At 51.1% G+C, this 139,396-nt stretch overlaps 3 protein-coding genes across 6 annotated transcripts; 1 reads left to right on the top strand and 2 right to left on the bottom strand.

The window, feature by feature from the left end:
• The first annotated feature begins 25,981 nt into the window (after positions 1–25,981).
• On the top strand, positions 25,982–42,825 carry NAA30 (N-alpha-acetyltransferase 30, NatC catalytic subunit). Its single transcript, XM_001516610.4, has 4 exons — positions 25,982–26,582; positions 33,098–33,221; positions 35,925–35,980; positions 39,247–42,825. The coding sequence occupies exons 1-4, from the start codon at positions 26,028–26,030 to the stop codon at positions 39,382–39,384; spliced, it is 873 nt and encodes a 290-aa protein (XP_001516660.3). The 5' UTR covers positions 25,982–26,027; the 3' UTR covers positions 39,385–42,825.
• Positions 42,826–50,047: 7,222 nt separating this feature from the next.
• Positions 50,048–62,239, bottom strand: CCDC198 (coiled-coil domain containing 198). Of its 2 annotated transcripts, none has more exons than XM_007659518.2 (6): positions 61,879–62,239; positions 58,463–58,545; positions 53,870–53,947; positions 52,790–52,894; positions 51,038–51,200; positions 50,048–50,448 (listed from the first exon to the last, which is right to left on the bottom strand). In XM_007659518.2, the coding sequence occupies exons 1-6, from the start codon at positions 62,090–62,092 to the stop codon at positions 50,228–50,230; spliced, it is 864 nt and encodes a 287-aa protein (XP_007657708.2). In that variant the 5' UTR covers positions 62,093–62,239; the 3' UTR covers positions 50,048–50,227. The 2 variants fall into 2 exon arrangements, with proteins under 2 accessions (XP_007657708.2, XP_001516682.3); XM_001516632.4 differs by having other exon boundaries at positions 52,796–52,894; positions 61,879–62,238.
• Positions 62,240–70,734: 8,495 nt separating this feature from the next.
• On the bottom strand, positions 70,735–138,226 carry SLC35F4 (solute carrier family 35 member F4). Of its 3 annotated transcripts, XM_029079161.1 has the most exons (8): positions 138,079–138,226; positions 87,871–88,056; positions 85,607–85,904; positions 80,294–80,513; positions 75,198–75,323; positions 74,287–74,479; positions 71,893–71,982; positions 70,735–71,151 (listed from the first exon to the last, which is right to left on the bottom strand). In XM_029079161.1, exons 1-8 carry the CDS (start codon positions 138,179–138,181, stop codon positions 70,910–70,912), a joined length of 1,458 nt encoding a protein of 485 aa, XP_028934994.1. In that variant the 5' UTR covers positions 138,182–138,226; the 3' UTR covers positions 70,735–70,909. The 3 variants fall into 3 exon arrangements, with proteins under 3 accessions (XP_028934994.1, XP_028934995.1, XP_028934996.1); XM_029079162.1 differs by lacking the exon at positions 80,294–80,513; XM_029079163.1 differs by lacking the exons at positions 80,294–80,513; positions 85,607–85,904; positions 87,871–88,056; positions 138,079–138,226 and adding an exon at positions 75,992–76,089.
• Positions 138,227–139,396: the final 1,170 nt, after the last annotated feature.

Here is a 139,396-nt window from a genome sequence, read left to right as displayed (position 1 = left end):
CTAACCGAGTTGGTGGAGCAGCATCGCGTCGCAGAAAGACCACAGGCCCGGGAGGCAGAGAACGTGGCTTTTAATCCCGGCCCTGCCACATGCCTGCTGTGTGAACTTGGGCAAGAGGCTTAACTTCTCTGGGCTTCAGTTACCTCACCTGTAAAATGGGGATTAAAACTGTGAATCCCATGTGGGATAGGGACGGTGTCCGACCGGATTGCCTCCACTACCATGGCTTCGATATGGATCCGAGACGATCGTCGGCGTAAGACGAGACCCCCAGCGCTTAGAACAGTGCTTGGCACCCAGTAAGCACTCAATAAATATGTTTGAATGAATAGTAAGCGCTTACAGATACCACAGTCATTATTATTTTAGTTCACTGCCATCTTTCATAGCTGTGACGGCAGAAACAACGTTTGACACCCACGAAAGACCCCGGAAGTGAAAGAAACCTTCAGGTCCTACAGCCTCCCTCTACTAATCAAACGTATTGATTAACAAACTGCAATAGGGAAAATGTAAGGCCAAATGTCCTCCTGTTAAATCCATTCTATTTCTATGATATTCTGACCTGAAAACCTTTCCTGGAGAAACCTTGCATAAAGTCCCTAGTTCCTTTAAGGAAAACGGTGGAATTTTCGAGGGCAGCACAGAACCTTTGGGATTTGAACTTTGTCTTTTCCCTCATTGTTCCTCCCCGGCTTGGGTTCTAAAAAAGACATTTCATCTACGGCGTTCATTTACCACGACCCTTGCCCACAGTCATGCGTTCAGAACTAGTCTTCGCCGGTGGAAGCGTAGAACCCGTCCCTCATCCCCGCCCGGCGTTTATTATTATTCTCGTGATCAGTCAGCATTCTGGAAGAAGCAAAGACCACCTCCTTCCAGAAGTGTTTGGGAGAGCAGAATTGGCAAAGCCATCCTCGGCAGCGTCACTTGTATGTTTGCATTACAGATGGGGTGACTTCACCCAATTTTTAATAAGCTGCATCCTTTGTAGATGTCGAGAAACATCCCATTCCCTGAGCACCAGGCCTTCGTAATTCTCGGGTCGGGGTGTTGAGAAAGGGGGGAAGGGGGCAGTGGAAGTTGAAGACTTATTCGGGAAGCTGCTCTAAATAATAGTGGTGATTCAAAGCTTTTCTCTGCTGACTCAAGCGCAGAAACTTGGGAAAGACCTAGGCGAACCTAAGAAGGAAAGCGGATGAGAGGAAACGATACCATCTGTAGCCACCCCTGGCTGACAGAACATGGCAGAACTCAAACCAACTCCTGTTGTCACCCCATTGAGATCAGCTGGGCATGCTGTGATGCTTTTGATTCTGTCTAGAAACCTGTCTCTTCAGGATCATTTTTGAAGACAAAGTCTGCTTCCCGTTCAGTAGGTGACCTGTCTAATGTTTTCCCTGTGTCTGGGAACTCCTTAGTGTAATTAGTGACCTTTGAACTCCACAACTAATCCTGAGCTATTTTGTATTCCTTACTCATCTTTAAGGCTGGACCTTTCTTTTCTTTAGAGTCGGCCGCCACAATTAAAGAAGAAACAGCTGCATTTCAAAGGGATTCCGACTCCAGAAGCTTAATCGTGATTGACATGTTCTTATTCTAAGCTATAAGACACTCTAAGAGTCCTTTCTTGGGTTAAAACTTCAATCATTTTCTAAAAAATTATCTCAATATGGATTTTATTCATTTTCTTTGATAGCCATTCTTTGCCATTTTTTTTTTTCCAACTTGAAAGATGCTTTAGGTTTTCAGGGCACAAGAGAAGTGCTTTCATGGAGACACCGAGTGATGAGACCTCTCCCTGCCCAAATAGGTAGATTCCTTTTAGTGTCATAATATGATTATGAAACAGACCACCTGACATCTGTCCTATAATGCACTCGCTTCTGCCGGCCAAAGTTGCGCTCCACGAGCCGGGCGTTTGGTGAAATGTGTCACGATACTGAGAAGAGGCCAAGAGGGGTTGCTTTTCCAAATTTTCCTAGAGTCCACTGAAAACTTTTAAAGTCAGACAGGAGAACGCGTTGGCGGTATAATGTCCGTCATCGCTTCGACTACCTCGTCTTCGGTTTGAAAAAACACCGATTCGCTCGGAAATCTCCGACCGCCCGTTATCAGGCATTCTTAAGGGAATGGTTTCTAGGAGGATGTCGCCTGTTGCTCGTAATTAGTGTAATTCTCCCGGGCTATTAGGGGTAGGGATGGATAAACCAGACTTCCTTCAAATTTCGGTTCAGTGAAAAATGATTCTGGTCTTGTGCCTTTTCATTTTAATCCACAGATTTCAAAGCCAATTTCAGGTTCACAATAGCCCCATAATGGCCAATTCTAGCCCTCGCTCTTCACAAATACCAACCAGGAGAGTGGTACAACGCCCCAAAGAGGAGGAAGAGTAGAACGGTCACGAAGGGCCTCTGGAATGGAACAGTTGTTACTAAGACAAAGGTCAAAAAAGGGATGTTAATAAACAGTCCTCAGGTTTAAGGGACTTTTTTTTTTTTTTTTAAGGATTACATCTTAAATTCCAACAAATCAGATTTAGGAGTTACTGAAAGTGAAATTGATCCATCCCTCATCCAAACTTTGCAATACTTTCCTGTTCTGACATCATTTAGATAGTTAGCTGTATTATCAGATTAGAAACCATTGTACAGGGCTGCTGAAAGGAAAAGGAGCCAAAAAGCTAAACATGGGATGAATTCTGAACCTTTTAACCTGGTTGAAGTGCGTCGGTCCCTGTTATGCAAATACCTTCAATCCTCTGCTAAGTTCAGTGGAAATAATTTTCTTGAATGACAGGTTTATTCAGCAAGGATTCAGTTGGTGATTAATCCCCCTTTGATCTAGGGTATTTCACTTAACTACCAGTTACCTCGTTCTGACAAAGTGCAACTGAGATTAGGGAGATCACTAGAACCCAACCAGCATGTGCATTTATTCTCCATAACCTTTTAAAGCAAGGGCCAAGAATGCAATTTATTTTCAGTATTTGAAGATGTAAAGTCTTGTCTGCTAAGTTAGAAAGTCAATTGAATACCAAATGAAGTTTATTTCTGACGTAACAGGACAAACAGTTCCTTTTGCTCTGGCCAACAATGATTTTAGGAAACCCGGGCTTCTTTTTCAATAAGATCTTCCAAACAGAGCTTCTCATTTTGTTCCCTGCGCTAAAATGTACATACACAAATCAGCGGGCCCGAGACCGGGGAATCAAAAGACCCCGGACGTGATTCACCTTCCATGGGGAAAATGCTTTGGATTTGTCAAGCGACTGTCTGTCTCTCCTCTTTGGATTCCGAACACCACCAAAAATTCATGGCACTAAATGATCCATTTCCATCTTTTTAGTTGTTTCCCCCTAAGACTGGGGTGTGGGGGGAAGATTCTGGTTTGGGGTCCTCTTGTCTCGATTTGAAAGGAGAACCTAAGTGCCCACTATCAAGGTGATTTTAGGAATCATAAGAAGAAGCTACCTTAGACCAAATAAAACCTAAAACATCTTAGACCAAAAAAAAAAAATCGCAGTAATCTAAATGAGCTTTTCAGCAAAATAAAACTCGGAAATGACTGATAATTCTTCACTTTTTTTCAACTTCTCCTGAAATTTCATTTTCTCCTTGTCTCATTCATGTGTGTCTCTGCCCCCTCTGTTAATATTTATTTTTCTTTTCCCAACACGTGTTGGGAAGGTGTTTTGGCAATGCCATAGAAGTAAAATTGATTTTGGAAATGGAAATCTAAACCCATAGAGATGATATAAGAATCGGCATATAGATGTATATGTTTGAGGAGGTTCTTTTCCTCAGACATAAGATTGAGGCCCAGGTTTTAAAAGCGCTAAAGCATTTTTAAGTGAAGGGTGAATATTTCTCATTGAAAATGACAATTTGATTATGAAATATTTAGTAGTTAATGATTCTTAATTTTACAGATACCTGTATAAATTTATACTAAGAAAATACTACTGAATTGGCAACTTCCCCAGGACCTATTTACAAGTCAATATCCCATACTGTCTCACCAAAACAATTATTTCTGTGCTTTTTATTTTCAACAAAAATTTGAGAATATGTGTTATCTGTGTGGGTAAAGTGGCGTAATTAATCATTCATATGCTAAGACAGAAAATAGAGGGATGTAGGCAGCAAGAATTACCTGATAGTTTTAGAATTGTAGCTCAGATTTCATAATCACAGTTAGGCAATGGTATTTATTGAGTGCTTACTAGTTAAAGAGCACTATACTAAACACTTGGGAGAGTACTCTACAGCAGAGTCAGCAGATAGGTTCCCTGCCCACAGTGACCTTACGACCTAGAAGATAACGTACAAAATAATGCCAAAATGTTTCTAATGGGACATTTGGAATTTCCTAATGATTAAAATTTACCTTGCATTCTGCTGTATTTCTGAGGCTACAACTAAAATTATTCTTAAAATAATACTATTCAACAAACTTAACCTAGGATCTGAGTTAGAATTCCAAACTGCATTAAGCTAGGGAGATCTGTAAATTAAAGTCTGACACTTTCACTCCGCTGCTCCATTGACTGTCCAAAATCAACTGGGTTGAAACTCAACGCCCACAGACAAAGTTAAGCAGCCTGGCAGATACGCAAAAAGAAAGTTAACGCTCACAAAATATTTGCCAAAGTGTCACCAACTCTTCCTGAATTTGCCTGTCGTCTAGGAGAGTAATCGTCTGTCACCTCGAGTAATCTAGGACTGATATCCCGGCTCGTATTTTCAAGTTTTATTTCATTCTTCCTACTGGAATATCCCGATTTAAGGGCCTACCAGTGGCCAGTCAGTACTATTGATTGATTGATTGGGCTCCTGCTAATTAGTAAAGACTGAGTTACCTCCCTAATGGTCCAATGTGCATAGCCCTAGATGCAAACTTCCAAATCTGGAAGTATTAACCTCAATCAGATCATGGGGGGTCAATGATTTGCGGTTTTTCTAAAAGGTGGCCTTTAAAAAAGGAGAGTTATTCCAATACCACACAGCGTGACTACTTTAAATGTGATTTCCAGAGACGCTAACTGCTGATTTAGTTTTGACATAAATCACGGCCAAGCAAACAAAACGAAAACAAAGGACAGTTCTCCGCGGTACCTTTGCCAAATTATCCAAATTATTCAATGTTCTCAAAGAGTTTCTCTGCCCTCTGCTGGGCATTAAATGGATAATGAAAAGAACTGTTGGGAATCCATAAAAGAAAATGAAAACCCCCAAAACTCAGGATCATTTCTGTTTTCAACATGAAATTACCGTTCGATGCTTCAGTTTCAAAGAAGAGGACAGACATATTGGGAGAGATCCCACTGAAGTTCCTCAATTCTTGTGATTTGGGCTAACAGAGGTTTAGCGTGGGCTGGACAGAAGGTGAAACGTATTTATCTTTGCAGATCAAGTTAACTGCAAACGTCTGGAACTGGGGGGTTTAAAATAAATATCCCACATGAACACTGGGGGAGAGCTGGGAGATAAAAGTGCTCATCAGAGATCAGTCAAGAATAGGAGTTGCAAAAAGAAAGTGAATAACTACATATTTTCTCTTATGGTTTTGAGTTACTTTTCACAGTAAGGGGGGAAAACGTTTTTCAATAATTTATGTGGCAGGTTATGTCTGCAGTTATTAATAATAATAATAGTATCTGTTAAGCGCTTCCTATGTGCCAGTCACTGTTCTAAGCTCAGTTCTATTCTCTTGAATGTAAGAGACTTTCCCCCAAAAGTCAGCGTTGGAGCACTAGGTGTGGAAAATCCATAGTCCGCAGAGGTTTCGTCATTGTTCGTGTTGCTTTTTCAATTTGTTTTAAATCACCAGGTTTGAACAGATATCAGTAATAGCCTGATGGGTTCCAATGCAGAGTCAATTAGGGAAAAAAGACCATTTCCCCATTTCCAAAGGGAGGAGCGAAGCAAGCCCTAAAATGAAGAGGGAAACGTAAGATTTCTTCACTTTCTTAGCAGGTGCAGCTTATTATCTGTTTCCGAGCAGATTGGAGCCCGTCGGAGACCTGAAAATGTAGACCTGCACAGGATACTGATGTTACTCTGATTCCATGAACTTGTGTGGTGGAACTGCCAGGGAAACTAAATCTGACTAGAACAGGAGAAATAACCCAGCCGAATTAATAGGAATAGATCTTTTTACAGGCTACCAAACAATGCTGATCACTAACCTTGAAAAGCAAATTAGATCTAGCAAATTGCTGTTGAAAAATTCTTTCAGCACCGAGCTAGTCACTGCTCAGTTAGAGGTGGAAAAAAATTGCCCTCAGCTTTGCATTCACAAAGAAACCATTATTAAAGCTAATGTTTACACTTCTATTATTGAAGTGTTCAAAGTGTTTTAATTGCATCATCAAGCAAGTGGGCTATTCTTTAGGCTGCAATACGATGCAGAAGGAATCAAAAAGATGACTCCGAAGTGCCCTGATTTGGAAAAATCAATAAATGTTATTTAACGTTACCTTCGATCCGATGAAAAATGTGGGAAACCTTGGGTTTTTAGATTCCATTTTAGAGAGACTGTATTCTTTGCATTTATGATTTACTAACTAGGATCAAGTTCATTTGAAAAACACCCTTTTAAAACTCAAGGCTCAAATGCAAAATTATTTCTAAATACTTAATGCCACTTTCTCGACAGGAATTGAAATCAATCAAGAAAAAAGCAGATCAAAATGCTAAATTAAACTGGGGATGAGAGTATTTATTCTTTGTTGATGTGTAACTGGATAGAGGAGCGAAACGCGCATTTGGAAGATATTTGTTGTTTGCAGAGCAAAGCTATCAGGACTGTAAGCTCCTTGTCGGCTGGGAATCTGGCTACCAACTCTCTTGTACCCTCTCAAGTGCTTAGTCCAGTGCTCTGCACAGAGTAAGCACTCAATAAATACAAATGACTGATTATAACCTGTCCTGAAAGGGTAGCAAAAGAACGTGAAATTACTGATCATAACCTGTCCTGAAAGAGTAGCAAAAGAACGTGAATTATTGATTACAACCTGTCCTGAAAGGGTAGCAAAAGAACGTGAATTATTTAAAAAGATGAAGAAATTTCAATTTTTTATTGAAAAAAGGAAACGAGACCTAGGCATCTCAAACTGGAAGACGGGAGAGGTTTTAGAATTACCCCTCAGTGGCAGGGACTCCTTAAATTGTATGGTGTTTTACAAGCAGTAGAATTTGGCAGAGATTAAAGAACCATTTAAGGGAAGTTGCCAAATCTACGAAAATAAGAACACAGGTTAATGTTCCTCATAATTAATATTTGTGAGGAATTTAATCCTCTTGGAAGTTCACCAACAGGAAAAGTTATCTACTCTCCCTTCCCTAACCTTTCAATCACGCCTTAATCTTGCTTGTCCAAAAAATTAGTCTTTGTAGCCTTCTAAGCCAGGTATTTTATTAATTAGCTCTTTTTGGCATTTTCCGTTATACTTATCAGTCCGCGGAGAGCATCCAGAGTTGAGTGAGGAAAGTGGTTGTTTCGTAAATAGGGACCCATAATAATTATGGCAGTCATTAAGCACTTACTATGTGCTAAGCCCTGGGGTAGAGCCAAGATCATTCATTCATTCAATCGTATTTATCGAGCGCTTACTATGTGCAGATCATTGGACTAAGCGCTTGGGAAGTAGAATTCGGCAACAGATAGAGACGATCCCTACCCAACCAGGGGGTCACAGTCTAGAAGGGGGAGACAGACAACAAAACAAAACAAATAGACATCAATAGGATCCAAATAGATAAATCAGTAAGGACATGGTTCCTTAATAATAATATTGGTATTGGTTAAGCGCTTACTATGTGCAGAGCACTGTTCTAAGTGCTGGGGTAGACACAGGGGAATCAGGTTGTCCCACGTGGGGCTCACAGTCTTCATCCCCATTTTCCAGATGAGGTCACTGAGGCACTGAGAAGTCAAGTGACTCGCCCACAGTCACACAGCTGACAAGTGGCAGAGCTGGGATTCGAACTCATGACCTCTGACTCCAAAGCCCGTGCTCCTTCCACTGAGCCACGCTCCTTGTCTCATGGGGCTCACGACCAAAGCGGTGGGGCGAGCGGGTATATTATGTATATTTTACAGATGAGGAAACTGAGGCCCAGATAGCTTAGGGAGCATCCCTGAGTCCACACATGGCAGACAAGCGGCAAAGATGACACCAGAACCCAGGCCCTCTGACTCCCAGCCTCAGGCTCTTGTAAGTAAGTATCTCCCCTTTAGACTGTAAGCTTATCGTGGGCGGGGAATGTGTCTGCTAATTCTGTTGTATTCTAATCTCCCAAGCGTAGTACAGTGCTCCGCACACAGTAAGTGCTCAATAAACTCCTCTGATTGATTGACTGATAAACAAATAAAAGAAAATTTTTAAAAAAGGCGAGTACCACTGAAGCACAGGACACATTCAAGAAGCTGATGGTCGGGGGTCCTAATCCCGGCTCCTCCACTTGCCGGCTGTGTGACTGTGGGCACGTCACTTAATAATGTTGGTATTTGTTGGTATTTGTTAAGCGCTTACTATGTGCCGAGCACTGTTCTAAGCGCTGGGGTAGACACAGGGGAATCAGGTTGTCCCACGTGGGACTCACGGTCTTAATCCCCATTTTACAGATGAGGTAACTGAGGCACTGAGAAGTCAAGTGACTTGCCCAAAGTCACACAGCTGACAAGTGGCCGAGCCGGGATTCGAACCCATGACCTCTGACTCCAAAGCCAACTTAATGTTGGTATTTGTTAAGCGCTTACTATGTGCCGAGCACTGTTCTAAGCGCTGGGGTAGACATAGGGGAATCAGGTCGTCCCACGTGGGGCTCACAGTCTTCATCCCCATTTTACAGATGAGGGAACTGAGGCACAGAGAAGTGAAGTGACTTGCCCACGGTCACACAGCCGACAAGTCGCAGAGCTGGGATTCGAACTCATGAGCCCTGACTCCAAAGCCCGTGCTCTTTCCACTGAGCCACGCTGCTTCTCTGGGCCTCAGTCACCTCATCTGTAAAATGGGGATTAAAACTGTGAGCCCCACGTGGGACAACCTGATCGGCTTGTATTCCCCCAGCGCTTAGAACAGTGCTTTGCACATAGTAAGCACTCAACAAATACCACCATTTTTTTTTTCAAACACTGTTCGAAGAGCTGGGATAGATATAAGTTAATCAAACTGGATACAGTCCTTATCCACATGGGGCTCACAGTCTAAGTAGGAGGGAGAACATTTTACGGGTGAGCAAACTAAAGCACAGAGAAGTTAAGCGACTCACCCAAGGTCACACGGCAGAGAAGTGGTGGAGCTGGATTAGAACCCAGGTCCTTCGGTTTTTAGAAATGCAAAGTCATGTTTTTAAGGTCAATTTGTTTAAATACCTACACTTTCAGATATGGCCAGTTCTTCTACAACTCAGAGGCTGCGTTCTGTCAGGACGCCGCTTGCGGAAAAACTCTCAGCCATTTAGACCACTGGACGTTTGATAGAATTTGAATTTTCCTGGACCTCTGAGGCCCTGTTGGCAATGCCTTCTCAGTTAACCACCCAAAGGATCTTCTGGCCTTCTGGATTCAATTTTTTAAAATTTATTTATTTCAGAGTCGTTTCCCCAACAGCATTTTGAACAATTCAGTAGTTAGATGCCAGGTGCTACCAGATACATAAATATATAAACGGAAGTCAAACACAGACCGTTCTGCCATAACGCGCATTTTCACTCTACGTTTTGGATACAGCACGGCGGCAGACTTATGGAACATTCATTCAGTCGTATTTACTGAGCGCTTAGTGTGCGCAGAGCACTGTACTAAGCACTTGGGAAAGTACAATAAATACAAGAATAAAGAATGACAATCCCTGCCCACAACGAGCTCCCAGTTCTACTGATGACGTGGACAGGGAACTTGTCTTCCAACTCTGTTTTACTGTACTCTCCCAAGTGCACACAAGAAGCACTCACTAAATACGATTATTTATCGGTATATCTGGCCGTGGCAGGAGAAAGGGAAGGCTGCATATGAGTGGCAGGGAAGACGTGAACGTCACGGCTTGAGTTTTTCCGCAAGCGGCGTCTTGACAGGATGCAGCCTCTGAGTTGTAGAAGAACTGGCCATATCTCAAAGTGTAGGTATTTAAACAAACTGACCTTAAAAACATAATTTTGTATTTCTAAACTGCTTTATAACCGAAGGACTTATAGCCGGAGGACCTGGATTCTAATCCAGCTCCACCACTTCCCTGCTGTGTGACCTTGGGCGAGTCTCTTAACTTCTCTGTGTTTCAGTTTCCTCAACCGCAAAATGTTCTCCCTCCTACTTAGATTGGGAGCTCCATGTGGGAAAGGGACTGTATCCAGCTTGATTAACTTGTATCTACCCCAGTGCTTAGAACAGGGTTTGACACATAGAAAAACTGGACAAACACCATAAAAATTGTGTATCTGTACAGTCATTCATTCATTCGCATTTATTGAGCACTTACTGTCTGCAGAGCACTGTACTAAGCGCTTCGGAGAGTACAATAGAACAGTAAACAGACACATTCCCTACAAAGACACACAGACACACATATGTGTATAATATATATGTGTATGTTATATACACATATGTAATATGTGTATATATGTTATATACACGAATACATAATATGTGTATAAAATATACACCCACATAAATATTTTAAGCTAAGTATTTTTCTCAAGGCCCTAACAAGGAGCAAGTAGTAGGTCTCCATTCTCCATATCCGGCACAGAGATGTTAACTTTTGCTCAAGTCAGTCGGCCAAACCAGAATTAATTTCAGGATCACACCCCGTTTCCATTTCCTAAGTTGATGGCGGCATCGAAGACAAACTGTCTATAAAATCAAGTTACCGTAATTACTTCAGAAAAATGTAATTCAATTCAAAATTCAGATCAATAGCCAGCGCAGTGTAGTTACTTCGGGGTGATGCCGCATATTTGATATTCAGAGCGAAAGACAAAGGCAAAATTTGGGACAAAATCAATTTTGTCCTGCAGCTCCTGTGACTTCTTACTCGTAGCACTGTCAGATCAGACAGTGCCCCAGTTAATTCCAAATAATATTGATGTCGCATCCATCGCGCTCGCCTCTAGAACAGTTCCAAGTGGGAGGGCATATTTGAGTTCCCCCGTCTGAAATATAAGATCAACTTTCGAACGGACAGATCCTAAGGCGAGGATCTTTTTCTCTGCACAGATCCAATTCTGACAGAAAACGTAACTTCCCGAGGATGTGCCTTTAAGGTGTGAAATGACCTAGGGAGAATGTAAGAACGGCTCAATTGGCTTTCTTATAGAATATCACCCCTGCCATCGTGGGGGCGATCTCACCAGTAAAAGGCAAATTTGCGTTCATTTCAGCATCTCTCCTTTCTCGACATAGCCTGAAGATTAATCCTCGCCACGTTCAATACTGTGTGGCATTTTCGTTGCGATTATTTTTAGCTTTTCACCCACAAACGTCTGCCGTAATTGCCCCCTTTTAACTCATAAAAGACACATATTTACTATTTGTTCAAAGGCTTTTCACGCTGGCGTGCTGTTGCTGTGACAAGGCTGCTCTGAACGCACAGTAGGTGAAATAATATTGTATATTCCACAGCAAACCCCACAGCTAAATGTTAATTTAACCAATAAAGGGACGGGAGAGTAATTACAATCCTAAGACTGTCTTATCTCCTAACGGGGATGAAAATGGAACTCAAGCTTATTGTGTAGCACTCTCTGGTCTGGAAATGACCAGAAAAACCAATGAGGTGAATTGACCTCATCATCATTGGTACTTATTGAGGGCTTACTATGTGCAGAGCACTGGACGAAGCGATTGAGAGAGAACACCACAAGAGATTGGAAGACGCATTCTCTGCCCTCAGAGAGTTTACACACTAGGGGGAAGACGGACATTGAAAGAAATAAATAATTAAAAATATATAATTTAGAGATATGTACTTGGACGCTGCAGGGTCGAGTGTGGGGCGAAGCAGCATGGCTTAATGGCTAGACCACGGGCCAAGGAGTCAGAAAGTCATGGGTTCTGATTCTGGCTTTGCTACGTGTCTGCTGTGTGACCTTGGGCAAGTCACTTCACTTCTCTGGGCCTCAGTGACCTCATCTGTAAAATGGGGATTGAGACCGGGAGCCCCACGTGGGACAGGGACTTAGTGAGCACGTAAAAAATATCATCATCATCATGATCATCGGCTTGCCCCAGCTAATCATCTTCCCTCCAGGACACAGTGCAACCTGGGTTCTAATCCCAGCTCTGCCAACTGCTTGCTGTGTGACTTTGGGCAAGTCACTGAACTTCTCGGTGCCTCAGTGCACCCGTTCTCCCTCCTCCTTACCTCCCCTCTAGACTGTGACTCGTTGTGGACAGGATGTCACCGTTTATTGTTGTATTGGACTTTCCCAAGCGCTTAATACAGTGCTCTGCACACAGTAAGCGCTTAATAAATACGATTGAATGAATACTTAGACTGTGAAGTCCACGTGGGTCAGGGATTATGTCCGGCCTAATGAGCTTGTATCTATTCCAGCGCTTAAAACAGTGTTTGACAAATTCAGTCGTATTTATGGAGTGCTTACTGTGTGCAGAGCGCTGTACTAAGTGCTTGGGAGAGTACAGTACAGCAATAAATGGCCACATTCCCTGCCCGTAACCAGCTTAGAGTCTAGAGGGGACTGTTGACGCTTATCCATAGTGCTTAAGAAATACCATTTTAAAAAACAAACCACAAAAAAACAAGGGGGAAGGTGGGCCGGCCTTCGGTTTCCTGAAAAGTGCATGGGCGGTCTTTGCCCGTGGCCGGAACAGGACCGGAACTGGGGTTAAAAGACAAATACAGCAGAAACGGTAAGAATTATCTGACGCTCATTTCAAAAAGGATTTTCCGGACCTAGATTTCCGAGCGTCACCAAATGGTACTAACCTGAAGTCTGACTGCACCAATCAACCAGTCGAAAGTATTCATTCATTCAGTCGTATCTATTGAGCGCTTAGCGGGTGCGGAGCACTGTACTAAGTGCTTGGGTGGGTACGACACAATAATAGTATTTAATAAGCACCTACAGTGGGCCAAGTGAAGCAAGCGTGGCCTAGTGGATAGAGTCAGCTAGCGGCTTGGGACCTGGGTTCTAACCCCGGCTCTGCCTCTTCGTCTGCTGTGTGACCCTGGGCAAGTCGCTTAACTTCTCTGTGCCCCAGCTACCTCATCTGTAAAATGAGGTCTAAGACCGTGAGCCCCCGTGGGACATGGACTGTGTCCGACCCGAATCCGGCGAGGGAAGAACGTACCCGAATTTTCCCACCGGGTCGTGTCCGAAATCGGGGTTCTAGAAGAACCGCCTGCCTCTCCATTTGTTCGGTCCCTAACGAGGCAGCTCCCGGCAGAACCGTCCGTTTCTTTCCCCCTGACGGCCTACGGGGCAGCTCTTCGCGTTCGCCCGCCGCGATCAGAAGCGGCCCCGCTGCCCAACGACCACCCGGTTGGCAAATCGTCGCTGACCCCGACGCCCTCGACGTTCCCCGGAAAACGACCCCGCTGCCCGTTGGATAGCCCGACGGTGGGAAGGTGAAAATGCGATTTTCCTTCAGGCTTGAGGGCCGTGCGGCCTAGGGTCTAATCGTCAGAAAGTTTAATTGTTCCCCTATGACTCTAGCCTCCCTCGTGCGCTAGGAGCAGACGGTAGAGGCTAATAGTGCGAAAATTTGACTCTAGCGCGCCGCTCCGCTCTCTTCATTAAGCTAATGGAACATTTTCTTCGCATTTTCTCCCTAGGGTGGCTGTGAGAGTACAACCTTCTAATTGTTGCTCTTACTGTAATTGGAGGTGGTAGGAGTATATGTAATCTCATTGTCTTTCCTATGTGGTGGTCGGTTTATTTAGGACCTATTGATAATTCCCAGCCAGCCGCGGGAAACGCAGTGAGTATTACATTAGCCTGCCCTCCTAGGAGAGGGAGCGCTAAACAAAGATGATTATTAACCGGGAAAGAACATACGCCGGAGATAGCCCCGGCACAAATAGAAGCGTGATTAGCCGCAAACAAAGGTTCCAGGGACCTCTGAGGCCTGTTCTTCTGGATTGATATTTACCGGGCTTTTCCTGGGAGAACGGTGGGGAAGAGGGCTTTGTGGGGTTGGTGGAATCCCCGCTGAGAGGGGCGGGGGGGGGGTCCGGTCCCATCCCAGCCTCCCGAAGGGGCTTCGGGAAAGAGCTGGGTGTGAGGCGTCCCATCTTGGAGCTGAGGGAGGCCCGGGGGAAGATTCTGGAGCAGCAGCCCTATATTCGTTCAGTTGTGTTCACTGAGCGCTTACTGCGTGCAGAGCACTGTACTAAGCACTTGGAAGAGTACAACATCACAATCCCAGGCTCCCGAAGGGGCTTCGGGAAAGAGCTGGGTGTGAGGCGTCCCATCTTGGAGCTGAGGGAGGCCTGTGGGAAGATTCTGGAGCAGCAGCCCTATATTCATTCAATAGTATTTATTGAGCGCTTACTATGTGCAGAGCACTGTACTAAGCGCTTGGAAAGAACAAGTCGGCAACAGATAGAGACAGTCCCTGCCGTTTGACGGGCTTACGGTCTAATCGGGCTAACAGTCTAATCGGGCTTCGGGAAAGAGCTGGGTGTGAGACGTCCCATCTTGGAGCTGAGGAAGGCCCGGGGGAAGATTCTGGAGCAGCAGCCCTATATTCGTTCAGTTGTGTTCACTGAGCGCTTACTGCGTGCAGAGCACTGTACTAAGCACTTGGAAGAGTACAACATCACAATCCCAGGCTCCCGAAGGGGCTTCGGGAAAGAGCTGGGTGTGAGGCGTCCCATCTTGGAGCTGAGGGAGGCCCGGGGGAAGATTCTGGAGCAGCAGCCCTATATTCGTTCAGTTATATTCACTGAGCGCTTACTGTGGGCAGAACACTGTACTAAGCACTTGGAAGAGTACAACATCAGAATCCCAGGCTCCCGAAGGGGTTTCGGGAAAGAGCTGGGTGTGAGGCGTCCCATCTTGGAGCTGAGGGAGACCTGTGGGAAGATTCTGGAGCAGCCCTATATTCGTTCAGTTGTATTCATTGAGCGCTTACTGTGTGCAGAGCACTGTACTAAGCACTTGCAAGAGTACAACATCAAAATAAGCGGATGGAAGAGTACAACATAACAATAAGCCGACACATTCCCTGCCCACGAGCTCAGAATCTAGAGGGGGAGACAGACTTTAATATAAATCGATAAATTACATTACAGGTGGTCTGATCTGACTGGAGACTCGTTGTGAGCAGGGAATGGGTCTGTTATATCGTTCTGTTGTCCTCTCCCAAGCGCTTAGTACAGTGCTCTGCACACAGTAAGTGCTCAATAAATATAATTATTCACCTATTCAACAATCAATCAGTCAGTGGTATTTATTGAGCGCTTACTGTGTGCAAAACACTATACTAAGCGCTTGGGAGAGGACAATATAGCAGACACATTCCCTGCCCACAACGAGCTCACAGTCTAGGGGGGAGAGAGACATTAACCAAAATAGATAAATAATTCCCTGCCTACAATGAGTTTACAGTCTAGAGGGGGACTGGTCATAACGGGGGAAAGAGGAGAGATCGGGTGGGGGTCAGAACGGATCTGGCAAGAGCCCGGGCTTGGGAGTCAGAGGTCGTGGGTTCAAATCCCGGCTCTGCCTCTTGTCAGCTGTGTGACTGTGGGCAAGTCACTTCACTTCTCTGGGCCTCAGTGACCTCAGCTGTAAAATGGGGATTAAGACTGTGAGCCTCATGGGGACAACCTGATTACCCTGTATCTACCCCAGCGCTTAAAACAGTGCTTGTGAACCCATGACCTCTGACTCCCAAGCCCGGGCTCTTTCCACCGAGCCACGCTGCTTCTCAACTGTATATATCTTCATCACCCCATTTATTTTGTTTAATGAGATGTACATCACCCTGATTCTATTTATTTACCATTGTTTTTATGAAATGTTCTTCCCCTTGACTCCATTTATTGCCATTGTTCTTGTCTGCCTGTCCCCCCCCGATTAGACCGTAAGCCCGTCAAAGGGCAGGGACTGTCTCTATCTGTTGCCGATTTGTACATTCCAAGCGCTCAGTACAGTGCTCTGCACATAGCAAGTGCTCAATAAATACTACTGAATGAATGAATGCTTCCCCATTTTAGGGTTTAAACTGCATTGCTCACCTTGGGAGAGTAACCCAGGTGGACTCCCTTTCCCCCAAGACATTAGTTTCCAAGCCAACTAGCTCTGTGCATGACTCGAGTCAAGACAAGGATCTTAAAGCCCTTCCTAATCCCTCACGAGCCAGAACTGTAGCAGGTCTATTCGAAATGAAATTCTTCCTTTTCTCCCCTCCCCAAAACAGCGCATCAATAAAGGCAATTCAGCGGGTTTGAACGAGCCCCTGTGATTTTCCAAGCCTGACTCATTTAGAAAAGTCACATTGCTAATTGAGAAAAAGTTTAATGATTTTTTCCTTCTATTAAAACCTGATTGCTTTATATTAACAGTGCGCTCACTGGAGAAATTCATTACGTTTAGGTATTGTGTTTTCCTGTAAATACCTCTGCCGGAATGTATTAGCAAGAAATAGAATATTCTTGTTCATGGTTCATGTGGTATCTGAAAGGAATAATTGTATACCTAATCAGTAAAAACAAAGTAAATGTTCCTCTTGAGCTTGTACAATAAAAACTAAATTAAAACTATTCAGGCTCAAAAATGCAAATATGGCCCATTTCCATCAGCAGGAAAATAAAAATGTAAAAGGTAGAACTTTGTGTGCAAGACCCAGTGCCCTCCCTTCTCCCAGGACCTCGGAGAGGCTCCAGAAAATGCACCGCATGCATCTTTCTAGTGCAATCAAACATTTCATTGTTTTTAAAATAGCAAAATTATCATTCACTCCACTGAACAGCTCAGTGATATTCAAAACACCATCAGGGAAAAAGAAATGCTAATCAGTGCAGTGGCGGCCACCTAAATAGCACTTTCGCGTATTAAACAGTAACATGAGATTAAATTCACAGTAAACTCCAAAGCAAATAACCAACAGCAATTGAAACAGATTAAATCGCTTGATGGGGAGAGGCTTGGGGAGGAAGCCTTAGCAATAACCCCAAATCCTAGGAGGCGGTGGGTTTCTCCCTAGTCGGTTGCGTCGCCTGCTGCAAGTTTGACAAGCTTTAAAGCTCCGGGCCGGCTGATGATAACTGCGACATTTCTCAAGCGCTTACTCTGTGCCAGGCACTGAACTAAAAGCTGGAGCGGACGCAAGTAAATCGGGTTGGACACAGTCTCCATCCCCATTTTACAAGAGAGGGAACTGAGAGGCCCAGAGAATGATGATGATGTTGGTATCTGTTAAGCGCTTACTATGTGCAGAGCACTGTTCTATGTGCTGGGGGAGATACAGGGTCATCAGGTTGTCCCACGCAAGGCTCAGTCTTCATCCCCATTTTACAGATGAGGTAACTGAGGCACAGAGAAGTCAAGTGACTTGCCCAAGGTCACACATCGGACAACCGGCAGAGGCGGGAGTGGGACCCGTGACCCTCTGACTCCCAGGCCCGTGCTCTATCCGCTCTGCCAGGCTGAAACAGGGAAGGAAACGAGGGGAAATTTCAAAGCCCCATTTCCGCCCCCAGCAGAACTCCTAGAATAACAAAAGAGTCTGCCCAAATCATCAGCTGTGCCCACAGAAATATGCTTCATTTTCGGTTGGTGGTCTGCCCTGTCAATCAGTCAATGGTATTTATTGAGATTTATTGAGATTTATTGCAGGGATTTAATGGGATTTATTGCAGACCTCTGCGCTAAGCGCTTATTGTACACTTGGAAGAGTAGGACACAACAGAGTTGGTAGACACATTCCTTCCCCACAAGGAACCTGTGTTAATATTAATGTTATTTTTTTTTAATCCTACTTCTGCTGAAAGCATACATTTCCACCTCACATTCTGACCAGAATGTTGCTAGGGATTAGGGAAAGTTCACCAGACCGGATGACGAGAAGCAGCGTGGCCTAGAGGAAAGAGCACAGGCCTGGGAATGAAGAGGCTCTGGGTTCTAATCCCAGTCCCACCAATTTCCTACTATGAGACCTTGGGCAAATCACTTCACTTCTCTGTGCCTCAGTTCCCTTATCGGCAAAATGGAGATTCAATCCCCGTTCTTCCTCCTATTTACACTGTGAGTCCCAAGTGGGACCCGATTATCTTGTACCCACCCCAGTGCTTAGTACAGTGCTTGGCACATAGTGAGCACTTAACAAATGCCACAGTAATTCTGAACCTCTTTGGATACGGCACCCCATGTTGTTTGATGAAAGTTTTGGGTATCTGCATGTGTGTGTGCTTGATGTCGGACACAAAAAGGACGACATTATGACCTTCCCTCAATCAGTGGTATCTATTGGGAGCTTACTATGTGCAGAGCGCTGTACTAAGCGCTAAGCGCTGGGGTGGATACAAGCAAATCAGACCAGGCCCAGTCCCTGGCCCTCATGGGGCTCACAGTCTTAATCCCCATTTTTCAGAGGAGGTATCTGAGGCAACGAGAAGTGACGTGACTTGCCCAAGGTCACACAGCAGACAAGTGGTGGACTCGAATAAGAACCCAGGTCCTTGCTCTACCCACTAGGCCGCACTGCTTCCCTGGTCACTTAACTACGGTGTGAGAACGTTTCCGCTTCGGGGACCCGCAAAAATCACAGCTTCTTGGCATCTTCAGCTAATTGCAAGAAAAGCGAAGGCTTAATTAAAGTACAGTGATTAGGACCCAAGAGTCTCCTGAATTAATCACTGGACTCTTAACTCTCCTCTTAGACTGCAGTTTCTGTGGAATATTAGAAAATAATCTCTCCTAGGAATTAGTCCGCGCTTAAAGAGATCACCTCCCAACCGGACCTGCTTCCTCTTATTTCTGACACTGCACTTTACAGAAAGCCAAGTTGAAAGGGAAGAGAAATTAAAGAATAAAATTAGATTAAAGAATAAAATTAGACTGTATGCGTCTCGAGGGCAGGGGCCAATCAATCAGGGGCATCCACTAAGTGCCTATGGGGTGTAAGACTGAGCACTTGAGAGAGAACAGGAGTAGGAAGTCACACATTTTCTCGTCGAACTTAGTCTAGTGGAGGCTGGAGGAAGAAACAAGTATAAAGTATCAAGGCTGATGCAGTAAACAGTGAAATAATAATAATAATTGCATTTCTTAAGCAATGATTATGTGCCAGGCATTGAACTAATGTCCGTTCTATTGTTCTCTCCCCAGCACTTAGTAGAGAAGCAGGTGGCTCAGTGGAAAGAGCCCGGGCTTCGGAGTCAGAGGTCATGGGTTCGACTCCCGGCTCTGCCACTTGTCAGCTGGGTGACTGTGGGCGAGTCACTTCACTTCTCTGTGCCTCAGTGACCTCATCTGTAAAATGGGGATTAACTGGGAGCCTCACGTGGGACGACCTGATTACCCTGTATCTACCCCAGCGCTTAGAACGGTGCTCTGCACATAGTAAGCGCTTAACAAATACCAACATTATTATTATTACAGTGCTCTGCACACGGTGAGTGCTCAATAAATACAATTGACTGATTGGCACGTAACTTTAATCCCCCTTTTACAGATGAGGTAACTGAGGCACAGAGAGGTGAAGTAACCTGCCCGAGGCCACCCAGCAGACAAGTGGCAGATCCGGGATTAGAACCCAGGTCCTTCTGCCTCCGAGACCCGTGTGCTATCCATTAGGCCACACTGCTTCTCTTGGAGGGATCCAATAAATATTACTGAATGAACGGCTAAGAGTAATGAACTGACAGTGCCACAGTTTTGCAGTGCGTCGGTCGAGCTATTGACCGTCTTTCAAGAAAATAAAGACCCCATCCCAGTACGTACGGTAAAAAAAAAACCAACAACAATACGGCTTATGTCCCGGATATCATTTTGGTGAAAATAAAAGTCAGTGCATGGAGAGCAGTTGGCATCCTCCCCGCCCCTTAAAAAGACTTTATTGTTATACAAGGTTGCCCTCTTGTGTTTTCTAGGAAAACATTGGGAATTCAGAATTTAGTCCTTTCCCGATTCCACCGTTCAAAGAAGAGGATGGTCTGAATGTTGGTTCCGGTTTTTTCAGTATGGATCCAGAACAACTCAGATTAAAGACATTGGTTCTCTCATTTAATTCATTTCTTTCGTTCAGAGGCAGAGAATTCACCGGTAGTATTTATCGAGCACTTACTGGGTGCAGAGCACTGTGCGAAGTCCTCGGTCGAGTACATGGGAGTTGGTAAACCCGTCGCCTGCCCACAAGGAGCTTAGGGCCTAGAGGAAGAGACAGACTAAATTAATAATAATAATGTTGGTATTTGTTAAGCGCTTACTGTGTGCAGAGCACTGTTCTAAGCGCTGGGGTAGATACAGGGTAATCAGGTTGTCCCATGTGAGACTCACAGTTGATCCCCATTTTACAGATGAGGGAACTGAGGCCCAGAGAAGTGAAGTGACTTGCCCACAGTCACACAGCTGACAAGTGGCAGAGCCGGGATTGGAACCCATGAACTCTGACTCCCAAGCCCGGGCTCTTACCACTGAGCCACGCTGCTTCTCTTCTTTTCTTAAATTAAATTATGGACATGCACGTAAGTGCTGTGGGGCAAATATCGAGTTCCTTAAGGGCACGTATCCAAAGGCAAACAGGGAAGGATGTCAAAAGGAGAGGGAGTAAGGGAAAGGAGGGCTTAGTCAGGGAAGGCCTCTTGGAAGAGATGGGATTTTATTCACGGGTTCGTATCCCGGCTCCGCCGCTTGCCAGCTGTGTGACTTTGGGCAAGTCACTTAACTTCTCTGTGCCTCGGTTACCCCTGGAAAGTGGGGATTAAAAACTGTGAGCCCCACGTGGGGCAACCTGATCACCTTGTATCCCCCCAGCGCTTAGAACAGTGTTTTGCACATAGTAAGCGCTTAACAGATACCAACATTATTATTATCATTATTAAGATTTTGAAGGTGGGGACCGAGAGGGAGGGAGTTCCAGGCCAGAGGCCGGATGTGGACAAGAGGTCGGTGGTGACGTAGACGAGGCCGAGGTACAGTGAGTAGGTTGGCATTAGAGGAGGGGAGAGTGTGGGCTGGATAAAGAGGTAAAGTAGGATAGCGAGGTGATAGAGTGCTCTAGGTCATGGGTTCGAATCCCAGATCTGCCACTTGTCAGCTGTGTGACTGTGGGCAAGTCACTTCACTTCTCTGGGCCTCAGTTACCTCATCTATAAAATGGGAATTAAGACTGTGAGCCCCATGTGGGACAACCGGATTACCCTGTATCTACCCCAGCGCTTAGAACAGTGCTCTGCACATAGTAAGCGCTTAAGAATTACCAACATTATTATTATTATTATTAATAAAAAAATCAATGGTGAGGAGTTTCTGTTTGAAAAGGAGGTGGATGGGCAACCCCTGGAGGTTCTTGAGGAGTGGGGAAACATGGATCAAAGGGTTTTGGAGGAAAACGAGCTGGGCAGCAGAGTACAGTATGGACTTAAGTGGGGAGAGACAGGAAACAGGGAGGTGAGTGAGGAGGCTGATCCAGTAATCAAGGCAGGATAGAATAAGTGCTAAGCCCTAACTTAAGCACCGATTCACAAATATACACTCTTTTCCTCTATCCTCTCATTTACCAATTGCTTTAGTGTCTGTCCACAAGGAGTTTCCCGGTCTAGCAGGGAAGACGGACACGGAAATATTCACTCGTCGCGGTCAGTCGTGTTTGTCGAACGCTTACGGTGCACCGCAAAGCACTGTAGCTTGGGAGGGTACGGCAATAGAACAGACACCCTCCCTGCCCACAGCGAGTTTACAGTCTGGAGGGCGAGACGGATCCAGGATGGTTCTAGCCACGGTGGGCAGCCAAAACCCCCACCGTGACAGAATTGAGGGAATAAAAAAGTCTGAACTCCAACCGGCGTTAAAAGCCGCCCGGCATTCGGGTTCATTTAACGGGAAAAATAGCGTCAAGACAAAGCAAGATGGGCGCCTCGTACGCTTCACACCTGGAGGAGATCAGTTATGTATCATTTGACCCTCACGGTGCGGACGGCCAAAATTTCCAACTTCCTCTTCCAGAGTGCTCGTTCATTCACGGAATCGTATTTATTGGGCGCTTCCAGGCAAGCGGGCAAGCCAACCCCGGGAGGAGAAGAGCTCACCTTCTGTCACCTGCATAACCTCTCTCTGTCAGTTCAGGGAGACTCTGTTTCCTTTGGTGAACAATGGATGGGGAGTGAAAGACCAAAATTCCCCTCCCCCAAAGCTCCCTGAAGTGCCAAAGGAGGAGAAGATCAAAAGGAACAATTTTTGCATCCCCAGAGCTTCAAAGCCAGCTCTTTGTGGGAACTCCACGGCGGCAACTGTGTGCCTTGTACTGAGAGCTCTAGTACTGCTTCTATACTCCAAAATACTCGGTCGCTTCATCCTTTTTCTTCCCTCAGCGTCCGTGCACTTTGCACTGGCAATTTTTTCCGGTTCCTAGAAATGATATAGGTGAAGTGAGTTGGGCAGGGAATGTCACTGTTTATCGTTGGATTGCGCTTTCCCAAGCGCTTAGTAGAGTCCTCTGCACCCATCTTATTCTTAGATCCCTCCAGTTTTCAAATTGGTTAGACGGTCCCCGTTTCCCCACTTCCAGCAACTTGCACAACGGTCCCCTGCTTAGCTGGAGGCGGTGTGGCCCAGTAGACAGAGCACGGGGCTGGGGACTCAGGAGACCCCGTCTTTAGTCCCCGTTCTGCCGCCGGCCTGCTGCGTAACCTCGGGCAAGCCGCTTACGCTCTCTGGGCCTCAGCTGCCTCATCTGTAAAATGGGAATTATCACGCGAGAGCATCTCCCTACTCGATAAGGATGCCGTGAGGATAGAATGAGATAGCTGATAATAACGTCGGTATTTGTTAAGCGCTTACTAGGTGCCGAGCACTCTTCTAAGCACTGGGGTAGGTACAGGGTCATCAGGTTGTCCCACGTGAGGCTCACCGTCTTAACCCCCATTTTACAGATGAGGTAACGGAGGCCCAGAGAAGTGAAGCGACTCGCCCACGGTCACCCGGCTGACAAGTGGCGGAGCCGGGATTCGAACCCATGACCTCTCACTCCCAAGCCCGGGCTCTTGCCACTGAGCCACGCTGCTTCCCTCTGACGTTGTTAATGATGTTGTTAAAGCGCAGTGAGGAAATCTTTTAAAAATGCCTCGGCACAATATATGCGGTGCAAATAAAATTTTGCGACTTTGCAAATATCAGCCGCGTCAACTATGTCGTGCGTTTGCCGGCAAACGTGGCGACGCTTTTCTCGAGAATTTAAAGGTAAAGCAGGTATCTAAGGGGCTTTGGCTTCCCACTCTCCAGGATCCCGAGCCAAAAATGAACCTTGTTCGTAAAACTTGGCCTGACCTGAAGTAAAGCGATCCTTTATGCACCCTAACACAGAAGTCATTGTTCCCATCTGAGCCTTTCAAATGTAGAGTAAATTTAATTACCCATTTTCTATAGCCCTGCATCTTCTGAAAAGTGGTCCATTGTAGGAAGGATTTGGCAGAGGCTAAAAAATAATAGAAAGAGAACCAAGACTAATAGAACCAAAGCATAACAACGGTAGGCACATGTGACCATTTTAGACAGAAATGTGTTTTCATGAATTGCAGTTCTGTAAGGTTGGGCCCGAATCTCAAGATACACGCTCCGCTCTGAACACGTTAAAAGGGAAACGCAAAACCTTTTCCAAAGATAATGTGGGCAAAAACGCGATGGGTGAATTTCACAGCGGCTTTATTTCCCGGAGATTGGAAGCCTCTTGTATCAGGGATTGATGGGAAGTGAGATTACGAGAGGTACAAAACAGATGCCTTAATCTCTCTGGGGTTTAACAGAAGCCCGTCACGACGCATCTCACAAGGTGGACGGGCTCAAACGATAGTATTTCCTGGGCATCTACCGTGCGCAGCCAGAACGTGGTACTAAGCATTTACAAGAATACAATAAGTAGACACTATTCCTGTCCTCAAGAGGTTTAATAATAATGTTGATATTTGTTAAGTGCTTACTATGTGCCGAGCACTGTTCTAAGCGCTGGGGTAGATCCAGGGTCATTAGGTTGTCCCACGTGAGGCTCACAGTCTTCATCCCCATTTTACAGCTGAGGGAACTGAGACCCAGAGAAGTGAAGCGACTCGCCCACAGTCACACAGATGACAAGAAGCAGCGTGGCTCAGTGGAAAGAGCACGGGCTTGGGAGTGAGAGGTCATGGGTTCGACTCCCAGCTCCGCCACCTGTCAGCTCTGTGACTGTGGGCGAGTCACTTCACTTCTCTGGGCCTCAGTTCCCTCATCTGCAAAATGGGGATTAACTGTGAGCCTCACGCGGGACGACCTGATGACCCTGTATCTCCCCCAGCGCTTAGAACAGTGCTCTGCACATAGTAAGCGCTTAACAAATACCAACATTATTATAAGAATAGCAATGAAAAGGAAAGGGTGACTTGCCCCACGAAAAGAATATCATCGAAAAGGAAAGGGTGATTTGCCCCACGGCAAGAATACCATTGAAAAGAAAAGAGTGACTTGTCCAACGCAAAGAATATCATTGAAGAGGAAAGGGTGACTTGGCCAACGGAAAGAATACCATTAGAATGGAAAGGGTGACTTGCCCAAGGTGACACAGTGCCTTGCCCCACGAAAAGAATATCATTGAAAAGGAAAGGGTGATTTGCCCCATGGAAAGAATACCATTGAATGGAAAGGGTGACTTGCCCAAGGTGACACAGTGAGTTGCCCAACGGAAAGAAAGCCATTAGAATGGAAAGAGTGACTTGCCCAGGGTGACACAGTGCCTTGCCCAACGAAAAGAGTATCATTGAAAAGAAAAGGGTGACTTGCCCCATGGAAAGAATACCATTGAATGGAAAGGGTGACTTGCCCAAGGTGACACAGTGAGTTGCCCAACGGAAAGAAATCCATTAGAATGGAAAGAGTGACTTGCCCAGGGTGACACAGTGCCTTGCCCAACAAAAAGAGTATCATTGAAAAGGAAAGGGTGATTTGCCCCATGGAAAGAATATCATTGAAAAGGAAAGGGTGATTTGCCCCATGGAAAGAATACCATAGAAAAGGAAAGGTTGACTTGCCCCATGGAAAGAATACCATCGACAAGGAAAGGGTGACTTGCCCCATGAAAAGAATATCATTGAAAAGGAAAGGGTGATTTGCCCCATGGAAAGAATACCATCGAAAAGGAAAGGGTGACTTGGCCAAGGTGACACAGTGACTTGCCCCACGAAAAGAATACCATTGAAAAGGAAAGGGTGACTTGCCCCATGAAAAGAATATCATCGAAAAGGAAAGGGTGATTTGCCCCATGAAAAGAATATCATCGAAAAGGAAAGGGTGATTTGCCCCATGGAAAGAATACCATCGAAAAGGAAAGGGTGACTTGCCCAAGGTGACACAGTGACTTGCCCCACGAAAAGAATACCACTGAAAAGGAAAGGGTGACTTGCCCCACGAAAAGAATACCACAGAAAAAAAAAGAGTGACTTACCCAAGGCGAGAGGCCGGGCCGACGCCGGAGTGGGGATTCGAACCCGCGTCCCGGGGCTGCCGACGGGCCCCGCCCCCATGAGCGTCCGGAGGGCGGGAAGGGAGAGCGCGCAGGCGCCGCCCCTCCCGCTCGGAGCCCCGCCCCCCTCCCGAAGCCCCGCCCCCTCGCGCGGCGCAGGCGCAGTGCCGGGGGCGGGCGCGAGAGTGTCGTAAAGAGGGGCGCGCGGGGCTGCTTTCCGGCGCTGGCGGCTGACTGGAAGCGGCGGCGGCTGAGGAGAAGGACGACGACGACGGCGACGCCGCCGAGGAGGAGGAGGAGGAGGAGAAGAAGCAGCAGAAGCGGCGGGCCCGGGGTGAGCGGCGGCGGCGGCGGGGTCCGGGGGAGGGGGCGCCCTTGGTCGGCGCCGCCGCCCCCTCCCCGGGATGGCGGAGGTCCCGGCGGGGCCTAGCAGCCTGCTGGCCGCCCCGCTCCTGCCGCCGCCGCGCTGCCCCTGCCCCGACGACGACGACGACGACGAGGACCATCGCCGAGGCCGCGGAGGCCGCAGGAGGGGCCCCGCCGGCGAGGCGGGCAAACGGCGCCGGGCTCGGCCTCCTCCTCCTCCGCCTCCTCCGCCCCTCAACGGCCTCATCGGCCCCGACCTGAGGCACCTGCAGCCCGCCGGGGCCGCCCCCCACGCCAAGGCCCTGCCCGCCAGGACCGCCCCCCCGCCCCCGGCCCCGCACGACCGCAACGGACTCCCCCCGGGAGCCCCCCTGCTGCTGCTCTCCACCTCCCTGGCCGCCGCCTGCAGCCTGGAGGACCCCCCGGAGGAGGAGGAGGAGGACGGCGACCGGCGGACGATACGCTACGTCCGCTACCAGTCCGAGCTGCAAATGCCCGATATCATGAGACTGATCACCAAAGATCTGTCCGAACCCTACTCCATTTATACCTATAGATATTTTATCCACAACTGGCCGCAGCTGTGCTTCTTGGTAAGTGGGTGGGAAGGAGAACACACACACACACACCAACACACACCCCAACACCAGCACACACACCCCAACACCAACGCACACACACACACACCAACACCAACGCACACAGAGGTCGTGGGTTCTAATCCCGCCCCCCATCGGAGGTGTGGCTCGGGGCACGTCGCTCCCCGGGCCTCGGTGACCCCCCCCCCCCCCCCCGGAAGACGGGGACCCCCACCTCATCACCCTGTCCGCTCCCCGGCGCTTGGAGCAGTGCTTGGCACAGAGTGAGCGCTGAACAAAGGCCGGCATTGTGGTGGTGGTTATTCTCCGGGCCTCAGTGATCTCCTCTGGAAAACGGGGTGAAGACGGGGAGCCCCACCTGACCACCCTGTCTGATTCCCCCGGGCTTGGAACAGTGCTTGGCACAGAGTAAGCGCTGAACAAATACCATCATTGTTGTTGTTCTTTGGGCCTCAGTGACCCCCCTCTGGATGACGGGGAGCCCCACCTGATCACTCTGTCCGCTCCCGGAACAGTGCTTGGCACAGAGTAAGCGCTGAACAAATGCCATCATCATCATTATTATTCTCTGGGCCTCAGTGACCTCCTCTGGATGACGGGGAGCCCCACCTGATCACCCTGTCTGCCCCCCGGGGCTTGCAACAGTGCTTGGCACAGAGTAAGTGCTGAACAAATGCCATCATCATTGTCATTATTATTATTCTCTGGGCCTCAGTGGCCCCCTCTGGAAGACAGGGAGCCCCACCTGATCACCCTGTCTGCTCCCCGGGGCTTGCAACATGTTTGGCACAGAGTAAGCGCTGAACAAATGCCATCATTATTAATATTCTTTGGGTCTCAGTGACCCCCTCTGGATGACGGGGAGCCCCACCTGATCACTCTGTCCGCTCCCGGAACAGTGCTTGGCACAGAGTAAGCGCTGAATAAATGCCATCATTGTTGTTGTTCTCTGGGCCTCAGTGACCTCCTCTGGAAAACGGGTGAAGATGGGGAGCCCCACCTGATCACCTTGTCTGTTCCTCGGGGCTTGGAACAGTGCTTGGCACATAGTAAGCGCTGAACAAATGCCATCATTATCATTATTATTCTCCGGGCCGCAGTGACCTCCCCTGTAAAATGGGGATGAAGACTGCCAGCCTCGCGTGGTACGACGCGATGACCTTTGTATCTACCCCAGCGCTTAGAACAGTGCTCGGCACATAATAAGCGCTTGACAAATACATTATTACGCACCCCACAACACAAAAGGGGGTGACCCCAAGCAGAGGACCCTGATCGTGCGATGGGAGGGGGAACGGTTGGCAGCTGTTGCATCTCCTAGACTGGCACACTTAATAATAACCACAATGATGATGGTGTTGTTTAAGCACCTACCGTGACACAGATGGTGTTTGGTAGGCGCTTACTATGTGCCAAGCACTGTTCTAAGCACCGGCACCGGGTCGTCAGGTTGCTCCACGTGGGGCTCGCCGTCTTCATCCCCACTTTCCAGTTGAGGTCACTGAGGCCCAGAGAAGTGAAGCGACTTGCCCGGCGCCGCACAGCCGACAAGTGGCGGAGCCGGGATTAGAACCCACGACCTCTGACGCCCGGGCTCTTGCCACCGAACCACCTCTTGGCGCTCTGTGCCAGGCACCGTTCTGGAATAGTTGCCCGGTCATCGGGATGTGGGGCTCACAGTCATCCCCGTTTTACAGATGAGGTAACGGAGGCACAGAGAAGTGGAGCGGTTTGCCCAAGGTCACCCAGGTGACGAGTGGCAGAGCGGGGATTAGCGCCCACGTCCTCCGAATCCCAGGCCCTTGCTCTTTCCACTAAGCCAAGCTGCTTTCTCAGTTTCTCAAGTGCGGTCTCACTGTACGTAGCTCTGCCCGCAGCCGGTCTCTTTTTGGTTTCTCTTGGCCCAAACCGTCCCGGAGGTAAGACGTCGTGGTCGGGCGTCCCGTTGGCCGACAAGCACGGCACGTGTTATTCCGGGAGGTTTTGCGGGCGCTGGAAATCTGCTCCGGGACCGTCTCCGGTTAAGCCCACGTTCCTCACCCGAACTTGGAAGCGGGAGAGAAGCCACAGCCGGGCCTCGCTACCGGCTACGCCCGTGGATGCTCCGAAACCGGGCTGCGGTGGAGGGACCCCCCCCCGCCGACTTGTCGGGATCAACCCGGATCTCGGTAACCTGTGTCCGCAGGGGGAGAAGGCGCCCCGAAAAGGCGTGTTAAAAGGGGCCGTCGAGCACGCTCGTTTCCACTTCAACGGAACGGTTAAAACGGTCGGTCCCGGGGGCTCCAGGGTAGAAGGTGCTTCTGGGGATGGTTAGGGGCTGTCGTTTCTGAAACTCAGCGCGGAAGCCAGTTAAAGGGGTACGAAATTGCCGCGAATCCCCCCCCCCCCCTTTCCTTTTAGTGCGCATCGGAAATATTCCCCAAGGTGCCAAACCCGAGGGTCCCGTGAACGATCGATGCCCGGGCTGTATCGGCAGTGAATCCGGAAGGCTTCAGGAGACCTTCAGAAACACTGTGAAGGAATATAATCTGCGGTTTTGAAATTATCTTTAGAGAACAATGAGTGCCAGAGACTATTTCTGCCACTAAAATTGTCAGTGTCAAACGTGTTATTTCAGATGATAGCTTTGGAGTAGTAAAGTCACGTGGCTATCAAGAGGGCCTCTTACATAAAAGCCCGACGGAGGCACGCAAGTGCATTTTCACAGTTCGCTTTGGGTACTCAGAAGTACAGTATTTGGATCTTTCCTTTTTTGGAGGGGGGGTGGTTTGAGGAAGCCTGGTCCTCGAACTTACTTGCAGCTCAAGCTGGAAAGAGATTTTTAAAAGAGAACTTTGAGAAGAAATACTTTAATTTTAGCAGTGACTGCATCAGTCATTTTTTCCAGGTTTAGTAATCTAGAAACAGTAATTTCTCCATGGTCTGTAAAACATTTTCCCCTATGTAGTGAAAATAAATACCCTTCTTTACTGACTCTCCGAAAAGCACTTTGCAGCCTGGGGATAGGTTGAGAATGCACTCTGGCCCCTGTGGTTAATAGCACCTTCCCCGTGTACATTTTCAGTGTTACGTTTGGTAGCGGTCTGGTGGCGGTTTTTGACTTTTTGCGGATCGGATGGTTCTACTCTAGAAATTACTGTCTTTGAAAATCTGTCCGATTCCAAACTTTTCCGAAAAGAAAGATGGGAAATGTAGTTTGGCAGGGTAACGTCAGCTGGTCCTTACAAAGTGGCTTTCTGACAGGATTATGAATGTGGCAAAAGGAGAAGTCAAGGGCCTTTGTAAATAAGTTGAGGCAACTGTTGATTTCCTTGGTAACAAACTTCAGTCGCATCCTCGTTCCTTTCATTGGCTGTCACATTTTAAATCGAGGTGCGGGGCCCGGGCCTCTTGTTTCGTCGCTTTTTACGTACGGCGTGATAATTGGTGTCAATGTTTTGACAGTCCAGAGCTGACTTTGGACAGAGGAAAAGGGGTCCCGAATGGCCACGGTCAGACCCCGTGAAAGGCTCGTATCTTTTGGGCCCCTCCGATCAATCAGCGGTATTTTATTGAGCGCTTACTGTGTGCAGAGCACTGTACGACGCGCTTGGGAGAGTACAGTACAACAGAGTTTGCAGATACGTTCCCTGCCCACGACAAGCTATCAAGTCAAAACCGGGGGTCTGCGTAAAACAGCCAATACTGAATTCTCTCTCAAAAGTGACTTTTCTCACCGGAAATCGAGGACGGTGGCAATCAAAAAGAATTAAGGCCCTTTCCTGAAAATTTTCTGTTAGTGTTGAGTGGCGAAACCTGGCCTTAAGGGACGAATAAACACGCAAGATACACTTTTACTCTAGAAGCAAAGCTTTTTTATTAGTTTTGCTTTCAGAGATGATTTTCTTGATTACTCTTCCCTCAATAAAGGTCATTGCTTATCAGTGTGCAAGTTGTAAGTTTCCTTGCTTAACAGAAGCTAAACTACATGAGCTCCTAATGCACATTCTCAGGGAAAAGATTGTGGGATTTCTAGATTAGGGAAAAGAAACTTTCTGTCATAGCTTTTTAGGCTAAGGGTCTTGGAAAATGGCTGTGAATTTGATTTTTTGCTTCTGCAGGCAAATGTCATTTTTTTGCTTCCCATTTCTGTTGTTCATTTCGGGGGATTAAAAAAGAACCCACCATAGATGAAGTGATCTGCTTGGTTTTACACTAGTAGGGTTTTATCACCTAGACTTTTTTAAGGTTACTTTTTTACTCAGAAGTAAGGGCTCCATCAGCCTTGAATTGTGAATGTCTATGGATTTTTTCACAGATTTCTTCACTTCAACTGGGTCTGTACTGTGCAAATGATTTTTTATGGTCCTTTCCTGAAGTCACCTTTGTGGCACCGTTGTCTTTACGGTCACAGTGAGTGTCTAACAGGTGGGGAGATTGCCTGCCCGGAAAAGCCAGATGAGTTTTTCATCGACATTTTAGTTGATGGGGAAACTGATTGGCAAGCGATTTGCGATGAGCTTCTCATGGGCTTCCCTAGACCAGACCCTCTGTTAGATTGTTCTTTTAATATTTCTGACTTCCCTGTTGGCCTTGAACTTTGTATTTCACTGTTTTCTAAATTATGTCATCTGTAAAGGTAATTGCTTATTTTATAGTTTGAACCGTGCTCTTTCTGTCTAGTTTAAATTGTAATGTGTTCAGCGGGATCATGTAATGACCTATGAGATGGATTGCCTCTGGTTTATCTATATAAGTTTAAGTTCATCACTGTTATTATTTCGATGCTAATCCCTTATGTTTTGGAGGGGGGGTTTTCCCCCTCAGAGTTCAAATGCTCCAGATTTAGAGTTTGAAACATTCCCTATACTGAACTTTCAGGGTTAGCCTGGGAAAGAATAGAAATGGCTTTTTTTTTTTTAAAAAAAAAAAAAAGGAAAATCACTTTATAGGAATCAAATCATTTATTATAATTCCACTTCATATTGTTTGGAGGGTGTTTTTTTTCTGTCCCAAATCTTTAAAAAAAAAAAAAATGTGATGGCTCAAAACTTTAATTGGAACAATTTGGTGTGTGTTTAACTTTCGGAGCCAGTAGTCTAAATTGGAATTCACTGACTTTTTGTGGAGTCAGGGTACTCATGTATCGTAGGGTTAAAAATGGTTTTTAAAGTAATTTTCTGTGTGTGATTGATGCGCAAAGTGATTTCAACCCTATGAAGCAAATGGAAAGAACAATTGAAGACAGTCACGCTACATAAGAGTGCATTGCATTTAAATGTAAGTTGGTCTCTTTTCGGGGTCTAGCTATTTGTAAGCCTCCAGAGAAAAAGGGCGGAAATTCATTTTAAAGCCCTTTTTCCCCCCTCCAACTCAAAAAAACATAGGGTCTGAACTTGCCGATCTGATGAGAAAACGAGTTACTCTCTTGGAAGTAAACTGTGTTAAGCAGAATTGTTATTCTCGCCTCTCCCCCCTCCCCCCCCCACCTCCTTCCCATAAAACGTTTGGAGCCACCGGAATATCCCATATGATTAAATCTTTAACATGTGGAAATAACGCTGTAATGATCACATTTCTCCTGGATCATCGAATCAATAGGTCGTTTTGTGAATGATGAAGTTTTGTGAATCAGAGTGGAAAAGCTCATTTTTTAAACACATCTTTCCCAGGGATTCCCTACAGATCTCGCAGAATTACAGGCTTCCCCATCATTTATTGGCATGTTTTCTGTACCGCCTTCCGGAAAGCCACGCTTTATTGGTAAACCAGAAGGCTGCTTAAAGCGGTTTTTTAAAGTTCACGCTTCCAAGGTTTAAAATAGAACGTTTTCAAGTAAGCATGCATTATACCGACCTAAGAAAAATATACCCTACAACGTAAAGTATGAATTTACTGGGTAAGTAATCCTCTATTTAAAATGATACGTTAGGGGTTCAAGTGAACAAAAATTACCATCTAACTCTCGTTTCAGAGTTGTGGCAGTAGAATTTTCTCGCTGCCCAACTGGGGAAGAAATTAACATAGAAGTGCGTATTTGATGGAAAGATTGACACTCGCATTGCTCACGTTCAGATATTCTGAATGAGCAGATTTTCTCTTCCCTTAACTCACACATTCAAGTACACACAGATGTCAGATGGAAAAGAGGAAGAAGAAGAAAAAAACAAAACCCTCAATTGTAAAGGCCTCAGTTTTGTGAGGTTTTTGTTTTTGAAAGTGGGAGCTCCATGTAGGAAGCCCAGGGTTGGGCCACTGGGTCGTTACTTGTCAGGGGAACTTGGCATCGGAGCCTGTCCCACAGTGTAATTGCCCTCCTCAGCGCTCCGACCCCATTTTTCTCTTCAACGGAAGAGAAAAGGAAGATTTCCAAATGAAATTCTAGCTTTCTTACCGCTGTAGGTAGGTGAGATTTGTCAACTCTAAAACGCGAAAGAAGCCGTCTCAAGTTTTGTGGATGCTCTGTCATGGGGTGGTCTGATCGACCAGGCCAGAACATGTAGCCCACCGCTGTTTGTTTGTTTTTTAAGGCCGTGGTAGGGGAGGAGTGTGTAGGTGCCATCGTCTGCAAGTTGGATATGCACAAAAAGATGTTCCGGCGAGGTTATATAGCCATGTTAGCGGTGGATTCCAAATACAGAAGGAAAGGCATTGGTAAGGAGAACATTTCTTTCTTTGCATGATTAGATCGAAGATGGGGGCTTTTCACGTGGGAGTTCTCAGGTTATTCAAAACGAAAGCGGGTCCCGTAGAGGTGACAGTCCATGACCCCAAGATGGAGAGTGTGGTAGGGATGAATTTCAGGTGCTCTCCCCTGGGGCTTTTTCCAGCAGTGCTTTTTAAATAGACTTGACCTCCCCGTTCCCCTTTCACACACAGATTTCGTTCCTCCTGATGTTTATAAATGAAATGATTTGGAGGGGGTAATGTTTCTTTTTGGGGTCAAGCACCCATTGGGTGGTGGTGGCCTTTGGGCTGAAAATTAAACGTGTTAATTTTAATGAAGTATGAAGGGTCAGGGTAATGAAAACGCAAACGAAATCACTGGTTCCAAATGTCCCGGACAGGATCCAAGTTTGGATTGGAGTGTGCCGGAAGTGTCAAAAGTTAACAGTTGCCGTTGCCCATCAGAGGGGGGTGGGGGGGGCAGGGTAGAAATGCTGCAGTGGAAAAAAAAAAATCCCTCAACGAGGCTCGGCGCCCCAGGGCCGCCTCCACTGGGAGGCCCAGATAGGGTCCGATTATCATATCAGCTCGGCTCCCTCGTCGGCTGACGCAAGAGCCAACGGGCCACCCTGGAGTTTAGAAGTCCACGGAGCTGGAGTGAGACCGGGCAGTAGCCTCCAGGAGAGCAAGAGCCAACGGGCCACCCTGGAGTTTAGAAGTCCACGGAGCTGGAGTGAGACCGGGCAGTAGCCTCCAGGAGAGAGTCGTCCTCTTCCGTCCAGTTTTTTGGGGATGCTCTAAAGCTCCCAGGCACCCCCCACCGGCAACCGAGCTTCTGGAATTGCCGAGCCCTGCCCCCCCGACTCAAAAATTTTGATTTATTTCACTCGGGCAGGGAAGTGTTTGGCCCCTTCCCGGCTCAGCCAAACAATCCAGCCTGCGAAGGTGAATCTCGAAGCCGTTGCGTCTCGCAGGCGGCGGTGCCCTGGAACTCTTGTCTTGGGCCACGTTGTTTGTTTCCCTCGTTGGTTTGAGTCCAGACCGTGGCCTTTCGTTCCGCAGAGCAGTGAGCTGCCGGGGTCTCTCAGCAGCGGGTGAATTCTCCTCCCCGCAATGGCCTTCTGTGTTGTAACTCTGCATCACACCGATAAAAGCACTGAAAATAGATTACTACTCACAGCCAGGCGAGAGCGAGAATTCGGCACCATGTCGGAGTCAGGGGGTGGGGAGGAGATACGCTCAATTTTTGTTATAGCTTCGGAGTTTATCTCTGGGACTTCATGGGTTTCGACTTGCCGTGGGCTTATTTCACCTTTCGAGCCGTCTGGGGAAGATTTGTTCTGTGGAGAGGGAGGTGTCCCTGCTCAGAGAGAAATCCGCCCATTTGTTTAGGGTGGAATAAGGCCAGTCCTGTTGGTATACAGGCTGCTAGTTTCATAGTAGTCTCCTCATCCGCTTACATCTATAGGAAAGTATAGGAAAACATCTTCAAATATATCTATATATGCCACACATGGGAATTAGAATAGTTGACCTGTTTCAGGTTTTTGGAGTCATAATAATAATAATAATGTTGGTATTTGTTAAGCGCTTACTATGTGCCAAGCACTGTTCTAAGCGCTGGGGTAGACACAGGGGAATCAGGTTGTCCCACGTGGGGCTCACAGGCTTCATCCCCACTTTACAGATGAGGGAACTGAGGCACAGAGAAGTTAAGTGACTTGCCCACAGTCACACAGCTGACAAGTGGCAGAGCTGGGATTCGAACCCATGACCTCTGACTCCAAAGCCTGTGCTCTTTCCACTGAGCCATGCTGCTTCTCTATTTGTTTCAGTGGTGAGCAAGAGAAAAATGGGTTTTTAAAACTTTTTTTGAATACTTGCTCCTTCTTTTTGTCTCTCTTACACGCCCCCCCCCCCCCCCCAAACACACAAAAACCTGAAAGGAAATCTTAAAAGTTTCTAAATTCAAATGGGAGTAGTTAAGGTTTTTAGTGAAATGCACTGGTTTATGTCTTGTATTATAGACGAACCTACCTGAAGTAAGCTCCTGGGAGGCAGGGGCTCTGCTTTTGCTTTCTAGAGTATTTTCCTAGGAGCCACATGGAATTTGCACCAAATTGCTAATGGCAAGAACTAAAGGAGACTCCTTGGTTTATATATATATCCAAGAAGAATTTCTTCTACATGCATCTTGCTCTTCGTATGTTTTTTTCCATGTTGATTACAAATTTTTTCTTTTGATTTGAAGGAGAAATCTCAATTCTGGTTGAGAGAGTCCCACATCGTTTGAAGACACAGTGATCCTGCTATGATGTCTGGAACTATAGTAGTTCTGATTTAAAAAAAAAAACAAAAAACATTTTAAGCAATTTTTCTGGCATAATTTCAGTCCGGGAAATCTATTTAAACCAAGAAAAGAAACTTTAGTTCAGGATCTAGTTGCTGTTTTAAAGCAACTACTCAAAAAGAGAGCATTTTTGAACTAATTTCAGTAAGCTGAAAGTTTAAAATTAGGAATCATTACCATCACCAATTAAGAGACCCTTGAAGATCTAGTTTTTAGCACAACATTGGGTATCAGGGTAGACTCGAGCATATGATTGCACTAGTCATCGTCATAGGTTCCACAATTTAGATTTTGAAAATCAATATTTTTTGACTTTGTTGCTCTTAAATCTTGTGTTTCAGGTACTAACTTGGTTAAGAAAGCTATTTATGCCATGGTTGAAGGAGACTGTGATGAGGTAAGTCTTGCGAATATTTAAAACCCATTGAATATCCCTTGGAGAGAATTTTCTACCCTTCTAGTTTAATTTTATAGATGTTTGGAGGCCCTTACTCATTTCTTAAGTGTTTCTTAATATAAATGAGGTTTAGAGAGCCAATTTAAATGTACAGTTTTATGCAAATGTTCTAGATCATTACGATTTCCTAAGTGCAAAGAGAAACTATTGAAGGCAGTAAAAATTTATAAGCAGTTTCATTAAACATTCAGTCTGAAGTTCTCATTTCTAGAGAGCAGCATCCTCCCCCAAATGACACGGCCTTGATTGAAGACCGTGCTAATCGAGAGCTCCCCAAGCCGTAACTTCGGCCCGGAGGAACCTGGGATTAGCGGGTGGTCCTTCCTGCGTGACCTGGTTCCTTTTCCCCCTCCTAAATGGGGATGGCTAGACTGATCGTGGGAGGTGGGAAAACAGCCTGCAGTCAGGGGCCTCCGTAAGTCAGCCATCCCAAGAGTTCCAGAGACTGGAACTGGAAGAGACTGGAAGACGATGATAGGAATGTTTGACGCCTCGGTCCGAACAGTTGCTGGCACATTTTAAATGACGTTTATTTCCAGAATGCCCGTTGTCACTCTTTTCCTCTGCACCGGCCTGCCCAGTCTTCTCCAGCCCTTAAAATGGTCTGCTCGGGAGGTGGTAGTGCCCGGGGAGGGCAGTAGACACCGATGTTTTGTTAGCACGATGTGGATTCATAGTTGGAGAGACTTGAGACGGGTGGCGGGGAGTGACGTTGAGTAGTCGTTTTCGGTGGCAGCCTGCTCACGTCGCTCCGTCCTATTTACCTGGTCCGCACGGAGTCCAGTGCTCTGCACTCGGTAGATGCTTCATTATTACTGTCGCTCAATTTTGGGGGCTTGAAAAGTAGGTAGTAACAGTAATAGTAGTAATTACGGTATTTGTTAAGCACTTACTATGTGCCAGGCACCCTATTTAGCGCCGAGGTGGATACTAAGCAAATGGTAAGCAAATGGGGTGGGGTTTGGAGGTTCCAGTTGGCAGGTTGTGGCTGGGATTTTTCAGGTGGTCTAAAAGGAATTGGGGTGGAGCCCCGTTTGATTAGCCGTTATCGGCCTTGCTTCCCCGGGACTGATGCTAGTTTGATCAGGCTCCTCCCCACACGGCCTCTTCCAAGAGCTGAAACCCTGCTGCTCGATGTGGGGATGCAGGAGAGAGAGTAAAAACGCTCCCTTGCCACCTTCCGCCGCCCATCCGAAGAGGTAGTTCCCGGCAGTAAAACTTTGTCACTGGCAACTTCCTAGCCCTAGTAAGGAGGTTTATCTTTGGGATGGAACGGCTTCATAGCCCGACGTCCCAGGATATAGCGCAGGGTGGCCAGGATTTCCCCCCGCTTTCACACATTCTGGCAGTCCTGAATGGAGAGTTCCCGACGCTGTCCGGGACTCGAATGACTAGGTGGGAGGAGAACGTGATCTGCTTCCTCTCTCCCAGGAACCCGGTCTCAGAGTTCGTTGTGGAGTAACGCAATTCGCTCTGTGTCCGAAGATGTGGGTGATTATTATAGTAGGTCTCTGCGGGTGATTTCCATTTTTCCTCCAACCCCAACTTTCGGGTAGGGCAGAACATTCTAGATGAGCTGCTTGGGTAGGTAATTGCCTGACTTCTGAAGAATCCCTACATTTTATTGAGGGCTGGCCATTGGGATTTCATCAGTACCGTCAAATTAGGTTTCAATTCATTAGGCTCTCGGGATGCCAACAAACCTGAATTTCAACCCTGGGCCCCGCCCAGCAGTTGGTGACCTGCCAGGGGAGGGCGAAGGCTCGCGTGCAGGGTAACATGACCTGGCACAGTTGCCAGTGGCCAGAGTGTATTTACTCCATTTCTCTCCGTGGTCACTAATCATTATCAGTGAACGTGGATCGACCCCGATCCTTCTCTAGAGATGGCCCTGCTGACGGCCCCTCGGGTTGATTTGCTTTCCGGACCTCTGGTGGCTTTGCCTTATTTTGTGCCGGGAAGCGATTCGGATTGAATGTGGTCTTCTCCTTAAATCAGCATCCAAGAGAAATGAAAACGATTGCTGTTGGCCTCGATTTAGACCACTCCAGTTTTCAGGCTGTTTTTTCAGATTGTTCAGATTCGATGTTCTAGTGGGATTAGTCCAACCACTGCACCCCGGTTGCGCCCTCGTATATCATTTTTCCAGTGAGGAACCATGAAAGAGTCTTCCTCTGCTGGAGAGAGCATGCAGATTGTGGAAAATTAAATGATTCCATTACCCAAGGAGCAGGGATTGGCGGTCTAGGAAATCGACTTAGATTAAGTATACTATGGACCCTGCATCCTTAAACGAACTGCCGTTTTTTTTTTTTTAGCTGGATCAATTTCCAGGTCTCGGCGACCCCATCCTTTTGCTGCTTGTTGGCTTTGTGAAACTCATTCATTCCCTGAATATTTTGGTTCTGGTCTGGAAAGTGACTAGCTAAACTGAATTTAAGGTTATTAGGTGTGGCATTTCCCCCAAAATTGTGACATCCCACATCATTTAAACTGATGGACTCTCCCTTTAATCTGCTGTGGGAGGAGTAGCGGAGGGTTTTGGAAGCCATGTACATTCAGATGTTTTTCCCGGTTTAGAACACTGTCCTTTGACTTAACGCTTGTCTCTGATCTGTTTCTGGCAATGAAAGTGGCTGGTGAATAAATTGTGGCATGCAAAACGAGAACATTGTCACTTTTGGTGCATTTTTTTTCCCTTTTTAAGGTAGGGCTCTTTTGGTTATTTTATATTTTAAAGGCTAAGTTGACATTCAAAAGTAGATCTTTGACATTTTTCAGCCCTGCGTCTACTGTGGATTGATTGATTTATTTGGTTTTTTTAATTAGGTCTCCACTGAGGAAATGGAGTTCTTAAACCCCGGACCAAATTTTAGCATGACGTCCGTGCTCGCTGGCTTGGTTGGGGTGGCCAGTTAGGGTTTAGAGGGAGGAGAAAGAGGAATTAGAGGATCGTGGGTCAAAGGAAACGGATTCCAGTCTGATCAGGCAGGGCAGGAAATTTTCACGACACCCCCTTCTCCTGTTTTCCTCAAGTTACTGCGTTTCTTGTCGTTTTTTCAAATACTTTTCCTCGCAGGTTGCTGCCTTCTCAGGATTTTCCTCTGGAAGATAGATTCATTTTGAAGTAATAAAATAAAATGCTCTTAAGAACACTTCGTTGCTTAATGAATGAGATGTTTTTTTTTTCTCTTCTTTCTTTGCAGGTTGTCTTAGAAACAGAGATCACAAACAAGTCTGCTTTGAAACTTTATGAAAACCTTGGTTTTGTGCGAGATAAAAGGCTGTTTAGATACTATTTAAATGGAGTTGATGCACTGCGTCTTAAACTCTGGCTGCGTTAAGAGACTCTCACTTCAAGGATCGACTTTCACAACAACGCAGAGACGTCCCTTGCATGCAATGCAATTTGTACAGAATTGCTTTGCAGGTGGATTTAGTCATTTCCATGCAGCTCTTATCTGTCAGTGTCTCATTGAGTGTCGCACATATCTGTTGCACTATGGCATGGCGCATTTGATCTGAATTAAAACAGATTGTTTCAAACTTCAAGAGTTCTTTTGGTACCAGCAAGATGTGCCAGTCGATAGCCAAGATTTGTTCGTTCCTTTGCAAGTCTACTGACTACGTTATATACATCGTGAACATTTTCTCACAGAACCTGTATGTGGAACGGTATTTGAGTTCCTGACAAAAGCCAACGTAGATTGTAAAATTCTCTTAAGTATACTAACATTTCATACAAAACTTGCCATGGTTTTGGGGGAGAGGGGTGTGGAAAGGGGTGGGGGAAAAAAAGTTTCAATTTTAGGTTTTATTTTTCAATATGGAAATTTTCCATTTCTTGAATATTGGTACCTCAGTGATTAGTGAATGAAAAAAATGTATCGTAGGGTGGGGTGTGTGTTACAATGAATAACGGTAACAATTAAATTGCGTCTGCCAGTGCCCGTATAGATAAGTATATTTGTCTTCACCTCTAGTTTCTGAGTGCATGCTTTCTTTTTCTTTCCTTTTTCCCCCAGTATGTCTGTGCAAGAAAATTTCTGTGTTTTAATTTAAATTTTGAATTTGATAATAAATTATTTCAGATTTTTATCATTTGGAGACGTTCCCCAGGAAGAGAGACCGAGCAGTTTGCTTTGGCCGGCCCTACTCACAGAAAGAAGTGGAAGCTACTTGGAAAATCCTTGAGTAGCTGCTAAAAGGGGGAAAGAAAAAAAAACCCACCTGAGAGCACTAGTAAATTGCTGGGCTTTGGATGCACTTTTTCTTTTTTAAGAGTGAGGAAGTTCTTAGGTTTTTGGAAAGAATGAAAAATTAATGTAAATTAGTATGATTTTTAACAACTCAAAGTATTGCCAGAAGCTGTGGAGAACAGCTATTTTCCGGCTGCGGGACAGGTTTCTTTCACTTGATTTGAATTCAGATTGTTTTGGTGTTCTAATATGCTTCAATCTTCAGTTCTCGGTCTTGGAAATAAATTTCAAGGTGTTTTCTATCCATTCTAGCTGCTTTCATTTTCTCTAAACTTATATGAGCAAGGTTCTTGGGGAGGTTCTCTCCTGTTTTTGTGGTGGTGTTTTTGTTTTTTTTTCCAGAATAAAAAGGGAAGAAGGTTTAGCCAGCTTTTGAACTACCTACTTGGATTTATCAAACCATTTTGTTGACGGCATCTTTTTTTTTTTTGGCAAATTTGTTGCTTGATGTAATTTAACTAGTTTCATAAAGGGATTGTTTTCCATGCAGAAAATAAACTAGTGGTAATGTATGTATATTTTTGGAAAAGCCTAGTCACTCATGGAAAAATGTCCTCTGGGGAACCTGGACTTTCAGAATTTAGATCTGGCTTTCTCTACTGTTTTAGGATTCGGTTTGATTTATGAATGTCTAGAGTTACTGAATCTTTCAAATCGTACCTCCACCGAACCTGGCAGGATTTGTTCTAAAGGAAAGCTGCCCTCTGCTCAGCCCAATGCATTGCAAGTTCCCCGGGGTGATTTAAAACCTTTTCATCAGATGTGTGTTGTGAGTACCGCACAAAATTAAATTTGCCAGTTAACAGCACCCCCAGATATCCTGCTGTTGCTGCTGCACCAGCTGTACTGTAATCTTATTTTTACGGAGAATTTGTTCGGCATTTTCAGAGTCACCGATCTTGGCACCATTTTTAAATTCTACGTAGAGAAAATACATATAGGGGAGAGCGTGGTGATAAAGTTGGCTCTTGGCCTGTTCCGGACAGCTCCCGTCTGGGGAGAAGGACAGACCAAGCTGCTCATTGAGACTGAGACCATCTTTCGGAGGGCAGTTAGAAGGGTGCTTATTTTGGGGGAGCTTTTAAGGCTTTCTCCCAAGATAAATGAAGGTGAAGCGAAAGAATTGATTTGTTTCACATATAGGCACCCAGATCACGTTAAACAATCACTGTAGGGAGTCGCTATTGAGTTCTGGGCCTGTATGAGAATCTGTGTTTGAGGTGAAGGGCATCTGAGATTCGGGTTTTAAGTCACCTCGTTTGTGTTGAACTCCAATTTTCAGTATTCCCAGGTGGCTGCCGGGGTTAATTCTCTGGGTGAATGAAACCAGCGGATTCACAATCTAGGTGGCGAGCCAATGGGTCAGCCGATCAGTTTACCACGCAAACAGTTCTGCTTGGGCCTCTTGGGCCGGAAATTGTCAGAAAACCAGTGGCCCATTTGAGACCCTCTTGAAAATGTAGACCTCTAAATCCTAAACCCTTAGTATCGTACCGTGATGTGCAAAAACGGCACCGTTCAGGTAAATCTTTTCACCGAGCCGTAGTATTTAATGATTCGCCTTTATTTTAGTGGGAGTTCGTTCTTCCGATTCAAAAAGATGATTATCCCCTTCTGAAAGATTTTGATTTAGATAAAACTCAGATACAATTCAGATTATAAAAGGCTGTTGGAATCACCTTTTGTTCACTTCCAGTGCTGGGCAAAACAGGGACAACTTTCTTTTAAAGGGGATGCTGCCTGCAAAACCGCAGTGACTTATCCACTGACAGAGGTTTGGTATTGTCACCACTTACCGTCATTTCTTTACAGATCTCTTAAAGCTGTGCAAGAAAGTGCTGAAGCAGTGGTCAGTGTACTCCGTTGGTTTGTCAACTGGGTGTATTTTTAGCTCCCTTTGCAGAAGCACTGAGAAGACTCTCGAATCGACTAAGCAAAACAGTTAAATAGAATTTCACTTCGAGGCTAGCCAAAAAGTTCCATGATTTTTTTTTTTTTAATTTGATTTTAAGGATTTCACTATCCCCTTATCCCCCAGCCTTCTTTGCTTGACAAATCTTAAAAAAAAAAAAAGAAGTTTGTATTTAAGTGACTCTACGTTTCACCTTTACTTGCCCAGTATACTGCTTTTGACGTGGTGGGCTAAAGACCGGATGTCCGTGTGTCCCAGCATCCAGAAAAAATAATGAGGTTTACATTGCAGGAGGGCAGACGAAATCTAATCGTTATGTGCATCACAATTACTTTTTAAGCACCCCAACATCAGGTAGAATTGAGTGATGTTGTAGGGCTTCCCGGTTTGTTGAAACATAAATTGCATTGGAATTGGGGTGTGCGTTGGCGATCTATAAAGTATGTGTATCTCAAAATATTGATCTGCTGTTTGATGACTGGATAGTGCTGCATTATTTTCTTCTGACCTTTTTCCTTTGGAGAGAGAGATTATGAGGGTATAAAATGTGCAAGCTGTCTAAAGATGTGGTCAAATAAAATATGGTTAAGTTGTGTTTGCATTTTTCTTTTAAATGCAGGTGTGTTAATTTCATAATGTGGTTTGTGCCTGTGGTAACCTGCTAGGAAAAAAAACCCAAAACAAGCAGTGTGCTTTCTTTTCTTCCTAAAGTGAATCAAAGGTATGTGGAAGAAAGAACTCTGTGGGGTCATCCGCTTTCTAGTTTCGTGTGGTAACAAAGTACATTGGAGAAATATTTTGAATATCAGTTACGTGAACTTGGTTTTCTCCAAAGGAGCAGAGTCACTTGGTCACAGCCACCTTTATTGTATTAATAACGCTGAGGTTGTTATCTAATCTCAAATTCTTTGTTTTTGAGTTAAGCGTTTGACTTACTATTTTAAGCATTGAATTACTTGACTTTTTCTGTCTAATTGGAATGTGTTCTTTGTTTATTTTGTTTATAGTGTTTACCTGATTGATATGTAGGTGATGCATTGGTTAGCTAAAACGGAGGCTTTAATCCCCAAAAGCTAGATGTGCACTTTGATTTTGGGGGGCGTTTATTTGCGTGTTTGTGCGAGAATCTGTCCATCTTAAAACACTGATGTGAGCACTGAATTTTTTCACTGTTATCTTGTGTAGCGGATCCTTTAGTCACTGTATTGCTGCTACGCCGCATGTAGCGACCTCTTGCAAGACACCGAGGAAGGGCGTGGATTCAAAATCTCGGATTTTACACTCGATCTTTGTGGTACTGTCAGAATTTCATAAGCCCAGTTTGATGCTCCTGAATCCCAAACGGAACTAGAGAGTCAGTAGCGTCTAGTCTTTGGCTCGTTGTGAGCAGGAACCAAAGCCTCAGCTATAGGCCAAAGAAGTGATATTCTTTTAAAGATCACTGATCAAATAAAACGGTACAATTAAAAATGCAGTCCTTTCTGCCGTAATGCGGTAGTTGTGTTCTTGAAGAACCTCGGGTTGTGAGAAAATTGTGTTCCGTGGGCCTTAACGGGGTAGGTGATCTGCAGAGGCGACCGTGACGTGTTCGGGGTATACGTTCCTAGATCTTCACCGGGCCCATCACTAGCAGAACACTCTGCGACCTGCTTGGCGGCATTCAGTACCGATAGGTTGCCGAAGACCCACAGAAACACGAAAGTCCCGATCAGTGCGGTAAGGCCGAGGCACAGACCCCGAAGCGGTCTCGAACCGAGGCCAGTGCCAGTCCTGCGCCAGATCTACCTGGACCAGCAGGTGGATCGTGTTCTTACCCCAGTGGGGCACTAACCCGCCTCTGCGGTGGAACCGGCTGGTTGACAATGAATGCCTACTTCCTTTATCCTGCCTCTGACATCACTGATCGCTCAGTGCCATTTTGGTGACTGGGTGGGGGCTAGGTGGAGGGTATTTCCATACAGGAGTGCGAAACCCAGATCTCAGTACGGGGTTATCCTCGGCAGCTATCACGGCGACCGGGAAAATGACAAGTTAAAATGATCGTCTCCGGGTGAGAATGTTGGGCGGTTGGACCGTTTACCCGGGTCTGATTTTTCTTCTTCCTCTGGCTTTTAAGTTGCAATCATTCGGAGAAAGCAGCTCTTCAGTATCCTCGTTCATCTGTGCTTGCTTTTGAACTGCTTGGTTGCCGGAGAGCTCCGTAAGCCAAGTGCCCGGATTCGCTTCATGTTGAAGTCTCGTCAGTTATTCTTCCCATCGGTTCTACTTAATTATTTTCCACTTTCGACCCCTTCCAGCCATAGCCTGTAAGCTACAGGATTTGCCACTTATCTTGGTCAATTCAATTAGTAGGCATTCGGTATACTTCCATCAGATTTTTCCATAGTAAATTTGTACCGTAAATAGATTTTTCCAAGTCAGTGGTGAACTGTCTTTTACGGGATAAAAGAGCAGAAGGATCAATCGCTAACCTTTTTCATTATATATCAGATAATGTCAACAGGGGACAAAGATGGGATAGTCATCTTCCAAAGCGGCGCCATAATAACCCTTCCTAAGGATAAATGCGAGGGAACAGATACTCATTTAAAAGTGGGAGGATCGGATCCCAGATGCCCTCCCATTAAGGGATCTTTCTGTTATGCCAAATGGCTAATTTTGTTTTGGGTGCATTGTCTTCCTGCATTTTGCAGGTATTATTCACCAAACCTTGATCAAACCCTATTACATGCTGACTGACTGGGGTAGAAAGCAGGTCGAGCTAGTCTGAGCCCGGAAAGCATGAAAGCTTCTTCAGGTTAACTAGTGACTTAGGGAGGGAGGGGAGGAGGGAGGGAGAGAAGGAAAGCCCTTCTGACCTGGAGCTTCGGATTGTGGCTTCAACTGTCGAGCCGGTTTCGCTTCGTTTTCTCCCCCAACCCAAGCCCGGCCTTTGGCCTCTTGCATCCGACATTACCTTTTGAGCCGGCAGCAAAGTCTTCTCGCCACTCACGAAATGACTTCTTAGCATGTCATTTGATGTGTACCAGAGTAAACATGAAAAAGTTCGTTAACTGTTGGCTTAACCGGGTGACCTGCCTAGGTGGTTACAAAGTGATCTCAAAGTGGGTGGCTTTTGTTGCCTGGATTTTTGTCGGTTTGAGTTAAAATAGTAATGAGAACTACTAGAGTAAGGAGATGTTTTCATTTACCTTTCCTCAGCTTTCCAGTCAAAATGTCACTAACCAACATCCGCATTTCCATCAGCCTCACACGGTGCACCCTAATTTGGATCCTGGGCTCTCTGAGTCCATATTTCCACCGATGATTTTAAGAGCAGAATTTACAGTCATTACTTTTGAAATATCTATTTTTTTTCCCTCATTGATTCATTCAGTTGTATTTGCTGAGCTCCTAACTGTGTGCAAGCACTGTACTAAGCATTTGGGAGAGTACAATAGAACATCAGACACATTCCTCACCCACAAGGAGCTCACATTTTAGAGATAATGGTGATTTAGGCCAGGATAATGGATAGTAGTCTATTTCGCCTCAAACGTTTTTGCTTGGGGCCCAACTCGAAATGGCCGGAGACATTTGGAAAGGGAGGAAATTATGTATTTTGAGTAGCTGGTGAAGGGACAGAAAGGCTACAGAATAGCGCAAGTGTTACATTGGGGAACTTAGAACAGTTCAGGAGCGCGAGAACAGTAGATGTAGAAGAATTGTAGGGGTTTGTAACCAACACCCCTTCCACAAGTTGGACAGAAAACAGGAGTGGGGACAACAATAGGGAGAATTGAGAAGAATCTGTTCTATTTTTATTTAAACTGGAGTGAGTAGTGATTGGAGAGATCATTCAGTCCATCAGTGATATTAATTGAGCTCCTGCTGAGTGTAACATTGTACAGAGCTCCAGGGAAGGTACAGTAGAAGGAAGACACATGCGTTACCCTCAAGGAGCTTATAATCTATTGGAGTCAGACAGAGAAAAACTATTTACAATAATGGGAGGCTGGGGGGAAAGAACATGGAGGTAGTTGCCAGGAGGCCTGGATTCTAGCCCTGGCTCCGCCACTTGCCTGCCGCTCTAGATTGTAAGCTCGTTGTGGGCAGGGAATGTGTCTGTTATATTGTACACTTAGAACAGTGCTCTGCAGACAGCAAACCCTCAATAAATACGATTGACTATGACCTTAGGTCATTTAACCGCTCTGTGCCTCAGTTTCCTCATCTGTTAAATGGAAACAAAATGTGTCTTCTACCTAAGCACTCAATAAATACGACTGACTATGGCCTTAGGTCATTCAACCGCTCTGTGCCTCAGTTTCCTCATCTGTTAAATGGAAACAAAACAAGCGTTCTACCTCTTTATATCAAATATCTCTCTCGGAGGTGCCCAGTGCTCGGGGGTGATGGGGGTAAATGCTCCCACAGCTGTGTGAGCTGAACTCCGGATTTTGCTCATTCCAGGTCTGAGAAGAGAAGCATTTCCAATCAGAACTAAAAAGACCCCATCCCTACCCAGTCCTCATTCCCCTCATTCCCTCTTTTTATCCCCACACTCAAAATGAAAAGTTGGCGCTTCTGTTCTCCTGTACTTACCCCAGCCATGTCGTTTATTTCATGGGGTTGTGCTCTAATGTCACCGTAGCCATTCGAAGTATGAAAACACAACTACTGAATTATGAATTATTAAATAATTATTGAAGAATTACTGACTTGTTTCTTCAGTTCAAGGCAGATTGGTGAATTGATGATTTCACTGGGCAAAGGGGAACTGATCAATCCAGTATTCTGAATAATATCTTAGGGGGTTCAGGCCTGCTCTAGGATTGTTAAGTACCTTGAGGGCAGGGACTGTGTCCAACCCTATCACAGGAGCACCTAATAAAAGCTCCGTAAATAATGTCGGCTGATTGTAAAGTAGGTCCTTGAGGACATGGATTAATATCCACCTACGCCGCGGTACTCTCCCATGGGTACAGTGTGCCGCGCAGAGAAGGCAATCAGTAAATGCTACTGATGGATTGATTAGTCTTGGAGATTAGAACAGCTCGTAGTGAGAAATGAGGAAGTGGAATTGGCTCTCCACAGCTGCGGATTTCATGCCTCGGTTGTTTCAGGCCGACGGAAGGAAGAGTGGTAAGATACTCCGCTCAATCAGTCGATGGTGTTTGAGTGCTTACTCTGTGCAGAGCTCTGTATTAAGCGCTTGAGAGTTAGCAGACGTGTTCCCTGCCTATAACAAGCTCCAGACGTCTTCCCCCCCCTCAGCCCCTCACCTCCCCACCCACTGAGACCCTGTGATTCCGAGAGTAGGCATGATTTAAGGCATGTTGGAAATGGCCACGGAGGAGCTGACACCCTGGTAAGTGGACCATAAATTTGCCTGGGACTCTAGGAGGTGGCGGGGAGAGGGAGAGAAATAGGGACGATGCCAACTGTTTATGGCTTCTCTCTGCCCCTTTGGGTGCCCTCCTGTTCCCCAAGGGCCTAATTCATGTTTCTTTTTTATGATGTGAATTAGGAGGAAAATTAATCCAGGCTGTTCATTCACTATCTAGCAATATACTCTCTGCTTCCTTACATTAATAATAGATCCCATTTTTAACGTCCATCAAGAAGCTTGAGAATCTTTTATAGCTTCTAATTGTAGCTGCTGTTCTGTACCATTTTCCTAGGAACCCGGCATTGATTTCTTTCTTAACACAAGCCTGCTCTCAGCAGGCTGTTTTCTCATGAGGAAGTTAAAATGAATGGAAGTCTTTATTCTTTAAACCTGAAATCTGGACTGAAATTTAGAGTTCCTCAACTGCGGTGCTCCCACATACGAGCTAAGTGGCAGCAATTTTGTTCAAGTCAAATGGGAGGTGGGAGAGGAACCCCTCATGCCATTTAGGGTCCGGAGAACAATCCCCGTTTATCATGAATCAGATTTGATGTGCGATTGGTGGGATGGGTCCATATATTCAATGCCAACCTATGAGTTGGAGAAACGTGACTGCTTTCAATTGGTAGCAACGTATTCTCGGCCCCCGGGAAACTGTTAGGAAAAAATAGTTTCCTCGAATTTCGGTAGGAATCAAGTTGAACTTTGATGCTTTATTTTTTTCCCCCATTATTAGACTATTAGGTAAAAACCTTCACTAGAGTGGTCAGATCAGAGTATACAGTTTAGTTTTTATGATTCCATTCAGATGTTTAGATTGGATGAGAGTGTTGCCTTTTCCTTGAAGTGGGGAAATGACAAGTAGTACTTTTGCTGGGCTGCCAGTTAAGCTGTGCAGTTGTGGCGATTCCACGAACAGCCGTGGGGGGTTCTTGTCTGTAATCGGGGCGGTAGCCTTGCTGGTTCGGCAGGCGGGGCGGGCGGGATTAACTGGTTCCTAATGGGAGGTTAGGGCTCTGAAGATGAATCGGCTAAGGCGAGTGTTTGGCACGGAAACGTAATCGTCCGGCAGGAAATATTCGAGGCTTAGAGGAGTTGTCTGTCTTCCAACCTAAATAAATCCTCAAAATTCCAGTCCTCAAAACTGGAAAATGTGGGGTCTTGAGATGGTGTTGGACAGAAGGAGGCTCCTGATTCAGAAGGAAAGTCATTTTCCCAGGCCGGTGGAGGTACAAGAGACGGGGCCGAGTGTCAAGAGGCTGTAGGGAAATCAAAGGAAATTGAGGGCCACCCTAACCTCACCCTACTTTTAGCTTAATCTTTATCCTAAAGAGTGGGTAGAAGGAGCAAAGGACTGGCAATAGGCCAAGCAGTAAGGGCACTCCATCTCCTACAGAAAAGACCAAAATTCCCCCCGAAGCATCTACAAGGACAAGCCACTAAACAAACATGTGAAAAGCTGTTTATTCGGTGGTGGTGAATGTGGTGAAGAGCAGTGGTCCCCGCTGGGTTTTTCAGATGGTTTAGTGGTAATGATGGTATTTGTGGAACACTCGATGGAGGTACTAAAAGAGTGGGAAAGTACACAGAGGCATGAGTTTCCAGGCTACGGAATGGGCCACGTATGTCAGCGGGTCAGCGTAAAAGATGTCTCCTTGGTTTGATTCTTCTTGTCTAGTGCCAGGATTCCTCGACGTGGGGGTGGGAATCACCCCCTTGATCAGAGGAGTCAGAGCTGCCAAAGTTCCAGATTTGGGCTGGCCGCGCTGCCAGGGTCCCATCCCTCAGCCAGCCAGGCAGCTGCTCCCCTGAAGTTGTCTCTCAACTCTCAGAGAAGCCTTTCCCCACTCGGGGCGGGGGGCCCTGCCGGAATCCGAGGAAGGCACTCGGACCCCCCCGGCCCCGCTGGACAGTGCCAGCCTGCACTTCCTCCTGACTGTCCATCCGGGCATGGAGATTCACAGGACGGGCAGGAGCGGGGAAACGGGGACCGTCTTTAAGAACCCTCTCTTGTCCGTAGCATCCGGGCCCAGGGCCAGGTCGCTGTTTTCCCCGCCTCTCGGTGGCACCTCTGTTCCTGGACTCCAGAGATGAGGTCAGCGGGGATAGGGACGGATTGAGAGCCTGGGAGTCTGAAGGACCCTGGTTCTAATCCAGCCTTCACCACTCGTCTGCTGTGTGACCTTGGGCGAGTCTCTTCACTTCTCTGGGCCTCAGTTACCTCACCTATAAAATGGTGATTAAGATGCGAGCCTCATGCGGGACAAGAATTGCGTCCAACCCGTTCGCTGGCATCCACCCCGGTGCTTAGAACAGTGCCTGGCACAGAATAAGCACTCAACAAATACCACGTTTACAATTAATCCTGGCATTGCCGTGGACCTGCTGTGTAAATTGGGCAAATCACTTAACCTCTCTGGGCTTCTACTCATCTGTAAAATAGGGATAGGATTCCTGCTCTCCCTCCTGCTCCGATTATTCTGAGTCCCACGTGGGCTTGCGTCTGATCTGATTGTCTCACATCCACCCCGGCGCTTAGCCCGAGGTTCTTCGGAGGGTGCCCTGTGCTGGTCGGAGCGGGGGCCGCAGGGAGCGGAGCCCTTCCGTCCACTCTCCTCCTGCCGTCCCCCGGGCACCCGAGCCGCTCACTCTTGATCGAAGAACTCGTCCCAAAGCGGAATCCTCTCCGTCTTGGTCCTCACCAGGGCGCGTGGCTTCTTCCTTTCCTCGGCCTCCCCGTCGGAGTCGGAGTCGGCCGTCTCCCACGGGAGCTCGCGGTGGGCCCGCCGCACCAGCCGGGGTTCCGCCTCACCGCCCTGCCGGGGGCCGGGCTGACACGCCCCAAATTCTCCATCCCAGGGGCTTCCTGAATAATAATCATCATAATCATGGTACTTGTTAACCACTTGCTAGAGTAATAATAATTATGACACTTGTTCAGCACTTACTATGTGTCATGCACTGTTCTAAGCGCTGGAGTAGATACAGGTTAAGTAGGTGGGACACAGTCCCTGTCCCCCATGGGGCTCACGCTCTTAATCCCCACTGTACAGAAGAGGGAACTGAGGCCCAGAGAAGTGAAGTGACTTGCTCAAGGTCACCCAGCAGACATGTAGTTGAGCCAGAATCAGAACCCAGATCCTTCTGAGGCCCAGGCCTGGGTTCTATCCACCGAGCCATGCCGCTTCTCAAGCTCCCCGCATTTGGGAAACGAGGGAGGGCGGCTCAGGGAAGAAAACCTTCGCATATACACGCACACACCCTCCATTTCTACACGCGTAGGCACCTAGAATTCTACACCCGTAGGCACCTAGAAACCAGGAGGCAGGGGTATCCCAGCAGGACAAGCTCACACAGGGACCAAACATACACACACACACCCAAGCCCCCCGCCAAGGATCGTGCCGGCGCGCGGACCGCTCCGTCTCATCTCCCCCGACGGCGACCCAACTCACCCCAGTCTGCGGGAAGGGCCCCAGGAGGCTCCGGAGTGGCGAGGTCTTCCCAGCCCCTGTTTCCCGGAAGGTTTACGGAGGGTTTCTTTCCCCTGCGTTCTCTCGCTTTCTGTTTCCCAATCCTGGACTCCCGCTGCAGGTTCCTCTTCAGCTCTGCCTGGGCCTGCAAGGGACCCGTCCGCTCAGTAAATGCTGGAGTACAGGCCTCTTCTGCAGCACGCGTGAGGCCAGTGGGCTACTGGGAGGCCACCCGCAGCGGGGTAGCCCGTCCCGAGACAGAGGAGCGGAGCCGGGGGGTCCGAAGATGGGTAAGGCCTAGCAGGGGAACGACAAACCGAGAACGGGCAAACCGAGGGAGAGGGGTTGGGGAGGCAGGCCGGAGAGCCGCAGAGAAAGCGGAGAGCGGGAGCAGGTCGACGGCGAGGAAGGATGCTGAGGGACCGGAGGCCCATCACGATAACGGACAGCAGGAAAGCCAACGGTCGATAATATTCAATGAGAGCCTTCTTGGGGCCGAGCGCCCTTGGGAGACACCAACGGAGAGGGCGTGATCTCTGCCCTCGAGGAGCTCACGGCCTAAGAGGAGAGGAATAGGTGAGGAAACGGCGGACGGGGAAGAGTTGGCACACGTGCCGTAGCGTGGACCTGCGAGAGGAGGCGATGGACGCCTGGGTCCGACAGGAGGCAAAGAGCAGGAAGAGGCCAACGATGGAAACCCGTTCTCAGTCACGTTGCAGCGGCTCCAGGTCGTCGCAGCAAAATTCCCAGGATCCTCTAAACGGCACGGCAGTGAAAGAGGCCCGTCCCGAGTTTGGAGGGTGGAAAGAGGGAGGGGATGGTGGGTTTGCAGAAGGAAGACCGTGGGCAGATAACTAGGGAAGATTTAGCTCTGGAACTGAGAACAGATTTCTCTTCGCCTTTTTAAAGTCAGTCTGGCACAGTGGGACGAGCTCGACACCCAAAGTAAGGAGACTTGGGTTCTAATCCTAGCTCTGCTGTTGATCGGCTGTATCGCCTCGGGCAAGTCACTTAACTTCTCTGAGCCTCAGTTTCCTCTTCTGTGTAAGGGCATCAAGACATCTGTTTTTCATGCCTCTGATATTGCGATTTCTGGGTGGCACAGGGTTGTGCTGAACTGATTATCTTTTGTCTGCTCCGGTGCCTGATACATAATAAGTACCTAAAGACAACGGAGGTGGTAAAACTAGCCTGTCCATCTCAAAGCTCGTCGAGCTAAGCCAGAAAAGTCTTTCAACACAGCTTCACTGGTGGCCATTGTAATGTAGGAGAAATGGGGCAGAAATCCCACCGCGAAAAGACTTGGAACTAGAGAATTCTGCCCGGGACACCCTTGGCGCTCTCTGTTTTCTTCCTGCCCCTCGGTTGGTGACAATATTCTTTCTATCTGGACATACACACCCAGAAGCTGAACTTGGGGACGGGGTGGGGAATGGGAAGGCCTCTGGAACAGAAGTGGAGAGAGGAAGGGTCCTTTTACCTGCCATTGTGGATAAAACAGGGGCCTGGGAGTCAGAAGGTCATGGGTTCTAATCCCGGCTCTGCCACGTGTCTGTTGTGAGACCTTGGAGGAGTCACTTCACTTCTCTGGGACTCACCTCATTGGTAAAAAATGGGGATTAAGACTGTGAGCCCCAAGTGGCAACCTGATTAACGTGTATCTTCCCTAGCGCTTAGAACAGTGCTTGGCACATAGAAAGTACTTAACCAGTACCGTAATTATTATTCTTTTACCTTTACCTCTTGTCTTTTCCTGTTCATCTCCAGCATTTGCATCTTGTGGAAATACTGTCTCTTTCCCAGTGGGTGTCTGACACTCTGCATTCTCTTTTCCAGCTCCTGCCATACGAGAACAGAGAAAGTGAGTGTCAGGGAACAAGCATGAGGTCGGGTCTTTCCAGCTCAGAAATCCATCGCCAGGTGCAGGAAGCGAGCTCTCCCGGAAAGCAGAGCCCCCCCCCCCCCGGGCTCTCCTGGGTGGGCTATTTCTCGCCACGGTCGGTGGTAAGTGCCTGTGGGATCTGGCACCGTGGAAGCGGGGAGGGTGGGAAAAGCCGGAAAGGTTTGGGGAAATTTCTGGACCACAGCTAGTAGAGGGTACATCCCTAAGCATCAGGTAGGGTCGTGGTAACGTGAGCTCTTATGGCCTCATTTTGCAAAGAGAAGCAACGCAGCGCTTAACAAATACCATAATTATTAAAAAAGCAGCTTGGCCTAGAGGAGAAAGCCCAAGACTGGGAGTCAGAGGTTCCAAGTCGCCTGCTGTGTGACCTTGGGGAAGCCACTTAACTTCTCTGTACCTGTCCTCGCCTGTAAAAGGGGGATTCAATACCGGTTCCCCCTCCCACTTAATCTGGGAGCCCCATGCGGGACGGGGACTGTGTGCAATCTGATTAATTTGTATCTACACCAGTATTTAGAAGAGTGCTTGGTACATACTAAGAGCTTTACAGATACCGTAAAGAAGCTGTACTGCGGTTCCTAAGATTGAGAAGTGTGGATGGGATTTGGAGGAGCCGAGGCCTGCGAAAGAGGTCGCTCATTCAATCGTATTTACTGAGCGCTTACTGTGTGCAGAGCACCGTACTAAGCGCTTGGAATAGACAGTTCGGCAACAGATAGAGACGATCCCTGCCCGATGACGGGCTCACGGTCTAATCGGTCAGCCCAGCCCCCGTGCGTGACATTTGGCGGATGTCGGTGGGAACGAGCAGGATGCGGGAGGATCGGATTGACTGCTCCGGATTGATTTTCCGGGACCGAATTTCTTCGCCGGCCAACCCCTTTCGCAGGAGCCAAGCCCCCTGCACTCACCTTGGCTCTGGGGGCGACCGCCGCCTCGTGCTGGGTCAGGCTGCCTCGCGCTTGCGGTGGGCCAACGGGCTCCAGCACCTGCAAGCCCAACACGGACCAGCATTCAGCATTCTCAACCCGAGACAGCGACAGCCAAACGAACGCTACGCATTCAATCGGTCAACCCCGCCGTTGGGTAGGGATCGTCTCTCTGTTGCCGAATCGTACTTTCCAAGCGCTCAGAACAGTGCTCTGCATACAGTAAACGCTCAATAAATACGATCGAATGAATCAGTGGTGTTCATTGAGTGCGCTCACTGTGGGCGGAGCGTACGCTGGGACTGAGTTGGTAGCCGCGTTCCCTGCTCACGTAGAGAGGGGAAAATGTTTTGTTTTTAAAAAAGGACCTAGCGTAGGTTTCGAGGAATCGGTCTATTGCAACGTGTGGGGTAACTGGGGTAACCCAGCCCCAGGTGACGTGGGTTGCTGAAAGAGAGAAGCAGCGTAACGGAAGAGTGGGGCCCTGGGAGGCAGAAGGACCTGGGTTCTAATCCCGCCTCCGCCCGAGGCTTGCCCACAAGGAGAATGACGACGGAGGGGTGACCCTTTCCTCGGAGCGCTTAGAACAGCGCGTGGCGCATAGTAAGCGCTTAACTTACTATGTGAAGCAGCGGGGCTCAGGGGGAAGAGCCCGGGCTTGGGAGTCAGAGGTCATGGGTGCGAATCCCGGCTCTGCCACTTGGCAGCTGGGTGACTGGGGGCAAGTGACTTCACTTCTCTGGGCCTCGGTGACCTCATCTGGAAAATGGAGATGAAGACCGTGAGCCTCACGTGGGACAACCTGATGACCCTGTCTCTCCCCCAGCGCTTAGAACAGTGCCCTGCACAGAGTAAGCGCTTAACAAATACCGACTTTCTTAAACAAATACCATTATTATTATTAATAATTATCATTATCCCGTGTTCTGCCAGGCCTGGAAAGAAACTAGAGCAGCTTTACTCCGTCGAGGCCGCTAGGTGGCAGCAGCCATCCCTGGACGCTCAGCTTTCACCTCCTCGTATACAATAATACGGTATTTATTATTATTATTAATAATAATGGTGGTATTTGTTAAGCGCTTACTATGTGCAAAGCACTGTTCTAAGCGCTGGGGGGATACAAGGTGATCAGGTTGTCCCACGTGGGGCTCACAGTCTTAATCCCCATTTTCCAGATGAGGTAACTGAGGCCCAGAGAAGTGAAGTGACTTGCCCGCGGTCACACAGCTGGCAAGCGGCAGAGCGGGGATTCGAACCCATGACCTCTGACTCCCAAGCCCGGGCTCTTTCCACTGAGCCACACTTTAAGCGTTTAAAGTAGGGTCTTCCACTTGTCAGCTGTGTGACTGTGGGCAAGTCACTTAACTTCTCTGTGCCTCAGTTACCTCATCTGTAAAATGGGGATTAACTGTGAGCCTCACGTGGGACAACCTGATTAGCCTGCATCTACCCCAGCGCTTAGAACAGTGCTCCGCATATAGTAAGCGCTTAACAAATACCAACATTATTATTATTATTTAAGCATTTACTATGTGCTCAGCACTGTCCTGAACGCTGGGGGAGATCCAAGTTAACCCCGTGCTCCCTCAGGAGGGGCCAGTGAACCTGGAGAAGCAGCCTGGCGGAGTGGACAGAGCACGGGCCTGGGATTCAGAAGGTCACGGGTTCTAGTCCCAGCTCGGCCCCTTCGTTCGCTCATGCATTTGTATTTATTGAGCGCTTACTGTGTGCAGAGCACTGGACTAAGCGCTTGGAATGTACAGTTCAGCAACAGAGAGAGACCATCCCTCCCCAACAACGGGATCACAGTCTAAAGGGGGGAGACGGACAACGAAACCGGTCAGGCGACAGTACCGTCAAGATGAATAGAATCATAGATATATACACATCGTTAACAAAATAGAGTAATAAATAATCTACACAAATATGCACCAGTGCCGAGGGGAAGGGGGAAGAGCAGAGGGAGGGAGGAGGGGGAGCGGAGGGGAAGGGAGGGCTCGGTCTGGAAGGCCTCCTGGAGGAGGTGAGCTCTCGGTAGGGCTCGGAAGAGGGGAAGAGAGTTTGGCGGAGGGGAGGAGGGAGGGCGTTCGGGGACGGGGTAGGACGTGGGCCAGGGGTCGACGGCGGGACGGGCGAAAACGAGGGACCGTGAGGAGGTGAGCGGCGGCGGAGGAGGAGAGAAGGGAGGTGAGGTAAGAAGGGAGCAAGGGGATGGACGGCTTTGAAGCCAACAGTGACGAGAAGAGAGCAGCGGATCCTCTATCTGGTTTACCGATGAGGAAACCCGGAGCTCAGAGAAGTGAGGCGACTTGCCCTGGGTCACACGGCAGGCCGAGGACAGCGTGGGGACTAGAACCCGGGTCTCCTCGTTCTCCGACCCATGCTCTTTCCACGGGACAAACGGCAGGGCGCAGAGTAGGGGTTTAATATGTACTATTACTTCTACAGAAGCCATGTCCTTACCCTTAAGAAGCTTGCAGGCAATCAGTGGGTCACTTGTATTTATTGGGAGCTGTGTTCAGGGCACCGTACTAAGCGCGGGGGAGAGTACAAAATAACAATAAAACAGACACATTCCCTGCCCACAGTGATCGCACGGCCCAGCAGCTCACAGGCGAAAGGGATTAGGGTTTCCCGGCAGGTGGTTCACCTCGGTGTGAGTTACCCCAGGGACCTGTGAAACCGCCTGTTCGGGAAACAAGTAAGATCGGACGGTGGAACCGTCCGGCGTCGTTCAGTTTTGGGCCTGTCCAGAGGTCAGGGGCTGGAGGAGGAAACCCTCCTAGGTCTTGGCCTGCTCGGAGAGAGTAGTTTCCCATCACCCATTCTGCGGAGAGATGGTCTCTTCAGAGATCACGGCCAGGGGAGCCATCCTGTCGAAGGTTAAGGAGCAGTGACCGTTGGCTCTAATAGAGAAGCAGCGTGGCCTAGTGGAAAGAGCCCGGCCTCGGGGGGTCAGAGGTCGTGGGTTCTGATCCCGGCTCTGCCACCTGTCTGCTCTGTGACCTTGGGCGAGTCACTTAACTTCTCTGGGCCTCAGTTACCTCATCTGTAAAAATGGGGATTAAAAAAAAAAAATGTGAGCCCCCCACGTGGGACAATCTGATTACCCTCTATCTACCCCAGCGCTTAGAACAGTGCTCTGCACGTAGTAAACGCTTAACAGATAATTAATTAGTCAACCTGTGGTATTTAGAGTGACCACTGTTTGCAGAGCACTGTGTTAAGCACTTGGGAGAGAACAGCTACAGGTGTGTTCTAATCTAGTCCTTAGAATCAAAAACACTGGGAGAAGAGTACATGACCGAAGTCAAGTAATTTTAGCGCCGGGCTGCCGTAAGCCAGGAAACGGAGAAAACAGAAACAACATATGGAGCATCGGACCGTCTGGATTTTCAAAGGAGAAAATAGACTAAATTTGGGCATAAAAGAAAGGTTTGGTCTAAGCATTTCAACAAGCTGGCGACGCGATGTCTTATTAGCAACCAGAAATACACTACTGGGAATCTTATCTTCGTTCCTTTCCTTAGAAGCTCCACGTGCTAACCTTCAGGTCGGGTGTACAGACACAGTGAAGAAGGCAACCGACGGTTACTTCAGTCAGTGAATTCGGACCGAAAGAGGGTACAGAGAACGTTAGTACCGATCTCTCGACGTGCGGGGCACAAAGGATCAGAGGGGGTTAGACGCGGGGACAGCGGATGGGAGGGAAGAGACTTCCAAGGCTGCCAGTCGCAGAGCTGCCATTTTGATTCTCTTGCTGTCCCTGAGGGGAAACTCTCAGGTGTGGCCAGAGACCTGGGGTGAGCGAGGCTGGGAGATCGTACACAGAGAAGCGGCGTGGCTCAGTGGAAAGAGCACGGGCTTTGGAGTCGGGGTCATGAGTTCGAATCCCAGCTCTGCCCCTTGTCAGCTGTGTGACTGTGGGCAAGTCACTTCACTTCTCTGGGCCTCAGTGACCTCATCTGTAAAATGGGGATTAAGACTGCGAGCCCCACATGGGACAACCTGATTCCCCTGTGTCTACCCCGGCGCTTAGGACAGTGCTCTGCACATAGTAAGCGCTTAACAGATACCGACATTATTATTATACATATTCAGGAAGTTCATACAATCCCCTCTAGACTGTAAGTTCGCTGTGGGCAGGGAACGTGTCTACCACTTCTGTGATATTGTACTCTCCCACAGTAAGCGCTCACTGATTGATTGACTGATCGATACGGGGGGAGAGGGGGTGCTCGATGTGCCTATCGTCCCCGGAGAGTGGCCACTAATAGTACAGTAACTTTCACACACAGATAAGACAAATCTGTCGGTGAAGCTTAATGAGCCTTATTTCTTACGGCCAATTCTGGTTTGAATGCTCACCCCCATGGACTTTCTACGGGAAATAATTACACAGAGATAAATGAGAGCCCAAAGCGGTATGGGCAGTTAGGGGATAGTCGATCAGGAACGCAGCAGGTTCGCCAATCGATTGAATTACCAACCTCCCTCTTAAATTATGAGAGTTCGAAAGGCCGTGACCATGAAATCCAAGAAATTCCTTATTTGTGCCTCTCAAAGTCATCTTACCTGCAGTCTTCGTGGTGGATGACTTTTAATAATGCTTGTTCCTCTGTTCTCCAGTGAGGTGTCCAAAGTCATGGCCCCGGGCACTAGATGGAGTGAGAGAAAATAAGAAGCGGTTAAACATTTTCACAGGATCACAGTATTAATTTGGCTTGGTTAATAAAGACGACGTATCTTTTCTAATTTCTATTTCTGCCTTAGTTAACCTCCTGGCCAGACGCGGAGACCAAACGAAGCGACAGATTGTCTCAGCACAGACCCGTCGTGAACCGGCAAGCGCCAGCCGGTAGGTCCTGCTCTTCTCCCGGCCTCCTGCGTTTCTCTTTCAGCAAACGTCCCCAGCGTTCGCCCCCGGGAGGGCAGAGATTTCCCCAGGGACAGAATTTTAGAGGAAGAGCAGGATCTACAGCAGAGTGACGGACCCGTTAGACGGGCCAGGGGAAGCCTTAGAACCTTCCTGGATGCGAAGGAGCTGTGCGGGTTGGCGGTGCTACCGTGTGGGTGACGGGAATCTCGCCTGCCGGGGCCGCCTGCGGTGGCCTTTGGCTTCCTGAGGAAACGTGGGAGTCACACCGGGCGCTCAGATGTACGTCTGTGGCTTTGGAGACGTGAGGGGCCGGTTGAGTGGGAACGAGCCTCAAGCTGCCGTTGCCTTTTGCCTGCCTTTTGTCAACTTTGGAATGTATTTCCGCGCCAGAGCTTTCAGAGAATCTCCTCGGCCTCTTTCTGCCTTAGAACGGCAATTTCCGGGCCCCGTGCGTTATCCTTAGTACACTTGAGTGATTACAACCGCTAAGAGGAATACGTCACTAGAAGTTCTGTGCCTTAGGGCATTCATTAAACGCTACTCTGTGCTAAACACCGAGGTAAACACAAAGGAAGCAGATGGGACAGAGACCCCGGCCGGTGCGGAGCTCATAGCCTAAGAGACGGGGGAGAGGTGGTTATTATCATCGTCATCCCCGTTTTAGAGACGAGGCAGCTGAGGTCTATAGAGGTTAAGTGGTTTCCCCCAGGTCAGGGAGCAGGTCGGGGGGCAGAGTGGAAACTAAAACCTGGGTCTTCCATTCATTCATTCAGTCGTATTTATTGAGCGATTACTATGTGCAGAGCACTGTACGAAGCGCTTGGAATGGACAAATCGGTAACAGAGACCGTCCCTGCCCTTTGACGGGCGCACGGTCTAAACGGGGGAGACAGACAAGAACGATGGCAATAAACAGGGTCGAGGGGAAGAACATCTCACTAAAACAATAGCAAATAGATAGAATCAGGGTGATGTAGATCTCATTAAACAAAATAAATAGGGTGATGAAGATAATACAGTTGAGCGGATGAGTACAGTGCTGATGGGATGGGAGAGGGGGAGGAGCAGAGCAGACCGCGCTGCTTCCCAACCGGATACTCCTCTGTCACTTAAGGTTCCAGGTTCTGTGTTTAGAGGAGCAGTTGGGGCATCGAGGCGTCGGACAGAGAAACCGTGGGGGAAAAAATCTTAGAAAGTTGACTATTAAAGACATCGAGTCACTGACCATCTAATGGAAACCAAACTATCATGAAATCCCTTATTAATAATAATAATGATGATGGCATTTGTTAAGCGCTTACTATGGGCCAAGCACTGTTATAGAGCGCTGGGGGTTACAGGGTGATCAGGTTGTCCCATGTGGGGCTCAGAGTCTTAATCCCCATTTTACAGATGAGGGAACTGAGGCCCAGAGAAGTTAAGTGACTTGCCCAAAGTCACACAGCTGACAAGCGGCGGAGCCGGGATTAGAACCCGTGACCTCTGACTCCCAAGCCCGCGGTCTTTCCACTCAACCACACTGTTTCCCCTTAAGAGAGACCCTTAAGCGGTCTCTCTAGGCGGCAAGGCTTTTTGGAGATAGAAATCATGCTCTCCAGCCTTCCAGGGGACAGGCCCTTTTGTTATTAATCTAGACCACGTGGCGAAAAACTGGTCTAGACTGTAGGCTCGTTGGGGGCAGGGAACGTGTCCGTTGTACTCTTCCAAGCGCTCAGTACAGCGTTTCGCACACCGTGAGCGCTCAGTGGAATGAAGAAAACGCCACTTGGGCTGACGATCGTTCATCTGCTTCGTGAAGAGCCGTGGGTTCCATCTGGTCGAACTGGAGTCGTTCATTCAATAGTATTTGAGCGCTTACTATGTGCAGAGCACTGGACTAAGCGCTTGGAATGTACAAATCGGTAACAGATAGGGACGGTCCCTGCCCTTTGACGGGCTTACGGTCTAATCGGGGGAGACGGACAGACGAGAACAGTAGCACTAAATAGAATCAAGGGGATGAACATCTCATTAAAACAATAGCAAATAAACAGTTGAGGGCCGTGGCTCTCGCCTGTCCCTCGTGATGTCATCCCACAGAACTCCCAGAGCCAATTCACATTTACTTCCGACACAAGGGCTCTCCAACAGGCCTGTAATCCTGCAGTCGAAATTTCCCTTCCTAAGCCAAAGAGAAACGGGGCGAGCCTGGGGAGGGGGTAGAAAACATCCCATCCACTCCCATAGTTTGGGCTCCAAAATTCACTTTAGAGAACAGCGACATTGAACCTAGAGCGATTCACACAAAATCCATTCCTCCTGCTTAATCATTTACACCTAGAAGCTATTTGAATCTTCTTAGCCCTTCAGAACGGCGAGGCCCGAAAGGAACGCTCTTTCGATCGAAATGTAATCCGGTTCATCTTCCTCCAGAGAGAAAAATGTCTCCGCCACCTTGCCTGCACGGTCGACAGTTTCTCCGCACCCTCGCCTTGCGCCCAAGTTTCACCGGCATTTTAGACGGCCGCTCTCTGGCTTGTGTAGATGGATTACATCCGTGTTCTCCCCCAGCCCTACCCTCGAGCCTTAGGAAAGCGGCGCGGCTTAGGGGATAGAGCCCGGGCCTGGGAGTCGGAAAGACCCGGGTTCTAATCCCGGCTCTTCCACGTGTCTGCTGTGACCTTGGGCAAGTCCTTTAACCTCTCTGGGCTTCAGTTACCTCAACTGTAAAATGGGGATTAAGAGTGTGAGCAGGGACTGTGTCCAACCTGGTTATCTTGTATGTACCCCTGTGCTTAGAACAGTGCTTGGCACATACTAAGCGCTCAAAAAGTACCATAATAATAACGATAATGATTATTATCACTGTCACTCCATTAAGGAGGCCAGAATGAGAACAAGGCCTGGCCCTGCCGACAGCTAACGTGAGGACACAAGGGACCACCTGTGGGGGTGGGAATGACAGGGCCGGAGGGGCCGCAAATCCTACGTCGCCTCCTCGGGCCCACGCGCACCCGTGGACGAGCCCCCTCCTCCACCATCCTCGTCTTGGAGCCCCCCCAGCCGGCTCCCCGGCTATAAAACTCGGCCCGACGGTCTCATTACAGCCAACTGGGCCCAAGTGTGAGATTACCTGTCGCGTAGCATCCGTACCCAGTCTGTCTCAGCGGGGGCAGCTGTCTTTCAAACTGGCCCATCTTTCCCCGCAGCCCGGCCGAGGTGCGCGAGCTATACCCTTCCTCCTGACCCCCGGCCGCGGAGCCGACAGAGGGGGGCGGAGCGTCGCGGCTGTACAGGGGGGCCACCTGGGTCACCTTCGGGTGAGTCCGCGAGGAGCCGGACCCCATCCCCGCGGCCGGGCCCTTCCTCGGGGAGCGGCCGCCGTCGCCCACCACCCTCCCGGGCCGTGGAGGACTTCCCGCCAAGGTGAGCGGAGCGGCTCGGCCAGGTTTCCTTCGGGACTTGGTCCCGGGCCCGACTCCACACAAATGTGTCAACCCCCCGCAACCCGGAACCCTGCCTGGGCATCGGGTTTCCATAGATACCCCCTCCCGAACCCCTCCCTCCCAATTCCAGAGCCCGTGGGTCCAGTTAAATATTGACGGGCTAACTTGTTCCACCCTGCTCCACTCCAGGCATGAAAGCTGGAGGACTCTGGCCTCTACTCATCAGTAAACTGGGCTCCACCGGCCAGAGAGGAGGCGGGGAAAGCCCGGTCTTTCCCACTTCTGCAACTACACGTTGAGCTCTGCCCTTTCTTTTCTTCAAATGGTATTTGTTCAGCACTTCTTATGTTCCAGGCACCGTACTAAGCGCTGGGATAGATTCAAGAGAATCAGGTCGACACAGTCCACGTCCCTCATGGGGCTCACGGTCTTCATCCCCATTTTACAGATGAGATAACTGAGGCCTGGAGCAACCAAGTGACTTGCCCGAGGTCATACAGCAGGCAGATAGGGGAGCCGGGATTAGAGTCCACGTCCTCTGACTCCCAGGCCCGTGTTCCGTTCACTAGGCCATGTTCTTTCTCCCACATTGAATGTACCGATTTGTCCATTCCAAGCGCTTAGTACAGTGCTCTGCACATAGTAAGTGCTCAATAAATACTACTGAGTGAATGAACATCGCCCTGCTCTCAAACCTAAGCAACTCTGGGGGGGAGGAAGAGGGAGGAAAGAGAGGAGTGTTGCGCTCAGCTGAAGCGATATTCACTTTCCCTCTGGATTTTTCCCGTCAAGTAGGGAAAGGAAGCAGAAAGGTAATAATGATGGTATTTGTTAAGCGCTTTGTATGTGCCAAGCACTGTTCTAAGTCCTGGGGTAGATAGAAGGTTATCAGGTTGTCCCACGTGGGGCTCACAGTCTTCATCCCCACTTTACAGATGAGGTCACTGAGGCCCAGAGAAGTGAAGTGACTTGCCCAAAGTCAGAGAGCTGATAAGTGGCGGAGCCGGGATTAGAACCCACGACCTCTGACTCCCAAGCGCGGGCTCTTTCCACGAAGTCACACTGCTTTCTCAGGGCCTCTGAGGCCCTGAACTATTCCGGGCCGGGTAGATTGCCACCGTAGGTCCCAGTCGCGGTTTATGACAGAACCTCCCCTCAGGAAACTTCCCGGTAGAAAGGCACCTGGGAAGAGGGGTTAAATGGATTGGGAATGGTCACTCAATCTTTCAAGCGCTTAGTACAGTGCTCTGCACATAGTAAGTGCTCAATAAATACTATTGAATGAATGAGAAGAAATGGCTGACGAACAGCCAGGGCTTAGTACAGTGCTCTGCACACAGTAGGTGCTCAGTAAATACTATTGATGGGTTAGGGTTGCAGGGAAACACAACACAGCCCTCTGTTATGATGTTGGTATTTGTTAAGCGCTTACTATGTGCAGAGCACCGTTCTAAGCGCTGGGGGGAGATGCAGGGTAATCAGGTCGTCCCACGTGAGGCTCACAGTTAATCCCCATTTTACAGATGAGGGAACTGAGGCCCTGAGAAGTGAAGCGACTCGCCCACGGTCACACAGCTGACAAGTGGCAGGGCCGGGAGTCGAACCCATGACCTCTGACTCCGAAGCCCAGGCTCTTTCCACTGTTATGGAGGGAGAGATCAGCAGGCTGCCTTTCGTGCGGAACCCACACGGGAGAGTGAGCTGAAGAAAGTAGAGAGAACCACCCGAGAGGGCCTGAGGAAAAGTCAACCGAGGAAAAGCAAGAGAACGGTAAGTGGAGGGAGGAAGTTGTCAGGCCCTCGCACCTCGCTCTCTCTCATCTCCGCGACCCCAGGTAACAGTCCGGATCCCCCGTAAGTGGGACCCCAGCTCACGCTGATGGAATAACACTCCCTGGTTCCCCATCAGCGTTCCAGCCCCGACGTGGGAGAAAACAGCGTGGCCTGGTGCAAAGAGCACGGGCCTGGGAGTCAGAGGCCCTGGGTTCTAATTCCGGCACTGCCAATTGCCTGCTGTGTGACTTGGGGTAAGTCAGTTCACTTCTCTGTGCCTCCTAAACTCCCTCCTTCTTGGACTTGGCTGTCCCACGTGGAGCGGGGACGGCGTCGAGCCTCATTAACCTGTACCCAACCCGGCGCTTAGAATAGCGTTTGGCACAGAGTAAGCGCTTAGGAAACACCATAGATTAAAGGCTGAGGGGAAACCTGTCCTGCGGCTGGTCGGAAAGGTGACCGTTGCAAGGAGCCAGGGAAGAAATGGGGGAGCCAGCGCAAACGGGAGAGGGGCTGAGTGGGAATGTGAACTCTACGGGACATAAATTAAACCTGATAAATAAACCGGTCACCTGATGCTTCCCAAACAGGCGGGGGCTGGTTTGACTGATGATCCGTGAAGCGGGAACCATCTGAAAGCAGGCCTCTGCTGGTGAGTCAAAACACACACAGATAAGGAAATGCAGAAAGCACTTCAAGATTTTAAAACGAACGACAGGCGCCGCTCGGAACCGGCCCCGATCTGTAATACTTGGTCGTGGCCAGGGAGCGACTGGTCTCGGCCCGAGGGAGGGTCCTCAGAAGGGTGGACCATCCCTACGGGGAGCGGAGTTGACGGACAGTTATTCCCCTCTCTTTCAAACCTTATTGAAGACACATGTCCTCCAAGAGGCCTTCCCTAAGTCCTCCTCTCCTCCCACTCCCTTCTGCTTCGCCCTAACTCCCTTTATTCATCGCCCCCGTCCCAGCCCCGCACCGCTTATATCCCTATCTCTCACTTATTTATTTACATCAATGTCCGTCTCCCCCTTCGGACTGCAAGCTTGCTGTGGGCGGGGAAAGTGTCTGTTTTTTGTTGTACCGTACTCTCCCGAGTGCTTAGTACAGTGCTCTGCACAGAGAAAGCGCTCAATAAATACGATTGGATGAATGATGGCACCCACTGGGTGCTCAGGAGAGCCGCCTGTTAAGACAGTAGGACAACTAAGAGGAGAAGGAACCGGCTGAGCGATCAGATGGAAAGTAGGCTCGGTTTCCGCTGAGGGCTCGATAATGCCATCGATATGGACGTTGAAACCCGTAGACACCTTGTGACCCTGTGCGCGTTGGCTTGTGTGGCTCACTGAGATCACAAACCTATAAGACCTGCAGCGGAAACTATCTGGCGCAGGTCCTACCGCGTGTTTTCTCTTGAGTTCATGGTGGGTGACACAGTCCCAACTCAAATCATTCAGGGAGAAGCGGATGCTGTTTTTCAAGCAGTGATGGTTTGAGTTTTAGCGGTCGCCCCAAGCAGGAAGGGAGGGGTGGAGGAACCGGTCGAGCCAATTTTAGGAGGGGGTGAGTTCTCCCCATCTCCCTTCATGGCGGAGTGATCCCGGTTGGGAACGGATGGGTACTGAGATACAGCCCCTTAGGCATTTGAGAATTCTAGTCATCGGTGTTCCATTCCCTGGCAGGGGCTACTAACCCGTGAAGTTCTCCGCATTCCTTATGGCCTGGAATGTTGACCCCAGATGGCTCTTCCTTCCCCACCTGCCTCCATTTCTCCTATTGAGAGAGAAAGACAGGGAGAGGGAGTCTTAATAATAATAATTGTGGTATTTAAGCGCTTACTATGTGCCAGGCACCGTACTTAAGCGCTGGGGGGGGATACGAGCAAGTAGGGTTGGATTCAGTCCCTGGCCCACGTGGGGCTCCCAGTCTCAATCCCCATTGCACAGATGAGGTATCTGAGGCCCAGAGAAGTTCAGAGACTTCTCCGAGGTCACACGGCGGGCAAGTGGCAGAGCTGGGATTAGAACCCATGACCTTCCGAGTCCCAGGCCCGTGCTCTGTTACGCCATGCTGCTTGCCTTGTCGGCCCCCACCCGAACACACACACAACTCCCTGGTGACGGGGAGATCCCTCTCCACTTTCCCCTTCCCACTGGGACTCGACTTCTCCTCCCATCCGTGGGACATCGCCTCCCACGGGGGCCTTTCAGCTTTCCCACGCATCACCTGCCCCTCGACCAACGGGAAGAAAGCAGCTTAACTTCCCCTCATCTGTGGACCCAACCTTGAAAACAAGTAAGCAGAGCACCGTGCCCGGGGCCTACACGGGGCAGATACCAAATCTTTGGGAGCATGTGAAATAAACGGAAGCCGGTGGTCGTGCCCTCGAAAAACTTCCAAACGAATGAGGGAGACGGGCGGACGGATGGTACGGCTACACTACGGATGAGAGGGAGAACGTTGTCATATCCAAAAAGTGAAGAAGTAACTGAATAAGTGGAAGCGATCAACCGCTAACTACCTAAGAGCCAAGGGAGTTTGCGCCTTCGGACGGCTGAAGGCAGGATTCGACAGTGCCGGGCTGGGCTTCTCGAATCTCCGTAAGAAAATGGAACCGGCAGGGGATCTGATGGAGCAGAGGTGAGATTACTCAATTTGAATACTTTAAATGGGGGTTGCGGGGAGACGAGGCCAATGCTCCCAGCCGACCAGATGGAGAGGCACCTGTCACGCTGCTTGCAATTCGTTTGGAAAAGAAGCGAAGAGTCCGGAAAACCAGGGAAGGTCCAACAGAATACTCTCCTATTTGGAACGTAAACGAAGAAGGAGGCCGCCTTAAATTGTGTCCCCGCCTCCCCTTCTTTCCTTTAACCTCTCCGTCTCTCCACGTCTCTTTCCATCTCGCCTCTCTCATTAGTTTGGAAGTTCCTAGGGGGCATGACCACAGGCTTCCGGTTTATTTCATATGCTCCCAAAGATTTGGTACCTGCCCCTCGTGGGCCCCGGGCACAGTGCTCTGCCCTTTGCTCCGCCCACCCGTTTTCCAAATCCCGTCCATAGAAGAGGGGACATGTTAAGCTGCTTTTCCGTTTCTCCTTTTCCCCACCTCTTTCTCTCATGCTCTCCATTTGTGAGACTACTCTCCCCGCCCAGCTCTGCAGCAAAAGTTTTCAGAGAGTCCAACCGTCTGGCCTTCCACAGCCCAAGTAAGCCCAGACTCTCAGGCCTGTAAGTTCCTGTTGCTGCCCTCCTCAGTGGTGCCAAATCGCTCAGAGACGGAGATCCTATGCCACAGGGTAGAAAAGGTGACTTAGGTCCCCAGGCCCAGAATTCAGTGGCCATAGATACACTTTTCTGGTTTTTGTTAAGCACTTACTATGTGCCAGGTACTGTACTAAATCCTGGGGGTAGATACAAGCTAATCTGGTTGGACACAGTCCATATCCCACAGGGGAGCCACAGTCTTAATCCCCATTTTACACGAGAGGTAACAGGCCCAGAGAATTGAAGAGACTTGCCCGAGGTCACACAACAGACAAGTGGAAGAGCAGGGATTAGAACCCAGGTCCTTGTGACTCCCAGGCCCAGGCTCTGTCCCCTAGGTCACACTGCCCCTGGTACCAGGCTGTGGGCCCACCCAGTCCATACCTTTTATTCTGTGCCTTTGGAGTGCCCCGTTCGGGTACTTCCAACTTAAACAGGCTGAAGTTTCCTTCACTCGCCCCGGAAGTCCAACTTGATGATCCAAAAAGGTCTGTGTGAGCCGAGGGGAGGAGCATCTTGGAATGTAGACGTTTCACTGAAAGTGGACTTTTAATCCCACGGTCTGGGACCTCGGCTTGGCCGGCCCAGCGTCTCCACAGTTGCCCGGTAGACGGTATCAAATCTGCTTCAGATCTGGCTCAAACTGTGGTTGAAATTCCTTGCTTCAACAAGGCCGCGGTGACGTCGCTGCTGAGCTCCTCGCGGATGCCTTCAGATCTCCCGGAGCTCGACTTGGGCCGTCTCGCCGGTTTGGAACCCGGCTTTCGGGACCGCGGCCAGCGTGAGCTCGAGTGCGTCCGTCCACCCAGCCATCGGTCGGTCGATCGGTCGTCCTGAGGGAGCACCCGCTGCATGTAGAGCCTGGTCAGAAAGGTCGGAAGAGCTCAATGGGAGGAGGAAGATGGGATCCCTGCCCCCGAGGGGCTTCCAATCAAGCGGGAGTCGAGGTCCGTGGCGCATTCTGGTCCGGGCGACGCTGCTGGGATTCATTTGTTCTGGGGTCTCGTCGCTGCGCTATAATGGAGTCAGACACCACTGTCTCCACGGGATCTCACCGTCGCGGCATCTTCGAAACAAAGAAAAGCTACGTATCGGTACGTGCATCTATTATAAATGTATAGACATATAACTCTCAGGTGAAGCAGCACGGTCTAGCGGAAAGTGCACAGGCCTGGAATTTAGAGGACGTGGGTTCTAATCCCGGCTCTGCCACTTTCTGCTGTGTGACCCCCCCAAGACACTTCACTTCCCTGCGCCTCAGTTATCTATCTGTAAAATGGGGATTAAGACCGTGAGCCCCGTGCGGGACAGGAACCGAGTCCAACCTGATTACCTCGTATCTACTCCAGCAGTTAGAGCAGCGCCTGGCACATAGTAAGGGCTTAACAAATGCCACGGCTGTTGTTATTACTTCCTCCTACTGTTCTCTCTGAGGTGCCCGGTACGGCTCTGTGCTCAACTGTAGCTGCTCGAGAACGGTCTCGACGGGATCTTATGGAGCAGAACAGGGTCGCGGGGGCAGCACGGTCTTCCCTAGGGCTGCCCTGCTTTGGTCCGAGCGCTGGACTTCTGGGGGTGAGCGCTGCGGTCCGTGCGTCATTCTCCCCCGGGGGACGCCCCGCTGTGTTCCCTATGCCGTTCTCCTCCACGTGACACATCCCGCCGTGCTCTGCGCGCTGCTCTCCTCCTTGCGACACGTCCCCTGTGGAGCTCGAGCAAAAGGAACGGGCGTACAGAGTGCGGCCGGGCCCTTCTCAGCCACCCAGTCGCCCCTCTGGCTGTGGCTGTCCCCCCGACCGAGCTAGATTGGTACGGGAGAGGCGCCGCGGGGGGACCCGGGCCGGGAACACCACAGCGGCTTCCTCTACGCCACTCCCAGGCCTCGATGGCTCGGTAGCCTCTTCCTGATGGACCCTGGTGCCCGATTCTCAGTTTGGAGGGGCGTAGTAGGGTGCGGTGATGTGGGCTGGTCTCTGACAGGGACGTCAGGCTGCTTGTCCTCCTGGACGCTCCTCACCTGCCCGCTTGGACCATCCCACCCCCCGACTCCCTTAACCGTCCGCAAATCGACCTCCAGGAACTCGGTAGGGTCCGTTCAACTCCCGCCTCCCCTGTCTATCCCTGAATCTCCTTCCGGTGACCAGGCCTGGTCCATCCCACATCCTTACCTGTCCCCTCTCCCGGTGTGACTGACTCTCATGAAGCATCTTCTAACTTTTCCATTTTTCTTTTGGACTCCCAGGACGGTTCTCTATCCATTAGGCCTAGGGCACGCTACTTCTTACATACAACAATATCCTCCCAAGGGGCCAGTGGACTCGGGCAGGGCCGAGGAGAGCGACAAGGCCAGGAGAGGTAGAACGGGACCACTATTTTGACTCCTCCAGATCCACTGTGAAAGTCAGGCTTCACCTCTACTGGTTACTGGTCAGGTAATATGTCGTTTATTTGCTCCTGATCTAATGACAGGATGATTTCTTACAAGAAGTTGAAATGTTTTCTCGAAATCAGTTGGGCTAATTATATGTATTAGCCCTACGAACGTCTGACTTAGTGCCCTTCTCTCCATATGAATCATCATTAAGGAGAAAACGAATCCCTTCTTCAGGTGCCAATATGCAATTTAAATGTCAGGTTTGAATGCGGAGTTATAGAATCAGCCAGTGATCACTGTGTTTTACGAGGGAGTTAGAGAATTATTCATTATACCGGGTGACCAAAAAAAAAAAAGCTCTGGAAAGCATTTTCAAAGATGACATTTCCATTTATGTTCCACTTCCATTTCACAGATGAGGAAACGGAGGCCCAGAGGGACAACTGACTTACTTGCAAGGGCGGGCCTAGAACGCAGGTCTGCTGCCTCCCAGTCCCGTGTTCTTTCCGTGAGGCCGGGCTGCCACTCCTTTTCTCAAAAAATCAGATTTTTTAAGCGCTTTACTATGTTCCGGGCACTGTCCTAAGCGCCGGGGTAGATACAAGGTAATCAGGTCGGACAGTCCCTGTCCGACACGAGGCTCACGGTCATAATCCTCATTTTACAGAGGAGGCAACTGAGGCCCAGAGAAGTGAAGCGACTTGCTCAGAGGCACACGGCAGACAAGTGGCGGAGCCGGGATTAGAACCCAGGTCCTTGCGACTCCCAGGCCTGTGCTCTATACGCTGGGCCGCAGCTGTTTCCTCTCCAGCCCAAGGCCACTCACCGACAGCTCGGGGCTTAAGATTTGGGGTCCCTTTAGTGGGGAAGTGTCAAAAAGTTTAAAAAGCAGCCTGACTCCCAGGGAGTGGAATTTCCGTTTCAAACCACTGCCAGCAGCCTGGCCCCACTAGATTCTGACCCAGACAAGTGGGTGAGAATCTAGTTCCCCTAGTCCGCGCCAGTCCCCCTCGGATGGGGTCCCGGGCCGGATCCCTGGGGAGGGACGCAGGCTCGCTGCCGGGAGGGGACGCGGATGGGCCGGGCAGAGCCAGCCACCGGGTCAGAAGCAGAGACCACACGGGAGCCGGGCGAGATTGCGTTTTCATACGAAATGTATTGTGGCTCTCTACGCGCGCTTCCGCGTAAAATTGAAACCGTCCGCTGGGTCGTTTCACGCGGGACTCGTCCGGCTTCACTTGCGCATACAGGGAGGGAGACAGTTATATGTCATATTCACAGAATATACATTCACGTGCATTCCCGCGCGGGCTAGGCCAGGGGGATGGCCACGGCGCCGTTGGCCCGGGCCCGGCTCCGGAGGGGGGCGCCGGCCTCGGCCGCCTCGTCGCCCAGCTCGTCGCCCTTCTTCTCCTTGAGGCTGTTGATGAAGCGCAGGGTGATCTCGTCCCACTCCTCGGGGAGCAGCATGAGCAGGAAGCCCAGGCAGATGATGACGGTGGCGGCCAGGCGCACGACGCTGAAGATCACCTCGTGTTTCAGGAGATCCACGGCTGCCGGGCGGCGGGGAGGGGGAGAGGGAGGGGGAGAGAGAGGAAGAGAGTGGGCACGGAAACCGAAACCCGCCCCGTGAGGCTTGAACCTCACGCCCTGCCTTCCCCGGAGCTGATCCGACCTTCCGGACAGGGCGAGGTCAGCAGCGTCCGGCCCCGCCTGCGTAATAATAATGATGATGATGCTACCTGCTAACTCTGGGCCTCAGTTCTCTCATCTGCAAAATGGGGTTTGAGACTGTGAGCCCCATATGGGACAGGGACTGTGTCCAACCCGATTTGCTTGGATCCACCCCAGCGCCTAACAGTGCTTGGCACATGGTAATTGCTTAACAGATAAGCAATTAAGCAATAATTAATACTAATTAAGCGCTTACCATCTACCAGGCACTGCTCTAAGAGCTGAAGACACAAGCTAATCAGGTTGGACACAGTCCCTATCCCGCATTGGGCTTACACTCTTAATCCCCATTTTACAGATGAGGGAACTGAGGCCCAGAGAAGTGAAGTGATTTTCCCAAGTCACAAAGCCGACGTGTGGCAGAGCCGTCACGCTGTGCGGAGCACCGTGCGATTGAACTGTTCCAGCTGAAAAAATGAGGTGGCCTGGGATTCTTCTGTGGACTTCAGGTTCGCGAAACAGTTCCCAAGGGGAAAGCCACAATTCAGTCCCGGTCCCCGAGCCAGCATCGGGAATTTCGACGGGGTTGGAGGTGGGAGAGGAGGGAAGAGCGGACTTACCTGCATTTCCAGGGACGCTGAGCACGGTGCCGATGGAGATCAGGATGGGGTAAGTCAGCACGACGCCCACGTTCACCAGGATGTTGAACGCTGGGAGAGCAAAGACAGGTACGCCGTGAGACCACGTGGCCTTCGGGGTGCTCTGTCTTCGGGAACCTTCCTTCTTATGTAAAGATCCATCGCCTTCTGCTTCTGGAGGGCAGGGACTGAGTGGGCCTTCTGCTTCCGGGGGGCTCGCCCGAGAACCCAGGACAGTGCTCCGCACACAGCAGGCGCTCAGTAAATACCACCGATTGACAGGGAATCCATCCATTACAGTTTTCATTAAGCCCCTACTGAGAGCGCAGTACCGAACGCCACGTTGCCTTGGGACTCTTGTCCGGGCCAGTCTTGAATGGTGGAGGTGGGGGAAAGGAGAAGAGGGAGGGTTGGGGCGTGGGAATACTGTTTTTCATCTGCTTTCTCTGCCAAAGGAAACACTTAAGTATTTACATCCGTGCAGACTGGAAACATAAAATTCAGAACATTTCAATACCGGCCTTTTGCATTACCACTTGATCGCGTTAACTATATGGTGTGTCACCACTGTTTCTCGGTACGTTTATGTTGCTTTAGGTCCCCTGGTCCGGTTTTGGTCTAATCTCCCCGCCAACCCGACTGCATTTAGCGTCGTGTGGCCGAGCGCACGGCTTTCATGGGCGCCGGCTGGGGTAGAGCCGTGGGCCCTCGGAGGAGAAAATTCAGTTGCCCCTGACTTCCACATATGTGGAAAGGAGGGGGAACGGGAAAAAGGAGAGACCGGGGGTCCCACTCCTATCGGGAAACTGCATGGGCCTGGGGGTCGGAGGACCCAGGTTCTAATTCCGGCTCCGCCTCTTACTGCTGTGTGACCTTGGGCAAGTCACTTTGCTTCTCTGTGCCTCAGTTCCCTCATCTGCAAAACGGGATTTCGATACCTGTTCTTCCTCCCATTTAGACTGTGAGCCCCATATGGGACCCGATCATCTCGTATCTGCCCCAGCGCTTAGTACGATACTCGGCATATGGTAAGCATTTAATGGACAGCACGGTTACTATTACCGTTCCCTCCACATTCCCTCCGACCGGGGCTCCCTCCCTGCTGCTCCCCATGTTCGGATACTGACGGCTGAACTTTTCTGACCCTCTAGACTGTGAGTTTCTTATGGGCAAGGAATGTGTCTGCTAATTCTGTCGTGTCGTACTCTCCCAAGGGCTCAGTACAGTGCTAAGTGCTCAGTAAATATTATTGACGATTGATTGATTGATTGGCCACCTGCCCTGCCCCAAGAAGTTGGAGGGGAGGCGGCTGTCCTGCCTCTCTCTCCTAATCTTCCGCCAGTCCCCAGCTCCTAGGAGGCCCTTCTCCTCCCCCACCTATCTTCTCCGACCTGGGTGGAGCCCAAAGTGGATCGAGAAACATCGAGAACAAGGGAGCCCTAAACGTAGCACGGTTTCCCCCAAGGTAAAATGAAATGGCTCAAATAACATGCACTGACCAGGAAAGATTTTTGCTCTGCAAATACTTAGTTTTCAGTGGTTTCTTTCGGATCTTCTTCAGCAGACAGGCACCTTACGCTAGGAGAACTAGAGCTCTGTTAAATGCTCAGTGCCGAAGCTCAATGCTTAAGAGACCCGGGGGAAGGTCTCAGAGAACTTGAGGTGGTGTGGACTCTCTGCCATGAGCTCTGCCCTATCCTAACCTAAGGCGAGCGAGGGTTTGGATGACCTAAACACAGACCATCCCGCCGAGATCTGCGGCTCTGCATCTGGGGGGTGGTGACTGAAACTGAGATAAAGTTCTGTGTCTTTTCTCTCTCTCTCATTCTCTCTCCGACTCCCTAAAGTACTCAGTACCCAGGAAGCTCCCGCTGCAGTTCTCGGCCACTGATCTCCTCTGACCCTCCCCGGAGCCAGAGCCCAGAGCAGCAGGACTGGTTCACTGGTCCACTTTTTACTCGGCCCCGGCTTTGGGCCGAGGCCAAAGAGGACGGGCTGCTCTAAACTAATCATTCGGAAGCTCTTGCCGTGAGCACCTCTGGGATGAGTCAGGTATTGACCTTCAAACTTCCCTTCGATAAAATCGGCAGAGTCTGTGAGGTCCGTGGCTGAAAGCGACTTCTCAAGTCTCCTGGTAGGGCTGGTTAGCATCTCGACAGCTTTCAAAAACTAGGGAAAATGGTCTCTCCTCTCGGCAATAAGCTTTTCTCTTTCAGGGCGCTCAGTCCTACGTGCCTATTCAGACCCTTCCATTCCATTTCAGAGCACGGAAAGTGGCCAGGGTAGGAGTAAGGAACGCTCCCGGGGAGATCTGACTCGGACCGCTCCAGCGGCGCCCCGGGCGGGAACCAGGAAAGGGGAAGGGGGCCGACTTACCCAGCCAGAGCCCGGCCATTCCGCAGAGGCAGCCCCAGGGCAGCGCCGCCAGGGACGACCAGTGCTCCACCTTGGTGAAGTACAGGATGAGCGGGGTGAACGAGATGAAAATTAAATTGAAGAAACCCAAGGTGGAGAAGAAATGGGCTGCTTCGCCAAAGTTGGCGCTTCCAAGGAACATCTTGAACAGGACCTGGAAAGAGAGAGGGCCCGGTGAGCAGAATTAGGGGCGGGGAGGCGGAGGCCGGGCCCGAAGACCGGCGTTGACGTCACCACCGCCCCCCACCCCACCGGTAGCAGCTGCGAGGCCCCAGGAGTTCTCTCCCTTCAAGATCGGCTCCCCGTTTCCATCCCCGGTTCCAGGCCCGACTCGAGCACGGGGCCATCTCCCGGAGCCACCGCTGCCTCTCACCCAGCGCTTAGAACAGTGCTCGGCACATAGTAAGCGCTTAACAAATACCAACACTATCTCCACGGCCAACACCCCGGCCCGGGCGCCAGCCGGAGCCTGCCTTGACGACCGCGTCGGCTTCCTCGCCCGTCTCTCCGCTCTAGCCCGCACTTCTCTCCCCGCACTTCGTAAATGCGATCACTACTGCGACGCCATAAACTAATTAGCCCAGTTGGAACTTTTCAGACTCTTCTCCCTTTCAAATGTAAATGAAGGGACGAATGGTAACTGAGTTTTTGCAACTAGGGTTGGCGTCATATTTCCCACCCGGTTGAATAAGGACGGTCAGTTGGTGGAGGACAGAGGGACCGTGTGTCTTCTACCTATGCTGTACTCTCCCACGGGTTGAGCACAACACCCTACACCCATTAGGAGTCCAGTACAGAGCTCTGGTGCCCAAGCACTCACCCACATACGATAGAGTCGACGGAGGCCGACGAGTAAATGATTCGGGGCCTACCTTGTACAGCGCAGACGTGGACGCCGATCCGACGGCAAAGGCTACCCCTATGATGGAATCGCCATGGAAACCGTCCGCGTACGCCATCATCACGATCCCCGTGATGGCCATGATTGCGGCCACTATCTGCCGAGCGAGCAGACGGAAACGGAATAGTTGAATGCAACGTTGTCTCGGAAGCGACCCGGCCTAGCTCTCTGGGATTTCGGAAGGACCGCTAAAGAGACAAACCCCTTAGACTCCGACCTTACTCTAAAATCCTCCTACGTCGCCAAGCCCGAGGGGGTGATATAGCTAGAAGGGGAGGGTGGGGGTGCGGACTAAAGAAAAATGCACACAAGCAGGCAAACCCCCCGGCGTGTGACCCAAATCACCCCATTTCTCTGGGTCGCGGGCGCTGTCTGGATCTCATCACAGCCGTTGCGGTTTCCCTAGGGGAGCCGCCGTGGGGAGAGAAACGCTCTCAAGAACAGATGAGTTCCCTCTACAGGGAGGAGAGGAAGCATCTCGGGCGTCTGTTGCGGCGCCCAGGCGCTCTATCCAGTGCCTTGAGCTCAGCAGGAGCCCGTGAGCTAAATCCCACGAGAAGGAAGGTGACTCCTGCTGCTCCTCTGCTCTCGGCTACGGTTTGGTCAGACCGAACACACTTGGCGCGTGTGAGCCCACCAGCTGCCTCCTAGCCAGTCACCGGACCAAATTATGCTCTCGGGAGTCTAACCGGAGGCCAGATTTGGTCCGAGAACAGAGAGAGTAAAGATAGACTTGTACAGGACAATACTAAAGCTGCACGTTACCTCCACCGGCGAATGGAGCCTCATCCTCTCTTATTTACATGTAAATTAATTCCAATTTTATAGCACAGAAGCATAATTTCATTTAATTAGTCTGGAGCATTAACTGCACAAAAACAAAATATTCATAACTTAATGGAAGTCATCATGGCTCACTGTCAGTTGACATCATCCTGGATCTAGTTGAAACAGAGGGCAGCCCGCTCCCTGAACTGAAAGACAATTGTGCAGAAGCCCGCTCGATAAAACTGCCCTGAGTTACTTCGGCTGAACTGTTTCCCCAAGCCACCCAAGGTCCCGGTGAACTGCAGGACGACGACTGTTTCGGGGAGCAAAGTGACAACGCCTCGGGAGCAAAATCTCCCGGATCGAAGATACCAAACGGAGGTAGCGGACCAGAGTCGGAGAGCTCGGCTAGGCCCCGCTACCCAGGATCCAGTGACGGGCCCGAGGATCTCGATGGGAATCGGTTCCCTGGCTGGGGCCGGGGAGGGAACCCTTGGTAATGAATATAATTTCCCCCGTTTCTGGCCCAGTGGATGGATTCCTTGTTACCCCAAACTCTAGCTCTCCCACGACGGGGTGGGACGGTGAGAGGCCAGGGCGGGATAATACCGGATTAATCACTTCGAACAAATGCTGCCAAAACAATCCCCTTTGTTCGTGGTGGCAGGGAGCAAGCAGACCGTCAGGCCTAAGCAGATCTGCCCTACACTCTCAGCGAAAACAGCGGGTAGGTTTGCAGCGAACCGGGATTAAAAAGTCGGGATGCGGGGAGTGAAGAAATAAAAGCTCTTCCGAAGAAAGACGCATCCGAGGCCGAATGAAAAGAACACAGTCGTCGGGTTTAAGCTCCCACCGTGGGGGGCGGTCAGAGCTCGGAGTGTGGAAACGGAGCCTTCAAAGTACTGGGTAATTTGGGCAAATGACAGGGTCCAGGGACGGGTGGCCTGGTGCGATTGTCAGGGCTGAAGTGACCCAAACTGTCTGGCCCGCGGTCGCCCTTAGAAGCCTTAGAACTCTGCCAGGCCTCGTCCCTGCCCCTCTCCCACCCCCGCACTCACAGCGGGCGCCCCCGGCCGCGGACAGCCCAAGTTGGGAATGGGGACGACGAGGTTGGAAGGAATCGTTCGTGTTGGACACACTGGGGCTTTCTAGGTTCTCGTGAGAGGAAGCGTTTCCTCAGGCAGCGATCCGGGGCCGCGAGTCGGAGAGCGGCAGGGTGGGGAAGGCCGAGCTGCCAGCTGGGACCCGTTCCCCACTGGCTGTCCGCCTTGCGAGGACGGGGTGGGGGGGAAACGGGGGCGGGGGGGGGGGATCATCGTCACCATCGTCAAGATCCTGACCGACTTCAGCCTCCCCGACCCGAGGAAAACCAAGCCTCCGGGGAGACTAGTCCTCTGCACAGCAGCTGGGAAAACCTCAGGTGGAACCCAGAGGATTGGCAGCTTTTCTCTACCAAGTGCCAAGAGAGAGGGACCCCTGACCACCACTGTCACGGCAACCAACAAGTTGCTCCTGGTGCTAGTTTTACTAACTGGCTACAGAGTGAACTTACAGGATCTGCTGAACACCTATCACCTTGCCGCGGACCCGGCAGAGCCTGGGCGGGGCGTAGAGCCGAGATAAGTGGGCCGGTCGCTGTTGAACTTTTCAGAATTGCTCAGGAGAAAACAACCTCTTCAAATAATAATAATGTTGGTATTTGTTAAGCGCTTACAGAGCACTGGGGTAGATACAGGGTAATCAGGTTGTCCCACGTGAGGCTCACAGTTAATCCCCATTTTACAGATGAGGGAACTGAGGCACAGAGAAGTGAAGTGACTCGCCCACAGTCACACAGCTGACACGTGGCAGAGCCGGGATTCAAACCCGTGACCTCTGACTCCCAAGCCCGGGCTCTTTCCACCGAGCCACGCTGCTTCCCTAAATGCTAATGCTGCTTCAAATGCCCAAGTTACATAACAGATGGGCTTGGCTACCCACAGCAGAAGTAATTTTTGCCCATTCTGCTTCCCCGACTGACTATGGAAATCTAGAGGGGATAACACTGTCGACCAACCGGCACCCCAGTAGATGGTAACCATGTTTTAGGAGGCTGTCTCCTCTGCTCCGTCGGCACTCGGTGGAAAGAGCACAGAACTGGGAGTCAGGAGAGTTCTAGTCCCGGCTCCGCCGTCCGCTGTGCGATCCGGGATAAGTCACTTAGCTTCTCTGTGCCTCGCTCCCCTCCCCTGTAAAATGGGAATAGAGTAACTGCTTTCCCTCCCTCTTTGATTCCGACCTAGTGGGGCAGGGCCTGGGTCTGACCTAATTATCTGGAATCTGTCCTCGTGCTCAGCAGAGGGGCCTGGCAGATAGTCCCTGCTTCAAGAAATACCCCCGTCATTCTCTCCAACGACTTTTCAAAGGTTCACTGAAGCCAAAAGAAAATTTAGCGGGCAACTCGAGCACACTTTCTTCACCTGTCACGGTTTCTCCGGGATAAAGCAGATGATAGGCGCAGTGACAGATACGCATTTACCATCTAAAACAACCGGCACTAGGGAAGAAGCGGATCGACGCTTCTAGACGGGAAGCTCCCCGAGGGCAGGGACCGTGCGTCTCGCTTCCGCTGCCCTCTCCCGAGCCCCAAGGCCCGGCCCTCAAGAGGCGCTCGGTACGTCCCCCGCGGGGATGGATCGGCCGACCGTCGGGAGGGAGTCCGGGAAGGGAGCCCTTCTCTTTGCCGCCCGGAAGCGACGCGCCGGACGGCCGGAGATGCGTTTACTTGGCCGGGGCCGTGATCGCTCGGATGATCTAATTATATCTGCCCCCAATGTGTCTCGGGGGGAAGGAACTGCTGACGCTGCCAGAAGGCAAAACGCTGAGTGGGGTCTGGTAGCATCTGGTGTTCCGTGGCCTGGTTAGGAGCATCGTTAGAAGCGCCCCGACACCCCTCTGCGGCGGGAGAGGCGGGATCCCTTTTCTCATCGGGCCGGAGTTGGGGGGTTGTGGGCAGGACGTGGCTGGGACCCCCCCGGCGGAGGCGGGGGGAAGAGGACAACGTCCCCGTTCCTGCTGCAGAGAGGGGGCCTCTCCACTCGACTGCCCCCACCCCTCTATTTCTGAACGATTTCTGTCGGCCTGCCAGTGTCGTCTCCAGGGCAGGGAATGAGACGCCTCGCTTCCGCTGTATCCTTCTCCCGAGCCCTGGGTCCTAATCCCGCTCGGCCATGTGTCCGAGTGTGATTTTGGGCAAGTCACTTCACTTCTCTGGGCCTCGGTTCCCTCATCTGTAAAATGGCGATGAAGACTGTGAGCCCCCGTGGGACGTGGACTGTCCCCAACCTTATTAGTTTGTATCTATCTCAGGACTTAATACAGTGTGTGGCACATAGTAAATGCTTCGTAAGTACCATAAAAAAAAGCCCCTAGTACCGTGCGTCACAGCTACCAAAGGTCACTGCTGGACTGAATTCTACCCCCCAGATTTTGGTGCAATCCATGGTATTATCGATCGCATTCTATGATAATAATAATAGTGGCATTTGTTAAGTGCTTACTATGTGCCAGGCACCGTAGTAAGCGCTGGGGTGGCTACAAGCAATCGGGTTGGACGCGGTCCCTGTCTCACGTGAGGCTCTCGATCTTAATCCCCATTTTAATCGACAACGTAACTGAGGCGCAGAGACGCGAACTGATTCGCCCAAGGTCGCCCGGGAGCCAAGTGCCAGTCCTAGGATTAGAACCCAGGTTCTTCCGAATCCCAGGCCCACGCTCTACCCTCGAGGCCATGCTGCTTCTGGCCCACTACGTGCACAGCAGCCCTGCGGGAGAGTACAATACGACAGACTCAGTGGACGTGTTCCCTGCCCATAGGGATCTTCCAGTCCGGAAGTGGCTGTCCTGAGATAGGGGGCTTGGAAAAGCCCAGACGGATGTTTAGGATTGGAAATTCCCGGTGTATCCGTGGGAATTTCACCTATCGTTTGCTGCACCCGCCTAGACGGAGCCAAGGGGGTTTGCTTCGGCAGCCGGAGTCCGACCAATTTGGAAAAGGAGGGGCCTCCTCTCCTTCCAAGCCGCTGGCCCCCAAGAAGGAGGAGGTACGTGTCACTTTACCCCCCCACCCCCGGACCCTGCCCCGCCCTGTCGTCTCCGCTGTTCGCGATCCCTCAGCGGCCCGTACACTCCCACCTGCCCCGGGAAGCTCAGCGGAAACGCCGAGGAGAGCCGGGGTCGGGGGAGCGTGGAGAGCCTCCCTTTAGACCCCGGCCGGACAAGCGACCGGTAGGCCCGTTTTAAAACCAGAGGTGTCATTACCCTTACGCCCATGAACCTGTCTTTCAACACAATCCAAGAGAGCAAGAAGACAAATGCTTTGTTACAGCAGAAGAGAGCAGAGGCGTCTGTGGCTGTCAGCTTCTTTAAAGCCAGTAAGTACAGGTAACTAGTCAGAGTCCACAGAATAGAAAAGGGAGCAGTCCTTTTAAGAAAGAGCTTCAGCGTCAGGCCATCTTCTCCGAAGATCCGGCCGCATTCCCTGGGGAAAGAAGACAGTTTGGTACTCAGTTTCGTTCTCCCCGTGAGTTAGGGTGGGCGTTCCTTCCGGCCAGGGCCCGGGTCGCCCCGCCGGGGCCCTGCACCCGGTGGGATTCGGCCGTTTTCGGGCTTCCCTCACGCGGGTTCTGGGAAAACTCTGCCGAAAACGCTTTTCGCCCGGGGGCGGCGAGCGCTCCGACGTTGGCTGCCCCGAGCCTCCCCCGGCCCCACGCGGGTCGCGCAGCCTGGGGTGCGGGAGCTCTCCGGACGGAGCCCCTCCGCCGCCATTCGGTCTCTCTTCCGAGATGCCCGAGGGAGACGCGCTCAGGTGGCACTGGGCCACCGTGCTGGGAGAGGCGTACAGAGAGCCGGGCCCACGATCTGGAAATGCCGGAACTCAGGAGTGAAGTCAGGACTTAACGATAATAACAATAATAATAATAATAGTGGTATTCGTTTGTTAAGCGCTTATTATGTGCCAGGCAGTGTACTAAGCGCCGGGATGGACACAAGCAGATCGGTTGGACGCAGTCCCTGTCCCAGGTGGGGCTCACCGTCTCGATCCCCATTTCACAGATGAGGTAACTGAGGCCCAGAGAAGTGAAGTGACTCGCCCGAAGTCACACAGCAGACAGGTGGAAAAGCCGCGATTAGAACCCACGACCTTCTGACTTCACTTGGGAGTACTAGTTCTCGAGGAAAGGGAGATTCGCCATGTGGGAAACTGGAGAAGAGAAATCTGTTTGGGGGAAGCACACGTGACATTGGGCAGAGTTCCCTGGAGCACGGACTAGGCGGGGAAAAATAAGGTGTTTTATCAGCAGAAAGAGAAGGGGACACACCCCCGCGCCGAGGCCCGCCCTGGGTTTAGGCTGAGAAGACTGTCTCGTGGTCGTAGATTGGACGGCTCGATCCCGGCAGCCGGACAAACGGTGCCTCTCGGGGGCAGGCTCGGACGGCGCTCGGGTCACAGACGCAGAGATCGTCGCCAGCCCCTTGGGAGGGGGCAGCCGTTAGCGGCATTAAAGCTTCACAGCAAAAGCATTTCCAGGTGGGTAGGTGGGAAAGTCTGCTCGGGGTAGGGGGTCGTGGACCACGTCGGAGGGGGTGGGGTGGGTTTAAAGACTCACACAGGCATTGATTCCGGTTCCCTTTCACCTTGGCTATTCTCCCGCTGGGGCCCGTCGGCCGCAACGAAACCCCCGGTCCCTAAAGGTCAGGGGTGAGGAGAGGAGGAAGTGATTTTGCCTCAGGAAACGCTCCCTGCCCCCACAGCCGGGAGGGCCACTCCGGCCGAGGCCAACGGGTCGCTTGAAAAAGTGGACCCTGGGGAACTTCCGAACTCCGGCCGCCGCTGGTGAAATCCTGCCTCAGATCTCACCGACGGGGTCCTCGCAGTCGGCCAGCGAGGGAGCATCCCGGGCTCCACGTCCTGCCGGCTCCTACGAGTTCTGGCCGGCGGATGGACCAGGCAGCCGCTGACCGGCCGCCTTCCGCGGTCACCCGGCCCGGGGCCGCTTTAGGAAACACCGCAAACTCACTTTTAGTCACAGCCGATTCGCCCTCCCAGGGCCTCCAAAGGAGGAGAAGCCGCTCTCCCAGAGGATCGCAAGCTTCCGGAGGGCAGGGACCGTGCCTTCCGCTCTCCCCGAATGTTCTCTGGCTTCTGGTCATGGAAGGCGCCCAGCACGGAGTCCCATCCAAGACAGGCAGCCAGCAACGGCACCTTTGCACACACCAGGCATCTAGCACAGTCTTCCCTCCATTCACAGTGGGCACTCGGCACAGCGTTTCACAGAAAGTAGGTACCCAGCCCAGACAGCAGGCCCCCCGTCCAACCTCCCACACGCCACAGGCACCCGACACAGCACGTCCCAACCTCGGCAGACACCCGGCACGATGCTCCGCCCGGCAACACAGGGCCCCGCGCAGGGCGGGTCATCGTTAAATACCGACGGTGCCGCCGACACGTACGGACCCCTAATCCTTGCCAACGGTGGGAAGGACGAGGCGATCCTCTGGATCCTAATGCGCTCGTGCGGACACATTCACTCTGCCACGGATTCTGGCTGGGAAAACCCAGCTTGGTGCCCGAGGGGGAGCCCGGAGGTGCAGCGAGCCTGAGACAATCCTGGCGGAGGGAGGTGGAGGTGGGTGGAGACTGTGCTGGGTGTCTTGGGGAGGTTCCCCTCACCGGCGTCTCTTCCCCCTCCTCCTCCACATGCCTCTGCAGCACATGGAAACCGAGGGTCTCGATGGCACCTGCACAGTTTGACGTTACCGGCCCGGCGGTCTGAGCTCTTTGGAGGCAAAGAACCACGCTACTTAGTCGGAAGTGCAATCGCCTCTGTCCGTATATAACGACGATGGGATTAATCGAGTGCTTACTCTGTGCTCAGCACTGGGGGAGAAGCAACAGAATCCCTGTCCCCCACAGGGCTCACGGTCCAGGAACGAGGGGCGGAGGGTATCGTAACTTCTCTGGACCTCCGTTTCCTCATCCGTTAAATGGGGATAAGCGGCTTGTCCGTGGTTACGCGGCAGGCCGGGGGCAGAGACGGGGCTAGAACCCGCGTCTCCTGACCCCTCCAGTCCTCGCCCTGGGGCCGCCCGGGAAGGGTTTCCGGACCGTGGCTGGGGCAGGAGCTGGGGGTGGCTTTGAGCCCGGCCGCCATGGAAACGGACGGAGGGGATCTCTGCTCTCCCTCCCTCCCGGGGATGTCGTGAGGACAAAGATGAGACACGTAATATGAGTGCGCTTTGGGAATAATAGAGCTATAAGGAGATCAAGGTATTATCTCTCTCTCTGCCTTCTCTCTCTCTCACACACACACACACACACACGCGCATACTATTCCTTCCAGCCTCCTCCGCACCGATCTCCGTCCTCCTACAGCGCGGCGGGGCCCAGACAACCCCGAGTGTTTGTGTCTGCCAGTCAGCCCGCGATCCTCACCTAACACGACTCCAACCGGTAGCTACAGGAGACCGCGTCCCGGCACCGGACAGAAAGCCATCTCCAGCGGCCGCTGGGGCAGACTTAATCGCACAGATAACGACACAGCTGGCTGTCGTGTATTCCTTTTATTGCATTTCGGCCCTTCAGATCGCTTCCGTTTCCACGGACGCACGCCTAACGCCACCCCGGCCGATTTTACCGCTCCCGACGCTCTCGATTATTGACGGGCGGAGAGCGGGAGGTCAGCCCTTGCCATTAGCTGCGACGCTTTCTCCGGGAGCCGTTTCGCCGCAACCATTCCGTCTTGGTAATCGGCCTTTTTCCTTTCTATTGGGCGGCCTAGTGGAGAGAGCCCGGGGCCGGGAGTCGGGAAGCCCGGGTTCTAGTTCTAACTCTGCCGCCGGCCTGCCGTGCGACCTCGGCCAAGTCACTTGGCCCACGCGGACCTCCATTTAAAATGATACATTCCCTTCCCTTACCTAACAGGGATGCTTAAGAGGCTAAAGTTCGACAAAAAGAGAGATAGCTTTGCAGATTCAAGGTGGTGGAGAAGCCTAGTAGGTTGTAAGTACCTTAAGGGTACGGCCCGTGGGTTTTACTTTTATCGTACTCTCCCGAGCTCTTTCTACAGTGTTTTGTCCAGGAGATACCCAGTAGAGCAGTCTGCACAGAGGAGGTATCCAGAACAGAGCCGACACAATATTCTGCACAGAGCCGGCGCCCGGTGAAAACTGCTGAATACGTCGCCACCCAAAATTCGTACCGGCGACGGAGAGCTAAAGACTGGCACAGAATTCTGCTACCCACAGAGCGCGCTGACCGATGGCATAACGACAGACGTGGAAGTAGAAAACGGAATCAAGAGGGCCAACACATGCTTTTGGAGACTGACAGACAGAGGAGGGCAGCACACTCCAGATCACACTAAAGGTCTCCGGGGCCCAAGCGCTGACCAATCTTCCGTTCAGCCGTGAGACCGGACAACACCCTGGCGCTACATCCGGCTCCTTGAGCGGTTCTATCATCGACGCCTGTGGGCCGTACTCAATATCAGACGGCAGGACGAGATCGCCACCAAGTCTCCCGTGACCTGCTCACCTCGGCTCACCTCGACACAGCGACCCTGGGTGGGACGGGTGAAGACGGTAAGGGCGACGGCAGGATGCCCGGCCCCGTGGACGGCTGAAATCGGAAGGGTGGGCAGAGGCAACGTTTTCGGGCTTTACGGTGAAGCAGAGCCTCAGGCACGCTAGCTGAAAACTGGGAGCCATTGCCCCGGACGGTCCGGCTAGGGGACTGCTTTGAAGGACGGAGCAGCTCTCTTCACGCGAAAGCTTCTTAAGGGATGAGACACGAGGAGGAGAAAGAGAAAAACGGCGCCAGCCCCCGCAGACCTCAAACACGACCATATAAAGAACGGCCTTTCTGCGCGTGCAATGTGGGCGGGATCGTGGGTCCCACGTTGGCTTTTTCAGCCACACACGCGCTCCTCGGGGGGGAGTTTCACCTCCAGCCGTGTCTCTTTCTAATTTCCTGGACAAATACCGCTCGCTCGCTCTCTCATTCACTGAATGGGTGAAACTGATCTGATCTCCTAGGCGGAGTAGAGTGGATTCTCTGCTTCTGGGGTACCGTTACCCTTCTCACGGACCCCCACCCCTCTTCCCCTGGCAGATTCTCCCGACTCCACCGTGGGGGACGGCGGTGGGCCGACGATGCTCTCTACGGACCGGGCATTTCACATCCCGGGTTCCGAGGTGTCTGCTGCCGCTCCGAACCAAGCGGTCCGGGACAAATGCCCCCCGCAGAGCAGGTGGGAACAAGATAGCCCCTGAGAGAGCCCCTGGACTGTCAGATGGACGGACTCTGGGGGGCGGCGGGGGGAAGCCTGCTCCAGTCACCTGCCCTGGACGCTGCCCCATTGGCAGGCCTAGTTAGAACCAGTCTGACAGCGGGCAGACCACCCCACGCGACCCCGAGCCAAAGTCTGTCGGTTTGGGGACGGCCCGGGACGAGCCCCCAGCCCGACCCCCCCCCAGACCCAGCTCCCCGCAAGCCCAAACGACAGGCGAGCGGGATAACACTCCCCCGCCCCCGACGGGACCCGGGTTTGAAATCGGCCCGCGGGCACCTACCGGAATTTTTTCATGGGGGACTGTCTCTCCTGGGCCGTGGCCAGGTGTCCGGAATAATAGACCGGGAAAAACAGAATGTTCCAGTTTGTGGAAAACCACGTCATGAAAAAGGGGCAGTAGAAGTTCTTGTAGGTGATCTTGACGATCTGCGTGGTCCCCACCCAGGAGGACGACACCGACAGGACGATCAGGAAGCCCCAGACCACCTGGAGGAAGAGCGACGCGCAGGACCGACAGGGCGTCTTGGTTCCGCTCTCCTGGCTGCTGCTCTCCGCCAGGGCCTGGCCCCCGGCCTCTCCTGGGGAGGAGAAACGTCGGGCCGTCAGCCTCCCGGCCCCGCCGGCTCTCCCGCGGCCCGAGCTCTGGCGGGGGCTGCCTGCGTCGCCCGGGACTTCGGGGCCGGGGGAGGGTGGGGAAGGGGGAGGAGAGGTCAGGGGGAAAGGGCCTCCGCCAGAGAGACGGGCTCTTGGGATCACAACACCCTGGCCACCCCTAAGCAGTCCAACTCGGTCCTCTTCCATCTTCCAAGCGTTCGGTCCTCCCAGGTCTGCCGTCCGCCGCTCCTGCCGCTCCTGTGAGGATCCTCCCTTTGGCCCTGGACCCACGGTGGAAGTCCGTTTCCCACCTCCCCAACTGGCTGTCCCACACGGCCCCCTCAAGCGTGGCTGCGTGGACGGGGGCGTTGTGCGGAGCCGGCTCCACTCTAGAACACCCCTGGAGATTCCCCGCACAGCTGGCGGCGAGACAGCACCGCTCTAGAACATTCCTGAGATAACAATAATTACGGCATTTTTTAAGCACTCTCTACTAAGCGCCGGGATGGATACGAGCAAATCAGCTTCCTGTCCTACGTGGGGCTTACCGTCTCAATCTCCATTTTACAGACGAGGTAATGAGGCCCAGAGGAGTGAAGTGACTTGTCCAAGGTCACACAGATCTGCCGATGAACCTCTCGGCCTCCCTCAGCTCCCGGCAGCTCACGGGATTCAATTTTCTACTTCAACTGGACGCGTTCTCCTAGTCTTTCTGGGTTGGCTTTCTAGTCTACCCGGATTCGTTCTCTAGTTTATCTAGGTTAGCTTTCCAGCCTACCTAGGTTCACATCCTGAACCGGCCGAGGACTTTGAAAGTGGTGCCCATCTGAAGCCACGGCTGTTCTAACAAACAGAGAATCCCCCCACCCTTACCCCCTCCAGCTAAAACACTCTCCATTTAGCACCGGGGGTGTTAATGCTGTTATTTCTTATAACCCTGCACACGGAAAAGCGCTCAATATATTCGATTGATGGATTGATATTTCTTACAGCATCCTTACTTTGTGACGCTTCAGTCGAGATTTCTCTTAACTCAAACTCTCCTTCCTTTCACTCTCTATCTCCTTGCCCGTGCTTTCAAATCACTGTGATACTTTGACTTGTACTGGGAAATTAAAAGCCCATTTCAACAGCCGCTTTGTCCTCTGTTTGGCATCAGATAATTATGCCTCTTTGGTCTCATAGCACCAGGTGACTTTTGCCAAATAGAACGTGAAAGATACACTGTCAAAAAAATTAAATATCTCCACACGTTCACATTCGAAAAATCCAATTCCTCGTCTTGTATTTCTGGTCTATATTTATCTGCAGCTCGTTGTTCATTAACCTCTGGGAGAAAATGACCGCTCCTTCCGGGAGGCTAGGCCTGGCTCGGCCCCACCGCGCTGACCGGGCGGCGTTACGGTACCTCAGGGGCATTTCTCGCACGCCCCGATCTCACGCCTGGCCTGCGATTCTGACCCCGATTCCGGGCAGGGGCTCTCCTAGCCAACCGGGCCACCGGGAGCCCGAGGCTAGATAGGTGCCCGCACGGCCTGCTCAGGGCTGCGTCCGGCTTGGAGCCGGATGGAAGCAGGATTTCTCGATCGGGGTTTCTGCCTCAATCTGGAGCCCTCGCCCGGGTCTTCCCCTCGCCAGACCCTGTGGCTCAATGGCCAGCGCTCTGTGGGGGAATCTGGGTGGGATTGAAATCTCCACGTTGAACTGGGCGTCCACCGCCTCTCATTCCGTCAGATGAACTCAGGAAGGGGCTCGGGGTCAGGGGTCCGAGCAGGTGGGGGCCTCCAGCGGCCGAGCCGCTTCTTGCCCCTTTCCTGATGCCTTTCCCTCCTCTGCCCGCCTTCTCTCCTTGACCCCGTTGATCTCCCTCCTCTCGCCCCTTCTGCTCCCCACCCGGCCCCGCCCTTCCCCTGCCCCCTGCGGCGCCGGGCACGGGGCAGAAGAGCTTACCGGATCTGCTGGGTCTCTCCCCTCTGCCGAGCCCGCAGATCCCCGCGGGGCCGCGGCTCTGGAGTTCCAGGATGGGGGTGGCCGAGTCCTGGGCGGCGGTGAGCGGAGACAGCTGCTTGATGCTCCCGTGGGCGCCGGCGCAGCTGGCTCCGGGCTTGCACCGCGAGACCGATGCCCGGGAGGCTCCTGGAGAGAAAAGGCTCACGTGAGTCCGTGGACCTCCTGGAGGAGGAGGTGCAGTCGACCCATCGCTCGTCGATGAGTTGCCGCGTGAGGGGAGGCAGGGGGCGGGGAGAGAGATGCTCCGGTAGGGATAGCGGTGGTACGTCCCAGGGGCCTGCCCAACGCAGAGCCCCGTACTCACACTTGCAAGAGTCCAACAGGAGCCTAAGATGTTCCCTGCCCACAAAGAGCTTGCACTCTAATAATAATAATAATTATGGTATTTTTTAAGCACTTACTGTGTCCCAAGCACTGTTCTGAGCACTGGGGTTAGCTACAAGGTAATCAGGTTGGACACAGTCCCCGTCCCACATGGGGCTCACAGCCTTAATCCCCATTTTACAGATGAGGGAACTGAGGCCCAGAGAAGTGAAGCGACTTGCCCGGGGTCACACGGCAGACAAGCAGAAGGATTAGAACTCAGGTCCTCTGATTCCTAAGCCCCTGTTTTATTCACCAGACCACGCGGAGCAAATGACACCTCGGCGGGTTGAGAACTCCCTCTTGCATCAAGCTGAACGGCCTCTGACCCCACAGGCCTTGCAGCTTAACTTAGCCATTTCCCCCAAGCCAAACCCATCCTCTCCAGCTCCTCTCTCCATCCTGCCCGAGGTGGGATGTGGGGCACCAGGAGACCCAGGTTCTAGTCCCGACACTGCCCTCGGCCTGCTGTGTGACCCGGGGCAAGTCACTGCACTTCTCTGAGCTTCCGGTTTCCTCGTCGGTAGAACGGATATAAGATCCCCCGCTCTCCCTCCCTCAGGCCGCGAGCCCCAAAGGGGTCGGGGACTGGGCCCGGTCTGCCGACCCTGGATCAACCCCAGTGCTTGGCACCTAGTAAGCGCTTAGTAAATACCGTCGGTATTATTAGAAAAGGGCAGCCAAGCAATTCTCGAGCCGCCGCTGGCAGTAAATTCGAGGCAATTTTCATAGCCATTGCTACCGTTCCACGGCCGTGAAATTCCCTCTTGGAACTGTGGGGGGTGGCTGGTGGCGGGGGGAAGGGGCCTGCTGCCTCACACTGCATTTTTTGAACAGAGTTTACCCACCAGGAGGAGGAATGAAGGATAAAACACATCTGGAGCTGGTTTTAAAACACTCTCGGCCCCAGAGAGATGGAAATTATGCCGATAAAGGGAACGGGGAAAGCTTGGCAATCACCGTTTAGCATAATCACAAGTTACCGTGTTGCATTCTGACAAGATAAAAACAAATTACCCAAGTGATAGACATCTTAAGTCCAATCTGATACGGTTTCTGGCAAATATTAGCTACTACAGGGACAAACACCTTTCCGTGATTGCCTGCGAAAAGCAACTGCCTTCGCCGGAACCAGCCAAATCGATCCTGACGCTAGTTAGCGAACAGACCGCGGCACTGAGCGCCGGGGACAGTACAGGAGAGTCACAAGCCACGTTCCCCGCCCTCAAGGAGCTTACACACTAACGGGGGAGACCGACAGAGAAATATTCAGAAGCCGGGCAGTCGGAATAAGCGAAATCGAATGTCCAGACGGGTCCAAGGGCTGAGGGCCGGACGAGGATAAACACATCCGTGGTCAGATCCGCGGTGCGGGGTCGTGAGTCAGGGAAGGCCTTTAGGAGGAGGTGAGGCGAGGGGAGCCAGTTTGTGTTAAGTAAAGCTCAGTGTCTTGTGGCAAGCCTCCCATGTCACTCCCACCGTGGGGCCGGAGGCGTGGTACGTCCGGGCCGTCGGATTCCTGGGATGAGACTCCCGCCCTGGCCGACCTGGAGAAGCCTCGGGGTCCGGTGGCAGAAGGGTCTTTCCGGTGAGCGGGCCTGGGCCGGTGGAAGGACAGAAGTCACTGGGGACTTTAGAGAGGGCAGTTTCCACGGAGTGAAGGGAGTGGAAGCCAGATTGGAGGGGGTCAAGGAGAGAACTGGAGGAGGGAGATGGGGAGATAACGGGAAGGGAGCCGTGGGGTCAAGGGAGGGAGAGCAGGTTTGAAAGCAGTGGGGAAGGAGCCCCTGGAAACTGAATGGTTGAAGGGGGAGGTCAGGGATGGAAGATGAGAGGGAACAAGTGTTTTGACAGGGTGCAAAGGGATGGGGTTGGAAGTTGGAGGGGGCAGATTCTGAGAGGAGGTGGGAGATCTCTCGAGATACTGCTGGGAGAGTGAAGAAGGGGCAGGAGGACGAGGGAGGGGCTGGAGAGGGGACAGGGGAGACTTTAGGAAGGTCACACCTGAGGGTTTCAATTTTTCAATTTTATCAATAAAGTACGTGGCCAGGTCATTAAGGGATGGGGGGCGGGGGACGGGGGTGAGGCAACAGGGGGTTCGAAGAGGGAGTTAAGCAGTGTGGGGGAGATATTCCCCTCTGCACTGGAAGTGCTCTGCCAGCCTTGTCCCCATATGGCCTCGATCACCCTGCAGCCCCCCAACGCCAGGGGTGGTGCCCAACGGAGCTTTCCCCCCACCGTTCCCCATCCCCCAGCCCCTGCCAGCTCTAATGGACTGCATTCATCTCCTCCTTGGCTCATGAGTCGGGCTTTTAAACCATGAGGCCACGGACCAATTCACAAAATATTAATGCCGTGTTCCCGACCGGCAACAACAGCTACCTGTCTTCTGGGTGACCTTGGGCGGGCCACTTCACTTCTCTGGGCCTCGGTTACCTCTTCTGTAAAATGAGGATTGCGACTGTGAGCCCCGCACGGGGCAGGGACCGTGTCCACCCCGATTGGCTTGGATCCACCCTAGTGCCTAGTACAGTGCCCGGCACACAGTAAGCGCTTAACCAATGCCACAATTATTACTATTATTATTATTAGCAACAGTTTGGGGGCCGGAGCCGGGCCCAGAGGAGGAGTCTTTAGCGGATCCGAGGAAGCTGTGATCTCAGCAACAACCTCAAACGAAGCTAGGGCACCTCTTGAAGGTTAAAGCGTTCACAGGGAACCCAGAAATCAGACACCACCACCCCGGCTTCCCCCCGGCCTGCCACCCGGTACTCCCTGTGGCCATTCGCCACGGCGTGAGCGAGAGGACGAGGTGGGGGCCTGGAGAGTGAGCTGCAGGCAGAAGGCTGGTTTGGGAGGCACCGAGCTAGCAAGCTACCGGGTGAAGACTCTTCCTCGGATGCAGAGGGACGCGGGAAGCCGCTGGAAGGTTTTAAGGAATGGAGAGATGTGGGGAGGGCAGACATTTAGAGAAGAAGGTGCCGGAAGTAGCAGGTGGCAGGTGGATCGTTCGGGCACGGTGGGTGGGGAGAGGCTGGAGGCCGGGAGGCCAGAGGGGAGGCTGTTACAATGGGCCTTGAACCTTGAACCAACTGGTGGTAGCTGTTTGGGGAGAGCAGGGGACCCATCTAGAAGATGTTCTCCCGTTTGGTTGTTTTTTCTTTTGTTTTCTTTTTTTATCTGGGGAGGGGATGGGTTGGTATTTGTTAAGCACTTATTGTGAACCAGAAACTGGGGTTGATACGAGCTAATCTGGTTGGACACAGTCCATGTCTCACATGGGGCTCACAGTTACCATTCCCCTGGGACACATGAGAGAACTGAGGCCCAGAGAAGTGAAGTGACTTGCTCCAGGTCACACGGCAGACAATAATAATGATGGTATTTGTTAAGTGCTACGTTCCAGGCACCGAACGAAGCAAAATCGGGTTGGATACGGTCCCCGTCCCACATGGGGCTCACGGTCTCAATCCCCATTTTACAATGAGGTCTCAATCCCTATTTTACAGTGGCAACTGAGGCACAGAGAAGTGAAGCGACTTCACACGGCAGACGAGTGGCAGAGTCGGCATTAGAACCCGGGTCCTGGTGACTCCCGGGCCCCTGCTCCACCCGGTAGGCCATGCTGCTTCTCTAAAGTTAATGCCTCTAATTGGACTGGGGCCAACCGGCATAAATAGGATCATAATGGCCGGGCTCTCTCTCTAGGAAAGCTTTTAGGGATTCCCAACAACTTGAATCTGACTCTGTGCTGACTGAACTCGTTCTCAATGAGGCAGCCCCACATGGCCGACGGCATCCACTTAAAACCCCTCAACTGACAACGTAGGACAATTTCTGTAGCCGGTGCGCCACTGCTAACCGGGGGTTCGTTTTGGCCACTCCGAGGCGGCTGGGCTCGCCAGTTTACGGGGTGGGACTCCACGAACGATCATTTGCGTCACCTGAACGCGGAGCAAAGAGCCCGGGCCTGGGAGTTAGAGGTTGGGGGTTCTGATCCCGGCTCCGCCGCTGATAAGTGTGGCTGTGTGACTCGGGGCAAGTCACTTAATTTCTCTGTGCCTCACCTCGTCTGTAAATGGGGCTGAAGACTGGGAGCCCCACTTGGGACAACCTCATTACCTTGTATCTCCCTCAGGGCTTAGAACAGTGCTTGGCACATAGTAAGCGCTTAAGTACCATCATTATTACGTTTTATTATTATTAAAATAGAGACGGAAGGCACGAACCCTACACTCAAGGAGCTTACAGGGAGCCAGCGGGGGAGAGAGAGACGCTGAAATCTTTTTTATGGTATTTGTTAAGCACTTACTATGTGCCAGACACCATACTAAGCATACTAACAAGATAATGGCGTTGGACACAGTCCCTAGCCACAGACATAATGATAATTCAGGAATTTTATGAAAAATGACCATCATGTGGCATTTTCAAGCCATCTACCTGCTCTACGACCCCAAACCGTTCAGTCCCATGAAGTCAGTGGTCACCGCAACAAGAGTCTCCCAAGGGCCTTGAAAAACACCTCCATATCCCCATGACGCTACGGCAGAAATAACGGCGCTACATGAGAAATACACCTCGGTACTGAGCACTGGGCAGATCCCAACAGGAGCTAGACAGTCTTTGCCATCCTGACTGATCTGTCTGCCCTCTTAAAGAACCACAGCATAGGAAGAGATGGGATTTCTTTGTTCCTTAGTGACAGGGCTTATTTCGTTGAGTGTTTATGCTGAGCACTGTGCAAAGCCCTGGGGGCAGATACAAACATAACCTAGCAGACACATAAGCTAGGGCTCTTTATCTCAGTGAGGAGATGCTTAACTTATAAATAGGGGAATTTAGAGACTTATTCAAATAGGAGTCTTAAGCAGACATATGGAATATCACACGGAAAGCAGCCTCCGATCCCCACTTATCGGGTCAAGAACGAAAGACCCTCTTTTCAGCTCAAAATTTCCCTTTCGTATGGCGCTGTTCCTTAGATTCCCACCCCCTCCTGCTCAGGTTACACGATTCACCTTCCACTCTTTTTAAGTCAGTAGACTGTTCTAGCACACGTGGACCCAGAGAACTGCACCCACTGTGGCCAAACACGGCTTGTTCCGGCCCTCAAGCCCAAACTGTTATTCCCAAAAAGGAAGCCCAAACCCAATCCGAACAACGTTTTTCCAGCTGGGCCTCCGGGGACATCTTTGGCGCTTCCCCAGGGAAGCAGTTATTCCTCGACCAGATATTTGCTCCAACACAGAAACTCCCTCCCTCGGCTGCCCCTCAGAGCAACCCATCGGCTGCATAAAACCTTATTCGTTCATTCGATCGTATTTATTGAGCACTTAATGCGTCCAAAGCACTGTCCTAAGCACTTAGGAGAGTACGATATAACCACGCTGGGGATCTTTGCAAACTGCAGGCCCACAGAGGGGCCGACGGATAGTCAAGCTACGTTCACCGAGTGCACGGGGCGGCTCTCGCTCTGTGTTGTGGAAGGAGGCGAGAGGTACCCTGTTGTTTTTTATGGTACTTGCTAAGCGCTTACTCCGGGCCAAGCACTGGGGTAGATAAAGTCGGGTTGGACAGAGGACCTGACCCACATGGGACTCACGGTCTTAATCCCCATTTTACAGATGATGTAATTGAGGCACAGAGAAGTGAACTGACTTGCTCATGCTTGTTTGTTTTTGTTTGCTTGTTTTTAATGTTATTTGTTAAGTGCTCACTATGTGAGCTTGATTTTGGGCAGGGAATGTGTCTGTTGTTGTAATGTACTCTCCCCAGGGCTTAATACAGTGCTTTGCACACAGTAGTCAACAAATACAACTGAACGAAAGAATGAATGTGCTAGGCACTGTATGAAGCGCAGAGTTATATACAAGGTAATCAGGTTGGACAGAGTCTGGGTCCCATGTGGGGCTCCCAGTCTTAGTCCCCATTTTATAGCTGTGGTAACGGGAGGCACAGAGAAGCTAAGTGATTTTCCCAAGGTCACCCAGCAGACAAGCGGCAGAGCTGGGATTAGAACCCAGGTCCTTCTGACTCCCAGGCTTGTTCTCTCTCCACTGGGCCACGTTACTTCCCCCGTTCTGGAGGAATGTTTCTTAACCCTCTGGGGGTATTCTGTCTGACACGGTGGCGATGTGGCCCTGGGCCTCGGCCGTCTGTGGCCGGGGGTCAGAAATTGTTCGGAAGACGCTGCGGGAGCTCCATTTTCTGTGTCCCAAGGAACCGCCTTCGGACTCTGCCTGTGCACCCGCGCACACACTCTCACACACACATAGAGATCACTTCCAACTTGGACCGCGTTCAAAGGAAGCCTTATTTCTCTGTGCTCAGACGATCCTCTCTTTTCTAGTTGGCGAACCAGTGAAACTCTGGGATTGATGGGAAGGGAGTTAATGAAATCCAGATCTGCTGGTGAGAACACAGAATACTGATTAGCCAGGAAAAGCACCACGGGAATATGAATTTGGGGTTTAGAGGGCTGGGCGTAACTTGCATTATAATGCCGCACGCCTGAGACGAGAGCCTGCTCCATAAATAGAAGGCAGTAATAACTGTGTCATTTATTAAGCACTGTGTGCTCGGGGCTGAGGGCGGGATATAAGATCATCCTGCAGTCTAAGAGGGAGGGAGGGACAACGGGGATCTGACCCCCATTTTACAGGTGAGGGAACTGTGGCCTGGAAAGGCCGAGAGACTCATCCAAGGTCCCACAGCCGGCCAGTGACGCAGCCAGGATTAGACCTTCTGTCCGTCTCTGGACTCCCGGACCCCGTGCTCTTTCCCCTAGACCGGGCTGCCGCCTCGCAAAAGACCTTCTGGCTTTTGGACGGCACCTGAACCTCCTCTGTGCTCATCCGTCCAGGGGCAGGCGAGCACCTTCTGGGTCAGCACGTCGAGGCCGCCGGCTTCCGGCAGCCGCCGGGAAACTGGTTTTCAGGAATTGTGGGTACGTTTGTGAAAGCCGACGAGCCGTTTTGATTTTGGTGAATATATTTAAATCACTTCGGAGCCTCGTGTCGAGCCATCATGTCGCCGTGTGCAATCATGCCTCTCCATATGGCGCTTAAAAATGCCCCACTATTTCTACGCTACTCTAATATTTAGGGAAAACAAGGACAAATGGAGTTTTAACCCTTCGTTTCCTGGCTCTGCTATGAAGACCGATTCAAATGGCTATTTCTTTCAGCAGAGTTTCGGGGTTTTTTTGTCACATCAGTCGTCAGAGAGTATTGACTGAGCACTTACGGTGTGCAGAGCACTGCACTAAGTCCTTGGGAGAGTTCAGTAGCGTCAGACGTGCTCTCTGCCCTCAAGAAGCTTCCGATCCAGCGGGGTAGGCAGACGTAAAATGATTTACCGCTAAGGAGAAAGAAGGGACTGGAGAGGTGGCTAGGTGGATGATTAAGTGCTGAAATAGAAGAGTGAGCAAGTGGAACTGTACAGAAGTAACACAGCTCCTCAAGGGCTTTTTGAGATTGGCTGTGTATCGTGCCCAGCTCAGCCTTAAAGGTGCTTCAAGGAAATACTGGAGAAGGAAGTAATGTGAAATGACTTGGGCGATGAATAATAATAATGATTAATTATGGCATTTGTTAAGTGCTTATTATGTTCTAAGCACCGTTTTACGCTGATCCAAGGTAATCGGATGAGTCCCAAGAAGGTCTCACAGTCTAAGGGGAGGGAGAGGGATTGAATCCCCATTTTATTAATAATAATAATAATGTTGGTATTTGTTAAGCGCTTACTATGTGCCAAGCACTGTTCTAAGTGCTTGGGGGAGATACAGGGTAATCAGGTGGTCCCACGTGAGACTCATAGTCTTCATCCCCATTTTACAGACGAGGTAATTGAGGCACCAAGAAGTTAAGTGATTTGCCCAAAGTCACCCAGCTGACGGGTGGCAGAGCCGGGATTAGAACCCATGACCTGTGAGTCCTAAACCCGTGCTCTTTCCACTGAGACACACTGCTTCTCTTTTTACAGAGGAAGTAACTGAGGCCCAGAGAAGTGAAGTGACTTGTCCAAGGTCTCACAGCAGACAAGTGACAGAGGCGGGAATAGAACCCAGGTGCTCTGATTCCCAGGCCCGGGCTCTTTCCACTAGGCCACACTGGCTCCCTATACTGGATCCATGTGAGTCCATTGGGACGAGGAGAGAAGCTCCCAGCCCTGGACCCTGAACACAGTAAGATCTCCCTTCATTTTAAAAAAAACAACAAATTCCGTCCTCCAGCCTGCAATTCAGCTCCAAAGTCAGGATGGTTTATGGCAGGGCACGACCGCCAGCGCTGTGATTTTCTAGAAATGTGCAGAGTGACCAGAGATGAGGTTGGGAGATGTTTTCACTTACGTTCAGAGCTTGTGGAAGACAACACCATTTAAAAACCTGACGGGGTGGAGGAGTGTCTGTAAAAGGAGCATTTAAAATATCTTTCACAGAAGTGTGCTCTTTTAGGGAAAAAAAAATCTATTTGCCATACCAATTGCATGGATTTTTTAAATTAAATCACCTCTAGCCATGAGCTACTGTTTATTAGTAGGTAGGTGTGTCTCTACTTTTTGATAGAAAGGCATTCCTTTCCCCGGAATGTACAGCAGTGACGCAACTTTAGAGTAAATGTAATCTTCCCCCACTAAAATGTAAACTCCTTGAGGGGAAAAACTAGGCATCTGGTATTTTTTAGGGGCTGACTACATATTAGGCACCGCACACTAAATGCTGGAGTAGATACTAGCTAATCAGGTTGGACACAGTCCCTGTCCCACGTGGGACTCATAGTCTTAATCCCCATTGAACAGATGAGGAAACTGAGGCCCAGAGAAGGGATGTGACTTGCCCCAGCTTACACAAGTGGCAGAGATGGGATTGGAACCCACGTCCTTTAACCAGTGGTCTTTCCACTAGGCCACTCTGCTTCAGTTTGATCCTGCTACCCTCTTCCCAGCGCTTAATTCAGTGCCTGCCCCCAGCAGGCGCCTGGTACGTAGACTGACTGAATGCAGAGCATCCCGACAAAATGATTTAAACCTCCAGATCTGCGTCTTTATCACAAGATGCCACTTTGATCGAACATCTGCCACAGGGCCTCGGATCCAGTAGCTGCTTAGCAAATCCCATCGCTACCACAGCATAACAACCTAGGAAATGGCATTCTATTCAGACGCAGAACCTATTCATTCAATCGTACGCCTACGCCTTAGAGGGGTAACGTGGCTTTACGGGATGAGCCAAGGGGCAGAAGAAACTTTGGGTCCCATGTGTGACCCTCCATGTGTGAGGGGGAAGGAAGGTGCTGGGAAAACCGGGGACCAAAAGGACCGACAACTCCTAGAGGCAAGGGATGGGCTCTTTCACCTTAATTGGACTCCTTCCCATTGCGTACTACAATACTCCAACACAGGAGACACTCTGCGAAACCGCTGATTGGCGAATGACTTTAAACCCACTGAAAATCAATAGGTCATGGAGTGAACGGTTTCCACCAAATCAGCATCCTTATAGTCACTGTTAAGTAAAGAACTTTGTCTCGCAGGGATTCCTCTTCCTTCTCGTTTTAAAAAAGGAAGAGGAAACGGGCTTTTATTCAATTAATGAAACAACTTCCTGATTAATTTACAGCAGCCCAGTCGCGTCCACCCAATGCCCTCCTTAACGCTTAAGGATCTTACTCCTGTTCCCAACACTTCAGTATATATGGTCGTTTTTCATTTCACTTTTACATTTATTTGTACACTTGATTTTCGATTCAGTTATTTCAGCCTGATTCCTGCATTCTTGTTCTACTTCATGCTACCTCCTTGCTCTTCCTCCCACTCCCACTATCTGTAAATACTTTCTGCCTCTCTCCCTCTCTCCCCTTCTGGAGTGTAAGCTCCTTGAGGGCAGGGAACGAGTGTCTTGCTTCTAATGGACTCCCACAAGCCCTCAGTATAGCACTTTGTGCTGCATTCAGCGGGTGCTCAGTAAATATCAGATGATATCAGATGGATTGAACTTCCAACCCTATACATAATGGTACTAAACCTTCCTCAAGAAACTCCAGTGGTTGCCCATCCTTGTCCACATCAAACGGAAGCTCCTCATCGCTGTCTTTCAAACACTCAATTAGCCTTCCCCCGCCTACTTTACCAAACTGATTTCCTCCTCCAACACCAACCTACTCACTGCACCTTGATCATGTCTATCTCGCCACCAAACCCTCACCCATGTCCTCCCTCTGGTCTAGAACTCCATCTCCCTTCGCAGGTTCCATCATGGGTCGGTGCATTTTGCTTCCTCTTCACATCCGACGGATGATCACTCTCGCCACCTTCAAAGTCTTACTGGAGGCAAATCTCCTCTAAGAGGCCTTCCCCGACTAAGCCCTCATTTCCTCTTCTCCCACTCTCTTCCGCGCCGCTCTTTTACTTGGATTTGCACCTTTTATTCACCCCTCCCTCATTCCCACAGTACTTATGTACTTCTACAATATATATTTATTTTAATATCTGTCTCCTCTCTAGACTGTAAACTCGTTGTGGGCAGGGTACTTGTCCAGCAACTGTTACACTGTAGTATCCAAAGCATTTAATACAGTGCTCCACACACAGCAAATGCTCAATAAATACGACCGATTGAAAGGTTATTCAGGCGTCTTGGTACGAATGCTTTGCCTCTAGGTTGTTTTCCCACAAATCAGTGGCGTGGCGCTTTTTTTTTTATCCAAACTGAGGAAAATCGGGGGACGGCTCTCTGAACCCACAGGACGGAAAAGAACTCGGCACTGCCGCTGAGCTGACACCGCCTGCTGAGCTAATGCAGTCAGCCAGCTTACCCCTAAATTAAAAATTCCTCCGACTCTACTTATTAGGGCCATTTTTCACGACTTTTCACGTGAGAGTTTTCAACGTGGCCCAGACGATACGCACTGGAGACGAGGAGAAAGGACTCAAACGGGCTTTGAATATTAGCCGATTCATCTTAAAGCTGTGATACCGGCAGACTCGCTAACGTCGCTCAGGAAGTCCTAGAATGAAACTGCTCGGCTCCGCTACGATTTCCATCGCGTTTGCCCGCGGCGGGGGGCGGCTCGAGACTGCACCGCCACCCGAAGGGTCACTAAAAGAGGGGAGTGGACGGTGCCTCTCTCAGGCTCTCCTGCGACTGCTGCCTTTAGCTAGGGTTGTCTATCAGTACCTACTGTGTGCTAAGCACTGAGGGGAGATCCAGGAGAATCACTGTGAAAGGAAGGCTCTGTAGGCCGAGCGTTGGGGGCAGGGCCGGGTAGTCAGGCCCACAGGGCAGCCAGGAGCCCTCAGGCTGCGACCCCGGGTGTGCTGCCAGACACCCAGCAAGGAGCTTGGGGCCAGGCCTGCCCCGCTGAGGGATGACAGGGACACGGCGGGAACTTCTGCTCTTTCTCCTGGGGTTCCTTTGCCTTCTCTTTTATGGTATTTGTTCACCACTTACCATGTGCTAAGCACTGGGGTAGCCACAGGCACATCAGGCTGCTCACGCTCTTATTCCCCATTTAATAGACGAGGTAACTGAGGCACACTAGCGAGTGGCAGGCCATCTGCTACAAGTCAAAACTCACCCTTGCCGGGCAGCAGCGGCCCGGGAGAGAGTCGAGGGCGGAGACTCAGGTTTACTGCGCGGAAGGAGGCGACGGGCAACCCCTTCCGGAATTTTACCAAGAAAACTCTACCTCAACGATCGCAGATGGAGTTGGGGCATTCTGGGAGAGATGTGTCCACGCTTTGGGTCGGAAACAACTCCACAGCATAAGACAAGACAACCGAGGTACAGAGAAGTCACTGGTCTAAGGGACTTGTGCCCCTCTACACCGTGAGCTCGTCGTGGGCACGGAACGTGTTTGTTGGTGGCTCTATTGTAGTCCTCCAGGAGAGTAAAATACAACACTCTACACACAGTAAGTGCTCAATAAATACCACTGACTGACTAAAGTCATACAGCATACAAGTGGCAGAGCCAGGATTAGAATCCAGGTCCTTCTCTCGGGCTCCTCTCCCACTTGGCTATATTTGTCTTCTGCCAGGTCAGTGGTCGTGATCAATCACTCTTTTGTACTTCCCAGGCACCTGCTATGTGCAGAACAAATCAGTCAATGGTATGGACTGAGCGCCTAATGGATGCAAAGCACTGCGCTAAGCACTTGAGAGAATATAACAGAGTTGGTAGAGACAACTCCTGCAAAACGCTTTCAGTCTTGCACTGTACTAAACGCTTAGGAGAGTACGACAGCGGCGAGACACACGCTGACGAGGAGCTTATGCTAAATGGGGAGGCAGTCCGTCGTCGTCAGAGATGATTTACCAACAGTGGGACCAGGAGGAAGAACGGGGATGGAGCAGGAAGTTGCAAAAATATAACAGGATGAAATAGTTGAATACATGACTGAATGTTCAAAGGATGTCTGAATATATCTATTATGTATATATATTCAGACACATGTATATATATATACGTATACATATACACACACTCATCTTGTAAAAATAAAATATACAGAGTGCATGGGCATAAGGGAACGGGGAAGTACAAAATAAGGATATTCAACCTAAGAAGAGCAACAAACATTTTTAAACTTGGACGGGGACTTAAGCAGATGGTGCAATCTATGTAGGGCTATGCAAATCAAATGCAAATGGCCAAGTATATAGGCTGAGGCCCTTGTATTTCAAACACCTGCATACGGCCCCGGAGGACCGCACTCCGAGTGGGAAGGGTGAGAGCCTTCCCGCTTGGGGGACACCGGGGCAGCCGTCGGGGTTCAGGGAGTCCCCTGGATTTTGCAGCTCCTTCCCCGCTTTCTCCTGGGCCAACTAGAGTCTCCAGAAAAGTCAGGAATCAGCGCTTGCCCCCGGAAGCTCTCTCCTCCGGCCCGCCTCTACCCAGACAGCTCGGACCCCTGCCCCGGGGGCCTCTGCGGGGGCCAGGACGTTGGTCTGGGCTCTGGAGGGGCCGTGAGGCCTAGTGGCCGTGGTGTTCCCTGAGCTGAGAGGGGTGAAAGTCACCCCGCCTCCTCGGTTTGTAAACTCTTGGGACAAAAAAACTGAGGCTACCACGCTGGGCATTTGATGAGATTGGAGCACCCCGGCTGACCCTCCTTCTCAACGACGTGATGAAAGTCAAAGCCATCACCCGGGGCTAGACCTCTGAGTGTCCTCGAAACACGATCCACTGAGGCAGGGAGGCTTCCTACCCTGTCACTGGGAGAACAGTGGGAGATGTCCTGTGGCCTAGTGCAGAGGGCATTGGGCTGGGAGTCGGGAGAGCCAGGTTCTGGTCTCGGCTCTGCTAATGGCCTGCTGGGTGACCTTGGGCAAGTCAATGCACCTGCCTGGGCCTCAGTTTCCTGGGTCAAAATACCCTCTCTCCCTCCCTGTGAGCCCGTGTGCGGCCGAGACCACATCTAATCTGGCTACTTTGCATCGAATCAATCAGTGGTATTTATTGAGCCCTTACTGTGTGCAGAGCACTGTACTAAGCACTGGAGAGAGTCCAATAGAGTAGGCAGAGTGATCCCTACACTCAGTGAGGTTAAAATCTAGTGGGTGAGACAGAGTGAGTGCTTCAGCAGGAGCGTGAGAAACGTGGCCCAGTGGAAAGAGCACAGGCCTGGGAGTCTGAGGACCTGGGTTCTAATGTTCTGCCACTCGTTTTGCTATTTGACTCTGGGCAAGTCACAACTTCTCTGAGCCCGTCTCCTCATCCGCAATAAGGGGATTGAACACCTGTCCTCTTGCCCCTTAGACTGTGAGGCCCATGTAGACGGGAACTGTGTTCAACTTGACGATCTTGTATCTCCCCCAGTGTTCAGTACAGTGCTTGGCACATACCAAGCCCACAGTACTGCATTATTATTATTAAATGCCGTGACTAACTCACACAGAAAAGTTTCTCGAAGTTGAAGTTTCAAAGGTTGCGGTTGAGCAATCCTTCACAGCAATACCATGATCTATCTTCGACACTTAGCAGCTCGTTTTTATCGTATTAAAGTGCAGAGAGACACGATCAAATTAGAGAGGCAGTGCTGTGTCAGGAAGACCAGATGTCCCGTAAGCAAACACGGAGCGGGTTTGAAGAGGAAGCGGAGGGCACTGGTTTCCAAACCCAGCGCTTCTCTGGGCCGTTAACATCGGCAGGTGTTTGGAATTTTTCACTGGAGAATCTTCAAGGGAATGTCAAATGCAAAAAGAGGATGGGCCATTTTTAAGGAATCTGGTTGGCCCAACCTTCCAGCCTCTCCAACCAGGTCCCTGGCCAAAATAGCCAGCCCTCGAGACATCTACCATGAGAAGTAGCCAACAGGAATAATTTCCCGAGCACGGGGGTTGGGGGACTCTAGAGGGTTAGGTCTAGTCCATGAAATAACACTGGTGAGATACTCTCACTCCCTTTCCCTTGCTCCTTTCTCCCAAGATATTTTCTCTGAAAGACACTGTCATACTCTCATGGTTGGTGGCACCGTCTTTGTACAGAAGGACCACTCTACTACGGCAACTTCTCTCCTCTCTAGGAATCCAAATAGGCATGATGGTCTTTCACCAGGGCTAATCGATAACTCTATCTGGCTGTGTAGATATCAGAGCCAAACAAGTAACCTCAGAGGCTAAGATCAGCCCAGGCAACAGAGAGACTGGGTCCCCCGAGTCTAGTAACTCCAGTGTGAGAAGCTGTAGAATTTGACTAAGCATTGTAGGAATGGTATTTATTGAGTCCCTACAGAATGTACAGAATGCACTTGATTCCCTGCCCATATGGAGCTTACGATCGGGAAAGGACCTTACAATCCGGCAGGGGAATCAGAAGCTAAAATAAATTACCGACAGGAGGTACTAGCCAAGTATAAAGATACGTATCTAAGTGCTATCAGAGTGGGGGGGTGTGAATGAGGACCCAAGAGCTTAGATGGGTCAGAAGTGCTGAAAGAGCAGTCGTGGGATAGAAGGTAGAGAGAAACTGAGGAAACCAACTGGGGAAGGCCTCCTGGAGGAAATGTGATTTCAGGTGGGCTTCGAAGGTAGGGACACCCGAGGCCTGCCGGGTGTGAAGCGGGAGGGATTTCCAGGAAGGAGGGCGTGTGAGCAAGAGGTCGGTCGGCGGTGCGATCGACAAGAACGAGTCCCGGTGAGGAAGGCTACCTCCTGGAGCAAAGACTCTGGGCCAGTTTCCCTTTCTAAGTCCTTCCTAAACTGTAGAGGAGATCTTTCTTCCTGAGTAAAGAGGCAGCTACAAAATGGAGACCATGGTCACCATCCAATCCTGCCTCTCAAGAGGTGTTAATGTCCATCTGGGCATGATAATGGTATTTGTTAAGCGCTTACTATGTGCCAAGCACTGTTCTAAGCGCTGGGGGGGAATACAAGGTAATCAGGATGTCCCACAGTGGGGCTCACAGTCTTAATCCCCATTTTACAGATGAGGTACCTGAGGCACAGAGACGTTAAGTGACAGCTGACAAGAGGCGGAGGCGGCATTAGAACCCACGACATCTGACTCCCAAGCCTGTGCTCATTTCACTGAGCCACGCTGCTCTATGTAGACGGGGGGTGTATTTGCCAACTCTATTGTATTGTGCCCTCCCAAGTGCTTAGTTCAGTTCTCTGAACGCAGGAAGCGCTCACTAAATACCATTGATGATGATGATCAGATGAAAGGGTTCTCAAAAAGTCAAAATGTCCAGCCACAAAAGAACCTGAATTATTTAATCCAACCAAATTTTATGGGTGATCCGGCACCCAACTTGTGGGCTTTCCGGTATTTCCAATTGATTATTTTCGTGGTTTCTTTATCAGACGGAACATCTGTACTGAAATAACTTTGATTCAGGGCTTGCCAATGATGGCAGCTTGTGTCGGGATCACAACAGACCTCATGTCAGGTTTGCACATTCTCGAGACACTCAACAATTAATAAAAGAAACAAGTTTGTTTACTAGAAATAGAAAAGGCAAACGGAATGGAATTAGCCTGTACTTACTTGATTCCAAAGAGTATTTTTGACATTGTCTGGGAGTGTGTACGTGTATGTGTGTCTGTTAGTCCTCTAAGGAACCCATTTTACCCATTGCCAAAGGAAGCAAGAAGTTCTGTACCTCAAGCTTCCCTTTACCCTGACTCCAAAGTTCACGAAGATGGAAGAATCTGAGGGTGAGACAGGGCTCGATAATTTGCTTCTAGGGAAGCAGCATGGTGTAGCGGATAGCGCCCGGGCCTCGGAGTCAGAAGGTCATGGGTTCTAATCCCGGCTCCACCACTTGCCTGCTGTGAGGCCTTGGGAAAAGTCGCTTCACTTCTCTGGGCCTCGGTTACCTCATCTGTAAAATGGGGATCGAGACTGTGAGCCCCACGTGGGACAGGGACCATGTCTGATCAATTTGCTTGTACCTACCCCAGTGCTTAGTGCAGTGCCTGGCACATAGTAAGCACTTAAATACCTCAATTATTATTATTATCATTATTAAAGGGAGGCATAAAGGGAGAGGGGGGAAGCCAAACCCAAGGCCCGGTGGACAAGAGGAGAAAGGAGCAGAAGAATGGGAGGGGAAACTGTAGCCACCTGCCACCCAGTGGGACCAAGCTCTCCGGGAATCACGGCAGCCCACAGTCCCCCAAACCCCCTCGCCTCAAGACTAGCTCGCGCTCCATGGCGAAAACTCTTTCAGTCCGACATCTTCGGGTCTGCTGGAAAACCAGATGCTAAAATTAGAAGATTCTTTATCAGTGTAATGGTTACATAAGGCAACTGTGAAAGAACTAATGAAACAGCAGTGGAACATCAGTAGTTTGCCCTCTGGTAAAAATCAACACCACAACATTTTCCAGTTAAACAAACCTAACTTTTTTGAACCTGCCTGCAGGATGTCTCAAAACCCCGAATTTTCCGGGGGATGAGGAGGCAATGGGCTTAAAAAGCAGGAGAAATTCTGATTGAACAGAAGGTAGAAGTTCTTGACTGTCTAGGCGACACACTTTAGATATATAGATTTATTCATTCAATCGTATTTATTGAGCGCTTCCTGTGTGCGGAGCCCTGTACTAAGTGCTTGAAATGTACAATTGGGCAACAGATAGAGACAATCCCTGCCCAACAACGGGCTCTCAGTCTAAAACGGGGAGACAGACGACAAAACAAAATATATAGATGCAGCCAGGCTTAGCATAAGGCATAAATGCTCTCTTCACTGTGTTCTGTTTGCCGCTTATTTATCTAAGCATTCCTTTCCCCGTATTCTCGCTACCACTAGAGTCCTCTCTGGATTTTTGTTATACCGTTATCGTTGCCTGCCTGTCTTTCCCATTAGACAGTTAGATCTTTGAAGAAAGACCTCTCGCCTTCTACTTTTATTGTATACTCCCAACAACTCAGTACAGCACGTTGCACATAGTGGCTGCCTAATTTGTACCACTGAATGAACAAACCTAACGCCTGCTACGTACGACTGCACCGAAGGGTGGAATGAAAGCAGCAGCAGCCCCCATTCTGAGGGAGACGCCTCCCCCGCCTCAATGAGACAGGGACACCCCGCTGGACCGGCTGCCCAATTTATTCTATGTAGAACCAAGGGATGGCCATAATAGGAAGGCTCACCCTACTCCCTCTCGTCGCCAATAGTATCTATCGAGTGCCTACTTGTCCGGAGCGCTGGGCCGGGCTCCCACCCTGGGCAGAACGCTGTGCTGGTCGCCTACCATGGGCAGAGGGCTGCATTGAGCACCTGCCATGGGCAGAGCGCTGGACTAGGCGCCGAGGAGCTGATGTCTACGCGGGGCTTTTCCTGCTCAGAACCAAAGAGAGCTTGTCGCTCACCGCAGGACCTTCTCCGTTAGAACATCAAACACTGAGCAACACTCAGGGCCCTCACCGGGCGTTTTAGTCCCTTTCTCCCTCCTCTCATTCTACTTCATCAATGTTTCTCTCCCCCTTGGCTTTGTGTCCGGCACTAGCTGCGGCACCGGAAGGGCTGGCACCACCCCATGCCCAGCCCTCTTCCCTCTAATCATCTGGAGAAGCAGCGTGGCCAAGTGGATAGAGCCCAGGCCTGGGAGTCAGAAGGACCTGGGATTCTAACCCCAGCTCCGCCACCTGTCTCCTGGGTGACCTCGGGCAAGTCGCTTCACTTCTCTGGGCCTCTGTTACCTCATCTGTAAAACGGGGATTAAGAGTGTGAGCCACAGGTGGGGTGGGGACTGCATCCTACCTGATTAACTTGTATCTACCGCAGCGCTTAGGACACTGCTTGGCACAAAGCGCTCAGTCCCATCATCATTATTAGTACAATGCCCAGAGCCTAGTACAGTGCCTGGCACATAGTAAGGGCTTAAAAATACCATAATTGTTATTATCTGGACTTCCCTTACTAACGCCCCATGGAAAGCGGCTCCTCAGATCCCCACCCGTCGGGATGAGGACAGTTTCCGGATGACCCTGGTCTCCTCCCCTCGAGATTAAACCCGGGATTCTAAACATCAGGGCAAACAGTCCCCGCCCAGCCCCTGGGGCACGACCCCAAGCTTCTCCGGCCTCTCCTCCCCTCCCTCATCCCCAATCTTCCCCCGCCACCCCGAAGTCATCGGCCTCCATTACAATCACAAAATTACTCTTGTGCCTTGAACAAGTAAGAGAAGGGAGCAGTGTGGTGGCCTAATGAAAACAGCGTCGGGTCGAAGTCGAGAGGACCAGATTCTAGCCGTGGGCTCAACCCCGGCCTGCTGGGTCACCTTGGGGAAGTCACTTAACCCCTCTGGGCCTCCGTTTCCTCTTCTGAAAAATGGCATCGTAAATAGACGCCTTCTTCGTGGGGACATTTTTAAGGGTAAGATGACAGAACTGAGGTGTGAAAACATTTGAGCACCTATTTTTATGCTGAGCGCTGTAGTAAGTGCTGGGTTGAATATTAAAGCCCCGACACAGAGGGTTCCGTATTAAGCGGCATCAAATATTTATTGCATAATTCCCGCTAAATCTTTATGTAACCCTCTCTTGAGCTACTTTCTCGTACTTGACAAAACAATTAAGGAAACACAGGCGGCACCGCAGAAGAGCATCGCAGGACTTAAGGGCGGTTAAATGGTAATTATGCAACAAAGGTAAAATCGGTAATAATCCTAAGTGGGAAATGGTCTTAGTGAGTGAAACAGCCTGTCTCTCTCCTATACTCGGGCAAACTAACCGATGGGATATTAGTCAAAGAGCTTTGTGACTACCCAGGAGAGGAGTTCTTTGCATCTCTGCGTGCACAATTTATGGCCCTCCTCAGCACTTGACGTGGCTTTAGTGGATACGGCCCCGGCCTGGGAGTCAGAAGGACCTGAGTTCTGATCCCGGCTCTGCCACTTGTCTGCCGTGTGACCTTGGGCAAGTCATCCAACTTTTCTGTGCCTCAGTTACCTCATATGTTAAATGAGGATTAAGACTGTGAACCCAGTGTGGGACAGGGACTGTGTCCAACCCGATTACCTTATATCTATCCCAGTGCTTAGTACAGTCCCTGGCACACAGTAAGCGCTTAACAAATACCACAGTTATCATTATTATTATTATTATCATGTGTCCGTATATACTATTTCTAAGGGCGACGTCTCAGGAGTGCGTAAGCTTTATGCGGGCAGAGGACGGATCCTGTGCTTCTGCTATATCTGCCAAGCAGTTGGTGTGGCGTGCTATCCTGGGGGAAGGGGCTGGTGACTTTAATGGACGGCGCCTGGGGCCACCCTGCTTTGCCCCCTGCAGACACCGCCAATGCTTTTGTTCCTGCGATGCTCGGGCACACGCTCTCTCTCCCTCTCTCCCCCCCTCGGGTTTGCGTGATGGTTCCTTTACAGGGGGGAGGCCCGTGGCCAGGACTTTTCCGGCAAGACTCCCAGACCCCGAGGAATTCTCCCACTTAATTAGCTTCCGCCCTTCGGCTCGTCACGTCCGATTAGATCTCTAGACCGAAACTCGGGGCAGATGGGTGGCTTTCCTTTCATAGCTTCGTTTTCGGAAAGATTTCATACAGGACTCGACACAAATGTCACCATCAAAGTACTTTGCCGGCTCCCCTAACGAACTTCCTCAAAGTTGGGAGTCGGCGGGGGGAGGAGGAAGAGGAGGAGAAGGCGCAGTAGCAACAGTGGGTAAAACAGTCAAGGAAACAAACGCACACTCCACAGAGGACCACGGGAAGGCCCACCTCCTCCGGGAAGTCTTCCCTGATCGACTTCTCATCTCCCTACCTCAGGGAGACTGTCGCATCTCCGCCTCACTCACTCGTACAACCTTCCACAACACTCGTGTACGCTCTTGTGCGTACTCTATTTCCTAAACTCTGTGTCTTGGTCCTTCGCATTCACCGCCCGGGAGGTTCAGCTACGAAGCTGAAAAGGTCAGTGCGGGACTCGCCGTCCCGGCCACGGCAGACACACAGAAAGGCCACCCCTTGCGGTGCAGACATATTTGATGTTTGCGGCCCCTGGGGTTATTGTCTCATTACTTTACCGAGAGGGATTGAAGTGCTGCTTACGACTGGGAGTTGGTAATTGGGAGGATGGGATCTGAGGAGAATGAAATTAATTGGGAAACACTTCCTGGGGGAAGTGGGATCTCCCGCGGCTTGGACGGTGGGGAGAGCCGCGGTCAGGGCGAAGTTGAAGGGAGAGGGAGTTGACGTGGCGGGGAAGGATATGAGCGAGGGATAGGAGGCGGAGGAGTCTATACAGATCTGTCCGCGGCAGGGTTTCAGGAAAGGAGATACGGTTCCTCGGAGAACCAAAAGATGCCCTCAAAACTTTTAGCAATCAATCAATCAACGGTACTTATTGAGCACTTACTGTGTCCAGAACACTGTACTAAGCACTTGGGAGAGGACGATACAACAGAGTTGGTAGATACAATGAGCTAACAGTCCAGGGGTGCAGGAACAGACATGAATATAAATATATAAATGACAGATATGGACAGAAGTGGCGTGGGCCTGAGGGTGGAGGGAATACCAAGTGCATCTTTCAGCTTTCTAAGCCCCCTCCCTGAGGACCAGTTCCTCTACCATCTGCCCATCAGTCACCCACCAGCTCGCACCCTCCGCTTCTACTAAGCCCTTCTCTCCTCTTCTCCCACTCTCTTCTGCGCCCCTCTTACTTGCTCCTTCATTCATCCTCCCTCTCATCCCCACAGCACAGATGTATACATCTGTATGTATCTGTACTTTATCTATCTCTTTATTTATATTAATGTCTGTCTCCTCTCCTCTAAACCGTGAACTTGTGTGGGCAGGGAACATGTCTGCCATTATAATGTCCTCTCCCAAGTGCTTAGTACTGCACACAGTAAGCACTCATTAAATAAGATTCAATGAATAAATAAATGAATACTGTATCTCGCTCCTGTTTCCCCTCTTCTGGTCCCTGACTCACTCTACCGCCCGCTTGCCTCTCCCTCTCTTTTCACACCCACCAGACCCCACCTCTCTCTTTTTTCGAAACCCTCCTGAAAGTCCACTTCCTCCAGGAAGCCTCCCAAGATTTATTCCCTGCCCGCCGGCAGCCACCCCCCGCACCTGCCCCAGCACTTATGTTCAAAGCGGGGGTTAGCTCAGAGCTAGTAATCAACCTGCACACATCACCTCTTCGATGATTTACCTCTTCCAACCTCCCACAGTCTTGCTACTCTCAGTTCTATCCTTTTCCTTTCCCCCGCTCCCACTGTTTGTAAAGCATCTGGGCCTGCTAGTCTCCCTCTTTCTTCTGTTTTCCTCTCCCAAGAGCATAGTACAGAGCTCTGCATCTAGTAGGGGTTCAATACTTCCTGCTGATTCATCAGCCAACTGAGAAAGTTATAAACAGCATGACCTACCTCATCTATAAAATGGAGATTAAGGTTGGGAGCCCCAAGTGGGACAGGGATCTACCCCAGTGCTTAGTACAGTGCCTGGTACAAAGTAAGTGCTTAAACACCACAGTTATTACTATTATTATTATCATTATCTGTTCAGAGAGACGTGTTAGGACCGCATTTCACTCCAAATCCATTGCTGGGATCATAGGTGCTCTCCGAATCTCCCCAGGGAGATTCGAATTCTAACGGCGCTTCGCTTGCTTGGTTCCCCGGGCACTGCCTCTGCCCTGGAGGACCAGTTCCTGGACTGGGTGTCCTGTCTGGCGTAAAGAGGTTAGCTCTGGGCCGGACCATATGTCAAGGGTCAAATGGAAAACGAGTGGCCAGGCCCAGGGACAGAAAATAGAACGTCCCACCCTCCGTCGCCGGCGAGAAGCACTCGTGAGGAACGGGAGACCGGGTACTAGGAATGGGTCGACCATCTAATCACTCAGGAGACAAACCAGAAGTGAAAAAGAATTTGCTTCCCAAATGGAACCCAGAAAGAAATCCGGGAGCCGGGAGCTCCTGGAGCCTGAGGAACAACTCTCTAATTTTATTCTTCATCTCTGAGTGCTGTTTTACTCAGTCTGCCAGCCCAAACGAAACCCAGAATTCCTCCGCCTGGGCTCTTAAAAACCTTTGGTCTGTGCCATTCAACCCTCCCGGGAGCCTTACAAGCCCACACTGAACACATTGCCAGTCCCCGCAAGTGAAGGAGGAACATCATGTCGAACTCTGTCCTGTTTTAGGTACGGGACAGAGAGTTTTTTCAATCCATCTACCTGGACGGACGCCCCTGACCAGAGGAGGAACAGCGTGTCAGCGGCTCTAGCCGAAACACGTTTGCAAACCCGTGTTCTGGGAGAATCGAGTTTACTCTGAATATGGAGGGTAAACACGCCACTGGCCGGGCCAAATTCCCATCTTGTCTATCATCATATTGTTTTGCTCACGACATTTATTGAGTGCTTACTCTATGCCAAGCACTAGATGCAAAATAATCAGAAAGGTCACGGTTTCTCTCTCACGTGGGCTCACAATCTGAGATGGAGGGAGAGCGGGGACCTGATCCTCATTCTACAGTGCAGGAAACTGAGGTGCAGGGAGGTTAATGGCTTGTCCAAGGTCACCCGAGAGGCCAGTAGCAGAGCCGGGATTTGACGCAGGGTGTACGGATGCCCTCCTGCAGAGGCAAGGAGCCCATGCTCCTGCTCTGTGTCCCTCCTCCCTTCTGGGTGGGAGTTTTCAGGTCCGACTGGCACGAAGAAGGCCCACAGGGCTCTCCGATTACTCAGGAGATTCGAGGCTGCGGAGGGAAACGGCAACCCACGTCAGGGAGACACAGCTGTCTCATACAGCCCGCATCAATCAGGCACGGTTATCTCTTGCCCTTCAAAACTAAAACTGGGCCCTTGACTCACTCTGCTCCCTCGGCCCGCGGTGCCGTCCCTTCCAAAATCCGACCGACTCCGACCCTCCCCGCAACTAGAGGAGCCCTCCTTCAGGGCCATCTCCTCCACCCGGCCTTCCCCTCTATGCTGTAAGCTCATCGTGGGGAAGGAACGTGTCTACCGACTCTGTTACACCGTTCTATTGTACTCTCAAGCACACACTACGGTCCTCTGCAAACAGTAAGTGCTTAATAAATACATCTGATTGATTCCCTGATAAAGTCCCAGTACCCCGAGGTTCTATAAACCCATCAGACTCCCAAACTCATCTGTACCCATCCTGAGCCCTTACGTCTTAACATTTATTCAGTTGTAGGTGTAAATTACTTTCTTTTGGCCACTTTGTAAATGGTCCATCTCCCTCATCAGAGGATAAGCTCCTTGTTGGGGGGTTGGGGGATGGAGGGGGAATGGGTCGCTAACTTGTTTTGTGATTTCCAAGTGCTTAGGTGCTGGCCGAGGAAACTGAGACCCTATTTAACTTAATGGGATCTATGGACCTTTTCTGTTTGCTAAATGAGGAGAGGCGCTCTGTAGAAAACTCCTCCAGCACGCGGGGGATCCCTAGGCCGCTGCCCGCTTCTAACTGCGAAAGAGTAAGACAGCTGCTCTTACTGCTGTGTACCTTGGGTAAGTCACTTAACTTTTCTGTGCCTCATTGACCTCGTCTGTACAATGGGGTAAAGACTCTGAGCCCTATGCGGGACAGGGACTGTGTCCAACCTGATTCACTTGTATACCCCAGTGCTTAGTACAGTGCCCGGCACGCAGTAAGCACTGAACCATAAAAAAGTGCAGGTCCTGAAGGGAAGCATTCGCTGAACTTCCGTCAAACAGGTGGCCACGTCCAAACCTAGCCCTGGTGACCCAATGGGGCACCCATGGAATTATCAGTCAGTCAATCGTATTTATCGAGCACTTATTTAGCACTTGGGAGAGTACGACAGAACAGAACTGCTAGACTCCTTCCTTGTCCACTCCGGTCATTATCAGACCAAAGCCAGCCTAGGCTGGCACCCCCCCCCCCCCACTAAGATCCCACCCACCAAGGCGGCCTTCCCTGATTACCTCTCAACACCCAAAGCCTCATCTATCCTGCTGCCCCGTCCTCCTGGGAGTCAACTCAGAGCCAATCAGAACATTCGCCGACAGTGACCCAGACCCAGCCAGAGGCTGCTTGTTCTAAGAATACACAAACACACACACAGAGCAGAACTAGAGACACCGAATTTTTGTATTCTTCTACAAAAAATAAGCCATCTGAGTTAACGAGACACACTTGCTCTGGTTGCTCTTCTCAATGCTCTTCCCTTACTTCGCACTTCCCACTTGCCTTGGAAAATATGACTGATGAAGTAGGAGGGATCACAAGGAAAGCGGTAGAATTGCATTAAAGCCTCTTAGTGGCTGAAACTGAATATTGAAGACACTCCTGACTCTGGCACTGGATTAGAACAGTTAGTAATAATTAAATCCTGGGGTATTTGTCCAGCGCTGTTCTAAGCACTGGGATAGAAAGGAGACAGTCAGGTGGAACACGGTCCCTATCCAGTATAGGCTGGCTCACAATCTAAGGAGGAGGGAGATGGGTATTTAATCCCATTTTACAGATAAGGAAATAGAGGCAGGGAAGTCCTGTGCTTTGCCCAAGCTCATACAACGGGCAAGTGGCAGAGCCGGGATTAGAACCCACGTCCTCAGACTCCTGGGGTCCACGCTCTTTCTTCTAGGCCAGGCTGGTTCTCCCTCTTAGGGAGGAAGAAGAGGCTTCTTATTCCCATTTCATAGAGGAGGAAACTGAGGCCCAGAGCGGTCAAAGGACTTGACCAAGATCACTCAGCAGCCCAGTAGTAGTAGAGCTGGAACTAGGATCCAGGTCTCTTGAATCCCAGAACTAGTTCAGTAGCAATAATAACGGTAATAGTAGGAAGTATTTATTGAGCGCCCATTCGGAGCAGTGTACCATATTAGGAGCGTGGGAAGTCCAGAATAAAGAGGTGAGGCATTTTCTGTCTACGAGAAGCTTATACTCCCTCGTTAAAATAAATAATTGAGCTGAGATATATACGAGTGTTGCGGATGGGTATAAATGGGATCGGAAGAGCTCCAGTTGGCTGAAGGAATGATAAAGGTCAGGGGACCGGGCAATTAACCACAAAAAGCCTGTGAGAAGTAGAAGGGATTTTGAAGAGTTTTGAATGTAGGGAGGGAGGGAGTTCCAGCCAGGGGAACAGCATGAGCAGGAGGGAGAGAAGCAGAAGAATGGAGAGCGAGGGACAGTCAGAAGTTTGGCTTGGGGAGAACAAAGACAGCAAGTTGGGAAATAGCGGGTGCAGAGAGCATCTAGGTAAGATGGGGGCGGGCGGTGAAGAGCCTTGAAGCCAATGTGAAGAGTCTTTGGTGTGAAAAGTCACACGGAGCCAGTGGAGGGTTTTGTGAGGAGAGACGTGGGCTGAGCGATGCTTCAGTTGGGTGACTTTGGGCAAGTCACTTCACTTCTCTCTCCCTCACTTTCCTCATCTTTCTCCCCCTCTAGACTGTTAGCTCATTATGGCTGGGGAACCTGTCTGATAATTCTTTTGTATTGTGCTCCCCCAAATGCTTAGTACAATGCTCAATAAATACCTTTGACTGTATAGTGGGGATAAGATATCTATTCTCTCTTCCTCTGTAATAACTGTGGTATTTGTTAAGCATTTACTATATGTCAAGCACTTTACTGAGTACTGGTGCAGTTACAAGATAAGCAGATTGGACATAGTTCCTTGTGCCTGCAGGGGCTCCCACTCTACAAAGGAGGAAGAACTGGTATTTTTATCCCCATTTTTCAGATAAAGCAACTGAGGCACAAAGAAATGAAATGACTTGCCCGGGTCACACAGCAGACAAGTGGTGAAGCTGGGATTAGAACCCAGGTCCTCTGACTCCCAGGTCCATGCTCTTTCCACTGGGCAATGCTCCCTCCCCGCTGTTTCTAGACTGTGAGCTTGTTGTGGGCAGGGATTGCCTCGATTTGTTGCCGAATTGTACTTCCCAAGCACTCAGTACATGCTCTGTGCCCAGTAAGTGCTCAGTAAATATGACCGAATTGAATGAAGGAAGGAAGGAATGAACGGTTCTCCCTGTTAGGTTGTGAGCCCCTGACAATAAGGGGGCTTGGAGGCTCACGGGATGGCTAGTGGTCCAGAAGGGAGGGAGGGAGGGGCCATCCTTTGGGAGGAAGCCTCCTAGAAGGCCGTCAGCCAATCAAGAGCACTGCACTACACACGTGGAAGAGTATGATCGTCTTCGTAAACGTGATCCCTGCCCCCAAAGGACCTTTATATCCACTTGGGGGAACAGATACTCACGACTTCCTCTGGCACGGGTCAAGCACCCCAAAACCCAATCCCAAAGCGTGGCTCAGGGCGGCCCCGGGAAGAAACCTGATCTCTCTGAACCGTCAAGGGCAGCTCTAAATAATTGATGGCCAAGGACTCTCAGCCTGACTTTAAGGACACTCAGCATGCCAAGTGCTTGGGAAAGTGTCTGCTCTCTTGGCTCAAATCGACTTTGCTTCTCAGGCCGGATGCCGAATCCACCCATTCAGCTCACAGGGCAGGACCCCTACCCTTCCAGACTCACGGTGGCTTTCTTCTTAGGCTCCGGGGGCACAGGTCCAGCCACCGTAAGACGACGAGCAGCCCAGCGATTCGGGCACGACCCAGTTTGACCCATCAGCACTTCTTCAGCACTTGGTGAGTCTTTGGGTACTCATGCCCCGCTTGGGGAACACCTTCATCCAATGCCTTACACGGTTACTTCCGCCTGTCCGTAAGCGCTTGATAAATACGACTGAATGAAATTAGGCCACTCTCTGTCTGTCTGTCCCCCTGGCTTGATGGTCAGCTCTTCGAGGCCAGGATCGTGTCTATTCACACAACTCTACTCTCCCAAGAATTTGGTACCGTCAGTTGCTCAAGAAATGTTACTGGGTGACTGATCGCTAACATTTAGGAATGAGCTTCCTTGATCACCCTAGATTGTACGTTCGCCGCGGGCAGCGTTGTATTGTAGTCTCCCAAGCACTTAGTGCAGTGCTCTGCAAAGGGAAGGCGCTCAATAAATACCACTAATTGATTCTGTCAGAGAAAGTATTTTTCCGAGACCCCAAGACAAGCCCTCTTGCACTCCCTCAGCCACGGCCTTGCCAAACCCTAAAAACAGGGAACCACACACCCGAGATAAGGTCCTTTGCCGTGATGAACAACACAAACTCGCTTTTCTTTCCAAGCAACTGCACAAAATTGATGGCCCATCCTCCTCCCTCCCCCCTCCCAGCAACAGGAAGGCAGACGAGCATCTCCCATAGGAAAACACCCTCACTAACAAACGAGCCCCTAGCCCTCCACCCTCGGCAGCATTTTCAAAAGAAAGAGTCGGGAGAGTTCAGGTCGGAGCCTGCAAAGTCAGCCTCCAGAGGGTTCGCGGATCCCGGGCCTCAGACCTCTCTGACATAAAGTCCCAGGCTGTCGCTTCCTCCTCCGGGCATCGAGAGACAGCTGGCTGTCTTAAAAGTCTGCGTGAAGCCCGGGAAAACTGGGAAGAGCACACCGTCGGGGGTCTGTCCCCCTAGTAACCATCCCTGGCCAAGCTGAAGGCTAGAGCCCCCGAACCAATCCGCCCTGGTCCCCAGTCACCGGCACTGGCGGGCGGGGAGGAGAAGGACCGAGGGAAGGGGAGATGCGCCAATTTTCTAATTTCCACTCAAACAGGAAAACACCCTGTGCCATTCCTGGGGCTTCCAATCCACCTATCCCATTTGATATTCATCTCCATGGAAACAGTGGAGTATGGGGTACACATCTCCATGGGAACCATGTGGTATCCGATACTCAGATCCGGGGTGACCCCAGATGCATCTTTTCCCTACTCCTCCGTAGTAAGCCTCCAAAAGCTTCTTCCTTTAGGAAGCTTCCTGGAACTCGCTCTTCTCCATGACTTACTCTTTGAGTTTGGGTAAAATATACATCCAGTGCCATTTCCGGCCCCGAGGTCGTGTCAACCCAACGACCACTCCGAGCACTCAGGTATCAATTTTTTAATTCTATTTATGAATTCATTTATTCATTCTCTTGCTGTCACCAACTGCATCTATATTTTCCTCCCATCCCCCACACTATATATACACTTCAGCGCTTAAGCTCCTCAAACCCAGAGAACCGTGCACTGCCAACCCAGCGGGTGCCCAACACTATGGCCTGCCCACTGCAGGGTTCAATCAATATTACTTAAGGAAATAGATGGGTGAAGAGGGGCAGTGAGGCGATAAGGATCCTCCCCCAACCCACACCTAGAGGGAACCTCATCAACATGGTCAGCCTCGTTGGCCGCGGGGGGCCTTGGCTGTTTCAGGAACCGGGAGGTGTGCCGGGCCGCCCGACGACGACCTCGTCCACCTGCCCGTCACCGGCGGGCCGGCCCTTCGTCTGCCCGGAGAGCCGGTCCCTAGCGGACTTCCGAAGAGTTCCCTCCTCAACCCCGCCCGGCCCTGCTGGGACGCCGCAGTGGAGTTTCCGTGGACGCTGGTGCCCCCGCCGGCTTTCGCCACATGGACGGTCCACTCCCAGGTGGTGGGCCGGGCTCTGCGGTTTCTGGCTCCCGGTTGGGATCTCCTCCGTTGGGGCCTTGGGACCTATGAGAGGACTCGTTGCTGAGAGGTGATTTGTGTGGCTTACGGGGGGTGGGGAGAGGCCCGTTCTGCTCAGGAACTATTTCAGGAAGGATGTGGGTCTGTGCTGGGCTGCTGCAGAGGCTGTCACCCCAAACACAGTGGGGCCCCAGGAACTCCAGGCAGCCTGGCCTAGTGGAAAGATGGCAAGGCAGGGAGCCGGGAGGCCTCTGCTCCAGTCCTGGCCCTGTCACTTGCCTGCTGGTGATCTGGGGCATATCACTTAACCTTCCCCATGCCTGTTTCCTCATCCATAAAATGGGTAAAAGATCCCCGCTCTCTCCACCTCAGATTGGGAGCCTCGTGTAGGACTGGGCCTGTGTCCACTCTAATGCTCTTGCATCCAGTGTTAGGAGCAGAGGAAGCACTCGGAAAAATATTAGGTGACATCCAAGATGGGGGCAACCAGATGACCGGGCCCCCACCTGATGACGGCTTAACACCTCGACGTTTAGATGTTCGGAAGTAGTGAAAGGGGAACAGGGAGTCTCCCACAGGATATGGTGAATGGATACAGCGAATGCTCAAGTGAGAGATTCCCGAGGAACAAGAGGTCAGGAGGGTTTTCACAGGAGGTCAGTCCACTCCGCCTAACCAGCCCAAGACGCAACCTACGATGACAGCCAGCCACAAGGGATGGAGGCTGGGGATGGGGGGAAAGGTTGGGGCTGTTCTCCAAGTCTTCTTTCCCTCCAGTAGCTCATCGTGGGGGGACTGTGGACCCAGGGATCAAATTCACCCTTTCTGACCCTTCGAAGTCTTGAATTTTCTCCCTAATAAGCCCTAGGGGTCCCTCCCCCTGGAATCTCTCCACACCCAACTTGGTCCTTTAGATCCTTTTTGCCTGCTCAACTTCCCACAGTCACACATCCCATATGCTCACCACCCACTGTGGGAAGAAGTGTTTTGTTTTGTTTGTGTGTAACCGACCACCTCCAAGCTGCAGCGGGTGCCGCCTGAGGCCGGTGAGGTGGGATGTGGTGCAAAACAATCCCATGTTCGCCCTGTCCACTGCCTTGTTAGCCTCGGGCAATCCCTCCGACCGAGACAGCGAGCTAGCTTCCCTCCCCTCGGTCTCTCTCCTTTTCCGGGAAGCTTGTCCAGATCGGTGAAGCACAGCAATGCTACCTATCCCCTGCGCTCACTGCTTCCCCCTGACTCAGACTAGAACCTGACCAGAGACCACTTGAGGGCATCTCCCTGGCCCAGCAAAGTGGCATCATACCATGGGGCCCAAGCTAAAATCCAAAAAAAAAGAAAAGGGAGAACTTTGCGGCAGCATGGTCTAGTGGAAAGAGCACTGGACTAGCAGTCGGGAGACTGATCTAGGTTCTAGCTGCAGCTCACGACCTCAGACGATTCGCTTAACCCCCTCTCAGACTCAATTTCCTCAATTGTTCAATGGGGAGAAGACACCTGCTAGACTGCAAGCTTGTTGTCTGTTTTTTGGTTATGTCATTTTTAGATTGTATTTTCCCAAATGTTTAGTACCGTGCTCTGCATACAGAAGGTGCTCAATAAATATGATTGAACGAGTGAATGAATCTGCTCCTCCTCAAAGTCTGAGCCCCACATCTAATCTGCCTGCCCTGTATCCACCTGGGGGCTGAGCACCGTGCTCAATGCCATAGAAAGTGCTCATTCAGGATATTCCATTATTGCCGTGAGCCCGGAAATTGGGGGCTGAGGTTTGAAGTCAGTCTGCAGGCTCTGAATTCTACCTGCTCTGATCAGTTCCAAGTGGCCCGGGCAACATTCCAGAGAGGCCTCTCCCAGTAGGCCTGTTGAAGGACAAGGATCATTTTCTGAATAGGACACAGATCCAACTTACCCACACCAACTCCTTCCCAGCCACCTATAATAATTATCATCATAATGACACAACTGTAAACTCACTGTGGGCGGGGAATGTGTCCCCGTTGTACTCTTCCCAAGTGCTTAGTTCAGTGCTCTGCACAGAGTAAGCACTCAATAAATACAACTGATTGTTTGACTGAAGTATTTAATGGGCCCTTACTATAGGCCTAAGCATTAGGATACATGCAAGATAATTCAATCAGACACAGTCTTTGTCCTTCAGGGCTCACAAGCTAAGGAGTTTGAGAGAGCAAGGACCGTATTCCTCATATTACAGAGGAAACTGAGGTCTAGAGAAGTGAAGTGACTAGCCCAAGGTCACACAGTAGACAAAAGACAGAGCTGGGACTAGTATCCGGGTCCCCTGACTCCAAATCAATCAATCGATCGTATTTATTCAGCGCTTAATGCGTGCAGAGAGCTGTAGTAAGTGCTTTGGAGAGAACAACACAACAATATAGCAGAGACATCCCTTGCCCATGGTGAGCTTACAGTTTAAACCTGTGCTCTTTCCACTAGGCCACTGAACTTTCCTTTTGATAATGCGTGTTCAACAAAAGAATCAGAGAAACGGCCAGGAGGAGAGCAGGCAGGCGAAACGGGTGGCCTGGAGAGGAAGAGAGAGAGCGAGAGAGAGGGCATGCAAGCATGAAAAGAGCTAAACCATGGGGAGACAGGAAACCATGCCCAGAACATGCTCCAGGGATCAGCAATGACTCAACAGCTGTGGTCTCGGGAAAACAAAGATGTTCAATTAACTCGGGGTCAAAGATCCTCTTCTGAGCCCCCAAATCTGACAGCCAACCCCTGCCGCGCTTTTGTTCTCTGTGCAAATGACTGGGGAATTGCGAGTGTGAGAGGGCGCTTGTTCCCCAAATCCTGCCTGAGTTTTCGAGCATGAAATGAGAAAACCATGGAGAGAGGTATTTTTAGCTTTGGATGACAACTTGGGTGAGGACCATAAGACTCGCAACCTTAAATTGGAAAAAGCCACACAAAGTGCTCCATGGCCACGGAGATGGAAAAACAAGCGTGGCCAGCTGGGATAGCCAACCGGACGGCTGAACGGCAGCTCCTGGGATAAATGTGATACGTGTTCACGCGGGGAAAGTGCTTAGCCTGCAAGCCTGGGTAACATGGCGCTCAGTGAGCGCCTGAATTCCAAGCTGGATTTGGTACATCGGTTAGAAGCCTTCAGATTAATATCCCACCGCTCTCTTTCCTCGTCCTTGAGTCGGATAACCATATCGGACTACGGTCCCAGTCCCATATGAGGCTCCCAATTCAATAGGCAGGGAGAGCAGGTATCTTCTCCCCATTTGACAGAGGAGGAAATCAAGGTCCAGAGAGGTTAAGAGATAGCTCTCGGTCACATAGGAGGACAGCTGAGATAATCTGTTCTGGGAGCATTTCTTCTTGCATTCTAACTGTCGAGCGAGGTGTGTGGGGCTCAGTTAGCAACGACTGACTTCTCGATAATGACCAGATAATTGAAAAGGAGCCCCTGCCCTGAACATTTACAGAAAGGTTAAAAATGCCCAGATCTCATCTCTTAGAGACACTGTGAAATACTCTCAGGTTAATAAACCTGAGACATTAAACCCTATCAAGTTTAGAGGGCTGTGAAACGAGGAAGCCCCGGTACACAAAGCAGTCCACTGTCATTTCTGCTACCATGCCGGGAAGAGGGTGACTTGGAGAATCTCACCTTCTGGGAAAATTGAATTATGGTAATCGCTGACAATGGGAATTATCGGGTTCCGGGAGAGGCGGTTCCAAAACATCACACCCCGCCCCCGGCCAAGCTCTGCTGTCTTACTGCATTAAATCCTGAAGGGTTACCAAAGCAGGGTGGTCTAGTGGATAGGTCACAGGCCTGACACTCAGAAGGACCTGGGTTCCAAACCCAGCTCCACCATTTCCCTGCTGCGTGACCTTGGGCAAGTCACTTCACTTCTCTGAGCCTCAGTTACCTCACCTGTAAAACGGGGATTGAGACTGTGAGCCCCATGTGGGACAGCGACCGAGTCCAACCTGATTAGTTTGTATCTACCTCAGGTCTTGGAACATAGTAAGTGCCTAACAATTACCATTTTTAAAAAAATGCCTCCAAAGACACCAAGTCCTGCATGGTCCACTTCAGCAGAGTGAAGGCGGAGGCAGAAGCGGGGAAGTGTATGGCGTCACGCCTCGACCTATACGCGACCACTTCTTTCTGCATCAGATCTCTCTGAACCGGCATGGGGGCCGAAATCTTCTAGAAAAACTAGAAAAACTTGTGCTGCGGGAAGGACATTTTGTATCCTTTCATCACATAACAGCCAAGTCGAGGAACGAAAACACAGGTTCGAGCAGGCCTGAATTACTCAAAGGCACGTCAGTGAACGGACGAAGCTCCGTAACTGGGTTCGAAACCCAAACTACCCTCTTGGACCGACGGGAACTGATTGAGTCCCCAGACTCGGAACTGACGCCTCAAAGCGGGGGAGTAGCATCACCCAAGACGCATTAGAAATCCCTTTTTAACGGCCCCCCGGCAGGGCTAAGAAGAGCCACGCAAACAGCGACCCGGTGAGCGATGGTTTGAAGACGAGTGTTTTTCGACGGAAGGAAAGACTAAGGAGAAGAGCTCAGTGGACTGGCCTCTTTGGGCAGCAAAGCTGCTCCTGAGGGTCTGGACCCACAGGACCATCCCACAGAGCAGGGGTTTGGCGGCCTTCTGGGGCCGTTCCAGAAAGCAGCTCCTGGACGGCCAAACGGCCCTCCTCCAGAATGGTCATGAGAGGAGCAAGGGTGGATTCTGAAACACAATTCTGGATCTTTTTACAGAGTGGACTTTAACCAGAAGAAACTCCTCAGTTTTCTCCAGGGGAAGTTGTTTCCTGCCCTCAGCAAATAAGGCCCACAGGTACCCCCAAAAGCGGATGGCCAGTTGTCCAGATAGTCTTCCCTAAAAAATAAAAATTGTGGCATTTGTTAAACGCTTACTATGTACCAGGCATTGTACTAAGCGCTGGGGTGGATACAAGATAGGTTAGACGCACTTCACAGTTCCGGGCAGCAGAATGAAGTATGGACTGGAGTGCGGAGAGACAGGAGGCAGGGAGGTCGGCAAGGAGACTGATAAAGTAGTCAGGGCAGGATCGCTCGATCAATCAATCATGTTTATTGAGAGTTTGTTGTGTGTGGAATAGAAGTGCTTGGATCAGCGGAGTAACTGCTTGGATGGAGAGGAAAGGGCGGATTTCAGTAATTGTGAGAAGGTAAAACCGACAGGATTTGGGTGACGTATTGAATACGTGGGTTGAACGAGACGAGTCAAGGATAATGCCAAGGTTACGGACTTGTGAGACGGGGAGGATGGCGGTGTAATTGATTTCAGTTTCAGAGAGATGACGCCCACAACCTCTCTCGCAAGTGCTTACTACAGTGCTCTGCCCATAGTAGGTGCTCAATAAATACTCCTGATATTGATAAATGTGGATGACTTGCTACCTTCCCCCAAGAGACTGGCATCTTAACATTGACATTTGCTCCTCTCTCCTTGCTCTCCTCTCCCTCGAATAGTCTACACTTCCTGGAGTTGAATATCATTCACCCAAGAGCCTTAGAGTTCAGATCACTCCCAGGGAAGAAAATATTTTTTAGCTCAGGTCTGAGAGCTAACCCAGAGTTACATTAAAACTCCAGAAGAAATCCCTGGATGTTCCCTCTACTGAAAGCTTGAACGACTGAGAAGAAGAGCTTGACCTATGGAGAAAAATATAAATAACATTCGACCGCACAGATGCCACCGTTGGTAGTGGTAGCGTGCAGTGCTACTGAAGAGACCGACGCGTCGACCTACACATCGGATGCGGACAAAGACCGTGACCGGCGGGGCCGAGGCAGCTGGGGGTCGCTCCGGCGGTCACTGGCGAGCCTGGCCCTTGCTCTCCCGACCTCCGGGAAGCCTCCGCTCGGGGAGAGCCGCCCCCTCTCACCCGCCACGATCACGTCAGCCGGCTCCCCTGCTCTCTGCCTTTTGAAACCAGGCACTTTTAACCTGCGTAATTGCTCTGGGAGACGTGCCCGGCCTCCCGTAGTCCCACGGGGTCTAGTTTAGGGCTCTGCACCTGGGAGGCGCTCGACACGGGCTGCTGCGTCTGACGGTAACGACACTGGGGACGTTGAAGATACACGGCACAAAGGATCACCCACCGGTTGTGCTCGACTGACTGAGACGAAGCCTGGTATGAAAAAGCCCAGAAGCCCCCGCCTTCTTCTCTTTTCTTCCTTCGAAATCTTTCCCCCTTTTTCTCTCGGTTTCCCTCTGGCCTCGCTCACTCCATGCCACACCAAACAACATCCACTAAGGGGACCAGAATTCTGATGATCACCTGAGTCCCTCCGGCACCCTGGCCAGGCAGCAGCCCTGTCGAGAGGCTCCAGGAGGGGCCTGGAGATCGATCGATGGATCGAAGGGGCTCCTCTCACTCCATCCGAGAGAGGGCTGGGGCCAAGGAGAGAGGAGCCTCTAAGCCGGCCAGAGGGTGGTCTTGGCCCTTGTTCTCAGGAGCCTCGCCCCGTTCCAACTCTCCGAGCCGCTCCCCCTTCACGCCCACCTCCTCAGAGCTCGGCCCCAAGCTGGCGCCCGCCCCCCGTCACGCTCCCAAGAGTGTTTTGGGGGGCCTGGGGCAGCTGGTGACTCTTCAGCAGGAGCCCATTCGTGCTCGGGGAACAAACCGAGTCCCCACGGTTCTGCCACCGCCACGCGTTGTCTGGCTGGAACGGTAGCGGTGGAACTAGGGACCCCTCGTCTGACACCACGAGCCTGTCCAGGTCTGGCGTGGCGTCGGCGGGGGGGAAAAGATGGTTGCGAACGCATAAGCGGCGTATGCTATGTGGGCCCTGATCTGAGGTCTCCTTCACGTGGGGTTCCTGCAGCCATCCGTGTTCAAAGGGAGCTGGCGGGCATCGACCTCGGCAGGAGGACCACAGAGCCCTCCGCTTTCGGCCAAATTGAGAGAGTCCAGATGATGGGTAAAAATATTCGCTTTACGATAACATTCGACTCGCGGTATTACCGCACTCCTTCATATTCCAAGGCGGCACCCAGACTATCGCAATAAAGTCCCTTCATTTCATTTCTGTAATTTGCACAATGAATATCTTTCTCCCCCTCCAGAGACCTCGGGATATTTGTGGGTTCAATAACAGCTCTGCCAATGGAAAAAACACTATTAGCTTTACATTTTTCAGAAAGAGAAACGGCATATTAATGAGGCGCCGAGTGAAAAAAGCCCAGCTGAGAGCCACCAACTGAATCTGAGGGCATGGGCCCCTCACCTCAAACCAGGGTTCATGGCAACGGGCTGGTTACTGCCGCTCTCTTCCCGGCACTCAGTACACGTCTTCCCACTCGATGGGCGTTCAGTAAATACCCCTGATGGATGAGTGGATGGATTGGGTTCCTTTCTTCATTACTTAAATGGAATGTGTTGAGCGCTTACTGTGTTCCAGGTGCTGTACTAAGCGCTGGGATAGATCTGAGTTAGTTTGGATACAGTCCTTGTCCCACCTGGGGCTCAGAGTCTTAACCTCCATTTAGCTGAGGAGGTAACTGAGGCTCAGAGAAGTTGAGCGACTTGCCCAGGGTCACACGGCAGGATTAGAACCCAGGTCTTTCGGACTCCCAGGCCCGGGCTCTGGCCACTAGGCCTGGGAGACCCCAGAGGGTCAGAGCAGCCTGACAGGATAGGAGTTGCTCTCCTGGAGCAGAGGCTCTTCAAAGACGAGGGGAGAAGGAGGAAGCTTCGAAAGTAGAGTCGAGGCCCTCAAGCACTGCAAGGAGCTGGCCACGTGGAACTCCCTAGTCTTTACCACCACACTCCCTCTCAGGGCTGGGCCTCATCATTATCACTATCATCATTATATTTGTTACGCGCTTACTATGGGACCAGCACTGCATTAAACGCCGGGGTGGAGACAAGATAATCAGGTTGGACACGCTCCTTGTCCCACACAGGACTCGCAGTCTAAGTACGAGGGAAGACAGACATTCGATCCCCATGTCACAGGAGAGGAAACCGAGGCACTGAGAAGTGAAGCGACTTGCCCCAGGTCACAGAGGAGGCTAGTGGCAGGGCAGGGATTAGAACCCAGGACCTCTGACTCCCAGGCCCGAGCTCCTCCTACCGGGCCGGGCTGCTCCTCTGCTCCTCTACGTTAACAGATTGCGTAAGTATAGCGAGGAGTATGGAAAAAAGCACAAGACGGAGGGTCCACGTTCCAGCCCCACTTCTGCCAGCAGCCTATTGGGTGACCTTGGAAAGTCTCAGTTTCCTCACCTGGAAAATGGGTATAATAATATCTGCCTTTCCCTATTGTACAGGGATGCTGCAAGCACAAAAGTGAGTTAATGAATTTGAGAGTGCTTTAGGAACAAAAGCCCCTATGAAAGTAAGGTAACCTATAGACATGGGGCAGGGACTAGGCAAGTCACCCCATTTCAGAGGAGGGGTAGAACGATGCGGCAAACAAGCACCCCATGGCAGAATCATGAAACATGTAAAGTCTTTCCTTTTTTTTAGTGGTATTTGTTAAGCATTTACTGTGTGTCAGACACTGTATTTAGCGCTGCGGTCAATGAGAGTTTATCAGGCTGGCCACAGTCCCTGTTCCACACAGGGCTCACAGTCTTAATCCCCATTTTATAGAGGGTTTGGTCAATCCATCACTAGCGTGAGCACTGTCCTAAACACTAGGAAGAGAACCCTAAAGTTAATAGACATGATCCCCACCCTTGAGGATCTTACAGTCCAGCAGGAGAGACAGACCCAAAAATCAATTACTGGGAAAAGGAACACAAACTAAGCGCCTAACGAAGGCAATAAGCCGCAACATTAATTCGCACAGGCTTTTGAATGAACGTGGAACTGATGCCTTGCCATGAAAAGATGGGCTGGAAAAAAAGACCGAGGCAGCTTTTGCGAACAAAACACTAACCCGTGAAGCAGTGACTCGTCGATGTCAGTCAAACGCACTCACTGTGTGCAGAGCGCTGTACTGAGCACTTGGGAGAGTAGAAGAGAACAACAGAACAGACACATTCTCTGCCCACAACCAGCACAGAGTGTAGAGGACCGGCAGTGAGTATAAAGGTGCAAGGTATTTACTGAACGCCCACGAGGTCCGATGCCCCGCACTAAGTGCTTGCGAAAGAACAAGGGAGGCCCGAGACACGTTCCCTGCCCACAAGGAGCTTCCACTCTAACGGGGGAGGCAGACCTTCGGACGGTTACAAGCAGAAGTGGAGGATGGGGATCGATCCAAATCAAACAGGCTCTGCCCGCCACAGACCAGCTGCCACCCAGCAGGCTGCCTTTCTTTCTCCAGAGCCTGATTCTCTCCACTTCCTCTACAGCCAAACGGTTGGCCACAGAATGCCATAAATTATAGAGTGCAAATAGTGTCAAACTCTGCACTCCCAGGGCAACCCGGAGCGGTAATCCTGAATTTCTCCGCAGGAAATGCTCGGATACGGGAGCGTGCAGAGAGGACCCGCGTCTCCAAGGAGCTAAATCGATTTCCCAGGAGGCGGAGAGCGGCCCTGACCCGCAGGCCCAAGGGAAGAGGGAAGGAGGCCGAGGAGGACAGGTGCAGAACGGCGCTGGGTGATTTTCAAGAAAGCCCAAGCGCGGGGAGAGCGGTGACATCATATTTATTGCGGCTATTATTAGATCAAACACTGCTTGGCTGGCGTGTCAATACAGAGCGCTGCCTTTGAAAGGACAGAAATAGATGGGCTGAAATCTTCCCCTTAGGCTGCAAGTCACTCTGCCTGGAGATGTGCAAACAGAGTGGAGACAGGGGGCCCGGGTGTGGGGGGCAAGCTGAAGGCAGGTCCATTCAATCGTTCATTCATTCAATCGTATTTATTGGGCGCTTACTATGTGCAGAGCACTGTACGTAGCGCTTGGAATGTACAATTCGGCAACACATAGAGACAATCCCTGCTCAACGACAGGCTCACGGTCTAAACGGGGGAGACAGACAACAAAATAATACAGAACAAGTCCAGTTCTAACTCCTTCCCCGGAGGCCTCCCTGCTCTCCGGACACAGTCCCTCTTCTTTCTCTATCACATGGCAGGCCAGAACTGAAGTCCAGCAGGCCTGCTGAACATCTGGAAATGGAGGCGGAATCACTTCCATTAGTCTGTAAGTTCCCTGAGGGCGGGAACAATGTCTCCCGCTTTCATAGTCAGCGCCGGGCCCAAGCCAGGGGCTGGTGACAGTGGTCCTCCCCCTATAGACTGGAGCGGGCAGGGAATGTGCCTGTCGATTGTCGTACTGTACTCTCCCAAGTGCTCAGTGCAGCGTTCCGCACACAGTAAGTGTTCAGTAAATACGACAGACTGACTGCCCACAATAGGCTCTGACTTAAAATTACCGCTTGATTGATTCGGCCCGGAGGGAGAGATTCTCCTCTCTCCCCGCCCCAAGAGTTTCGGCCCCACCGACCTGTCGTCCGCCCAACATCGCCATAGCACCACCCACCTCCCACCCCCATGGTGCCCCGAGGTGTCGCGGCCCGGCGGGGGGTCGCCAAGGTAGCCACAGTGTTAGCCGCTGCCGTCTTCGCCACCCACGTTCGCTATTTTCAGAACCCCAGCGGAGCCCGTCTACCACCAACTGATAGGAAAGATTGATTGAAAGATGAAGGGAGACACGGTGGGAGTGTAAAGATCACCAGGAGGGTGGGCAGGGCAAGCACCCGACTGCTACCCCCTCGATGTCGCACAGCGCTCCGCACACAGTAAGCGCTCAATAAATACCGCCGATTGATTGGTCGACGGTACCCCGCCGGGACAGGCGACAGAACCGGAAGCTTGAAGGGAACGGCCTTAACCCTCACAGCAGCGGAACCCCTTCTCACCCAGGGGCTGGTCGGTGTAGGAATTCAATCAATCCGTGGTATTTAAGACCCAAGAACTTTGGAGTGGGCATCAGAGGACTGGAATTCTAGTCCCAGTTCTGTCACTGGCCCACTGCGTGATCTTGGGTAAGTCGCTTAACCTCTCTGGGCCCGAATAGCCTCAGTCGTCTAATGGGAATGATAATGCTTGCCCCTCCTACCAAGCATGGATGACGGGAGGGCGAAATACTATCAAAACACTAGCTGTGCTTTCACCAAACTTTGGAGGAATACAAACAGCCCCCTTCAAATTCAAGGTGCCACGTTGGAAGGCTTGTGGCCTAGTGGAAAGGGCACGGGACTAGCCGTCCAAAGAACCCCGTTCTAATCCCTTCTCTGCTACTACTGGCCTGCTGCACCTGACCTTGAGCAAGACGCTTTGCTGGGCCCCGGTTTCCTCATCTGTGCAATGGGGATAAAATACCTGCCCTCCCGCCTTCTTAGACTGTGAGCCCCCTGGGGGATCTGTCCGATCGGCTTAAATTATGCCCGCTCCAGCGCTCGGCCCCGTGCTGGGCACCCGGGGAATGCTTAATAAATGCCATCTTCATCATTGTTATATCATCGCCCGAGCCCAGGTCAATTGGCTTCACTCTCGAAAGGACAGGCCTTCAAAGAATAAGGTTCCAAGAACACACCGTTCCTGCGACGGCTGATGGAGACACGTTTGGCATCTAGGAAGAGGTAGCCCAGGGGTCCGGAGAGTTCCCCCGCCCCCCAAGCTCAGCGCTACCTAAGGGAGCCATGGAATCCCAGAACCCCAGCAAGTGGAATAGCAAGTAGAAGTCGAGATGACTGATAATTACCTGGAAGACAGGTTTATTAAAGATCGCTCTGGGGAATTCAGAGCAGGAGGAGCGGCAGACAAAGCAGCCTCCGATTCTCCCATGAGCCGAACTGTTTCCACCTTCCCCGGCGTAGACGAGACCGACGGCGTGTGGGGGGCGATGTCACGGTGGAGACCGGGGGGCCGAGCTACGCCACTGGGGAATATCACCATCGAGGACGACCGCTGCTGTATGTCAAGGCATGCCCCGGCCCTCCCCGGCTCACACACTCCGCTCCCGTCCAAGCTCACCGCCTTCTGACTGCACCTCGCTCTCCGCTCTCCCGCCTCCGACCCCTCACGCACGCCGTCCACCTGGCCTGGTGCTCCCTCCACCCCAGGTCCACCAAGCCGCAGCTCTCTCCATCTTTGAAGCCCTCCTAAAAACCCAGCTCCTCCGAGAAGCCTTCCCCAGTTCACGCACGACAATCGATGACTTCCGGATGGTGCCGGCCCAACAGCCACCCTGAGCGCTTATGCGTTCTATTCTCGTCTTCAGCACGCATATACGCGCATATATTCAATATTTATTGAGCTGATATATTTGCACTACTCCCTGTTCTATCCTTCTTCCTCCTGTTCCCACTATTTATAAATAACTCATATTTGTCTTCCTTATATGACCTTTGAGGATGGGAAGCCTGGGGCTTGCTTCGGTTCTCTCTCTCTCAAGGGCTTAGTACCATGCTCCGGACTTAGTAAGCAACCAGGCACATTTAAAATGTAAACATATACTTTTATATATATATATATATATATATATACACATATACAGATGCTTGAGCACTTACTATGGACCAAGCACTGTTCTAAGCACTGGGGTAGATACAAGGTAATCAGGTTGGACACGGTCCCCGTCTCACATGGGGCTCACAGTCTTACTGCCCATTTTACAGATGAAATAACCGGGGCACGGAGAAGGGAAATGACTTGCCCAAGGTCACACAGCTGACAAGTGGTGGAGCTGGGATTAGAGCCCAGATCCTTCTGACTCCCAGGCTCCTTCCACTAGGCCACGCTGCTTCTATACACACACACACGCACACATATATTTTCTGACATCCCACGTCATTCTGAGTTTCTCACCTGACTCTCCTGCCACTTTTTCAGAGGGTGGGGTCACCGACTCAGGGCCCCAACTTCAAGAAATCCCTCTGCCCACGTGGTAATTGCAAAAAGAGAAAGGTTTGGAGTTCAAACTGATCTGTACCAGGAACGAGGGTGGTCACTCGATGGTATTTATCGAGTACCCCCTGGGCGCAGCGCACTACAAACGATCAATCGACCACGCAGATTTTATGGAGACTTGGTGTCCAAACACAGCATTATGCGCTGGGAGCGTACTACAGAATCATTGGGCATGCTCCCTGCCCTGAAGGACCTTACAGATCCCAGTGGTCCCGGAGACATCTCTGACCCGCCTCGGGAATGTCTCCCCCACAGGAGATCGCGGGGGTGGATCGCCAGATCTGAGATTTGGGCCCCGTGTGGGCGTCCGGCATATATAGAATGACAGAGTCCCAGCTTTCAAAGAGCCTGAAAGGGACAAGACGGAGACACACAAGCAGTCAGAAGCCCCCGGTGAGAGGCCAACGGTGGAAGGAAGAGGGTTTTTCAGGAATACTGGTTCTACGGTCACTGGGAAGGGCAAAAACGTGGGGGCCGTTTCGAGAGGCCCGCGGGTCCCCAGTTTTCTCGAATCGGTGGTGGGAGGGCGAGCAAGGGCTCCGAGCAGATTTCGGAGAGCCAGCGGGGAACTTCGGTTACTGGAAATACAACTTTCCCTAAGGTGCTGCAAGAGCTGAAGTCAATTGTCACGGGAAAATTAAAAGAATAAATATTTAACGTTAACAACGCCACAGCATTCTGACTGCCGCCTGGGTGGATTTGCATTTCAACTGCAGCTCGAATTTGACTTTCAGCGAAAATATATGTCCCTAATGCTTATGAGAAGAGAAAGAGCTAAAGTGCTTAGCTAGTGGCTGAATAGATGGTAAACTCCTTGAGGACAAGGGCTTAACTGACTTATATGCTCTGCTCTCGGGTACCCAGCAGATCACTCGGCTCCTAGGAGGTGTCTAGAACAGCGCTCTGTCCCCAGATGGCTCTCGTCAACCACTCCTGGCGATGAAAGCGAATGGTCTGGAGACCAACAGAATCCCCGGTTTTATGTGAAACTGTAGGTTTAAGTACTTTGGCGAATCTAAAGAAAGCAACGGGTCGGGCAACCAGTGTCTGCAAGTAAATTATTAAACATTGCAAACGAGCAATCTCAGAGCTCTGGCCAGGTATAGAAATTACCTGGATCTTGTTGCAAACAGAACAGATTCGCTTCCCTCTCCATTATGTACACTGAGGTTTTTTTTAAATGCGGCGCCTATCGTAGAGAAGTACAGACTGTGTTGTAGGCTTGTGGTGGAAAACGTATTCTCATAATTCCGCTAGAATATGTTTTGGACAAAATATTTATTATCTTCATTTCACTGGTGAGAAAGCTTTCATAACTTCCAGTTACGGGCTTGAGAGTTATGGGTGTTTTGCACCTGTAAAAAGCAATAATCATCATCTTCGTGGGAGAGATAAGACATCTATTTTCTCCCCTAACGCTACAGCTCCTTTGCCCTACTCCCTTAATCCAGGATTGCCTTTCCCGTTGAAGCAGAGAAGCTGGAAGAGAGGAAACAGCAGCCCCAGATGGATCCTCTGGAGCTCATCTCGTCCCTCCGGGATGACTGGAGAAGAACCCTGATGAATCTCCAACCCTGGAGGGGCTCGGCTTCCTGGGGTCGCTCACTGCAGCACTTTTTTATTCCCCCAAAGGTTTCCCTGCCGCCTCCCTCCATAGACTGCCCACTTTGTTTCCCTGCAAATGCCACCAACCATCTAACAATCAGTGGAATCTGGGAAACAGCAGGGCGTAGTGGATAGAGCCCGGCCTGGGAGTCAGAAGGTCATGGGTTCTAATCCCGGATCCGCCACTTGTCTGTTGTGCGATCTTAGGCCAGTCACTTCACTTTTCTGGGCCTCAGTCACTTCATCTGTAAAATGGGGATTGAGATTGGGAACCCCATGGGGGACAGGGACTGTGTCCAACCCAATTTGCTCCTCATATCCACCCCAGCGCTAGTACAGTGCCTGGTGGACACATTAAGCGCTTAACAAATACCACAATTATTTTTAGTAGAGCACAGTACGAAGCACTTGGAAGAGCACACTAACTAGAACTCCAGACTCGCCGCTGGTCCAATGGAACGAGCACCGCTCGGGTGAACAGGAGGCCCGGACCCTAGGGCCCGGTTCTGTCCGGAGCCGGCTGATGTGGGCGAAGAACGCCTCCGTGCTTCGCCAAGTACCGCCCCCCGCCCACCCGCCCGTCCGGGGCGCTCAGGGCCCCAGCGGCAACCCAGTGGGTGGGAACGACAGAGCCTCAGTGGGGCGGCCCAAGCCGCTGGGGCTGGAATCTTTTCCTTGGCTCCGTTCTGAACCCCGAGGTCTCGGTGCCCAGGCTCGTCCGTCACTCCTGACGGCGGACTCCAGCGCTTACGCGGTACGGCTAGAAGACGCGTTCCCCGCCCTCGGGGGCCTTCCAATCGAGTGGGGAAGAGACACACAAAAATGACTTTAAAAGACTGGAAAGGCAGACATGGGATGCAAAAATGACTTACGGAGAGGAGGAAAAGAAAACTGGGAAGGCAGACGTGGGGAGAAGTAAAAAAAGGCTTAAAGAATAATAATAATGATGGCATTTGTTAAGTACTCACTATGTGCCGGGCACATTACTAAGCGCTGGGGCAAGTCTCTGTGTGTACAGAACCGCTAATGACTAATTAGTTCCCTAATGACTCCAGAAACGATTCCTCTCCTCTGCATTTATCCCCGGCTCTCATGTACCATCAGTAGGATTATCTGTCTATATTCCATTATGTCTTTGGCTATTTCATCCTGATATATTCGCCTTATTTCCCGTTGGATCCTTATTCTTCCTCCTGCTCTCAGGAGTAATTGGTCATTTTCACCTGCCTATCCACCCTACCTAGTGCACTGTAAACTTTTTACGAGATGTTCTTCCCCTTGACGCTGTTTAGTGCCATTGTTCTTGTCTGTCCGTCTCCCCCGATTAGACTGTAAGCCCGTCAAACGGCAGGGACTGTCTCTATCTGTTGCCGACTTGTTCATCCCAAGCGCTTAGTACAGTGCTCTGCACATAGTAAGCGCTCAATAAATACTATTGAATGAATTAATAAACTTCTGCCGTACATTCCCACATCCTCGGTAGAGAGCCTCACACTCGGGAAGCGCTCCATACACGCCAGGTCGATGATAATGACGAAAACTTCAAAGGGAGCCGGTTTTTAGATTAAGGTGGTTCTCATTTCACCCTCAGCCTGGGCTTGGGAGTCAGAGGTCATGGGTTCGAATCCCGACTGTGTGACTTTGGCCAAGTCACTTAACTTCTCTGGGCCTCAGTTACCTCATCTGTAAAATGAGGATTAAAACTGTGAGCCCCACATGGGACAACCTGATCACCTTCTATCCCTCAGCACTTAGAACAGTGCTTTGCACATAGTAAGCGCTTAACAAATACCACCATTTTTTTTATTATAAAGACAGTGCTCATTAAGCACTTACTATGTCCCAAGCACCGTTCTAAGCGTTGGGGTAGATACGAGTTCATCAGGTTGGACACAGTCCCTGTCCCACATGGGGCTCACCGTCTTAATCCCCATTTTCCTGGTGAGGTAATAGAGGCCCAGAGGAGGGAAGTGATTGCCCCAGGTCACACAGTAGACGTGGCGGAGCCGGGATTAGAATCCAGATCCTTCTGACGTTCGGGCCTGTGCCCTACCCACTAAGCCACACTGCTTCTCATGGCTTCTGAGGGCTTCCGTACGGAAGCAACTACACCTAGTGCCTTAATCTGATGGAACTAGAGAACACGACGATTATTCAGACAGTAGGACTGGACCAGAGGGGAGTCCGAAGCCCTCCACCTCAGCAAACGATTCCATTACCTGCCCTCACGCTGTTGACGGGGTTTCTGGACTCTGTTGCTGGTTGCTGGCAGACCACTCTCATTTCATTTTTATCAGCCAACTCCCTCCTTTCTCTGTGAGCTCCGTGACGGGGAGGAGGCTGTATCTAATCTGTTTTAACTCTATCTGCCCCAGACCTTAACACCCTGCCTGGCACACAGCTGGCCCTTGAATACCCTAATTAATAAGTCGAACTACGAGTCGACCGACCCCACTGTCTTCGCGGTAGCCACGGCCCTGCCTGGTTCTTTCTCCCTTCCAGGTCACCCTTGATTTAAACCAGAACCTCAGAGAATTTCCCAAGGTTGGCTTTGGACTAACGTAACCAGTCGGCAGACGAGACGCTTCCCATCGCTTCGACATATAGCGGTAAAGTCGTCCTTTGGTTCAAACGCTAAGCTGCTGATGGTGAGTGGAATCCACAAGTGTCCTCATCCATTCTTTCACAAAGCGCCCAAGAAAGTACACCTTTCGGTCCCCCTGCCATTTGCGTGGGCACTGCTCCGACCCGAATGGTTATTTTTTTATACAATAACAATAATAATAACGACGACTGCTACATGCCTACAATGTGCTAGGCACCGTATTAAGCAGTGGGGGAGATACAAGATAATCAGGACAGTCCTAGTCCCTGTTCCATGTGGGCTCACAGTCTTGGAGCGGGGAAAAGGTGTTTTCCGCTACCAGCCGGACACACGCTGGCGTTGTTTTTGCAATAGCGGTCGTGGTTTGCACTGAGCCATCCGTACTCTCGCGCCCAGACCCCCATGCCTGACAGCACGCCCCGTGAGACGGCCAGTAGGAAAAACGGGGGCCGCAGCGGAATCTAAGACCTCAACATCATCGGCAGAAGCTTCCGCGCCACCCCCAGGAGTGAAACTCAGAGAAGCTTAGTAAGGGTCGGGTGGGTCTTTTCCACCTGGACTCCTCTGGCACCTGGAATTCACCTTTCAGAGTTCCAAAAGCTGACGCTAAATCCAGAGAAGTGTGCTGGCTCTCTCCCTTTGGGAATCATCTGAATCCTATGTGTGCAGGGAGCATGTCTGTTAATTAAAAATGATTACGATATTTGTTTAGCACTCACTATGGGCCAAGCACCGTTCTAAGCACTGGGGTAGATAAAGGGCAATCAGGTTGGACACAGTCCCTGTCCCACATGGGGCTCGCTGTCTCGATCCCCACTTTACAGATGAGGGAACTAAGGCACAGTGAAGTTTAGTGACTTGCTCAAGGTCACCCAGCAGACAAATGGGGGAGCTGGGATTAGAACCCGCAACCTCCGACTCCCAAACCCGTGCTCTTGCCACTAGGCCATGCCGCTTCTTAGTACGGTGCTCCGCACATAGTAAGCGTTCGATAAATACCCCTGATTGATCATTCCGTGGTGGCCAATTATCGTACCTGCTCTTTTCCGGGCTCCTCCTCTCACTGCCCCATCCTCCGTAAGATTCAGCTGGGGCGGGAGGTCGGTTCACTGGCTCTCAGTCCGTCAGGTCTATTTACTGAGCCCCCACCAAGGGCTAAGCACTGGCCTGGGCGCCTGGGAGAGTCCATCAGAAGCCGAACACACACCTCTTGCCTTCGGCGAGCTTACACTCTCCCCTGGCCGGTGCCTGCATTTCCCTTGGCTGTCCCAACTGGGTGACTGGCCCAGATGGTTCAAAAGTCCACCCGAATGGCCTCTTACACGTACTTCTAATTCCTTCTCCCTTTCATGGGTCACCCCGACCAACACGCATTCCGCTCTCCTCACTGGGTCTTGTCACTCTCGCAAACGCGATCGAACAGTAGCATTCCGATGCCAAACGGGTGCGGAGCACGGTCCCGGGTGCCCGCCGGCTGCAGAGCGCCGTGCCAGACACTCGGGCCAGGGCAACAAAGGAAACGGGAAACTGTGACGGATAAGCCACCGAGCACCCTCCCTCCTCATATACGCCCTCCCTCCTCCGATCAGACAGATAATTGCTCTCCCCCACTTCAAAACCTTATTGAAAGCACACCTCCTCCCAGAAGCCTTCCCTGACTAAGCCCTCCTCTTCTTCCACTCCCTTCTGCGCCACCCTGGCCTGCTCTCTTCATTCATCCTCCCTCCCATCCCCGCGGCACATACGCAGGTATATCTGTTATGTATGTATATTAATTTCCGTCTCCCCTCCTCTAGACTGTAGCTCACTGTGGGCAGGGAACGTGTCCGTTGTCATAGTGTACTTTCCCAAGGGTTTAGTACAGTGCTTTGCACACGGTGAGCGCTCAATAGATACGACCGAATGAATGAAGGTTATCGACTATCAATTTTCCCACCGCTGTCTCGCAGATCTGTTCTTTAGTAAAGAAACTACTCGACCGCTACACGAGCGCAGTGCCAAAATGGGTAGTTATGCAGAGAAATACTAAACTCTCTCAACTCTGAAAATCCTGCTACTCCTCATCACAAGCACGAAAACGGGGACTTTTCGCCGAGCCTTCTCGGATTCTGAGGTTAAAAAGAAATCCTCGGTGGGAGGAGGAGGGGAGAGAAGGGATGCTTCTTAAGAGAGTAGAGTCCTAGACTTCAAAAGCAACCTCTGCTGTTATTTTCTTTCTAGAAAATTCTAGCCCCTCTAATTACATCTGCATGGCAACGAGTGATCTTGGCCTCTACAACGCTCATTCTGCTATCGGGTGGGCTTGCTGCTGGCCGAGGGTCTTTCCCGGGACTGCGCGAAGTGCAACGAGAAAGTGGCACGTTTCGGCCCAGTGGCGACGGCGAAGAGGGAGGGAGGGAGGGAGGGAGGAAGGGAAAAAGGGAGGAAGGGAGGGAGAAAGGGAGGAAGAGAGGAAGGAAAGGAGAAAGAGAGAAAGGGAGGGAGGGAGGAAGGGAGGAAGGAAGGGAGGAAGGAAGGGAGGAAGGAAGGGAGGAAAGAAGGGAGAAAGGGAGGGAGGGAGGGAGGGAGAAGGGGAGGAAAGAAAGGAGAAAGGGAGGGAGGGAGGGAGAAGGGGAGGAAAGAAGGGAGAAAGGGAGGGAGGGAGGGAAGAAGGAAGGAAGGAGGAAAGGAGGGAGGGAGAAAGATGGGAGGGAGGGAGGGAGGGAGGGAGGGAGAAGGGGAGGAAGGGAGGGAGAAGGGGAGGGAGGGAGGAAGGAAGGGAAGAAGGAAAGAAGGGAGGGAGGGAGGGAGAAAGACGGGAGGAAGGGAGAAGAAGGGAGGAAGGGAGAGGAAGGGAGGGAGGGAGAAGGGGAGAAAGGGAGGGAAAAGGGGAGGAAAGAAGGGAGAAAGGGAGGAAGGAAGGGAGGGAAGAAGGAAGGAAGGGAGGGAGAAAGATGGGAGGAAGGGAGGAAGGGAGGGAGAAAGACGGGAGGAAGGGAGAAGAAGGGAGGAAGGGAGAGGAAGGGAGGGAGGGAGAAGGGGAGAAAGGGAGGGAAAAGGGGAGGAAAGAAGGGAGAAAGGGAGGAAGGGAGGGAGAAAGAAGGGAGGAAGGGAGGGAGAAAGACGGGAGGAAGGGAGAAGAAGGGAGGAAGGCAGGCGGAGCGGGCGGGAGGGAGGAAAGGAGGGAAGCCGTGGGGTCGTGAGTGCGGGTACCAAGTTGGGTTGTGTCGGGCGAGGTGGTGCCGGGCCCGGGGGGTGTCCGTGGTCCCCGTGCGGCGCAGCAGGAGGGGCGGCAGAAGGCACCGAGGCGGGGAAAGACTCACTGGGCTTGGGTTCAAGTCGTGCAGCGGCGCGGACCCCCACCCCCACCCGAGCCCTGCGGGAAAAGGACGGAGGGGGCGGCCCAAACAGCCCCCGGGCCCCGGGCCAGAGGGAGAGGGGCGCAGCGACCGGAGCCCGGCCCCCGCCAAGCCCGGAGGCCTCCCCGGGGGAGGCAGGCCGGCCGCAAGGGCCGCTCTTGGCCGAGTGATGGCAGGTCCCGGGGGGCGCGGGGGGGGGGGGTGGACCCTCACCCCTTATCTCCTCCTCCGTTCGGGGGATTTATTCAGCGCTCCCGACCCTCCGGGCGCCGGAGTAAGCGCTGGGGGCGGATCCCGGCCAGCCGGGAGGGAATGCAGGTTTTCCCGAGGGCGGCGCGGAGGAGGAGGGCTGTCCGGGGGGGGGGGAAGGGGGGGTCCTTACTTTTGTGCCGGGCATAGCCGGGGTAGTAGCCGTAGTAGCCGGTGATCCGCAGGATCCTGTCCTCGATGGTGGCCACCCCGTTGGGCGCCGCCTTGGCCTCCATGCGGGGCTCGGGGGGCTCGGAGGGGCTCGGGGGGCCGCTCCTCCTCCCTCCTGCTCCTCCCTCCTCCTCCCTCCTCCTCCCTCTTCCTCCTCCTCCTCTTCCTCCTCCTCCTGCTGCTGCTGCTGTTGCTGCTGCTGCTGGTCCCGCCGGTCCGGCGCAGTGGCGGGCGCAGCGGTGGGCGCAGTGCTGGGCGCAGCGGCGGGCGGCCGGGGGCGGGGGCCCGTCTCGGCATGTGTGTGTGTGTGTGAGTGTGTGTGTGTGAGTGTGTGTGTGTGTGTGTGTGTGTGTGTGCGGCCCCCCCCTCCCCCGGGCCCCGGGCCCCGGGGGCCTGCAGCGGGGGGGGGGGGGGAATGGGGGGATGGGGAGGAGGATGGAGGGGGTCAGATGGTAAAAGTCATCAGCTGGGGGGGCGGGGCGGGGTCCGGCCCCTCCCCGTCCTCCCCTCCCCCCCCGGCCCGCCCCCTCCCCCGCTTCGGCGGAACGGAGAGGGGCCGCTGAAGCCCACGGCGGCCAAACAGTCCCGGCTACACCCACCCCGCACCCTGCCTACCCCCACCTTCCCCCCGGGATCCCTGGGTCCTCCCCTCTCCATCCTCCCCTTCACCCCTGGGTCTTCTCCATCCCCCCCCCCCAGACCCCTGGGTCCTCTCCCTCCCTCCTTTGACCAATAGGTCCTCCCCCCTCCATCACACCCCACACCCCTGGGTCCTCCCCTCTCCCTCCCCCCCTTGACCCCTAGGTCCTACCTTTTCCACCCCCCACCCTCCCCGGACCCCTGGGTCCTCTCCATCCCCCCCCCCCCCTTGACCCCTGGGTCTTCTCCAGCCCCCCCTTGGCCCTTGAGTCCTCCCCTCTCCATCGCCCCCCCAGACCCCTGGGTCCTCTCCATCCCTCCCCCCCCAGGACCCCTGGGTCCTCTCCATCCTCCCCTTGACCCCTGGTTCCTCTCCATCCCCCCCCCTTGACCCCTGAGTCCTCCCTTCTCCATCCCCCCACCCCAGACCTCTGGGTCCTCCCCTCTCCATCCCCCGCCGGGACCCCTGGGTTTCCCCCCTCCCCATCTGTCCCCCCGCCGGGACTGGCCGTGTATGGGGGGAGGCTCCGGAGCAAGGCTTCCGACCATCGTGGCCTTTGTTAAGCTCTTACCGGGTGCCAGGCGCTGGACTGAGCGCTGGGATGGACACGAGCAAATCGGGTTGGACGTAGTCCCCGACC

Source organism: Ornithorhynchus anatinus, chromosome 14 (genome assembly GCF_004115215.2).
Source record: "Ornithorhynchus anatinus isolate Pmale09 chromosome 14, mOrnAna1.pri.v4, whole genome shotgun sequence".
Lineage (NCBI taxonomy): Eukaryota > Metazoa > Chordata > Mammalia > Monotremata > Ornithorhynchidae > Ornithorhynchus > Ornithorhynchus anatinus.
This window is presented reverse-complemented; position numbering and strand designations above follow the sequence as displayed.

Excerpts from the sequence above, each read along its gene's own strand:
- NAA30 (XM_001516610.4), top strand. The coding sequence starts at position 26,028 with ATGGCGGAGGTCCCGGCGGGGCCTAGCAGCCTGCTGGCCGCCCCGCTC. Across the intron at positions 33,222-35,924 it reads ATACAGAAGGAAAGGCATTG|GTACTAACTTGGTTAAGAAA; the intron begins GTAAGGAGAACA and ends CTTGTGTTTCAG. Across the intron at positions 35,981-39,246 it reads TTGAAGGAGACTGTGATGAG|GTTGTCTTAGAAACAGAGAT; the intron begins GTAAGTCTTGCG and ends CTTTCTTTGCAG.
- SLC35F4 (XM_029079161.1), bottom strand. The coding sequence starts at position 138,181 with ATGGAGGCCAAGGCGGCGCCCAACGGGGTGGCCACCATCGAGGACAGG. Across the intron at positions 80,514-85,606 it reads TCCCCCATGAAAAAATTCCG|GGAATGCGGCCGGATCTTCG; the intron begins GTAGGTGCCCGC and ends TTCTTTCCCCAG. Across the intron at positions 71,983-74,286 it reads AATGGCCGGGCTCTGGCTGG|CGTTCAACATCCTGGTGAAC; the intron begins GTAAGTCGGCCC and ends TTGCTCTCCCAG.
- CCDC198 (XM_007659518.2), bottom strand. The coding sequence starts at position 62,092 with ATGGGGTCCGGCTCCTCGCGGACTCACCCGAAGGTGACCCAGGTGGCC. Across the intron at positions 53,948-58,462 it reads ATCCACCACGAAGACTGCAG|GTGCTGGAGCCCGTTGGCCC; the intron begins GTAAGATGACTT and ends TTGGGCTTGCAG. Across the intron at positions 51,201-52,789 it reads GGAAAAGACAAGAGGTAAAG|GCCCAGGCAGAGCTGAAGAG; the intron begins GTAAAAGAATAA and ends GGTCCCTTGCAG.